Below are 144,179 nucleotides of genomic sequence, written 5' to 3'. Positions count from 1 at the left end.
AGGGTTCTTTGTTGATGGTAGTGCTGGCTATGGATTTTCAGGTTACCATTGTTTTCTTATCCGTTTACGTTTGTGTGTGTGTGTGTGTTGACTCGAATGACATACCATTCAAGCTCAGGTCAACAAAATGATTTAAACCACTATCTCTGTGGACCCATTTAAGATGAAAACAGAAATCAAGTGCTATGAAATAATGAAGGCAACATCACTCATCAAACTGTTAGTCTGCAGGAATGAGGCTGGACGCTGGGCTGGCGTGGAGGGGAGTAAAGCCATCTCAGAACGTTTGTGACATATGGAAGCCGTGTGCCCAAGTGTTTGTGGTATAGATTATCTTGCAGGAGACTTCATGCCTCCACCGAGAGAACACACTTGATATTTATGACCCATCTGTCAACTCAAAGTTTCCTTTGGTTTTTATGTTCCCAGTGCTCCCTAACTTTGTGGTCACAAGAAAGTCAAGCAGTAATTGGTTACCATGGAGATAGTATCACTCCTTGCATGTTGAACATTTTAATTCCACTTGTTTTCACCTTTAAGTGTATCAATAAATCGTTCAGATTATCTTTTCCCTGGGTGGATTTCATGTTCACTGTTGTTACTTTTTCCAAATGTCTAGTTGCCTCTAAAGTTACTCTGTGAGAGGTAAGAAGATACCTTGCCTGGTTTGAAATCGATAACCAAGACAGTATGACCCAGCACTTCATGGAAAATAAGTACCAGTAAATGTACTGACTGAGAGCCAGCTACCCTAACTTATCCAACTAAAATTCTACCTGTGACTACCTAACAATTAAGTGAAAAATGAAAAATTCATTTGGTTTTTCTGGTTATTTTTCACAGCCTATGTATTCCGTTTCCCACTAAATAATTGCTAATTTCATGCCACGTAACTAGACGATTGTGATAGAGAATGTGAAAACAAAGTGAGTTTCAAGCAGTGTCTGTGCCAGGAGTTCTGAAATAAAGAGAGGTGTGTGCGAGTCAGCGGCCAGGTGTCCTCTGAGGCATCCAGCCCCCAGGATGCTGCCGTTCCGCCGGGATGCTCTTCTGGCCCATGGCTGCTCCTGTGGTCTCTCTCTGAGTGACGTAGCCCACAGTCATGGCCTCAGTGGACACTAGGCAGGTGTGTGCGCTTTCCCCCAAACATCCCTCCAGAGCCATACACCCGTGTTTCCAGCTGGCCCAGGGACCTTCCAAAGGCCACGTCAGGGACTTCAAATGCAGTGTGACCAAATGTAAACTGTTGTCTTCCCCGCTAGATCAGCCTGCCTCCCTTTATTCTTTACCTCTAGGATGGGCTCCACACACCCTCACTGCCCAAGCCACCCTTCCTGACGTCTGATGCCCGCTGCTCTGGCTCAGGCCCTCAGCTGCTCTTCCTTGTGGTAGTGCAGTAGCGTCCTTCCTGTGACCTGTCTCTAGTCTTAAACCACATCAGTCAATCCCTCGGAATCTTTCTGTGCTACACACATTGTACTAAGCCTTTCCCTTGATAAAAATTCTTCAAGATCTTACCCTAACCTAGGACAAAATCTACTCCTTTCTACAGTCCACCAAGTCCTTCATAAATCTGGACCTTAGTTCCCAAATCAACACCATCTTTTAAATTTCATTGCTTTTGAGGTGTTTGTCTTTTCACATTTTATAAAAATAATACATATACATAGTCTTAAAAATCAAGTAATACAGAGGGAAGGTAGTGAAAAGCACAAGTTCTTTTTCTAGTCCTTTCCTCCCCAGTTCAGATCCCCAGGGCAGGCACTTTTCATCACTCGTTTCTAACTCTTCTAGTGTTTACCAGTGTATTTCTACATGATATACTTTTACTATCATTATTCATTTAGCAAATTTAGGGGACCCCCCTTACCTGCATTCTCCACCTCCCCCCAATATAGTTATAGCACCTGTTTATCTCTCTACTAATTACCTTTCTTAACTTCAAATAATATAGTTAAATTTCTATTTCTTACAGCATCAACTCTAGATATTATCTTTCAACACTTCAGATTGTATCGATAATATGAGCATATAGCCTTCCTACCCCTCCATCACCTCCTCTCCCCACTCTTCCCCACTCCTTGCCCCTTTGTCACATGCACTTTTACAATCTTTATATGCTATTTGGAACGATAATTAATTCTTCTTTTCTTTGTAGGTAGATTTTTAAGGTTTTAAATATCAATAAGGTACTGACATTATTATATCTGTGTAAATACCGTTCACCGCAGAGCTAGTGTGTTACGATCATGTGTCTTTCCTTTACAGCTTTTATTTTCTGAAATATCTAACTGCCTTTCTAACATTTCCTCCCTTTGTCATATTCTTAAGTTCATCCAGCATCTCAATAGTACTCTTAAGGCCTTATGGATCTCTTTTCCCCCAGGAGATCTCCCTCCTGGAGTTGTCTGTCTTCCTGCTGCAAGCTGGACAGATTTTTCTCTAGACCTGCTGCATTCTGTCACTCTGGACTCTTACTGTTCAACTGAGGAGGAGCCTTTGTTTTCTGGATCCCTTCCTTTGTCTACTGTCTCATTTGGCTGGAACATGAGCAACTTCCTAAGAAGCAGTGCACAGTGCATGAGAAATAAAATTTCTGCATCTTGGCATATTTAATAATGTATTTACTGGCTCTTCACACTTGATCGACAGTATGGCTTGTATAGCATTCCGAGTTCCAAATCACTTACTCTCAGCACTTAAAAGGCATTGATCCTTTTGATTCCAGCATCTATTAATAGTATTGCTTAACGCCCATCTTATTCTCCCTTCTATAGGAGTCCTGTGGTTTTCTTCATGGATATTTTAGATAGTCCCTTTATCCGTGGTTCTGTCAAATTTCACATTGCTGTGTAAGCATCAGAGGTGCTTATGTTTTGCTTTATGTTTTTTTTATTTATCGTGCTAGACATAGACTAGGACCTTTTAATTGGAAAATTGAAGTCTCTCTACCTCCCTGGGAAATTTTAGAAAACTATTTCTGTGATAATTTCTCCTCTCCAGTTTCTATATTATCCATGGAAACCCCAATCATTGGATATTGTACTGAATGGTTTCATATATATGAAATTCTGGGAAAAACAAAACTGTCATAACAAAAAGCAGATCAGTGGCTGCCCCAGGGCCCTGGTGGGCAAATGGGATTGTCTACAAGGGGACATGAGAGAACATTTAGAGAGATGAAAATGTTCTATATGATGATGATTTTGGTGGTAGTTTCATAAATTCATACTTTTATCAAAGCTCATCCAGTTGTAACACTTAACCATGGGGTACATTATACCTCAAAGAAAATAACTTTTTTTTTTTTAAAGTTCCTGAGTCAAAACAGAGTAAAATGTATAATGAGATCTATAGCAGAATTTATATTTGTGTAAATTAAAAGTGACCACAGCATAATCCATACAATTAAATATTTCAGCCATAAATAGAAAAGAAGCATGGACACATGCTACAACATGGGTGATCCTTGTTTTCAGTGATGCTGAATGAAAGAAGCCAGACACAAAAGGCCACATACTGTGGGATTCAATTTATAGGAAGTATTCAGAATAGGCATATTTATAGAGACAGGAAGCAGACTTGTGGTTTCTAGGGCCTGGGGGAGAAAGGAGTGGAAGTGACTGATGAATGGGTGTAGGGTTTTTGTGTGAGGTGATGAAAATATTCTAGAGTTAGGTCGTGATGATGGTTGCACAACACTGTGAGTAAACTAAACGCCACTAAATTGCACACTTTAACATGGTTAAAATGGTACATTTTATGTTACGTGTATTTTCGCACAAAAAAGTACATGTATACTTTTCTGCTTGTAGCACTGATAGAGTAGCTTGTATTAGGCCAAACTTTCCACCAAGACCTCTAAAAACAGAGTAAAATTTAGAAAAAAAAAAAAAAAAAAAGGTTTTGAGGATGGTCATCAAAGAGTGGCCAAGGCAGGCAGGACATGAGGGATGGTGGACTCCCAGATGGTCCCCAGTGATCCTTGCCTCATGGTGTCCATGCCTTTGTGTAATCCCTTCCTCTTGAGTGTAGGTGTGACTTCTAACTTGCCTCTAACCAGCGTATCACAAAAGTGACGGGCTGTCACTTCTGCGATTCCATTACGTGAGACTGTAACGTCCACCTTGCTAGCAAACTCTCTCTGTAGCCTTCTCAGCATGTAGACATTTGTGTAGATGAAGCAGCAGCCATGTTGGAGTAGGCCATGTGGAGGGAACTGAGGGACTACAGCCAAAAGATGGTGGGTAGTGAGCTCTCAGCCCTGCAGCCCACAAGGATTTGAATCCTTCCAGCAACCCTGAGTGAGCTGGGAAGTGGGTCCTTCCCTGGTCTAACCTTGAGATGAGATCCTAGCTCCAGCTGACACCTTGACTGCAACCTCATGAAAGATCTGGAAGCAGAGGACCCAGCTAAGCCAGGTCTGGATTCCCGACCCTAAGAACCTGTGAAATAATAAATGTGTGTTGTTTTGAGCCTCTAAGTTCACGATAATTTGTTACACAGCAAAAGAAAATTAATACAAAGAGCTAAGAGCCCAAAGTTAAGGGCAATATGCTGAGGTGAGCTGAACCTTCTTTATCCCCCTTTCCCTCAAGAAATAAATGGCTCATTTTCAGTGCAAAAGGTTGAGACTGAGCAGAAAATAGCTGCCTGGAGATTTTTCCAGGTGGGAGGCAGAAGTGAATGCAGGGTTAATAAGGCAGCCAGGGCTTGAGGTACCAAGATCCTAAAGTAAAGGAAACTACAGAGAAGTGAGCCCAACATTCTGCATTATTCCGTATTGCGTTTGTCCTCAAGGAATTTGCCGCATGGTAAACTACTCTGGGTCAGGAGGCCAAGAAGTGGTGCAGAAAATAGCTGCTAAGTGGCTACCTGATGAAACAGAGTTTACAGTCTCACAGAGCTGAGGAAGTAAAACTGCAGATCAGGATGAGACAAGGAAGAAGGACCCTTGTGAAAACTTCAGGCTTTTAGCTGAGATCCCTGAAGTGCCAAGCCCTAGATGTAAGGACAGAATGGAAGACCAGCCCTCAGATAGCCTGAAATTCCCCTTGAATCATCTCAAATCCTGACTGGATCAATTTTTGCCCCTAGTCTAGGTACTGTCTAGAGGGAAATGAAATCATGTCTGGGGAAGCTAGAAATAGAAAATAAAGAGAAAATCAGTGAAATCGGAAGGTGGTTCTTTGAATAAATTACAGTGTCTCTCTATGGTGGAATATTATGCAGTCTTTAGAGCAAATATACACACACCCACACCCACACACCCACACACCCACACACACACACACACGTGTTTTTGTATTTATTTGTTGACCTTAAGCATCTTCCTGACATTTTATTAGGTGAAAGCATCAAGTAACAAACCAATTCGTACTGTATGATCCCAATTTTGTGATTAGACATAAAATAATGCCTTTCACAATGTATATGAATTGTAGTTTTTCCAGGTACAGGTATTACATGTGACTTTTATCTTCTTCAGTTATTTGTTTCTTCTTGATATATTCTGCATTCTGTGAATTTTTAATAATGAACATATGCCTTTTAATCAGAAAAAAATACAAGATGTTTCTTATTTATAAAACAAAAAGCAAAGTATTTCCTAAGTTCTAAACTTAGGAGCCAAATTTGCTATTCCTAGCACAACTGGAAGCTACTCCAGAAGAGGAGAGAGACGTTCTTACATTTAAGTTTGACAAAAGTCCTCATAACAAATTGGGCAGGCCACATAATGTCAGGCCACGGGCCCAGCTTTCCAGGGGTGGACGGCAGCTACCCCCACCTACCATCCAAGTCACGTGAGGAGGAGTACCAAAGGGACTTAATGCGGTTCTAGAGTTCAGTGCTGGCTGTGCTACAGAGAATCCCCCATGCCGCACCTATTGTCTTAGAGTCTCCAGGGATGGAGCCTGAGCTCCTGCACTGTTTCGGAGCCGCTCAGGAAATCCTAGTGGTCCTTGAGAGTTGGGGACTTAGAGCTCTATGTTGAAGAAGCATGAAGAATGAACCTGTTAACTAAATAGAGGAAGGCGTGCTTTGAGTCTGCAGTCGAGTAATGCAGAGCACGAGACAAAACAAAAAAAAATTAATTTGCGGAAAAGAGAAACCTTCCCTTTCCTCACTAGAAGCATGTTAAACCTCGGTTTTGAATTTCCAAAGCGTGGGGGAAAGCGTTTGGGGTGAACTGTTCGGTTGTGGCTTTTTCTTTTTTTATCCTCCATCCTCTTCCCAGGCCAAAAGCCATTTGCTTAGTTGGGAGGATGAAAAGCTGGATATAATGGATCACTCCCCTTCATAGTCCCATCTGGAAATGGTGGAGCCAAGAACTAGGGGAACAAGCTGCCTCCTGCCCCCTGGGCCCAGTCACGCCGACTTGTGTCCCTCCCCTTTCCTTGCCCCTTGGGTCAGCGGTGAGGGCCAGTCGGGTGTTTGGCTGGGGACCCCCCGCCAGGGCGACGGCTCCGCCTCCCCCTCTGCCACAGGGCACAGGAGGCCACCGTGAGGCCCCTGCGGGCTGGTCCCCGTCCCAGAGGCAGCAGGGTAGCCATCTCATCTCTCTCTGCTGGGCCGATGTGATGGCGAGGGAGTCATGGGGAGAGAGGAGATGAGTGAGAGTGTGCTGACCGCTCACCCGCACAGACGGACACCGGCAGTGACCCCTGTTCCATGCTGGGGAAACATCTTAATCTTCTGGCCTTAGGATTACCTTCATAAAGCCAGAGGGCAGATAAACATTCTCATCTGCAATACTGGAATATGTATATCACCTCATTAGCAAGGACTAGTTTACAAGTTAACAGAGCATGCCTTAGGATGAGTTTAGGGAGCTTGCTATGTTTTTTGTATGTTTGCTTTTTTTCCCCAATTAAAGTAGCCCTGACTTCCATGTGAGGTTCTCGAATGAAATGATTTGCAAGTGGATTGTAACAAGAGAATATAAAAAGCCTGTTTCTTTCACATTTTGAAGATCACTTATTGAAATTTAAGTATAAGTTCCTTGAGAGTTTGCTGGAAGAGAAGAGATGGAGGGGACTACATATCTTTCCCCTTTTGTGTGGTTTGAGCTGATTATCCAGCGAATGACGATAGCTCTGAGTAGACTCTTCAGACATTGGTGTGTTCTGCTAACTTTCTTTGGTGGACTGCCTTTCTTCGTATCACTGGGGACATGATATGATATTTCTGCCTCTTGATTCCAGGTCAGTGAGTCAATACGACTTTACGTGTTAATACGTCAGAATAAAATATCACCATTAGCTTCCGACGATAGAGGATATTTCTCATCTTTCTTAAAGTGCTTACCTCAAAAAATTGTTGTTAAATGCTGATATAAATTTCTAGGTTGTATTTTCTTCATTTTGTGACTTTCTCTTTGGAATTATATTGGCAGGTATGTCTGGGCTAATTGCGCAGCTGGTATGGTGGGTTCAGTGCACCGGTGCTGGAAAGTCATTTAAATCCATTGAAAGGTCAGCATTGGTGGCCAAGGGAATCCTGTTTTGCAACATCACAAAATCATGGGCTAAATTCTCTAGAGCAGCAGCCTTCAAACTATAAGTGGTTTTGGATGTTTAACAGAATTCATTTCCAGACCCACGCTTGCATCCATGCTCTGTGTACTGTGTACTGCGGGTACGGGTTCTCCTTCCCCACCTCCCCTTTCACAATCTCCCTTCTCACTCTGTAAAAGAAAGGCCTACCGGTCTTCCACCCCTAACCTCACTATGATATGTTGCTCTGGGTAGACAGACCCCTACGTGCAAAACAAAGGATCCATTCAAAACCTTGGAATCAGCGATGGGAAATGACCAGGTGAAAGTCCTTATGTAAATCAGGTGGTTTCCAGTTCTTTGCTGTCAACAAAATTGAAGGATGATGTAATGGAGTTATTAGCTGGTAGATCACTAAACATCGTTTTGGAGGACTAAATTGCACTGTAATTGTTGGCATATAACTCAGGATTTCAAAGAATTAAATGACAATACTATAATAATATTTCCATTTCCCATCTACTTATTGATGTGCTTACATCAATAAAAATTAAAATAGCAATAAATAATATTCATCCATGAATATATAAAAATTGTATAAAGCTCCACTAATCTCACTGAGTTGCATTTCCAATAAAATACTTTCTTATATTTAATAACTATCAAAAAATCTAATATATAACTTGTTTTAATCAATTGTGTTTTCATAGTAATTATGATAAATCAACTGAGAATTTTTTAACATTTAAATCCTCAGAGGAAATTTTTTAAAACAATAATTCATATATATATATATATATATATATATATATATATATATATATATATATATATATATCTCTTTTGCCAAGAAGTATGATAGGATTATTAATAAGTGGCTTTTGAGAATTGTGGGCACGAGTTTAAGGAGGAAAAACAATGATTTAAGCTTCTGCTTTTTAAAGATGAGCTCATTCCTGTATTTTTTAGAGAATGATAGTAGGTATTAAGTCACCATTGTATTTGGATTCATCTGGCTAGATCAAAAGATGATTTAGCGGTTTAAAATTTTTTACAGTGTACTACAGTTAACATGTTTTATGACTATTTGAACTGTCAAAGCATAACTCACAAAATGTTAAAAACATAATTATCATACAGATAGATGAATGAACATTTTAGTTAACCCACTAAAGAAGGGACCAGCATGAGACAAAGCCATTTTAAAAAGGATATGAGAAACTGGTGTTTTATGTAGTTAGTGAGAGAAGGAATGCTGAAACAAGATTGCTAAATTAGAAACAAAACTGGCTAATTCCTACAGGGCAATAAAATCATAATCCTTAAGGTTGTCTGCTCTAGCAAAAAGAAGAAAGATCAACACACATTATTTTTCTACAAGCTAACCTCTAACTTCACAGAAATGTAAAATTATAAAATGACTGGGCTCCAATCAAGTATAAAACTAAGTCAAACTTCCATTCCCTCAAAGAGACAGATTGTTTTAAAACTGGCTTGTTAGAAAATGCTCTTAGCAAAACATTAGAAGTTCACAGAATCATCTTTTTATCTTATTTACAAGTTTTGGATAATTCTCCTCAGTAAAATCTATGATGAAACACTTTAAATGTTAACTTCAAGAAGGTAAGAAGAGTAACATAATTTTTCACAATCCTTTTGAGGGCTACACGAACAATAATGCTGTGAGTGTAAGCATGCAGTTCACGTTTAGCTATGATTTAGAGGATTAGTAGGCTATTTTTGCCCAGGTTTGTATGTATTTTCTAAGAACAAGAACATAAATAATAGCACAAGGATCAAACTCAGAAAATTTGACATAGAATTCTAGGAGCGAACCCACAAATCCACAGATGTCATCATCTATCCCAATCAAGTCCTTTATGGCTATCTTCCCCTATCTGAGGTCCAGTACGTGAGGCAGTGTGATACGTACCAAAAGAACTCTCTGATCTTTCCTATCTGTATAGGTAGGAAACGAGAATCTTTGTGGGGATGGATCTCAAGGGCAGGGGATCAAGGCGGAGGAATATAAAGTTGGATGAGGCTGAGATGGGCTCACTAAGCACAATTCTGGATTCAGGATTTTAGCCGGAGCAGGAGGAAGAGCTCCGTTCAGTCGATTGTCTGAAATATGGACTAAAGGTGGCAAATGCCAGAACTGGCTTGGTGTACTGCAGAGGAAGGTATCCAAGATGTAGGGATGTTGGAATGTTAAAAGTGGATTTATCATAGAAATCCTGCTCACCCATCTTGGGCGGGACCAGAGAACACACGTGTTACCACGACTGTGGACAGATTTGGTAGGGGGCCCCCAGCATCCTTGCGGGGTCTGTGCTTGCTCTTCTCTGTAGGTCAGAAATTACAGTGGGAACCACTACCACACAACTGGGATCTCTAAATGCAGTGTGGATTATGGGGTCCCAGGGTGGCAGAGGCCAAGAGGTGACACTTTCCAAAGGTGGAAAATACTTAACATGATCCCAGTAAAAATACCAGCATATTTTTTTATTCCTCAGCACTCAGTACTTAGATATACCAGGCCACAGGCCTGTTCTTAGTATTTCCCTACTTGTTATGGAATTCTCATCCAGGGGTGATTTTGTGTGTTCTAGCCACCCTGATCCACTCCTGTCTCTCTGCATAGTGATTGTGAGATTCCAGCTCCTCAGTCTTGTATAGAAGTGGTACCTTCAGGGAACCATTCTGAGTTGTTACAGTGTTTTTCTGATCTGTACTCCCCCTCCTAACTGTTGGTTGTTATGAATCAGGCCTTCCTACATCTCTGTGGGCCTGTTTGATCTGAGTTAGATGCCATATTGCCCACAGATGCGTCAGTTTCTTCAATGATGTATTTGATTCTCTGGTCCCTCAAAGTGTGAATAATAGAACTTAAATGGGATAATTTGAAAACAATTACATTATCTTCTTCTTCTGAACCCCCAGGTTTTCCTCCCAGAAAAATATATTCATAAGTCTTATAGTGAGGGCTTGTGTCATTCATGGCACACAATATAAAAGCAGAACTTTATTAATTTGTGCTTTGCAGAACATTCCTGTTTAAATCATAATCCATTTTTCACTCTCTGGGGGAAGTGCAATTGGATTCATCTCTTGGCATAGAATCCCCCTTGAAAGCAGCAGTGAACTCAATTTTTGCAAAGGCTTCTAAAACTGTTTGTTGGAATTCTATCTAAATTTAACTATGATTTCATCCATATGGTTATTTCCCCTTACCTTTGGTTCCTAAAGAGCCACTGTGGAAATTTTCTAAATTAGCAGATGCTGAGCATCTTATCATTTGAAGTAGTAGGAAGCACTAGCCTGTTGAAAGAGGCTGGCTTCCAGCCATCACCAAGCTGTTCTCACATCACGTCACCACCATTTCTCTGAGTTTCTCCATCTTCCATGGTAAAGTGTGAGAACACCAAGAGGTGATGATCACGTAAACAGACACGATGATGAACTGTTACAGAAATGTCAGGGGGCCTCTAGTCTGTGGGTTCCAAATGTTCTGTGTGATGTTCGGAGAAATGAGTGCAGCTGCAAACTAAAAGCAGAGTTTTAGGACAATGTCAGTTGCATTCAAGTTGTACAAAATGTGTGTGGAGTTGATTTCGCAGGGACAGCACTTGTCACACATCTGGCGTAATCAGACATGCAGCCCAAAGGAGCACTTAACAGAAGCACACCCAGGTAAATGGTACTTCCAGCCAGGTACAGCAGAGCCTCGGAGGTATGGTGGGCAGAACAGTGGCCTCCAGAAATGTCCACATCCTAATCCTCAGAACCTGTGAATATGTTACCTTCCATGGCAAAAGGTATGCAGATGTGCTGAAGTTAAAGATTTTGAGATGGGGAGATTATCCTGGGTTATTCAGGTTAGTCCAGTGTAATCACAAGGGTTCTGATAAGAGGGAGGTGGGAGGGTCAGAGGTTGAGAAAGGTTTAAAGATGATGATATTCTGCCGTCTTTGAAGATGGAAGAAAGAGCCAGGAGCCAAGGAATGCAGGTGGCCTCCAGGAGCTGCAGGGAAACAGATCCCTTGCTTAAAGGGAAGGAAGTAGATTCTCCCCTAGAAGCTCCGGAAGGAAAGCAGCCCTGCCAACACCTTGATTAGCCTGGTGAGATCTGTTTCAGGGATTTGACCTCCAGAACTATAAGATAATAAATTTATGTCACATTAAGCCACTCAGTTCTGGTAATTTGTTACAGCAGCAATAGGAATCTAAAACGATGGCAAATCCCTGGCTAGGTGAAAAGTTCCCACGTTCCGTCTCGTATTCCTCCCAGTTGGAAGTTGAAACTTTGGATATACACTTTACAAAGTGCCCCAAAAGTCCGAGTATGTGTTTTATCATGTTATGTTTTCAGAGAGTTTTAACAGTTCTACTGCTTAATGAGAAAAGAAAATTAAATTTTTAACTAATCCTTTGGGTCCTTGGAAAACAATGTTAAATGATGCCCAGTACACCTCTGCTATACCAAAGATGCATGCAGCTTTATAAGCAAATAATTTGTACCTCTGTTAGAACTAGCAGCCCAAGCTGAATCTTGCTGAGGATAGCTCATGCTCTTTTTTTTTTTTTTCCCAGGATTTCTTGTTGGCCACTTTACTAAATCCCCTTTGTTTGTAAATTTTAGAATGTCCTATATCCTTTATTTCTGTCTAAAGTTTTTTCAATTATAAGAGCTATTTACAAATAGCACACAAGGATTATAAGTTAGATATGTGGTTCTATCAATAATGTTTTGTTTGACTAGGGAAATTTATCAGAATTAGGAAGAGTAGGAGCAAAACGGCATGAATAATTTTTAAACACAAGACATAGCTTTAATGTAGATTTTTATATACTATGCTAGGTATTTTGATTCCTTATATCATTTAATTCATTTATTCCTCACAGCAACCCTAAAAGGTAGGAACTATTATCATATCCATTTTACAAAAGAGAACACTGAGGGGCTTCCCTGGTGGCGCAGTGGTTGAGAATCCGCCTGCCAATGCAGGGGACACGGGATCGAGCCCTGGTCTGGGAAGATCCCACATGCCGCGGAGCAACTGGGCCCGTGAGCCACAATTACTGAGCCTGCGCGTCTGGAGCCTGTACTCCACGACAAGAGAGGCCGCGATAGTGAGAGGCCCCGCGCACCGCGATGAAGAGTGGCCCCCGCTTGCCGCAACTAGAGAAAGTCCTCGCACAGAAACGAAGACCCAACACAGCCATAAATAAATAAATTTAAAAAAAAAAAAAAAAAAAGAGAACACTGAGGTGTAGAGAGGTTAATTAACTTGTTCAGCATCACATAGTAAGTTGTACAGCCAGGGTTAAAATCCAAGTATTATGACCCCAGCACTCTCCTATTTTAACTACAAAGCCCTGTTTGTCAGATTTAAATAATAATAAGGCCCTTTTCCAGGTAACACTACTCAAGGAATCTGGCAATCAGCTTGAAATATTTTCATTGTAATGTTACTTAAACGTGTATGATTGATTGTACATTTCTGTATTTGTCTACCCAGGCTGCCATAACAAAATACCACAGAGTGGGGGGCTTAAACAACAGAAATGTATTTTCTCACAGTCTGGAGGCTGGAAGCTGACAACTAAGGCGCCAGACAATTGTGTTTCTGATGAGGCCTCTCTTCCTGGCCTGTAAACGTCCACCTTCTCACCGTGTCCCCACGTGGCCTTTCTTCCGTGTGTGGGGAGTGAAAGAGATCTCTAGTTCTTATAGACCTCTATAAGACACCAGTCCTATCAGAGAGGATCCCAGCTTTAGGGCCTCATTTAACCTTCATTACCTCCCTAAAAACCCTTCCTCCAAATTCAGTCACATTAGGGGTTAGGGCTTCAACCTGTGAATTTGGTGGGGATATGGTTCAGTCCATGACAGTTTCTTATGTTATAGCTCTTATACAACTATGAAAGGACAACTAATTGATAAAGTAAATGCAAACAACATTCCCAAACCGATAAAACTAATCACATTATTTTTTTAAGTATAGTTGATTTACAATGTTGTATTAATTCTGCTGTACAGCAAAGTGACTCAATGATACATATATATATTCTTTTTCATATTCTTTTCCACTATGGTTTATCACAGGATATTGAACAGTTCATACAGTAGGACCTTGTTGTTTATCCATCCTATATATACTAGTTTGCATCTGCTAACCCCGAACTTCCAATCCTTCCCTCCCCCACCCCCCTTCCCCTTGGAAACATGTTTCTTCTCCATGTCTGTGAGTCTGTTTCTGTTTTATAGATAAGTTCATTTGTGTCGTATTTTAGATTCCACATATAAGTGATATCGTATGGTATTTGTCTTTCTGACTTACTTCACTTAGTATGATAATCTCTAGGTCCATCCATGTTGCTGCAAATGGCATTATTTTATTATTTTTTTATGGCTGAGTAATAGTCCATTGTGTATACATACTACATCTCTATCCATTCATCTGTCGATGGATGTTTAGGTTGCTACCATGTCTTGGCTATTGTAAATAGTGCTGCTATGAACATAGGGGTGCATTTGTCTTTTCAAATTATATTGATAGTTTTGTCTGGGTATATGTCCAGGAGTGGGATTGCTGGGTCGCATGGCAACTCTATTTTTAGTTTTTTGAGGAACCACCATACTGTTTTCCATAATGGCTGCACCAGTTTACATTCCCACCAGCAGCGTAAGAGAGCTCCCTTTTCTCCACACCCTCTCCAGCATTTATTATTTGTAGACTTTTTAACGATGGCCATTCTGACTGGTGTGAGGTGGTACCTCACTGTAGTTTTGATTTGCATTTCTTAAAAATTAGTGATGACGAACATCTTTTCATAATCACATTAATTTAGTGTGATGAATTCTTTTTCCCTAAAAGTAAATTTCTGGTATTATGTTTAATAGCAGAAAAATGGAACCTCGGGTCTGGTTCTGCTTTGACGCTACCTGCATTCTGACTTCAATAACCATATAGTGCAAAGTGTTATTAATAACCTCAAGACTTATCAAAAGAGCTCAGCCAGACACCAATGACTGATGATAGCTGGAAGTCACAGAGTCGCAGACCCCTGAGTCTTCCCCTGGTTTCTGGCACACACCCATGCATGGGACCTCGGCTTGACAGGGACACAGCTGGGGGCATCAGCGCCTCGAGGCTGTGCTCCAGGAGAGGGAGCCTGCCCCTCCCCCCCTCTCCCAGCAGGTGCTCTCCCTTTCAGGCATGAGAGCTGCCTTACAAGCCGGAGAGCAGCCTGGGCTGGGGCACCTGCTGCTCAGGGGAGTTGCACGCTGGGAACAGCACCCAGAGCATCTTGTTAAAGCTTGAGTACACTTGCAGCATCTCCTGCGGAGGGGAGGGAGCACCTGGTCCCAGCTGACTCACTGGCAACCCTGCCAGGGGTGTCAGAGCCCTGGCAGGAAACAGATCTCACACTTAAATTGGGTAATTGAGAAGAGTTTGAGAAAGGGACTGTTGGCAAAGGCGTGGGCACGGTGTGCAGGACACCGGCAGGAATCTTGCAGTACCTCAACCCTAGCAACTGTGAGGAGCCCAAAGGGGCAACGGGAGGGGGCTGTTACTGGACCACATGCAGAGGAGCTGTGTGGGAGAGGCTGTCCAACAGGAGCAGAAGGGCATCGCCAACCCACGGTGCCCGGCATGGAGGGAGCCAGAGGGAAAAGGCATCTCTCTCCACCGCCTCCCAGCCTCCTGCAGGTGTCTCCCACTGGCTAACCCAAACTGGAAGCCAGAGGGCCAGTGAGCCTCCCAGGGCATGAAGAAGGGTGGAGATAGATCCAAGGGGCAAACGAAATATCCAGCACACCCGGCCACCTGGAGAGAGCCTCTGGGGTCATTTTGCAGACAGTCTCATTTGTCTGTCCACAGACACTTTGTTTGCTGGTTCATGATAATTAAACAGGTAACAAAAGCAATGCTAATAGTTATAATAGCAACATTCTTAGAAAAAATTGGTCTTTTGAAAACAAGATTAGTATTGTGGCATTACTGAAATCTAATTTAAATGGATATTTAATCCAATTATTGCTGGACTTGGGATCTGAAAACTATCTAAAGTTCATTTGCATGCGAATAATGAAAAAAATTCAAACTCTTAAACCAGTAATAAGGGAAATGGTTTATTCACTCCATTTTCAACAATAAATCAAGGTTTGGTGCTATTGCTTCCACTTTGCCTTCGATGCAAATTATATCCACACATGCAAAGTCTATTTTCATAGGTGCCATGACATCATTTGGCCTTTGCGGTATACAAACTCACCATTTGTGAACCGGGTTTGCCCCTGTTCTTTTCCAACTAAACAATGACAAAGTATCATATTACTCACCCCAAACTGTTGTTTTCACATCAAGTCAAGGCCTTTATTAAGTAGCTCTTTGTGAAAATGACTTTCATTGATTGATTATCTGAAAAAGGAAAGGTTTACTTTTGTAATTGATAAAGAGAATGTGCTGTTGGTTGTCATGTTGACATCGGTGATTGCTTGGTGTCGACACAGAGACACAAAGATTACAGCTATAACTGGTGGTCAGAATGCTTAAATTGATTATCATGTTATCTAAAAGTAAGCTCAGAATTAAAAGCTTGTCACAGAGAATTCTCAAACTCCAAGAAAACGTCCAGAGATTTGTAATCTAGGTAGGGGAACTGCGTGGTAGGTTCCTGACCACTAAGGACATTTGTGCTTTAAAGACACTCAGAAATGTGGGCTCAAGACGGTGGAGAAGGGTCTGTTTCATGTGAGCAGAAGGTCCAGGGTGGTCAGTCCTGTATTAACCATTGCTGACTGACCCGCAGGTTAAGGCTCTTCCACACGTATTTACTGAGCACGAGCTCTGTGCTGGGCTCTTTTGTAAAGGACACAAGAACGAGTATGCCGACGTCCTTCACCTGAGGCTCCTCCAGGGTAATAGAGGAATAAGTAGATTTAAATCAAAATGAAAAGAAACATACCAAAAGAAGAAGGCTCCCCTAAAGAACAAAAATATTATGAAATATGAAGAGCCCTGTGGGTTGCTGGAAGTCTAGCTTGGTACATTGGGAGAGCTCCTCCTTGATAACATGCAGTAAATGCCTTCAGACGTTTATGTAAGTAGGAATTTAGCCTAAAGAAGTAATCTTGAACTCTTGAACATGTACCAAGATCTAGCTATTAGGATGTGCATTACAGCACTGTTTATAAAATTTTATATGTATAAAATATATTGACAGGTTCTCCCTGGAACCTGTCAATATATATATGTATATGTATAAATGTGTGTGTGTGTGTGTGTATATATATATATATAGAGAGAGAGAGAGAGAGAGAGAGAGAGAGGGAAAGGAGAATGAAGGGAAAAGGGAGGGAGAGATAGGAAGAGAGTTGGGAGTTGCAGTAGACATGGTTTTTATTATTTTCCTTTCACTTTCTTCAAACAAACACCTTTAATAAGAAAAACATTTAAAAGTTCTACAACCCACCTACCTGATAGGACCAACATAACCAGTCTAACTCAAAATCACCACCTTAAGTCTAATCTTAGCCAGGTCATCCTACTTCTCTTGCTTCAATTTAATCTCTTACAAAAATTAAAAGCATGGAAATGGCAAATGATCAAAATAATAATAGAGAAATCCTTAGATGAATTACGGTATAAACATAACAGTGAATACTCTGGGGGTCGGGGGGTTTGTTGTAGAATATTGACAGCATGTGAGATGTCCGTGATGTATAAAGTGAGGAAAGCCAGTTACAGAGGGGCATGAAATGCGATCCTAAAGCATTCCAGTCTCACTAGCTTTTTTCAGTTTCTCAAAGCAGCAGTAATCCCTCTGCCACAGAGCCTTTGCATCTGCTGTTTCTTCTTCCTAAAATTCTCTTCTTCTGACCCCTTTACCTGGTTAACTGTTTTTTATTTCTGTATCTCAAATCAAAGCCCAACTCTCTGTCAGCATTTAAGTTTATGATTATGTGATTTATTAGTAGTAGTACTTGTTTTTGATTACTGGCTGTGCCCTAGATGATAAATTCTGCAAGAACAATGAATGGTGTGCTTTCACTCACCATGGCATCTCCAGAACCTTAAAACATAAGAGATAACTTAATATTTACTGAATGAGCCAAAGTTAACTTCTGTATCCATAAAATGATATAATCTTAAAACCTTTATTACAGAGGTGTCCTGTGTTTCTGAATCCATGAATGAAAGTCACATTTATTTCAAATTGATTAAACTCAATATGACAAAATTTTCCAGATTGATTGAGCAGATAATTCATTGTAATGAGAGAACCTTGAAGTCTTGAGATTAAGGTCTTTTCAGGATGGAGCACAGATGTGGAAATAGCACCCACGAGGAATATTTAGTGATGCAGGTCCTATATTTAGACAGCAAAATCATAGTAGCATTTTAAAGTTCAAACTGCATTTCATTACAAAACTGAAGCCCAGAGACATGACATGACCTGCCCAAGGTCGCATAGTGAGGCCAGCTCAGGACCTTTTAACCCCGTGCTCATCCCACCCACCTCGATATAAAAGAGCAGAATAACTCCCAATTCCAGTTGTGGAATCAGTAGAAACTCGGAGGAGGGATAAAACAGGACGGTAAAATAGTGAAAAGAAATTCTAGATTTAGGAATGTCTGAAAATATCTAGTAGACTGGTAGGCAGAGAAGCCCAGAATAATAGCAGGCAGGTCTTTAGCCTAATTTCTTCTCTGCCTAAACAATGACTAGCTTTTTAAAATAAGAAATTGATATTTGTGTATATGTGTGTTTGCTGATGAGATGATCTAGGTGGCACCACTGAGTGCCCAGTGTTTAGCACAATGCCTGGCACAAGGTGGTTGCTCAAAACATGTATGTCAAGTGAATGAATGAGTGAATGAAAGAAAGAGCAGGCAGGCCCTGCTCAGACTCCCCTGATTCACCCACTTGTCTGCCAACGGGAGAAATCACTCACACCGTGGAAGGCTGAACGGTGCTCCCTCCCAAAAAGATATCCAGATATCCACGTCCTAATCCCTGGAGCCTGTCAATGTCATTTTATATGGAAAAAAAAAAAAAAGAAATTTGCAGATGTGATTAACTAAAGGGTCTAGAGATAGGGAGGTTATCCTGGCTTATCCAGGTGGGCTCTAATGCAATCACGTGTATCCTTATGAGAGGCTGGCAGAGGGGTATTTGATACACAGGCATGAGATGAGAAGTCAGAGTGACCACGGGGGTGGAAATTGGAGTTATGTGACCACAGCCAAGGGGTGCAGCAGCCACTAGAAGCAGGAAGAGGCAAAGAATGGATTCTCCCCTAGGGCCCCTGGAGGGAACGCTGTCCTGCCAACACCCTGGCTTTGGCCCAGTGATGCTGTAAGATAATACATTTTGGTTGTTTAAAGCCACTAAGTGTGTGGTAACTTGTTACATCAGCCACAGGGACAAATTTTGGTCCTGGGAAGTGAGACGCTTCTGTAACAGATGCCTAGGAATGTGGAAGTGGCTTTGGAACTGGGTAGTGGGTAGAAGCTGGTAGAATTTTTGACGTGCATGACAGGAAAAGCCTACACTGCCTTGGACAGACTTTTGGTAGAAGTGGATGTTTAAGGTGCTTCTGGTGAGGACTCAGGAGGAGGTAAGGAGCAAGGAGAGAAAGCCTGTATTTTCTTAGCGAACACACGTATTATTAGAAACAGAATGCTGGTAGGTATTTGAACCTTAAAGGCCCTGCCAGTGAGGGCCCAGAAAGAAATGAGGAAAATATTTTTGGAAACTGGAGGAAAGGGGATCCTTTGTTATGCAGTAGCAGGAAGTCTAGGAAGTAATTCTTCTAGCAGGAAGTCTGAATTATGTCCTATAGTTATACGGAAAGCAGAACATATAAGCAGTGAACTTGGATATTTTGCTGAGATTTCCAAGCAACGTATTGGATATGCAACCTGGTTTCTTCTTGTAGCTTATGGGAAAATTTGAGAGGAAAGAGATAAATTGAGGTAACTGTTAAGGAAAAATGAACCTGGACTTGATTTGGGAAAATTTCAGCAAATCCACATGGTAAAAGATGCTAAAATTAGGAGATTCACCATTAGAAAAGCACATTCCGAAAAGAAAGCCACAGGTGTAGCTGGACAGTCATTGGCTAGTGCCTTGAAAGGATGGAAAGGTTAGAGTTTCCCATCACACAGAGGGTTCCCTGGTGACCAGTGGAGCCCCTCAATCATCTCAGCAGGAGCCGGGAATAGGGATGACATCATCAGAAAAGATCTGTGGAGGAGCCTTTGTCTAATAGCCTGAATCCCCTTAACATACACGGGAGATTCAAAAGGTTTTTGAGCTTGTTATATAAGCAGAAATGTTGCCAGATTGAATCAGAAGGGACAAAAACAGGACAAGATGAAAGAAGGCTGATAGACTCCCCAGATTCTACAGGCAGGACACAGGATAATTATTTCTGTTTTTTGAAAGCCAGCCAGTTTGTGATAAGTTGTTGCAGGAACAACAGTTAAGACTCACAGGAAATTAATACTCACACATCCAGTGCTAAACAAGACATTTTTGCTCTTTAATTAAAGCAAGTCATTATTAACATTAATTACATCAAAATTAAATGTTGAACAGGGAATATTCAAAACGTATTTATCAGGCATAAAGAACACCTATAAAACAGACACCCATGTACCCACCAACCTGTTTACGGAACAGAAATAACCATTACCTTTGAGTCCCCTGTGTCTCCCTCGGAGAGCATATTCCTGTCTTTCCTGCAGAGGTAACTACTGTCTTGAATTTTGTGTTTATCATTCTCTTTTCTTAATTTTTTAGATGTGTATCTTTACATGTTTATTTTTTAATTTTGCATGGTTTTAAATTATATAAAGGAGATCCTATTATACGTTTTGTTCTGTGACTTTAAATTTTGCTTAACATTGAGATGTGTCATGTAGCTTTATTTCATTCGTACTAACCGCAGCATAATGTGATATTGTAAAGATATTCCAGAACTTAGTAATCCTTCAAGCAATGGACATGTAGACTGTTTCCCACTTTCAGCTCTCCTGAACTGTGTATGCTGCTGTGAACATTCTTGTTTATGCTTCTTAGTGCAAGCATGTGAGTGTCTCACTAGGGTATATGCCTCAGAGTAGAACTTCTGGGTCACAGTGTATGAGGATCTTAATTAACCCTTACCAGAGGTATTGTTTTCCAAAGTTCTAGTACGAAAGTTCAAAATTCAGTTTCAATTAGTCAGTGTCTTCCTTTTTTAACCTCCCAGCACATACTGCTGCTATAATTTATTTGATACATAATCATATTTGCCTTTTCTCTCTCTTATATAGGGTTACTTCATGATTAACTCTTGGATTCTCAGTGATCTTTACCTGTGATAGTGTTTCAGAACTAGATATACATTCAGTCGGGGAAGAGGCTACATTGTTCTCGATAGAGGTGAAGGAGCACAGAGACTAGATGAACAAACTCTAAGAGCCGGAACGTCTGGGTTCAGAACTGACTAGCTGTGTGACCTTGAGCTGGTGACTTAATCTGCGCCTCAGTTACCTCCAATATGAACTGGAGAAAGCACTAGTAGTCACTTCTGAGGGTTACTGTGAGGATTAAATAACTTAATGTGTGAAACACTTGGAATTGTGCCAAGTACAGTAAGCATTGTGTAAGTGGTTGTCGTTGTTATTATTATTAATGTTGCGGTTCCCATAAAGCAAACCCATGTAAAAAGTCAAACACTCCCAGCAAATAACACTGTCTCACACTTAATAGAAATGATCAGATGTAAACACCCGTATCTTCACATCAGCAAATCTAAAAACCTTTCTTCTGTGGCTACACTGTCTCCCCATTTGACAGTAGCCCCTCCTGTCAGATTCCCCCACTGGGCTCTGGGTTCCATCCCATGTTGCCAGGACCGTCGATGCAGTCACTCGTCATCCTCCCTCTCTACGAGGCCATTCGCATCTCATACAGACGTTTCCTAGAATCTTCCATCTTAAAATACAAACTCCCAAGACTCCATGTTCCCTTGTCTTTAAATCATAAAAAGAATTAACTATAGATCCCCCCGCCCAAATGTTTATAATCGCTCTCCACAATCTCAGCTCCCATCCTGCCCCACTCACTGGGAGCAGTCTCGTCAAGGTCACTTCCATGCTGCTCAGTCACACTGTCACTTCTCCATCCTCTCAGCAACACATGACACACTTGATCATTTGCTTCTCAGAACACTCCTTCCTTGGCTTCCCTTATACAGCTCCCCCTGCCTACCCTGGTGTCCCTTCCACCTCGCTGACCGTCCTGCTCAGGCTGACTCTACTTCCTTCTCTCCCTGCACGATCTTGTCCAGTCTTGTGGCTTTCAAAACCTTTAAAAATGCTGATGAGTTCCAGAATTGTAACTCCAGCCCTGACTGCTCCACTGAGCTCCAGACTTCCGTAGCAACTGTTTGACATCACCTGGATGTTTACTACTAACAGTGATGACAGCTAAGCAGTCACAGGCTTGCTTGCTTTCTTTTTCAGACATGCCAAATTCGTCCCCGCCTTAGCACCTTCACGTTTGTTGTTACTGCACACTTATCTCTGCATTCCTGACTCTGTCTATTCAGTGGGGTCTTCACTCAGCCATCACTCTCTTAGCAGCCCTCTCTGACCACTCTATCCAAACTAGTCCCCAGCCCCCATCCACTTCTGTCTCCCTGTTCTTAGTGTCTTTAGGTATTATTAGAAATCATCTTGTTCATTTGTTACCGGTTTATGTCCTTTTCCCTTGTACCTACCCCAACTCCCTCCAGAAATATGTGTCTTTAAAGTGAAAACATGTGCTCAAAGACTTGATGCCAGAAACAAAGCCTTCACTTTTTCTGTAGATAGGAGGAAAGCACATTTTGCAGGTGACATGTTTATAGAAAGCTTGGGAACATAAAACAGTAGCACCTACTGTGTGCCAGGCATTCAGAGATGCCAGGGATAGAGTGGTGAGTAGAAGAGACAAGGGGCATCCTGGAAGGTCTGACACATAGTAGGGGTTTAATAAACAGTTGCTGGATGAATCATTGATTCATTTTAGTCCACGCAAGTTCTGTCTCTGATTATGAATGGAAGACAACTGAAACATTCTTACAAATGTCTACTCTATTATTAATTTTTGAGGAAAATACATAAACAATTATAATGATATGGATGTGGAAGCACTAAAGGTATTCAGTAAATCAGGAAACCCAGGAGCACTGATATTTAAATACCCATGCATAGCATCACTTGCAGCCCAGCATGCTATTGTTCTGTGTTCCCAAACAGTCTATAAAGGCCGTGTATGTGTCTGGATTTCCAATTTGGCTGAAAGATGTAAAAATCCTACATTGTCAGACAAATTGCTTTGGCTATATCAGCAGAAGTGGCTTAAAAGCAAAAATGGTATTCCAGTGATTCCACCTATAACTCCTTGATGTTGAAATCCCAGTATAAAAACAGCCATTTGAAGCAAACTTCTATTTAGAAGGCAAAGAAAATATGAATAGGAAAGTATCTGTCCAGGAAAGTAGAGATTCAAAACTGGTTCTTAAGTTATGAATTCTATGAGAACCAGTTCCAAAATATCTCCAATTCATTATATAATAAAATAGATAATGGTTTTATAGACTTTGTATAAATATATCTTCAGTGTCTGATGGTTTTCTCTTAAAAGGATAGGTTATTTTTCTTTTTAAAAACTGTGTTTACTGAGCTGCCAACTTTTGTCTCTGATTTCATTCATTCCTTTTCCTCACAGCCCTCCCAACTCCCACTCCACTTGGACTAATAAATACATCTGAGAAATCAGAAATTTAGGCAAAGGTCTTTTACTTGTGGTTAGGCTTACATCGTTCCAAAAAGTAAACATAACCAACACCTAAAAGTACCAGAGGAGGTGCTCCGGTATCAGTAGAAGGCACTGATCGTCATAACACAGAGAAAGCGTGATGTGGATCCTCCTGTACGGATGCCAGTACAGTCCCGTCAAATGAGGACGCTTTTTTCTGAGTGTGACAGTGTTAGGCAAGAGTAGGAACCGGAGGCTCTTCTCCACGGGGTTAGGCAGCCAGGCCCTCCAGGGGCACGATTACAGATGACATGGAGGTGACTGTGATGGTCACAGTGACGCTGATCCCAGCTATGACAGCAGTACTGACGTCAGCAGCAACAGCTCGGCCGGATCTGTAAATCCTTCGGGTGCTTCACAGCCAGCTGATCATCCCGGATCCATTCCTGGGACAGACCACAAAATCCTCTCTCACAGAAGTGAATCCAGTGTATTCAGTTACCACTGAAAACACACCAGTCCTGGTATTTGCTAGTTTGGAAAAAATGGTACATACTATTGCATCATTTTGGAAATCAGTTACATATAAGCTACAAGAAAAATGTATTGTTAAAAAACACACGCATGGATACTTCTGGTGGCATGACTTTAAAACCCCGTGCTTGGCTACAAAAACATAACAGGCAAAATTAATGAATAACAATTTTTATGGAAAAAAAAAAAAGAGGAAAGTATTTTACTATACCAAAACTGGTTTAAGACATATCGAAATCAAATTTTATGCAAATACCTCTAGAAAACTGAATTATATAGTTAAAATGTTAAATACAGAATATGCTTTAAAATTAATGTATTAAGTTACTATATATTAAAGATATGAGTTGGAAATTAGAGCTGTTTCAAAATACTCTGCAAATTTCATTGTTTAAGAACCCTGGGAAGTTGCCAAATCACCATGCGGTCCTCCCTTACACTGGGGGGGGTCTATTCTGAGTCTGGAGAGAGTCATTACATAACATACAAATAAAAATAAGAGTAAAACACCAGGTACAATTAATTTAATTCACTTCCTGAGACTCAGAGCTCAGTGACTTGAATAAAATACGACAACGTTTTTTTTTTAAATACTGAGAACATTATCTTCTGGCAGCAGCCACTACACTTTTGTGTTACAAGTAGGTCATAAAGATAGGGCTTCAGGGAGAAATAGAACACAGATGAACCTCTAAAGGAGAAAGCTCTCGCAGAAGACTTATTATTCTCTTTTTATGAGGTACAAACAGAAAAATAGATAAAACATAACAACCCGGATTATAGACTACAGGGGATTTTTCATCACTAGACTTTTATGATGTTTTATGAATGATCCTTAATACAGCAATCTTCCTGCTGAGTTACCAGGAAATAATTTCGATCATCAATAATACGGTTAAAAAGTTCACCCCATTGTAATATCCAGATCAAGAGACCTTCCCTCTTCTTTATTTTATGTATATAATAACAGACAATCACGTCTCTCCAGACTCATGCCCAACTGAAACTTTCATTATAATGAAGAGACAGGACAGGAAGGAAAATTCTGGTACCATTTATTTTTCTATGACAGAAATAAAGCTGCTGTTTCACAGCTTGAAAAATACACAGTAATCATTGTGTATTACAATAACTGCATAATGCTAAAGCAAGTTATCTTTCCCAGAAAACAAAAATCTGTTTTCCCTATGACTCCTTCCCCACCCTCAACTCAAAAATTACCATATAATAACGTCCACCTAAAGTCAGCAAGCTTCCGATGCTGCATGTCGCACGTAAGCAGTGTGATCCAACACAGCAGGACAATGCCAGTCTCTGCTTCTGTGTCCTACCTGTGCCCACAGGCCGCCATGCTTTATAACTCTTCTTTAAAGCCTTTTCGTGTCTCCTGCCTGGCTCTGTCTTCCTCACTGGGTGCCAACCATGTGAAATAGACCTTCACGGGATCGATGTTCCAGTGCTTGTGGAACGATATGGGAACTTGGTGAGATAGGTAGTCCTTAGGGTAATCCACAGGCCGAGCCTGCAGGAAGAACAGAGAATCCCGCTCTCTCACTCATCGAAAACAATTTTGCTTCAGAATAGCATTTAAATGCATGAAACGATTGCTCTTCCTTCAATATCTGATGTTGGTTATGGGAATCTAAAAGCAAGAAGGAAAATCTTTTCCACTAAAATCTTCCCTCTAAGTGTAGGCTCTTTGCTTCTGCATCTCCAATTACTTTCGTATCCCAAATGCATCGCTTTTTGCTTCTAGGTTCCACAGTCATGCCTCTGGGATGTTCCTCAACTGTGGTAATAACTATGAAAAGTTTTCCTTGGTAAGTCATTTAAGTTACTATTATGACTTCTGCAAAAAGGCAGAAAAACTTATTTCCCAGGTCTAAAGAAACTAAAGAAACTTTGGCCATACATGGTTGTGTGGCGAGGTGGGGCAAGGAATTTTGGGCATTCCCACTGCCTGTCCGCTGCTGTAACTTGGAATTAGGCATGTCTTTCAGAGTAGGGAAAGCCTAGGAAAGGAAACACTACGGAGACAAAGCAAATCAGTGGTGTCCTGGGTCTGCGAATGGGGGTGGGGAATGAATGCAGATTCACGCAAGGGAATTTGGGGGGCATGATCCTAGTGTTTTAAAACCGGGTTTGTGGTTGCCTAGCTCTGGAAATTTGCTAAAAATTTTCAAGGTACCATTCACACCATTACTGTGTGTGAATTGTGTATGGTATATAAATCATACCTCAGTACAGCTGTAAAAAAAAAAAAAGTGTGTCTAAAATACAATCAGTCTCCATTTGTTACACTGTTCAGTGTGCTATAATCTTTACAGATAAGAAGGTTGACATTTTGCCCAATTTCTGTCCCTCTCATGCAGGTTAAGCCAGCTCTCTTTCTGCGTGTACAGCTTCCCACCCTGCTCCGCCTCTGCTCCTAAGTCCTCCTTCCTCACACTGACCCTGCCTGTCTGGGATTTCCTTTTGGCATTTTGGGCACAGAGGTTGATTACAGACTTCTCAGCATCACAGATGCCTCTCTGGATGCATTTTACTCTTCTAGTTTTGTCTTGTTCTTTTCCATGACCTCATTTATCAGAAATGATTAGCACATTCTAATGCTTAATAATCCAGCTCTTCACTTGCAGAGATGACTCCTGAGAGGCAATTAATCACTTCTGGAATCTGCATTAATAAAGGCAAAAATATTATGGATTTATTTTTTCCTGTGTTACATCTGTTTTTATCTCCAACAGTTCATTTTTAAGTGTGAAAAACAAGCAACAATTTTAATATATTGCTGGACTCAGTTTGCTAATATTTTATTAAGGATTTTTGCATCTATGTTCAAGAGTAACACTGGCCTGTCCTTTACTTCTGTAATGTACCATTTTAATTCCTTTGTTAACTTTTTAGCTATTTTTTTTTTTTTTTCTAGTGATTTTCTTAGTGCTTGCTCTAGGGATACAATGTACATCTCTCACATTTTAGGTTAATGTTGGCCTCATAAACTGAGTTAGGAAGCATTCTTGCTTCTCTAATTCAACTTCATCAATGTATAATACAAGTTTAAATACATTTTCTATTTCTTCTTGAGAAACAGCCTTACTTAAAAAGTGTAATCTAGAAATTTCTCCATTTTTTTTTTTATTTTTCAATTCATCATTATTAAAAAAAATTTTTTTAGTATCTTTATTGGAGTATAATTGCTTTACAATGCTGTGTTAGTTTCTGCTGTATAACAAAGTGAATCAGCTATATGTATACATATATCCCCATACCTCCTCCCTTTTGAGCCTCCCTCTCACCCTCCTTGTCCCACCCCTCTAGGTGGTCACAAAGCACCGAGCTGATCTCCCTGTGCTATGCAGCTGCTTCCCACTAGCTATTTTACATTTGGTAGTGCATATATGTCAATGCTACTCTCTCACTTCGTCCCAGCTTCCCCTTCCCCCACTGTGTCCTCAAGTCTGTTCTCTACATCCGCGTCTTTATTCCTGCCCTGCCACTAGGTTCATCAGTACCGTTTTTTTAGATTCCATATATGTGCATTAGCATACGGTATTCTTCTCTTTCTGACTTACTTCACTCTGTATGACAGACTCTAGGTCCATCCAGCTCACTACAAGTAACTCAATTTCGTTTCTTATTATGGCTGAGTAATATTCCATTGTATGTATGTGTCACGTCTTCTTTATCCATTCGTCTGTTGATGGACATTTAGGTTGATTCCATGTCCTGGCTATTGTAAATAGTGCTGCAATGAACATTGTGGTACATGTCTCTTTTTGAATTATGGTTTCCTCAGGGTATATGCCCAGTAGTGGGATTGCTGGGTCATCTGGTAGTTCTATTTTCAGTTTTTTAAGGAACCTCCATACTGTCCTCCATAGTGGCTGTATCTATTTACATTCCCACCAACAGTGCAAGAGGGCTCCCTTTTCTCCACACCCTCTCCAGCATTTATTGTTTGTAAATTTTTTGATGATGGCCATTCCGATGGGTGTGAGGTGATACCTCACTGTGGTTTTGATTTGCATTTCTCTAATGATTAGTGATGTTGAGCCTCTTTTCAGGTGTTTGTTGGCCATCTGTATATCTATTTTGGAGAAACGTCTATCTCCATTTCATTTAAATTGTCTAACTTGTTGGCATAATTGTGGTAGGGTATATAAAGATACCCCTCCTTCATTTCTGATTTTGGCAATTTTTGTCTTCTTTCTCTTGGTCAAGCTAGCTTAAAGGTTTACCAAATTAGAGCTAATTTTTGGCTTAATTGATTTTCTCTATTTTTCTGTTTTCTATTTCATTGATTTGTGCTCTGATCTTTAGTATTTCTTTTATTCCACATAGTTCAGATTTGATATTATTCTTTTGCTTCTCAATGTAGAAACTTAGATTATTGATTTAATATCTTTATTCCTTTCTAACATGTTTAAAACTGTAAATTTCCTTCTAACCACTATATAGCTGCACTCAAAGTTTTTGATATGTTGTGTTTTCATTTTCATTCCATTGAAGGTATTTTCTAATTTTCCTTATGATTTCTTTTTTGACCCACGGGTTATTTCAAAGTGTGTTGTTTAATTTCCAAACATTGGGGGAATTTCCCCAATTTTTTTTTCTCGATTTCTAATTTCATTCCATTGTTCTGGGAGGTGAGTCTTGTTTTGTGACTTAGCATATGGCCTATCCTGGAGAATGTTCTATATACATTTGAAAAGAATGTTCATTCTGTTGTTGTCGGTGAAATATTTTATATGTGTGACAGGTCACGTAGTTAATACTTGTCTATTTCTCTTTTCAATTCTGTCCATTTATGTTTCATGTAATTTGAAGATCTGTTGTTAGCTGTATATATACATTTATAATTGTTTTATTCTCTGGATGTATTGACCTTTGTCATAAAATGGCCCACTTTCTGTCTAGTAATATTTCTGTTCTTAAAATCTATTGTTTTTAATATTACTATAGCCACTCAAGCTCTCTGTGATCAACTGTTTGCATGGTATATCTTTTTTATTTAAATTTTTAGAACTATTTTTAAATTGAAGTATAGTTAATTTACAATGTTGTGTTAGTTTCAGGTGTACAGCAAAGTGATTCAGATTTTATAATATATATATATATATATATATATATATATTCTTTCCATTAGAGATTATTACAAGATATTGAATATAGTTCCCTGAGCTACATACAATAGGTCCTTGTTGTTTACATATACATGCTACTATATATAAAATAGATAAACACCAAACTCCTAATTTATCCCCCAACCCCCACTATCTCTTTTGGTAACTATGTCTGAGAGTCTATTTCTGTTTTGTAAATAAGTTCATTTATATCATTTTTTTAGATTCCACATACAAGTAGTGTCATGATTTTTGTCTTTATTGGACTTACTTTACTTAATATGATAATCTCTAGGTCCATCCACATTGCTGCAAATGGCATTATTTCATTCTTTTCTGCAGCTGAGTAATATTCCACTGTGTATATATATCACATCGTCTTTATCCACTCCTCTGTTGATGGACATTTAGGTTGCTTCCCTGTCTTGGCTATTGTAAATAGTGCTGCAGTGAACATTCGGGTGCATGTATCTTTTCAAATCATGGTTTTCTCTGGATATATGCCCAGGAGTGGGATTGCAGGATCATATGGTAACTCTATTTTTAGTTTTTTAAGGAACCTCCATATTGTCCTCCATAGTGGCTGCACCAATTTACATTCCTCTCTATGATCAACTGTTTGCATGGTATATCTTTTCCTTTCATATTCAACCTGTTTGTGTCTATGAATCTAAAGTATACTTGACTCTTACAGACAACATATAGACAAATCATGCTTTTTATCCAGTCTGACAACCTCTGCCCTTTGGGGTATTTAGTCCGTTCATATTTAATGTAATACTTGATATAGCTGTATTTTCATTAGCCATTTTATATGCCATTGTTTTCTTTTGTTTTGATACCTTGTTTTTATTTCCTTTTGCTATATACCAGGATGTGGTATTGCTGCAGCATATGGTCCTATATTTAATTTTTTGAGCAACCTCTACAGTTTTCCCGTAGTGTATATGCCATTTTTTTTAATACATTTTTTTGTCCATCTGTTTCTCCTTTATTGCCTTTTTTTGTTAAAATCTTTTAGTGTTCATTTAAGTCTCTTTAAAAATATAGCTAAAACATCAAAAAAGTTACTTTCTTAAAGGTTTCTCTAGGGATAACATGTATCTTTAACTTAGCAGGTTAATACTGACTTAACTCCAACAAAATCAACCTTGCCCCAGTAAAGCTCCACTTCTTTCCCCTGCCTTTGTTCTACTGTCATCATATATATTGCATTTATCTATAAGGTCAACAATATAGAGTTATATTGTTTTAAACAATCTTGTGAAAGAAATTAAGAGAAAAATATCTCTATGTGTATATACACATCCATATATTTTGTTCATACACACATTTTTTCCTCTCTCATATACACACATATGTGTATATATTCACACAAACATGTATATACATAGTCTTTCCAGTGTACTTAATTCCTTCCTATATATTCCAGGTACCACGTGGTGCCATTTTCTTTCAGCCCAAAGAATTTTCTTTAGTTTTTTTAAGGGAAGGTCCGTTAGCAAATAATTCTCTCACTTTTTGTTTATCTGGGAATGTCTTTATTCCACTTCCATTTTGGAAGGATAGTTTTACTGGATATAGAATTTCTGGTTAACTTTCTTTTTTTCTTTATGCCTTCAGGCCTCTTATTTCTAATGAGAAATCAGCCAGTAACATTTTAATTTCCATTTTCATTAGGTTTTTTGTTGCTTTTAAGATTTTCCCTTTGTCATTGTTTTTCAGTGATTTGACTATAACATGTTCATGTGTGATTCTTTTCCTGATTATCCTACTTGGGCCTTGTTGAGTTTCTCAGATCAATAGATTGTTTCTCATTACATTTTTGAGAAAATGTATTTCTTCAAAAAAATTGTTTTTGTCCCATTCTTTCTCCCTTCTCTTTTTAAAAAGGACCCCCATTAAATGTATGTTGGTATACTTTGTTTTACCACTTGTCTTTGAGGCTGTGTTCATTTTTCTTCAGTCTTTTCTCTGTTCTTTGGATTAGGTAATTTCTATTGATCGGCCTTCAAATTTACTGATTGTTTCTTTCGCCATCATCTCAAATCTACTGTTATGTCCATTTAGATAACTTCTCATTTCTGTTATTGGGTTTTACAACTATAGAATTTTCATTTGGTTCTTTATCATAGTTTCTATTATTTTTCTATTAAGACTTGCCATTTGTTGAGTTAACGTAATCATATTTTCCTTTGACTACAGTTTCCTTTAATTCTGTGAATATAGTTTTTTTTTTTTTATTAGCTGCTTTGAAGTCTTTGTCTGTCAAACCCAACATCTGGTCCCATTCAGAGTCCGTTTTTGTTGATCAGAGTCCATTTCCGTTGACTACATTTTTTTCCCTGAGTTCAGTGTTTCTTTGCATGTTTCACAGTAATTGATTGGAAACTGGTTATTTTTAAATAATGTATTATAGCAACTCACAAATCTGTTTACTACTCTTTTTTTTAAAACTAATTTGCCTGAACTTACTTACACTGTGGAATCTTTCTCCCTAGACTGTGTGGCTGCTAGTTTCTCAAGTTTTAGTTCTTATTTTTATTCTTTAGGATGACTTTCTAGAAGTCACTCCTGTGCCTGAATAACTTCGTAGTTAGTTTGTAATATAGGCAGAGATTGTGCTCAAACGTCTCAAGCCCATAAAGCTTCAATCTGTGTGTGGATTGGAAAGGATATTCAAAGCTTCAGTGGGTTTTCAAACACGCCTTGGCTTGTACTTACTTCATCCACTGTCCCATGTGCATGCACGTAGTTTCCCAGTGGGCCAGAGAATTGTGGCCAGCTTCTCTAGCCCTACTACGCTCTCTTATTTCCAGGGTATTAGGTATTAAACTTCTGACCAATAATCCCTTCACCGTAACTGAGACTACAACCTCAGGCCAGTGAAGATGCAGGTTTTTCTTGTTTGTTTCCTACCCAAATTTGACAATTTTAGCTGACATACCTGTGGGTTTTCATCTCTCCCACAAATCAAGTCCACCCCCTCTGACAGCAAACCTGTTGTTTTCTTCCAGCCAGGCCCATACTGGTGAAACTACTGCTGCTCTCTCCAACCAAGCTGGGCTGGAAGGCGGGTAGGGTGGGGGGTTTTCAGGCAGAAAGGCCTCAGACTCTGTTGCTCTTACCCAGAACTACAGTAGTTTTTCAGGAATTAATGCTTCTCAGTGCTTTTTGGTTGACTTCCAGATTCCTGAAATAGTTATTTTGACAATTTTGTGCAGAGGATTCACTGACCATTGCACACTGCCATACCCATTAGTAGCACATAATTTTGGAAGAGCAGAAAACCACATGCTCTAGATACTTCGTTTTTAACAGAGGGATATACTAGACATTCCTTGAGGCTTCCTTCTGAACCTGTGATCTCACAATAACCTTCCCTGACTAAAAGGAGAAGAAACGTGGCCCAGGCAACTTTGTATCTGAGCTTGTTTCCAAATGCCCCTGTATCTGAGCTTGTTTCCAAATGCCCGCTGTAACTTACCAGGAACCTAGATTTTATCTCTATCTCAATATGAACAAATACACTGTTTGGACCAGTGTTCAAACATTACAAATGGAAAGTAATGTCCAAATCAGAGCAAACTCTCTTAAAAGAGGCTTAAGAATTAGAAGATAAAGCAGTGTCTGTTGGGGAGGATACATTTTGAGCATACTTTATGACTTTGGAAAGGTTTAAAATTTGTTATGTGAATTAGAGAAATCAAGAGTTTTAAAGTATGGGAAACAACAGTTAAAAAAAAATTTTTAAATTATCTTCAAAGGACTTTTACATAAGGAGAAAAGAAAGAAGGAAAATAATCCTTATCATTTTATTTAGTAATGTATTCTTCCCTAAGTGAAAAAGGCTGCTATAAAAACCTAAGACCGGGTCTTCCCTGGTGGCGCAGTGGTTAAGAATCGCCTGCCAACACAGGGGACACGGGTTCGAGCCCTGCCCGGAAAATTCCCACATGCCACGGAGCAACTAAGCCCGTGCACCACAACTACCAATCCTGTGCTCTAGAGCCTGCGAGCCACAACTAGTGAGCCCGTGCGCCACAACTGCCGAAGCCCACAGGCCTAGAGCCCGTGCTCCTCAACAAGAAAAGCCACCGCGATGAGAAGCCCGTGCACCACAACGAAGAGTAACCCCTGCTCGCTGCAACTAGAGAAAGCCCGCGTGCAGCAACGAAGACCCAACTCAGCCAGAAATAAATAAATAAATAAATAATAAAGTAAATAAAAACCTAAGACTATGATAGTAACAGTGATAAACTATTTCCCTTATACACCAACAGTTTTAATTACCCTTCCTTTCTGTGAGTGAAACATTATGAGATAGAGTGAGAGAGAGGGTAAGAGAGAATAACTTGCTTTTCTAAGTCCTATAACACCACACATAGGCTCAAGGTTTTAAAAGATGGCAAAGTACCTTCTGACTAGTACCAGGAGGGAGGTTTCTCATAGGCTCAAGGTTTTAAAAGATGGCAAAGTACCTTCTGACTAGTACCAGGAGGGAGGTTTCTCATAACATTTCTTATTATAAACGTCTATCTTTATCTTTCCTTGCAGTCCTCAAGAACGCAGAAATGGATTCTGCCCTCCTTGGTAATGCAAGCACTTTATCTGCCTTGCTCAAGTGATCTCCTATAGTGCTATTTCTGTCATGCCCAAATCTCTATACGGCTATAATAGCGTTTGCTACTGGTTACTAAAAAAAGCATGAAGACTGTATTTTCAACGTAAGGGAGGGCACTTAAAATACCTATGCATTCAAATTTCAAAAAGCTTTGGATTTCTTAAAGGAGAGCATTAAGTGCATGTGGGCTATGGTTATTTTTAGTGCAAATATATCTGCTATTATTCTTACAATATCAGAATAGTCACTGATCAGAATATTCACTAACCCGATTCTTCAAAAAAGAAACTACTAAAAAGATCGCAAAAGGATTCCCTTCTTACCCCACACTGCAGGATGGGAAACTATTAGCACCAGCCACCCCTGGTAAACATCATCTCATCTCTTCTATAACCCCCAGACTATAAGCTTATTGAGATGTTATACTGAAACTTAATTAAGTTTAGCCTGTCAGTTTAATAGCAACCAAAGGGGAGAAAGCCCAATAGACAGTGTAAGGACTGAGGACAGTGTAGAACTGCAAACACAGTTGGTGGCTAGCGGAACAACATTAAGTCAGTCCTGTATATTTTTAAATAGCATCTGATAATTTTTAAATACCATCAATTTTTTTTTAACTCAAAGAAAAAAAAAAGAACAGCTTTTACCTGAGCCTACATGCAAGGATGCTGGTCAAACACCATTTCATTTTCTAGATGTTTCTGCGTTCCATCTTCATGCTGTTACCTGGTACAGCATCAACCCTCTGGACAAAGAGGTCTGTTAAGGATTTCCCCCTGGAGCCTGTCCACACAGCTCTTAAGACCGTTTCCAGAAGAATAGGTGAAGGGAAAGTAGTAGTACCTTCAAGTGAGAAGAAAACCCCCCTCTCTCCCTCTGAGGTAGGAATAAAAACATTTTTCTCACCTGATGGAAGAGAGGGCTGTGTGTCACAGGGATTCCTAACCCACTAAAGCACATCCCCAGGACCATATCATCGGGAGCGTCATTGCTGTAGCAGCGACACTTGCTGGCGAGAAGTCTCCTGATTGCCTCTCTGCTGAAGACCATCCTGGGGGAAGCCAGAGCAGACAGAGAAGGCGGTTAGCTCCTCACAACCGGTAATCTGAATAAGGAAACGGAGTTCAGAGCCACATTTCTGATAAAGATGTTGACATCAGCAGCGTTTTATATTTATTATTCTGAGGGAAATGTTTCTGTGTTTCTGTGAAAGGAAAAGCACTTTTAATATGTTTGCCTATCTAATAGGCAATTTTATTTCTTTATGTATATCCTATACATTAACACTTGACAGTGTTCTTTTTCTAGTATGTCACTGGAAAATTAGAATAGTTCTTAAGTTTACACACTCTCGATGAGATCAGTAACAAAATCCGCCAACATTCCCAGCAGGCAGATGGGCCCAGAAATACTAGGTACCTCAGTTATACAGGTGATGACTGACAATGAGATCAAATCTAACTGAAAAAAACCATGCATGGCCCAAGTGATTCCAGAACACAGAAGCTTCCTTAAGGTAATTTCAAGAAAGAGGGGAAAAAAGAGAGACAGAGGGAGAAAGAGATTGATTTGTCTCAAACAGTGCTAAGGTGCTGCTTGACCAGATACGTTGGGTACTTTCTGGTGGAACTCACAGCCATCCCCACCTTTCTCTGCTCTCCTCAGCACTGCAGAAGGCTAGAAACTCTACAATATTTTCCAGACTCTCTGGCCAGATGGGTCCTGGCTTCGTCCTGACGACAAGGGGCCCAATACTGGGGGAGGCCATCTGCTTCTGGCTCTGGTGGTCTCTGTGGCAGAGGCAGGTGATGGGGGGTGGGTAGCCACAGGCTCCAGCACAGCCGGCATGGGATGGCAGAGCATCGGTGATGGTCCCAAAGCAGCAGTGACCTGGAGCCCATGCCAGGTCTGCCCCAGATGCAGTGCTGTTAACCCGACAGTAGCAGCGGCCACAGCAACCCACACCAATAGGCCCCAGAAACCAGCACCCTTTGCTCCTTCAGCTTCAGAGGCAACAGCGCTTCCTATAGTTACTGAGCTCTGGGTAAAGCCACTTGCTCCCTCTTATTCCTCTGGCCCTTTCCAATACATTTGTACCAAGTTCCTGCAATAAATTCTCCTCTTTTAAAAAATATAGATTGGTTTCTGCTTTCCCTTCTGGTCCTAGAGTAGTAATAGATCTTCTCATATCATGAATAACCCGATAGCTGATAGGGCTGATATGGTTCACAAGTTCATTCCCAATAAGCAACAACTTTCTTGAAGGCAAAACTATCTAAAATTTATCCATATATTCCCATAGCCAAATACAGGGTCACCCATACAGTATATGCCCTTAGTAAAAGTCTAATAATCCAACAAGTGAGAACAAAGCTGCCTTTGCAAAGCTCTTCCCCATGGAGGGAGAGTTCTATGAATCAGTCTAGTCGGGAAGGAAAGAGGGCAGAGCACTTGAGCACGATCCCTGACACAAACATGTCGATTCCTGCTCAGCTGGGCTCAGTTCAGTGCCATATAACTAACACCAGTGACCACGGCTGGTGATGCAGCGACACGGAAGACACTCCCTGCCCGTGCTGAGATGTCAGAAGACTGGATGGAATATGACCAAACAGGAGGAAAAAGAAGCTCTTTATTTAAGGTGGTACGAGGAAATATGACCGTACAAGACGAAAAAAGTGCTTATGACCTATACAACAGGGAAAACTGCAAGTTTGAAAACTCACCGTAAACTGCCTCTCTCTTAAAAATCTAGTGTCCATCAGTGACTCAGGGCCTCACACCTACGTGCTGAGCCAAATTCCTGCTCTACTGACCAATCCCAGGAAAAGAGCCTGTGTGAGGGGACATGTGTTCACCATAAACAGACATTTCCCTTAAAGTGTCTGCCTGATGTCCTGTCAAGGAACGTTTCATAGGTAACTAATTGTCCCAATCACAGCACGCATCTCGTCCTCTTAAACCCTATTTGAATAAAAATGCTTCTCTTCTGCCAGCATCCAGTAGAATGAAAAAGAAAAGAAAAGCCTTTCATTTTGGCGTGCTCTACCCCCCGCCCCCCCCCCCCCCCCCCGCCAAAAAGGAGAATTACCAGTTACAGCATAGTATGTCTGTTCTGCCAACTTTTAAATATTAAAAAGATGTTGATCAGTAAAACCAAGAGCTGGTTCTTTGAAAGGATAAACAAAATTGACAAACCTCTGGTCAGGCTCACCAAGAAGAAAAGAGACAGAAACTAAATAAAAAGAAATGAAAAAGGAGAAATCTCAACTGATACCACAGAAATACAAAAAACCGTAAGGGAATACTATGAACAATTATATGCCAACAAATTTGACAACCTAGAAAAAATGGACAACTTTCTAGAAACATACAGCCCACCAAAACTGAATCAAGAAGAAATAGATAATTCGAACAGACCGATCACTAAAAGTGAAATAGAATCTGTAATAAAAAATAAAAAATAGGGCTTCCCTGGTGGCACAGTGGTTGAGAATCTGCCTGCTAATGCAGGGGACATGGGTTCGAGCCCTGGTCTGGGAAGATCCCACATGCCGCAGAGCAACTGGGCCCATGAGCCACAACTACTGAGCCTGTGCGTCTGGAGCCTGTGCTCTGCAACAAGAGAGGCCATGATAGTGAGAGGCCCGTGCACCATGATGAAGAGTGGCCCCCGCTTGCCGCGACTAGAGAAAGCCCTTGCGCAGAAACGAAGACCCAACACAGCCAAAAATAAATTAATTAATTAATTTTAAAAAAAGCTGTGTTCAGGAAATTCCTCTACCAAAAAAAAAAATTAAATAAATAAATAAAAAATTTTAAAAACTCCCTACAAACAAAAGTCCAGGACAAGATAGCGTCACAGGCAAATTCTACCAAACACGCAAATAACTTATACTGATCCCTCTCAAACTCTTCCAAAAGACTGCAGAGGTGAGAACACTCCCAAAGACATTCTATGAAGCCACCATCATCACCCTGATACCAAAACCAGACAGACACCACCAGAAAAGAAAATTACAGGCCAGTATCTTTGATGAATATAGATGCAAAAATTCTCAACAAAATGTTAGCAAACTGAATCCAACAACACATAAAAAAGATCATACACCACGACCAAGTGGGATTCGTCCCAAGTTCACAAGGATGGTTCAACATATGCAAATTAATCAATGTAATACACCACATAAACAAAAGAAAAGTAAAAAAACCACATGATCATCTCACTAGATGCAGAAAAAGCATTTGACAAAATTCAACATCCATTCATGATAAAAGCTCTTACCAAAGTGGGTATAAAGGGAACATATCTCAACATAATAAAAGCCATTTATGACAAACTCACAGCCAATATAATACTCAACAGTGAAAAGCTGAAAGCCTTCCTGCTAATATATCTGGAACAAGACAAGGATGTCCACTCTCACCACTTCTATTCAACATAGTATTGGAAGTCCCAGCCACAGCTATCAGACAACAAATAGAAATAAAAGGTATCCAAATTGGAAGGGAAGAGGTAAAATTTTCACTATATGCAAAGGACATGATACCATATATAGAAAACCCTAAGGACTCCACACAAATACACGTAGATCTAATAAATGAATTCAGCAAAGTAGCAGGATACAAGATTAACATTCAGAAATTGGTTGCATTTCTTTACACTAACAATGAAATATCAGGAAGGGAATGTAAAAAAAAAAAACAAAACAATACCTTTTAAAATCACACCAAAAAAATAAAATACCTGGGAATAAACCTGACCAAGAAGGTGAAAGACTTATATGCTGAGAATTATAAAACATTAATAAAGGAAATTAAAGAGGATTCAGAGCTCTACCCACCACCAGAGCCTCCCATCAAGCCTCTTAGATAGCCTCAACCACCAGAGGGCAGACAGCAGAAGCAAGAAACACTACAATCCTGCAGCCTGTGGACCAAAAACCACAGTTACAGAAAGATAGACAAGATGAAAAGGCAGAGGGCTATGTACCAGATGAAGGAACAAGAAAAAAACCCCAGAAAAACAACTAAATGAAGTGGAGATAGGCAACCTTCCAGAAAAAGAATTCAGAATAATGATAGTGAAGATGATCCAGGACCTCGGAATAAGAATGGAGGCAAAGATTGAGAAGATGCAAGAAATGATTAACAAAGACCTAGAAGAATTAAAGAACAAACAAACAGAGATGAACAATACAATAACTGAAATTAAAACTACACTAGAAGGAATCAATAGCAGAATAACTGAGGCAGAAGAACGGATAAGTGACCTGGAAGACAGAATGGTGGAATTCACTGCTGCGGAACAGACTAAAGAAAAAAGAATGAAAAGAAATGAAGACAGCCTAAGAGACCTCTGGGACAACATTAAATGCAACAACACTCGCATTAGAGGGGTCCCAGAAGGTGAAGAGAGAGAGAAAGGACCAGAGAAAATATTTGAAGAGATTATAGTCGAAAACTTCCCTAACATGGGAAAGGAAATAGCCACCCAAGTCCAGGAAGCGCAGAGAGTCCCATACAGGATAAACCCAAGGAGAAACACGCCGAGACACATAGTAATCAAAGTGGCAAAAATTAAAGACAAAGAAAAATTATTGAAAGCAGCAAGGGAAAAATGACAAATAACATACAAGGGAAGCCTTGTAACCTCCCATAAGGTTAACAGCTGATTTCTCAGCAGAAACTCTACAAGCCAGAAGGGAGTGGCACGATATACTTAAAGTGATGAAAGGGAAGAACCTACAACCAAGATTACTCTACCCGGGAAGGATCTCATTTAGATTTGATGGAGAAATCAAAAGCTTTACAGACAAGCAAAAGCTAAGAGAATTCAGCACCACCAAACCAGCTCTACAACAAATGCTAAAGGAACTTCTCTAAGTGGGAAACACAAGAGAAGAAAAGGACCTACAAAAACAAACCCAAAACAATTAAGAAAATGGTAATAGGAACATACATATCGATAACTACCTTAGACGTGAATGGATTAAATGCTCCAACCAAAAGATACAGGCTCACTGAATGGATACAAAAACAAGATCCATCTATATGCTGTCTACAAGAGACCCACTTCAGACCTAGGGACACATACAGACTGAAAGTGAGGGGATGGAAAAAGATATTCCATGCAAATGGAAATCAAAAGAAAGCTGGAGTAGCAATACTCATATCAGATAAAATAGACTTTAAAATAAAGAATGTTACAAGAGACAAGGAAGGACACTACATAATGATCCAGGGATCAATCCAAGAAGAAGATATAACAATTATAAATATATATGCACCCAACATAGGAGCACCTCAATACATAAGGCAACTGCTAACAGCTATAAAAGAGGAAATCGACAGTAACACAATAATAGTGGGGGACTTTAACACCTCACTTACACCAATGGACAGATCATCCAAAATGAAAATAAATAAGGAAACAGAAGCTTTAAATGACACAATAGACCGGATAGATTTAATTGATATTTATAGGACATTCCATCCAAAAACAGCAGATTACACGTTCTTCTCAAGTGCGCACGGAACATTCTCCAGGATAGATCACATCTTGGGTCACAAATCAAGCCTCAGTAAATTTAAGAAAATTGAAATCATATCAAGCATCTTTTCTGACCACAACGCCATGAGATTAGAAATGAATTACAGGGAAAAAAACGTAAAAAAGACAAACACATGGAGGCTAAACAATACGTTACTAAATAACCAAGAGATCACTGAAGAAATCAAAGAGGAAATAAAAAAATACCTAGAGACAAATGACAAGGAAAACACGACGACCCAAAACCTATGGGATGCAGCGAAAGCAGTTCTAAGAGGGAAGTTTATAGCTATACAAGCCTACCTAAAGAAACAAGAAAAATCTCAAGTAAACAATCTAACCTGAACACCTAAAGGAACTAGAGAAAGAAGAACAAACAAAACCCAAAGTTAGCAGAAGGAAAGAAATCATAAAGATCAGAGCAGAAATAAATGAAATAGAAACAAAGAAAACAATAGCAAAGATCAATAAAACTAAAAGTTGGTTCTTTGAGAAGATAAACAAAATTGATAAGCCATTAGCCAGACTCATCAAGAAAAAGAGGGAGAGGACTCAAATCAATAAAATCAGAAATGAAAAAGGAGAAGTTACAACAGACACTGCAGAAATACAAAGCATCCTAAGAGACTACTACAAGCAACTTTATGCCAATAAAATGGACAACGTGGAAGAAATGGACAAATTTTTAGAAAGGTATAACCTTCCAAGACTGAACCAGGAAGAAATAGGAAATATGAACAGACCAATCACAAGTAATGAAATTGAAACTGTGATTAAAAATCTTCCAACAAACAAAAGTCCAGGACCAGATGGCTTCACAGGTGAATTCTATCAAACATTTAGAGAAGAGCTAACACCCATCCTTCTCAAACTCTTCCAAAAAATTGCAGAGGAAGGAACACTCCCAAACTCATTCTATGAGGCCACCATCACCCTGATACCAAAACCAGACAAAGACACTACAAAAAAAGAAAATTACAGACCAGTATCACTGATGAATATAGATGCAAAAATCCTCAACAAAATACTAGCAAACAGAATCCAACAACACATTAAAAGGATCATACACCACGATCAAGTGGGATTTATCCCAGGGATGCAAGGATTCTTCAATATACGCAAATCAATCAATGTGATACACCATATTAACAAACTGAAGAATAAAAACCATATGATCATCTCAATAGATGCAGAAAAAGCTTTTGACAAAATTCAACACCCATTTATGATAAAAACTCTCCAGAAAGTGGGCATAGAGGGAACCTACCTCAACATAATAAAGGCCATATATGACAAACCCACAGCAAACATCATTCTCAATGGTGAAAAACTGAAAGCATTTCCTCTAAGATCAGGAACGAGACAAGGATGTCCACTCTCACCACTATTATTCAACATAGTTCTGGAAGTCCTAGCCATGGCAATCAGAGAAGAAAAAGAAATAAAAGGAATACAAATTGGAAAAGAAGAAGTAAAACTGTCACTGTTTGCAGATGACATGATACTATACATAGAGAATCCTAAAACTGCCACCAGAAAACTGCTAGAGCTAATTAATGAATATGGTAACGTTGCAGGATACAAAATTAATGCACCGAAATCTCTTGCATTCCTATACACTAATGATGAAAAATCTGAAAGAGAAATTATGGAAACACTCCCATTTACCATTGCAACAAAAAGAATAAAATACCTAGGAATAAACCTACCTAGGGAGACAAAAGACCTGTATGCAGAAAACTATAAGACACTGATGAAAGAAATTAAAGATGATACCAACAGATGGAGAGATATACCATGTTCTTGGATTGGAAGAATCAACATTGTGAAAATGAGTATACTACCCAAAGCAATCTACAGATTCAATGCAATCCCTATCAAATTACCAATGGCATTTTTTACGGAGCTAGAACAAATCATCTTAAAATTTGTATGGAGACACAAAAGACCCCGAATAGCCAAAGCAGTCTTGGGGCAAAAAAGTGGAGCTGGAGGAATCAGACTCCCTGACTTCAGACTATACTACAAAGCTACAGTAATCAAGACAATATGGTACTGGCACAAAAACAGAAACATAGATCAATGGAACAAGATAGAAAGCCCAGAGATAAACCCACGCACCTATGGTCAACTAATCTATGACAAAGGAGGCAAAGATATACAATGGAGAAAAGACAGTCTCTTCAATAAGTGGTGCTGGGAAAACTGGACAGCTACATGTAAAAGAATGAAATTAGAATACTCCCTAACACCATACACAAAAATAAACTCAAAATGGATTAGAGACCTAAATATAAGACTGGACACTATAAAACTCTTAGAGGAAAACATAGGAAGAACACTCTTTGACATAAATCACAGCAAGATCTTTTTTGATCCACCTCCTAGAGTAATGGAAATAAAAACAAAAATAAACAAATGGGACCTAATGAAACTTCAAAGCTTTTGCACAGCAAAGGAAACCATAAACAAGACGAAAAGACAACCCTCGGAATGGGAGAAAATATTTGCAAACAAATCAACGGACAAAGGATTAATCTCCAAAATATATAAACAGCTCATTCAGCTCAATATCAAAGAAACAAACACCCCAATCCAAAAATGGGCAGAAGACCTAAATAGACATTTCTCCAAAGAAGACATACAGACGGCCACGAAGCACATGAAAAGATGCTCAACATCACTAATTATTAGAGAAATGCAAATCAAAACTACAATGAGGTATCACCTCACTCCTGTTAGAATGGGCATCATCAGAAAATCTACAAACAACAAATGCTGGAGAGGGTGTGGAGAAAAGGGAACCCTCTTGCACTGTTGGTGGAATGTAAATTGATACAGCCACTATGGAGAACAATATGGAGGTTCCTTAAAAAACTAAAAATAGAATTACCATATGACCCAGCAATCCCACTACTGGGCATATACCCAGAGAAAACCGTAATTCAAAAAGACACATGCACCCGAATGTTCATTGCAGCACTATTTACAATAGCCAGGTCATGGAAGCAACCTAAATGCCCATCAACAGACGAATGGATAAAGAAGTTGTGGTACATATATACAATGGAATATTACTCAGCCATAAAAAGGAACGAAATTGAGTCATTTGTTGAGAAGTGGATGGATCTAGAGACTGTCATACAGAGTGAAGTAAGTCATAAAGAGAAAAACAAATATCGTATATTAATGCATGTATATGGAACCTAGAAAAATGGTACAGATGAGCCGGTTTGCAGGGCAGAAGTTGAGACACAGATGTAGAGAATGGACATATGGACACCAAGGGGGGAAAACTGCGGTGGGGTGGGGATGGTGGTGTGCTGAACTGGGCGATTGGGATTGACATGTATACACTGATGTGTATAAAATTGATGCCTAATAAGAACCTGCAGTATAAAGAAACAAACAAACAAAACAACTAATACTAAACTTTCATTGGGTTATTTGTATGGAAATATGTTAATATAAATGTTTCAGACATTACATGAAATTTCTAAAAATCTTGTATTTGTATGGAAATATGTATGGAAATATGTTAATATAAATGTTTCAGACATTATATGAAATTTCTAAAAATCTTGTATTTGTATGGAAATATGTATGGAAATATGTTAATATAAATGTTTCAGACATTACATGAAATTTCTGAAAATCTTATATGTTCTGGTATAATGTTATAAGTAATAATCCTAGTTATTCCTTTAAAATGTATATCTCAAAAATAACTAATTTTCTTGTCAACTGCATTATTATGAACTTTCATCAAATCTTTAACAGTGGTCATTTTTAAGTCTTTTGTCATTTACAGACAGTTCTGGGTGTACTCTGATGCTTTTGCAAATATGTTCCTATAAAAGGCTTTCATCTTCAAGAAATTCATGGAAAAGACTCTGACAAGTACAGGTTTCTGGTAACTGACTGTACTGCTGAACTGAATGAATAAGCATTTTCAGAACTCTAACGAAAAACTGATGAACTCATAAAAGTGCTAACAAAAGATCAAGATGAAAAAAAAAATTAATTACATGGGACTGAGTGAACTGATGAGGATGAGTATAATTTTTGTGACTTTCTGTCTGAATTGAAAAAAAAAAAAATCCCACAAGGACTCAGAGGCAAAGAATATAGAAATCAATTTTCACTGCAAAGTAAAGGAGCTGTTACAGTGGAGGATTACTGGACTGAATGTCAATATTATGACATAGTATGAGTGTGTTTCATGTTTGGTAATTGCAATCATTGTTGCTTTTGTTGTGGTCATCCATGTACAATGCTTGGTGTCAGTCTATTTATCTCTTGTAAAAATAAAATACAGTGTGTGTGTGTGTGTGTGTGTGTGTGTGTGTGTGTGTGTGTGTGTGTGAAAAATAAATAAATAAATAAAGAGGATTCAAAGAAATGGAAAGATATCCCATGCTCTTGGATTGGAAGAATATTGTTAAAATGGCAATACTACCCAAAGCAATCAACAGATTTAATGCAATCCCTATCAAATTACCCATGACATTTTTCACAGAACTAGAACAAATAATCCAAAAATTTACATAAAACCAAAAAAAAGAAAGAAAAAGAAAAAACCCCGAATTGCCAAAGCAATCCTGAGGGGGAGAAAAACAAACCAGGAGGTATAACTCTCCCAGGCTTCAGACAGTACTACAAAGCTACAGTAATCAAAACAGTGTGGTATTGGTACAAAAACAGACATACGGATCAATGGAACAGAATAGAGAGCCCAGAAATAAACCCACACACCTACAGTCAATTAATCTTCAACAAAGGAGACAAGAATATAAAATGGGAAAAACATATGAAAATGTGTTTCCCAGTCTCTTCAGCAAGTGGTGCTGGGAAAGTTGGACAGCTGCATGTAAATCAATGAAGTTATTAGAACACACCCTCACACCATGCACACAAAAAAAACAAACCTCAAAATGGCTTAAAGACTTAAAACATAAGACATGACACCATAAAACTCCTAGAAGAAAACATAGGCAAAATATTTTCTGACATAAATCGCACCAGTGTTTTCTTAGGTCAGTCTCCAAAGGCAATAGAAATAAAAGCAAAAATAAACAAATGAGACCTAATCAAACTTACAAGCTTTTGCACAACAAAGGAAACTATAAAAAAAAAATGAAAAGACAACCTATGGAATGGGAGAAAATATTTGCAAATGACGTAACCAACAAGGGCTTAATCTCCAAAATATACAAACAGCTCACACAACTCAACAACAAAAAAACAACCCAATCGAAAAATGGGCAGAAGACCTTAATAGACATTTCTCCAAAGAAGATACAGATGGCCAGTAGGCACAGGAGAAGATGCTCAACATCACTAATTATTAGAGAAATGCAAATCAAAACTACAATGGGGGCTTCCCTGGTGGCGCAGTGGTTGAGAATCCACCTGCCAATGCAGGGGACATGGGTTCCAGCCCTGGTCTGGGAAGATCCCACATGCCACAGAGCAACTGGGCCCGTGAGCCACAACTACTGAGCCTGCGCGTCTGGAGCCCGTGCTCTGCAACAAGAGAGGCTGCAACAGTGAGAGGCCAGCGCACCGCGATGAAGAGTGGCCCCCACTTGCTGCAACTAGAGAAAGCCCTTGCACAGAAACGAAGACCCAACACAGCCAAAAATAAATAAATAAGTAAAATTTAAACTGTTGATTCATTAAAAAAAAAAAAAAAAAATTACAATGAGGTACCACCTCACACCGTTCAGAATGGCCATCATTAAAAAGTCTACAAATAACAAATGCTGGAGAGGGTGTGGAGAAAAGGGAACCCTCTTACAATGTTGGTGTGAATGTAAGTTGGTGTAGCCACTATGGAAAACAGTATGGAGGTTCCTCAGAAACCTAAAAATAGAGTTACCATATGACCCAGCAGTCCCACTCCTGGGCATATACCCAGACAAAACTATAATTCAAAAAGATGCATGCACCCCTATGTTCATAGCAGCACTATTCACAATAGCCAAGACATGTAAACAACTAAAATGTCCATCGACAGATGAATGGATAAAGAAGATGTGGTACATATATACAATGGAATACTACTCAGCCATAAAAAAAACAAAATAATGCCATTTGTAGCAACATGAATGCAACTAGAGGTTATCATACTAAGTGAAGTCAGAAAAAGAAAAATACCGTTTGATATCACTTATATGTGGAATCTAAAATATGGAACAAATGAACCTATCTACAGAACAGAAACAGACATAGAGAGCAGACTTGTGTTTGCCAAGGGGGCGGGGGGCGGGAGAGGGATGGAGTGGGAGTTTGGGATTAGCAGATGCAAACTATTACATTTAGAATGGCTAAACAACAAGGTCCTCCTGTATAGCACAGGAACTATATCCAGTCTCCTGGGATAAACCATAATGGAAACGAATATAAAACAAGAATGTATATATGTGTACAGCTGAGTCACTTTGCTGTACAGCAGAAATTAGCACAACACTGTAAATCAACTATACATCAATTAAAAAATAAAATTAGAGTCTGTCATACAGAGTGAAGTAAGTCAGAAAGAGAAAAACAAATATAGTATGCTAACACATATATATGGAATCTAAGGGAAAATAAAGGTCATGAAGAATCTAGTGGCAAGACGGGAATAAAGACACAGACCTCCTAGAGAATGGACTTGAGGATATGGGGAGGGGGAGGGGTAAGATGTGACAGGGTGAGAGAGTGGCATAGACACATATATACACTACCAAATGTAAAATAGATAGCTAGTGGGAAGCAACCGCATAGCACAGGGAGATCAGCTCGGTGCTTTGTGACCACCTAGAGGGGTGGGATAGGGAGGGTGGGAGGGAGGGAGATGCAAGAGGAAAGAGATATGGGAACATATGTATATGTATAACTGATTCACTTTGTTATAAAGCAGAAACTAAAACACCATTGTAAAGCAATTATACTCCAATAAAGATGTTTAAAAAAAAATTAAATTAAAAGAATGTTAGTAAAAAACATGTTGAAAGGCTGTAAGACTAATAATATGACTTCCTTTAATATACAATATACTAATTTTAAAAATAAGAAAAACTGAAATGAGAGGCAGGGATTTGCCCAAGGGAACACCTGCAAATCAAGAATAGCCATGCAGCGTAGCAACAAACACACACACACACACACCATGTACAGAAGATAAACTGCATCGTCAGAAACGGGCCTGCACCCAGACTCCTAGCAGATGAACACAGGTCACGGCTGTCTCTTTGGGCAACACTGCCAGAGCCTCTTCATCCTGACCACAGCTTCCTACCCAAATGTATGTAAGGAAGTATTTTCAAAAAAGAAAATAGTTATTGAACTAGTTGCCTCCAAATACCCAAACTTTCAAGAAGTAAGCAACAAAGCGGAAAACGGACACTTGGATTCAAATAGTACAAAGGTCTCGTTTTCCAAACAATACAGAGTACCTACACATAAATTCCTGGAGTCCACACTCCTGGGTTAGCTCTGATAAGTGGGGCTTAAGAGGGGTGATTGAAGGCAATGGTTTTCAAAAACTTATTTGACTATAACACAGTGAGAAAAAAAGAAACACAGTTCATATTGCAACCAATTATGTTTTGTGTATGTGTATAAAAACTGGAAAAATATCACATAACAATAATACTCTTACTACATGTGATGTACATGATATATCTGTTATTCTATTCCATTCTGTATTTCATTATTTTTAAATGATGGTATGATCCATTAATTGGTTTTACCATCCATTAGTTGATCCTGACTTGCTGATAAAAAAAAAAGCTGATTCTTAAGCTAGATCACCGGAAAAGTCTCTTGTAATATTAGAGAAACTATTATGTCTGCAGCTTTTATCAATGGTAGATATAAGACAATCTCATGAAGAATGTTTCTGCATCTTTGTAAAGTGCTACTAAGAACAGAATATTACACTGGTCAATGTTATAGTTATGTAAAGATTAGTACCAGTGTTCATGCATCTGTTTATTCATTTATCCCTTGTATCCTGTAAAAAATGAGTCCCCATGCTAGGAAGGGGGAATGGAATGGGAAGTGAGACTCAGGTGCTGCCTTCAAATAATTCATAATCTGGGTGGAAAACAGAAAAGTAAATAGGCAATTAAATGATAATGGTTTGTATAACATGCTATGAAAGTATATTAGAAAGGCAACAAACCCAGATTTCAGGGGCTGGACTAGGCTGAAGGCTCCAGGAATAAGTAACTGATAGTGCTGTCAAGTCCAAACGCAGGAGGAGGACGGGCCAGGTGACAGGCAGAAGGCTGGGGTGAGGGGCAGTGCTGTGTACAGACCAGCAGACGCCATATCTGAGCGGAGGAGTTAAAAAAAATAGTGCCTCTCAGGAACAAACAGGTTCAGCACAAATTCTTTTAAGATGAGGGTGCAGATAAATGAGGCTAAGAAGGTAAAACAGCATCTGCCAAGATCACAAGAGGCCTGGTAAGCCTCAGTGAGGAATTTGGACTTATATTCTAACGGCAACGAGAGGTTATAAAAGGATGTGAAAGACTTTCACTCCCCTGGTAACGCAAAGAAAAATTCCGAATAAAATAAAACTCACATTAACCTATGGAACTGTTGAAGAGATGGATGACGTGAAGCCTGGGTGCTTCCAGGGAGGAGCCCTTCCCGGGGGAGCGGCAAGCAGGCAAAGTGGGTCTGGGGGCGGGAAGGCGGAAGGAGAGACCCGCTAGAGGCTTTAGCTCCACGGTCTCAGGAGCACCCGGGAGGCTGGGAATTAGGCCAACAAGAGGTGGTTAAAATTGAGGCCTGATCCAGATCAACGCGACTCTGGTTGAAATCTGAACGATTATCTCCTAGTCAGATGACAAGAGTAGGAAAGAGTTCGCACCACAATCAATGGGAAGGCAGCGCAGGCCCCCGAGCAGGGGAGCGGGAGGACCAGGTGCTTTCGGGGAGTCTGTGTGACTGCAGCGCGGAGCGGAGGAGGACGAAGGGCAGGGAGACCAGAAGGCTGTGGTTTTTCCTTCCGGGTTCGAAGTATTAACACCTTCCTGCTACAAAATACATAACCCCTGGTACCAAGAACAGGGCCCTTTACAAAAGGGGGAAGCTCTGGCTTAATGGGCACCAGCACCTCACCCAGGAAACTAATGCATCACCATAAGCCTGCAAAGAGCTGGAACCTTTTTTTTAATGAGGATGAGCTCAATACGCCTTGGCTTTACGCTTTAGTGTCTTCTCAAAGGCCTCTGTGGACCTCTGTCTCCTATGGCTAATGGAGGATCAACATTAGCAATGGATCAACAAAGACCAGTACTCCTGCCCAGGCCTGATCTTCACTAGGAAAGGGCCACCTCCATAACCATGTTGCAGTCACCACTGAATGGGCCAGAGCAAACCAGGACACCTGGAATATGACCCTGCAGTAGTAGTCCTGCAGCAGGAATGGTTCTCATCTAGGAGATCCCAAAGTAAGAATATAAAGTCCTAGCCTTCAGAAGTCTATAATCCAGTGCCTAGAATGGTGCCCAGCACATAGTGGACATTCAACAAAAACCTGCTGAATAAATTTAAATTACTATAGTGGATAACAAGATTCTCCCTAAATACCCCAATAGCAAAGACTATAGAAATAATAGAACAGACTAACTGCTCAATTGATTTACTTACATAAATCAAATCAAAAATCTTTCCCCATAAGAGATTAGGCAGATGCTTATTTAAAAGCACTGATTTTTAACTGTTATTTAAACCCTATAAATCCCACACAAATATCACTTAATTGCTTAAGTCTAAACTTCTATACCACTCTTTTCCCAAATGTGATTTATAAGCACCGGGTAATTAAAAAGTCTAATGACTTATTTTCTGAAATTAAAATCTATATCCAAAATTTTTTGCATTTAGACTATCAAAACTAACTGGCTGCCTAGAAGCACTCACGACTAAAGGGACATTTCTACCAAGTTCCCTGACATACATTTATATACTGTCTCTTCAAGGAGTAAAATATTCTTCACTGTGGGTTCTTGTTAATGTTCACTTTCCTATTACAGTAGCAGCTCCCACTGACAGAGCACCTGCATATCAGCGTAGATCCCACGGCCACAGACCCATCTCTGCATCCTGGAAACGGAAGTGTAACGTTGTGCGTATCTGCAGAAAGCCATAGTTACCCTCCTCCTCCTGTGACGTAGCTGTAGCCGCCGGTGCCCAGGCCATAGCCGTAACGCTCTCCCAGAAACACGGGTTCACTGGCATCGTAACAGCTCAGTAGGTGCTGGAGCCTGGAGATGCTAAGATTCCCAAGGGAACAGAAGCGATAATCACGTAATTCAAATGTGTTTTCAGAGTAAATATTTCATGGTTCTTACAGCCCACTGGTCATATTATGCAATACTACATGGAAGTCATTTAGAGATGAAATTCAAGAGACTTACAGAAGAAAGATTTTTTTAAAAAAGAAAAAAAAAACTGAACACTGTGCATTACTGGAAACAGGAGAAACTGAGAAACAAGGGCCCCCTCTCCAGTTTTAGCAAAGCCCCTGGCGGGCGTGGCTGCCTTGTTCGGGTGGGCAGGGTGGCAGGTGTCCTAGCTCACTTCTACCGGTCCTGCTCCCCACTGAGCGTGAACTGATCATCACACCTTTTCAGGTGGACTTGGTATTTTAAAAAATTCTTCATGGCTAAAAAAGGAACTTTTGAAGTACAGATGAGGTCCATGTCAGGCAGGCAGCCAGCAGGTAGGGAAGAGAATGTGTGAGCAGCAGAGCTTTCCAGGAAACCTTCAGGTTACGATGCACCACTGTGCTTACGCTCTCAAATGCGGCTTCCCTAATCTACGCTCTTTTGTGTCTATTTGTTTATACCTCTGGCCCCTATGCTTCTTTGTCGTGTGTCTTGCAAAGGGCCTTGAGAATACCCATGAGCTGCTCAGAAGGATGCCAGCAACTATGGCTGCTGTAAGGATGAGAAAAAAAGATTTCATAGGAAAATAAAACCTATAAATACTTTTTTTTAAGTGGAGACAAAGGTTGATGTTAAGAAAGGCTAGTTTTCCCATGTTTTAAGAACTTCTGTCACTTACAAATGCCTTGTAAAGTCCTTCTACTGTTTCTTCTAATTTAGAGGTTTTCAGGTCATACACACCAAATCCTAGCTTCCCTCATGATATTAATCAGCGTGCCTCGAAAAAAGTTTCTCCGTGGCCGACTTTGGATTAAATATGTTTTATGCACGAAGTAAATTTCAGTGTTTCTCACGCCCGTGACGCGTGAGCATCATGCGTCTGTCTCTAGGAGCTCGCTCTATCAAACATCTCTCTCAATTAGTAATCGTGAACTCTTTTCTCAAGAGCAACATTCACATCTAGGACACTGCTGCTGTAGCGTCTCATTTTTCCTGTCTATGAGAGGTACAGCAAGGGCCGTCTTTTCCATCTGTGCTTATGCATCTTACACCCAGCTAAGAAAGCTGACGCTGAAAGAGAAAACAAATCTGATGTATGAAAAAAAATCTCTTACAAGTGCGGTGCTCAGAGTCTACAAGTTGACTGATCAGGTTTGTATCTGCCTAAAGGTCAAGGGCTCTGATAATGGTGACAGTTTCTAAGAGGCCAGAAAGTGTTTGAAAACTACTCTATTTTTGACACAGAAGTTAAACATTCTAGGCTCCTAGTTTGGAATCAGTATTCAGGAAGTCATCTAATAAATACCTCTGCAGTGGAAAGCAAGGAAGGGTGTGGACACCTAGTAAATCACCATTCGGTCATGGAGAGACAAAGATCTCTAAGGGAAATCGCAGCCTTTGCTTAGTAAAAAGCTCCCCAAAAGCTCAAAGCCCCTTCTAGCAAATGCGTGAAGAAATGAGAAGTATTTCCCTTCTTCCTGCATATTGTAAAATTATCAATTAAACCATAAACCCTCAATTTCTGAGGTTAAAATAACTAGGATTTAACATCTCATCTGGGTTTCTTTTCCTAGTAACATTAACCGTTTCCGTATTTGCAAGATCATACTAAAGCTGAAGAAGCATAAACTGAGCCTGACAACTATTACATAACTTCATATTTGGTAAAAACTGGAAATGTGGCTAAAGCAGGCAGATCTCCAAGTTCAATCCAAGGGAATTGGCTACCGAACCAGGAAAAGAACTTCATTTAACAATCTGTTACCATTTCAGGCAACCTGAGGCACAGAAATGAATAGAAACAGTATGGAAATGTTCAAGTGCAATCAAAATTGTATTAATACATTTTAGTGTTTTATCATTCTCACTCAATTTCTCTCTCTATATATACACACACACACACATATCTGTATTATGCCCCTTCCCCCAAACACATCAATGTGTGTATTCTCAGAACAGTGAAAGTTAGCCACCTCAGAAACTCTACCGCTGACACAATAAGTTTCTTAAAAAGTTAACGCACCTATTATATGTCCCAACCATTCTGCTCCTCAGTATTTCGCCGAGATAAATGAAAGCAGATGACTATACAAACACATGTACACAAAGGTTCACAGCAGCCTTAACTATAATCCAGAACTATGAACAGTGACACAGCGCTTGTATCTAAGCTAACACCCATTTTCCAATTTTATCGACTGACCCAATAACATTCTTTATAGCAATTTTTCCCTCCAATACAGGATGGAGCCCAGGATCCTGTACTGCATTTATTTATTATTCACTTTATTGTCCTTTAATCTGGAACAGTTCTCAGCTTTTTGTCTTTCATGACATTGGTATTTTAAAATAATAAATGCCCACACACCCCCCTTTTTAATAGATTGATCCTCATCTTGGGTTCGTCTGATGTTTCCTCATAATAAAGCAAGGTTACGCATTCCCAGGTGCAGTATTATATAAGTGATGTTGTCTGGCATGTGGTGTCCACCTGTCCTCCAATGGGAGTATCTATTTTGATCACACGGCGCTGCCTGTGTCTCCCCTGGACACTTACAATTTTCCCTTTGCTATTTCTCAGTCTCCAGGCAGACACTTTAACAACCAGCAAATATCCTGGTCCTCATCAAAATTCACCCCAAGTTTAGCATCCGTTAATGATTCTCGCCTGAATCCATCTTTACTATGATGGTTACAAAGAGATGACTTTTCCAGCTCCATCATCACTCCACATTTATCAGTCAGAACTCCTCGTTATCCTGCTAGCTAGAGCCCGCCTGTTACCGACTGAATTATGCCCCCAACCAAAATATTCATATATTGAAGCCTTAATCTGGGATCTGACTGTATTTGGAGATGGGGTCTATAAGGAGGTAATTAAGGTTAAATGAGGTCATAACGGGACCCTGCTGTGACAGATTTAGTGTCTTTATAAGAAGATACACCAGAGAGCGCTCTCTCCATGGCACACAAAGAAGAGGTCACGTGAGCACACACCAGGAGAAGATGCCTCAGAAACCTCCCATGCCAGCACCTTGATCTTGGACTTCTCCAGCCTCCAAAACCGTGAGAAATAAATTTGTGTTGTTTAAGCCACCCAGTCTGTGATATTTTGTTATGGTGCCTGATCTGCCTCATTTACTTACTTATCTATTTCTTTCTTTATTATAAGCATGAACTCCCTGATTCCTAATTTTAATGGTTGATAATCCATTATCGTCCTTAATCATACTGATGCTCTTGTCCCAGATTCTGCCAAAGAGAACCTTTCCAAGCTCACTTCTGTGTCCTCTGGACATGCACTTTTTTTTCTAAGCACTTCCTTACTCTCTGGTATAAAAAAGAATGTTCCAAATATCTTCTTGTATCTTCCTTGCCTCAGCCTTAAAATCAGTGATTTCTCTGAGACTGGTTCCTTTTAGTAGAAAAGTAGCAATATTAGTTCTGATCATTAGTTGCTCAGGGCTACTGGGGTATCTTTGCTTCTAGTCTTCTTTGGTGGGAAGGACTAGGAAGATGTATGTGTGTGGGTGTGGGCGTGCACACACACACACACACACACACACACTTTAGAAATCATGAGTCTCACAGAAATTATGAATTCTTGCAGATTTCTCCACTCCCAATCTTCCAGCCCTACCTTAGGCCTCTTCCTTGACCTGGCCCATCCCATCTCCTCCCACAGTGAGCACCACGGTTCCCAACCAACGCTGTTACCACTTACTCACCTACTCAGCCCTACAGTGTACCTAAAATACCTTCAGAGCTGCTTCACCCACACGGCGACTGAAAACTCAGGAGTTGTCTGACATCCCCCCCTCCTCCCACCCCTGACTGAAGGTGTGTCTCTAAATTCTGTCTTCAACAGTATTTGCATTAGTTATACTTTCCCTTTAGTGTGATTATGTTTTCATTTGAAATGCAGTTGGGTTCATTTGTTTCAGCTTTCTCCTCATCCTTGTTGATTTTTCTCGTCCTTACAGATTTATTTTATTTTTCAATAGGTAAAATATTAGCATGCTTCCCAAAGTCAAAACTAAACTAAGAGATAAACTCAGCAAAGGGTCACACACACCCCCCACTCCAACTACCCGATCCTCCCATCCACCCCTGTTTGGAAACTACTTCATGGTTTTCTGGCTTATCTGTCCATTTGTCTTTTGTACAGGTACGTCTACATGGGTATGTTTTATTTCCCCTTCTTTCTTCCATACAGGGTAGCAAACTAAATACATTCTTGTGCACTTGGCTTTTTCCATGTAATGGTATCTTCTGGAAATCACTCAATACAATTTGATTTTTTTTTTTTTTTAAAGGAACCAAAATTTTGGTTCATTAGTTTGATCCTCTGCTTTTTTTGACCTCTACCTCATTATTTCTGCATTTATCTTCATTATTATTTTCTTCCTTGTTTTTGGGGGGTTGACTTTGTGATTCTTTTCCTAACTTGTTGAGTTGGGAATTGAATTTTTTATCTTTATTGTTCCCATTGGCTTGGCAAACCTTATCCATCCCTTTATTGTTAGACTTTTTGAATGATTATGTATCTTTCATATAAAGCATAGAGTTGGGGTTTATTTTATGAGCCAATGTGAAAAGTTTGTTCTTTTATTAGGGGAGTTAAACCCATTCACATTTTGTGATATGACTGATGTTTGATTTCAACACTAAAATTATTTTAGGTTTGAATTATTATACATATTATACTATATGTACTGTGTTTCTTTATCTACTAACATTCTGGATATTAGAAAGTTTTCTTTTCCTGGTATTTACCTTCTATTTAACTTTTCATGTCTTACCATGCTTTTTTTTCTTACTTGGTCTGTCAGTTTTACATCAGTATCCTTTGAATTCCATCCATTACCTGTACAATAGGCCATGATCTTATCCTATTGTCCCTTTTCCTTCCTTTTTTTTTTTAAGTTGCAAACTTTCTACTTTGTCAGAACATATAACATTTACACACTGTTATTTACCCATGTCCCCACCCCTGCTGTGATTTTAGTTCTACAGTTAAATACATGAAATGCTCACCATCAGTCGTTTTACCCAGATTTCATCTTAGTTGCATGAACTTCTTTCCCTAATACCAATATATTCCTTAGGAAGGGCATGTGTGTACACTATTCCCTGAGTTTATGTACACTGAGAACCTTTTCTGTAGCCTCAATACCGAAGAACATCTTAACTGCGTATAAAATCTGTGAGTCACAATTTCTTTGTTGAAAATGTTTCTCCACTGTTACCAGATTTCTTATGTTATTTTGAGAAGTCTGAGACCAGTCTATAATCTTCTTGGTCTTTAGATTATTTCATCATTTTGCCTAGAGACTCAGAGGACTTTATGATCAAAATCTAACAGTTTTACTAGGATATGTGAAGAAGCTGATGATCCCAGGTCAGTTTTCCCTGGGACCTACTAGGCCCTTTCAAGATATAAATTAAGGTCTTCTTTTATTTCTGGTAATTTACATATTATTTCTGTTCTTTTGATTTTCGTCCATCAGAGACTCCAATTGTACATGTGTTAGATTTCATTGCTTCCTCCATTTCAAACACAGACATTGTGAATTTTACTTTGTTGGGTGCTAGATGTTTTGTGTTTCTATAAATATTCTTGAGCTTTGTTCTTGGATGCAGGCCAGTTACTTAGAAACAGTTTGGTCTTTGGGGGTCTTGCTTTAGTATTTGTTAGGCATGACCAAAGCACTGCTTAGTCTAGGGTTAGCTATTTCCCACTATTAAAGCAAGACCCTTCTACAAACTCTACCCAATACCTGTGAATCAAGGGTTTTCCAGTCTGGCTGGTGGGAAGAGGTACCATACTCAGCCCTCTGAGAGTGTTGGGCACCACTCCCTCTAATCACTCTGGTTGGTTCTTTCTCCAGCCTCCAGGAGTTTCCTCATACATATGCACTGACTAAACTCTACTGCCTACTTACGGGGCGCCTCCACAGATGTGCAGTGTTCTCTTCCTGTGCAGCTCTCTCCTTTCCACTGCTCTGTCCTGCAAACTCTAACGGCCTTGGTCTCCCCAGACTCTCAGCATCATCACTTCAACTCAAGGGCTCAGCTGGATTCCACCTGGGTTCCCCTCCCTGAGCAGCGACGTGGAAGCTCTCTACGACAGTTAGCTGGGGCAGTCACAGGACTCACCTCATTTGCTTCATGTGTCTCATGGATGACTGTCGTTTGTTGCCTAATATCAGTGTCTTAAAAACACTTATTTCATATATTGTGTCCTTTTTGGGGGGTTGTTTCAGGTGGGAGGGTAAATCCAGTCCCTGTTACTCCATCTTGGCCGGCAGCAGAAGTACCCATCACAGTTTCTGACTATGAATATACGTAGAATTTAAAGCCACCCTAGGACAGGAATGACTCCTTACCTTATTAATGTGTCATCATCCACAATGACTAACCATGCTATTTTGTCATAGCTGTGATTCAGAAATCTTTCCAAGATGGCAAATGTCTTTCCACAATGACCTAGGAAAGGTGAGAAGAAAACTTACAATGCATTATTTTCCTTAAAATACATATAATTCATTTGGAAACATTATTTTAGTTTTAAAGTGTTGTAAGTAAAAGTGTAAACACTGACATGCACCTTAAGAATTTGAAATTTTAAAAATTATCCTTTTCTAATTTCCATAGACATAGTGAACCAGGAAGAACATTAGAGATCATGAAGTCAAAGTCATTCATTTCGCACATAAGGGACGGAAGACCTAGAGAGGTGAGGGGAATTACACAAGGTCAAGTACAGGTAGGACTAGTATCTTCATGCCAGACATACAAGAAAGTTGTACACCTCGAAGAAATTACAGGAGCCTGGCATCTTTCCTCAGATCTACTTATTCTGAAGGGAAATATTAGAACCTCAAGCATCACAACCTTTGGGAAACAATGGTGCAAAAGTACAGTATTACACCTTCAATTATTTATTTTGTAAATATTTGCTATTAGGTTTCTAATATGCCAGACATGGTGGCCAGTTCTCGGATGTGCACTAAAGATACAATACTGAGTAAGACAGAGGCACAGTCCCTTAGATGCCAACAGATATCGAAGCTTTAATGGAAAATGCTGGGGGGCCAGGGTAGCAGTGAAATGCTTGGGAAGAGAACTCAAGACGATAAAAAAGAATAAGCCCCTCTTTTCAGCAAAGTATTTGGTGACAAAATAGAGAACAAACCACTTTATTTAACCTTTATTTTCCTTATTCTTGATCTCTTTATTTTTAACCATTATAGTATGTATTTTTGAAAGCCACCTCAAATTCCTTTTGGATAAAGTAGAATATAAATATGAGCAATAATAAGGTCAGACTAGAAATAAATTAAGAAATCAAGTAAGGAATGCATCAACAAATAAATGATTATTATAGTCAAAGTCTAAAAAGCAAGATAAGCAGAAACAAAAAAAGAAAAAGAAAATGCAAACAAAAATCATTTTTCCAAAACAGACAGACTTAGTGATATGTTTACTAACCTTGTCAGAATAATCGATAACTACAGGAATGACATATCTGATCTACACTGTACTTTTATCAATCAAGGCATTATGAGCAACGCTACCATAAAATAATCAAGATAAATTACTCTATAGAACAAGATAATCAACTTTCTCTTTTTTTTTTCATAAAAGGGTTTGGGGAAACCAGAAAACTAAAGAAAAAACATGGCAGGAACACTGGATAAAAATTAAGATGAACAAAGAGCATCTGAAGGTGAGGTGGCCAAATTTCTACTTCCATTTTTTTGAAATAAAAAATGTTTTGAATTAGAAAGCCTGCAATCTGAAGAGAAAAGCAGGCATACTTCCAACAATTTACTAATTAAAATATTAATATATATGGATACATATATGAGCTTATACTACATATAGCCCATGTAGAATGTGGTTAAGTGCTACTCAGAAGTACAAGCAAAATGCGTCCTAGACCATAACAGACCATAAGCTTCAGGAGGATGGAAACTGTCAGCTTCATTCCTGCTTCCCTCAGTATCTACCAATGGCTGGCGTGCAGCAGTTGGGTAACAGTCCTGTCTGGATAAATAGCTAAAATTAAATGAGATGCTTTGTATGAGAAGATGATAAATTAACTCTGGACACCCCATTATGGCCACTATGAAGGTGAACTATGAAGGTACAAAGAAATCTATTATTAAACTCTATCATAACTGTCATATGCATAATTGTCATGTGCGTCAATCATGTCAGTATGACCGACTGAAAACTTGTAACCTTTGTTAGCACTAAAAGCAGCACTTAAACTGCAAGAATCCGTCCACATCCATGGGTAAAGATGTGAGGGAAGGAAAGAAAGAAACTTACACGTGGCAAAAATTATACTATTTATAAAATATTTCATTTTTATCCTAATTTACTATAATTACAGAGTGGACATTTTGCTTTTTTTTTTTTTTTTGGTGGTGGGATGGTGGGTCGCCGCACGGCTTGCCGGATCTTAGTTCCCCAGCTAGGGATTGAACCCGGGCCATGGCAGTGAAAGCGCAGAGTCCTAACCGCTGGACCGCCAGGGAATTCCCCCAGAATGGACATTTTGAATAAGAGTCGTCAGAACTAAGGACTCACCTCTCTCTGTATTAGGAATTCCCAGATCCACCGTCGGAATGGAACTGTCTGCGTAATCGCTGTAGTATTCGATGTGACCTGCCTGCCCCGCCCAAGTCTGCTTTACGATGGGGACTGAAAAAATGAGAGAGGGGACCGTCACTGGCACAGACATCTAGGAAGCCTGGAATCTCAAAGCGGCAGGATAACCACCTATAAAGGAATGGAAGCATTACTTGTTCTTCTTCAGGTGTCTCAAGACTAAGCTTGCTTTCTACCCTGAGAAACGCCAACAGCACGGGAATAAAATCCTCTTCTTGAGGCATTTTCACATATACTCTAGAGCCGAGCACTTCTCATTGCTGGTGATAAATACACTGCCTCCATATAAGGATAAATTTTCTAGTCTGATTATACTGTTGTGTTTACATTAATTTTAATTTTAATTAATTTTTCTCTTTTCCCAATAGGCTGCTTCATTTAAAATTCACAACTGGACTTTTTAAATGCTTCTGAGGGGGGGAAATATAATTACTCCTAAGGATTGGAATATTGTATGTGGTTGTAGCTGAGATGTAAACTTGCCTCCCTCACAGTGGAGGGGGGACCTTTTCAAACTACGCATATCTCTGCCCGAAGATTCTAACAGGACCACCCAACCCTATAAAGGGCATGACCCTACCCCTGAGAATCACTGCATATGATGGCTGATGTTACTGAGCTGCACTTTCGGAAAATGTGGAAAAATAAGATGGAGAACATTGCAGATTCTAAAATTCTGTCATGAACAGATAAATTATTTTAATACAGTGAACACAAAGAGCAGAAAACTCTCCTGGTTTTCTGCATTTTAGGGCGAGATGCTCAAAGGTAGCCATGTCTCCACACCTGACATACAGAAATCTGCTTGATCACTGTTTGATATTAATTCACTTGACCAACTATCCCAGTAATTATTTTCTTCTGTACTTTTTTTAAGTTACTATCTGCATCTCTAAATTTTAAGAAGGGGTTTCCGTTGTTATTTTAATAGAAAAGATCATCATATCTAGATTTTATATTCTGTTGATTTAAGAATCTCAACTCTGATGAACCAAATCTTCAGTTAATATTTTGAGACTTGATCAGATCACTTATCTTTCCCTTTTTCCCATCTAAATAAAAATAAATGATATGCAAAAACTACCCATGCAATGCCAAATTTAAGTGTCTAGCTATGTCAGTCAGCAAACTGGGAGAGAAACTCAGACAGCCCTTACATAGAAAATACAAAAGTGCACCATTTTATAGTGCCATTATTGACCAGCTTTTAAAAAAGAAAAAGACCGATGAGTTCTGGACATTTGATATAGTCATCTCCAAATTGTGTATTTTAAGCCACTAAGTATTATTTTTATACATTAAAATGCAATTTTTCTGCAATCATAAAAAGGCAGATATAAAGATTTCTCCACACCAGAATGGACAAAGATGCAGTAAATAATACATAAGGTCGCTGAGGGGGAAAAAAAAGAAAAAAGAAAAGAAACCCTTACTCTGTCCAAATTCCAGCACAACAAAAATCAACCTTGGCCCTGCAGTGGCAGCTTGCTTTGCATATAATAAGCAGGACTTACCCAGACAAGGCTCCCCGCAGCCTGCAGCCGCTAGTGGTCGCACTCTTGGGTAAAATGTCCTCCACTGCGTAACGGGAAGAAGCTGTGAGGAAAGGCCAAGAATTTCCCTGGGTCCCAGCACCGGGGTCCTGCAAATTCTGCTTGCACTTTCCTCAGCCTTTAGCCTTCAGATTGTTTGCTCTAAGAGCTTTAATAAACAGCACAGGCATTTCTTCTCAATTCTCTAATTTGAATGAAGTTAAAATCAAAATCAAGTGTGAGTTAGCTCTTCACTATACCTAACTACTTGCTTCCAGTTTTCGTTTGAAACAGATGAAACAGAAATGTCACTAAAGTTAAGAATTACTGTTAGACTCAGTGCCAAACACCCCGCACAGGGCCGGGGACGTAGTAGGTGCTCAATAGATCGCAGACTGAGGACTGGGTTTTGTCAGAATTCCAACGAAAGGCCAAGGGCTCTTTTTGGAACTAGTTTAAAGGAAGGTTTTCTTCTTATCAACGATTCATCCTTTGGTACAAGACTGGTACCACCATTACCAATCATTTGAAAATAGACAAACCATTTCAACACAGTAACGTGTTCTGAGACTCTAACACCAAAAGCATCCAGCAGTGTATCATCTGTCCCCTTATCACTGTAACACCTGTGCATTTGTAAAGTAAGGCTGTCTCCTACAACAGCAGGTGAAGACTATTTGCAACCAGAGTTGATTCAAAATTACTTAAAACTTTAAAAATATTGGTCTATTTTATTGTCACTGTTTGAATCCTAAATTGAATTTATTCTATTATTTATAATATATTTCATATTGTATTGAGGCACTAGATTCCTAAAGATATTAAACTTGGAGACGATACTTCAATATAGTTATGTGATCTACTATCTCATTTTCAATACAGAGAAGCATACTTTCTCCCACATAATAAAACAATAGTGAATGCCTCTTTCCAGAATGTTTGCCACAAGATAATTTAAAATTGGGGCAAAGTAAAAACTGTACTATTTAAAAAACCCCTCTGCCCAGATGGCGTATGTCTTCCACGTGGCTTTAAAGCCTGGAAGCAGGAGATACATCTCCCTACGAGGCCCAGAACACACTTTTACTCCCAGTGAACTGACGTGCAAAAGTGACTACAAGTGAAAATGAACTGACGCTTGAGCCCTGTACAAAATCTACCACACAATCAATTGTGCATGATCATTTTGATTTAAGGAGTCTGTTGTTTTCAATTAACAAACGGACCTTTTGTCTCAGTATGACCACAAAATAAAGCCCTGGCTTCTCTTCTCTTCTCTTCTCAGGGAGAGACTTAGCGACAGCACCCAGCGCGTGCTCTGATTCCCGGGTTTAGAGATGAGGCGTCTGGAAGACGGAAGAGCCCCCCTCCTGGCTGACCTAACACAGCAGTTCAGGGCAGTCTGGCCCGTCTTCATCTGCGCAGCAGCCAGGGGAGAACCAAAGTCCCCTTAATAATTCATGCACTCACTTCATCTAACACGGGGTGTGGCCTGCTAGCTGGCTGCATTTTCATTCAAACCCTCATGTTTTCAATGCGCAGACTGCGCCGTGGTACCTACCAGAGGGAACACGGCTACCAAGCCCTCTTCAGAGTAAGTGTGTTCAGACCTAGAGGGAAGATCACTACAGTGAAGAGAGCAAGCAGGGTTTTTTTTATTCTGAAAGGAGTAAAAGTGTTTATTTTTAGGAGCTCAGGAAGCTGTGAAAAGGAACTAAAGGCTGAGCAAATGGCAACTTAACCTCTTTAATGAGAGGGAGACACCTCACGACCCACCACGAACAGAAACAGTGGCTGCCACGAGGTGTTTGAGACCCGCGTGGGAACCGCGTGGCAGAAGGACACGGAGAAAATCCGTAACATTCGCTGACAGCTCACGTCACACGCGGAAGAACACATAACCCAAGAGGAAGTGATCGGGCGGAACGTTCAACTCCAGAGATCTTTTCCTTGCTTAAACATAGCTGCACATGCTGCGGCAGTTAATCACTTTATGTAATACCTTCCAAGTGTCTTTAAAACCCTACCAACTGCTTGCATGTCAGCCAGCACTGCTGTTCCAATGCTGTCAATATGTATTTCTTTCTTAAGCCAAAAGATAGAGTATATTTTTGCTAACTGTGTCCTAAGTTGCTTTATTTCATCTAAATCAGAATCAAGATACAAGCAGTTATCTAAACACTTGTTTCACTGTTGGGCAAAAAAAAAAATTACAAGATGTAAAATCATTTTTTCTAATTTTGGAACTTGGCTTTATTATCAAGTTTTCCAAAAGAGTATGAAAAATGAGTTCAACGTATATGTTCCCTTGCCTTGACTACAGCCTTAAACAGAATGTTCCATCCCTCACCCTCGTCCCTGGAGGAGCCAAGAGTAGGGGCCGTGGCTAGGGTCCACCTACGCTCGGAACCCAGGGCAGCGCACACACACTGAGAGCCTGCCTCCGGAGAAGTCACTGACTGTGTAGCCGGCTCTCAACTGCTCACAGATAAATACAGTCTTGTCTGTGTTTATTTTTTCCTTCACTGCCATTTGGTTTTTGTAACTTCAAGTGTTTCTACCAGAGTGCATACAGAAAGAAAAAAGAAAACAAAACCCCCCAGTTCGTGTATTCTGCTTGACTAGAGCAGTAATATGCGAGGACAAGATGGGAATCTGAATTCCCAGCTCAATGTATATTTTAAATCATCTGAGGGTTTGAATTCCTGGCGATCCCCTCCTGCCACGGCTTCTGGCCACGTCAAAACTGACCCTGAGCGCAGCAGAGCATCAACACAGCCATGAAGTACTATTTATCAAGCATGAGATTTATAATACATCCACAGAGAGTGCAGCACAGCTCTCTGTGGCAGAAAGAACTGGGGATTTGGAGCCAGAAACCCTGAGCCCCAGCTCCCCTGGCTCAGTCTACTGAGAGGCCGGGCTATTTGTGTCTCAACCCATAGGCAGCTTTCTCTATGATATCAAGCGAATAAAAATAATGACCACATCGCAAGGAACTATCAACATGAAATCAGATGACAGGATACATGTGAAAAACACACCAGAAAATGTAGAAAAAGATTAGCAGTCAGAAGCAGCTACTATGGCGTTGTCACTGAAACTAAAACGATTACTGGATAATTCTCTGGGCCAACTGGTGACTGGACTAGATTTCCTAAACGAGGAGCAGAGCCCACTGGCCTGGGCAGGTTTCACTTCCGTCAAGCAAAATGGACATCAGAGCCCCTAAAATCCTGCTGCCTAGACTATCTTTTCAAACAAACAGGTCCAAGTTTAAAAATGGCTTGTCACAGCAACTCGGCTGTGACATCCTCAAAATACCTCTTAGGTCTCAGGCTGCAGTGATCCCAGATCCAAATTAAGAGCAGTAAAATCAGTGCATCTGGTTTTGGGAGGCTTGGTTTTAATGCTCCTAACAGGCTTCAAAGATTTTATCATTTTTAAAGAACTTTGACTCAAAATTCAAATATAAAAGCATTTGATAGATATCTGAAAGGATTATCACAACCTTATGCAAAGTTAAGAAAGCAATAAACTAGATTATTATAAATGACTACATTAAAATTAGCAAACTTTTTTTTTCATTTCTGTAGAACGTGAAAACTACAACAGGGACGGTCCCTAATTTTACTGCTTAACTGTCAACTTGAAAAATGTGTTTCTAAAGAGAAAATACTACCACCCCCATTCCTAACATTGATATTGTACTCCAAATGCAGCTTCAAGAACAAATAAATCAATCTGAGCACTTCTGTTTGCTGTTTAAAAAAAAAAAAAAAAAAGCAGCTAGTTCATTTCCCTTAACCCTTTTTTTTAAAACATCTTTATTGGAGTATAATTGCTTTACAATGGTGTGTTAGTTTCTGCTGTATAACAAAGTGAATCAGCTATACCTATACATATATCCCCATATCCCCTCCCTCTTGCGTCTCCCTCCCACCCTCCCTATCCCACCCGTCTAGGTGGACACAAAGCACCGAGCTGATCTCCCTGTGCTATGCAGCTGCTTCCCACTAGCTATTTTACATTTGGTAGTGTATATATGTCCGTGCCACTCTCTCACTTCGTCCCAGCTTACCTTCCCCCTCCCCGTGTCCTCAAGTCCATTCTCTACATCTGTGTCTTTATTCCTGTCCTGCCCCTAGGTTCTTCAGAACCTTTTTTGTTTTTTTAGGTTCCATATGTATGTGTTAGCATACGGTATTTGTTTTTCTCTTTCTGACTTCACTCTGTATGACAGTCTCTAGGTCCATCCACCTCACTACAAATAACTCAATTTCGTTTCTTTTTATGGCTGAGTAATATTCCATTGTATATATGTGCCACATCTTCTTTATCCATTCGTCTGTTGATGGACACTTAGGTTGCTTCCATGTCCTGGCTATCGTAAATAGTGCTGCAATGAACATTTGGTACATGACTCTTATTAAATTATGGTTTTCTCAGGGAATATGCCCAGTAGTGGGATTGCTGGGTCATATGGTAGTTCTGTTTTTAGTTTTTTAAGGAACCTCCATACTGTTCTCCATAGTGGCTGTATCAATTTACATTCCCACCAACAGTGCAAGAGGGTTCCCTTTTCTCCACACCCTCTCCAGCATTTATTGTTTGTAGATTTTTTGATGATGCCCATTCTGACTGGTTTGAGGTGATACCTCATTGTAGTTTTGATTTGCATTTCTCTAATGATTAGTGATGTTGAGCATCCTTTCATGTGTTTATTGGCAATCTGTGTGTCTTCTCTGGAGAAATGTCTGTTTAGGCCTTCTGCCCATTTTTGGATTGGGTTGTTTTTTTGGTATTGAGCTGCATGAACTGCTTGTAAACTGTAGCGATTAATCCTTTGTCAGCTGCTTCATTTGCAAATATTTTCTCCCATTCTGAGGGTTGTCTTTTCATCTCGTTTATGGTTTCCTTTGCTGTGCAAAAGCTTTTAAAAGTTTCATTAGGTCCCAATTGTTTATTTTTGTTTTTATTTCCATTTCTCTAGGAGGTGGGTCAAAAAGGATCTTGATGTGATTGATGTCATAGAGTGTTCTGCCTATGTTTTTCTCTTAAGAGTTTCCTAGTGTCTGGCCTTACATTTAGGTCTTTAATCCATTTTGAGTTTATTTTTGTGTATGGTGTTAGGGAGTGTTCCAATTTCATTCTTTTACATGTTGCTCTCCAGTTATCCCAACACCACTTACTGAAGAGGCTGTCTTTTCTCCATTGTATATGCTTGCCTCCTTTATCAAAGATAAGGTGACCATATGTGCATGGGTTTATCTCTGGGCTTTCTATCCTGTTCCATTGATCTATATTTCTGTTTTTGTGCCAGTACCATACTGTCTTGATTACTGTAGCTTTGTAGTATAGTCCGAAGTCCAGGAACCTGATTCCTGCAGCTCCGTTTTTCTTTCTCAAGATTGCTTTGGCTATGCAGGGTCTTTTGTGTTTCCATACAATTGGTGAAATTTTTTGTTCTAGTTCTGTGAAAAATGCCATTGGTAGTTTGATAGGGATTGCACTAAATCTGTAGATTGCTTTGGGTAGTATAGTCATTTTCACAATGTTGATTGTTCCAATCCAAGAACATGGTATATCTCTCCATCTGTCTGTATCGTCTTTAATTTCTTTCATCAGTGTCTTACAGTTTTCTGCATACAGGTCTTTTGTCTCCCTAGGTAGGTTTATTCCTAGGTATTTTATTCTTTTTGTTGAAATTGTAAATGGGAGTGTTTCCTTAATTTCTCTTTCAGATTTTTCATCATTAGTGTATAGGAATGCAAGAGATTTCTGTGCATTAATTTTGTATCCTGCTACTTTACCAAATTCATTGATTAGCTCTAGTAGTTTTCTGGTAGCATCTTTAGGATTCTCTACGTATAGTATCATGTCATCTGCAAACAGTGACAGTTTTACTTCTTCTTTTCTGATTTGGATTCCTTTAACTTCTTTTTCTTCTCTAATTGCTGTGGCTAAAACTTCCAAAACTATGTTGAATAATAGTGGTGAGAGGGGGCAACCTGTCTTGTTCCTGATCTTAGTAGAAACGGTTTCAGTTTTTCATGATTGAGAATGATGTTGGCTGTGGGCTTGTCATATATGGCCTTTATTATGTTGAGGTAAGTTCCCTCTATGCCTACTTTCTGCAGGGTTTTTATCATAAATGGGTGTTGAATTTTGTCAAAAGCTTTTTCTGCATCTACTGAGATGATCATATGGTTTTTCTCCTTCAGTTTGTTAATATGGTGTATCACATTGATTGATTTGCGTATACTGAAGAATCTTTGCATTCCTGGGATAAACCCCACTTGATCGTGGTGTGTGATCCTTTTAATGTGCTGTTGGATTCTGTTTGCTAGTATTTTGTTGAGGATTTTTGCATCTATGTTCATCAGTGATATTGGCCTGTAGTTTTCTTTTTTTGTGACATCTTTGTCTGGTTTTGTTATCAGGGTGATGGTGGCCTCGTAGAATGAGTTTGGGAGTGTTCCTCCCTCTGCTATATTTTGGAAGAGTTTGAGAAGGATAGGTGTTAGCTCTTCTCTAAATGTTTGATAGAATTCGCCTGTGAAGCCATCTGGGCTTTTGTTTGTTGGAAGATTTTTAACCACAGTTTCAATTTCAGTGCTTGTGATTGGTCTGTTTATATTTTCTTTTTCTTCCTGGTTCAGTCTCAGAAGGTTGTGCTTTTCTAAGAATTTGTCCATTTCTTCCAGGTTGTCCATTTTTGGCATATAGTTGCTTGTAGTAATCTCTCATGATCCTCTATATTTCTGCAGTGCCTTCACACTTTTTTAATGAAAGGTATTTGTCAAAAATCACCCTACACTGCCAATGCAGGGGACACGGGTTCAATCCCTGGTCTGGGAAGATCCCACACGCTGTGGAGCAACTAAGCCATGCACCACAATTACTGAGCCTGTGCTCTAGAGCCCACGGGCCACAACTAATGAGCCTGCACGCTGCAACTACTGAGCCCACGTGCCACAACTGCTGATGCCCGCACACTCTAGGGCCCCTGTGCTGCAACTACTGAGCCCGCATGCTGCAACTACTGAAGTCCGCGTGCCTAGAGCCCGTGCTCCACAAGAGAAGCCACTGCAATGAGAAGCCCACGCGCCTCAACAAAGAGTAGCCCCCCCTCACAGCAACTAGAGAAAGCCCACGCACGGCAACGAAGACCCAAAATGCAGCCAAAAATATATAAATAAATAAAAGAAACTTTATAAAAAAAAATCATCCTACAGAGCCCTTACAGATTATGAAAAAAACAAAAGAATATTAAATCTAGGTTAAATTTATGGTAAATGAAATTTTAAAGTGCTATATTGATTTTTGATAGTATTTTAGGACTCATAATGAATGCATATGTTTATTTAGGCTGATTTAATAGGACTTAGAATTTATCATGACTATTTTAGGTAACCATGAAGGTTTATAGTAAATGTACTTTTAAGATAGTGTTGACTATAACAAGATTTGAATTTATGTCAGTGTCTTAAACAACACTTTAATACCAAATTATAATATTCTTTTATTTGGAAAATATGTTCTCCTTTAAAATATAATTTGTAAATATATTATCACATAAATTATATAAATGAACTCCCCACATAGCTCTAATCCCACAAAAAAAGACAGCTGGTTTAGAAATCTCTCCTCTATAAATATCACACTCTTGGTGAAATTGAGTCTGTTCCTGGAAAAACATTAAAATATGTGCTAAAATTAGAAAATGCGAAAGACTGTCTAACCTTCAATATCAGAAAAGTGCTGCTTGAAATAAGGTGAAAAAAGAGATAAATTATGTATTTATATTTAAGATAGGCTTTTAAAAAAATAGTATCATAATAATTTAGTAGAATTCTGTAATGACACCAACAATTTGAATAAAAACAACATTCATCTATCAATACACGCAGGATTTCCTTAAGAAGGAACCATTGCTTGTAAGGCACATTTTTCCTTTTCTCTATATATCTACATGTGAGCAAATACATATCCTTACTTCAAAGTTCTGATGTGTGCATTTGAAGTAAATATAAAAAGAAGGAACAGTGTTAGAAAAACATTCTTTTGGCGTTCTATTACCTTGAAATCCCCTCTCATACTCTTCACACAGCTCCGAGACTGCACTTGGACACAACAGGACATTGTTTTGCAAAATGGATTGTTATTCACTTACTGTCTCCTAGATTGCCACAGCTGAGCTTTTCCATTTCCAATTTAAAATACTGCTCTGATCAGTCCTTAGACGGGCTGTGACAACTCATGTTGCAATACAAAATTGTCTTTTCTAATTGATCTGGTGATTGAGGTGGTATGATGAGGAATACTGATTAAACAAACTGCTTCTACTTCAATGACATATTTGTCATTGTCCCTTTTATTTTGAGGGTTGAGTTTATATGTGGTTTGTACTGTTTTTTTAAAGGCAGTTTGGATTTTGAAAGTTCAATAAAAATGAATAAGCCAAAACTTACTTCTGTCACCATGAAATTTCTTGCATGTCTTTACTGCAACAAAAATATCCTTCTTCTTCACTGGATTTCCCTAAAAAAAGAAAAAAAAGAAAAATATATGCATACATGTGCACATCCACATTAGCTCTCACATGCTCTCAAGTTCAAATTCACCAATGTCAGGGACATCAGACTTGTCTCCAGGATTAAGTTTTACGGGAAAAAAGGAACTGTAGCTCCGCTGACCACAAAGCCTTTGCTCAGGCAGACCGGCACCAGGATCCTGGCTCTGCATTTCCACTGTGTCACCTGGACGAGTGTCCTCAGCTCTCTCAACTTCGTCTGCTCATTTAGGAAATTGGGATGATGACCACCCGTGCGGCTGCTTTTATTACTACTATTTATTAAGCGCATCACAGGTACCCAGTAAACGTTAGCTACCTTCCCTTGCCTTTTTCCAGCTGGTGAAGATTTTGACAAAGGGAGAGAGAAGTAGGGGGATGTTTTAGTGTAAAATAAGAGATGACTCCCTTCTGGGGGCCCAGCCTTACTTTGATGTTAAAGTATTTTTATGGCCTTTTATCGTCTACCCAAATCTAGGCAACAGCGATGTTGTCCTCTGCCAAAGGCAGGATAACTTCAAACACTTTGGAGGAGCCTGGAGCCCTGCCCTGGTTCCAACCCAAGCCGATCACTCAGATGAAGGGGCTCACGGAGGGGCTTGTGGACAATCCACACCCAGGCCGTGGGCGCTTCACGGAGGGAGCTGGGTGGGGCGGTGTGTTCTGGCCCCTTTATCACCATCTTAAGCCTGTAGTGATACTCAATCCTAATTCTGCATCATTTGGGGCTGGTTTATAGCGACATGTAACTGCAGTTTTGTCATGTCACTCAAGGCACTAGGAGGCCAACCCCTCCAGATTGTCCAGGAGAACATTAAAGAACAAGCAAGCATAGTGTCTAAAAAGACCTTTCCCCCTCAGGAGCTGTGCCAACAGTACAGGTTCTCTCCCACTGTTGCAGTGTGTGTGTGTCTGTGTGTACATATATTCCTCTTTGAAAATGCAACACACAGACTTCTGTATCAATGACTTGAAAATAACAGACAACAGCTGAGGTAGTGAATACATTTTCCATTATGAGGAAGGATTGTTAACCACCCAGCTGAGTCCCGGGGTCTTCAGGCCCATCCTGGGGACTGGTCCAAGGGTCTCCCCAAACAAGTAGGTTCATTCTAAAAGTTCTGGACAGTCTCAGGTGAGATCAAAGTGAGGTCACTGGCTGACAAAGTAAAGGGGGTGGGCTCGAGGAGAAGGCTTAGGAATAACGGGAAATGTCTGAGATTGCCTTTCTAGGAAATAGAATAGGAATTCCAACAGCTACATGCTACATCTTCAACAAAAGAAATGACTCCGGGCTACACCTCCGCAGCTCTCAGTGCCACTCTGCTCTCTTCTCTTGTGCACAACAGGGTAACTACAGTGCTTACCTTATGGGGCCAATATCCCTAGAAACATGATATATAGTTCTCACCTGGCACATGGCAGATGTTGGGGTTTTTCAGGATGGAAAGTGCTAGGACAACACTGTGCACAGCATGTATGTTTTCCTTTGACACACGAGGAAGCTGTCCTTCTATTACTTACGCAAAGCGGTAGAAAAGAATGAAATGTGGTGGCACAGGAAAAGTCCACACCGTCTGTACAAAACTCAGGCACAGGAGTGAGGGGCGGTCCATCACCTCTGTCCCAGATGTAGAGAGCGATCTGTCACACAGGAAACTGGCATGAATGAAAGCTCTTAACCAGCACCACAGGTCCACAAAGGTATGAAACATCTCAAGGGCAAGCAGACCTTACCTTCTCTAGAGAATATTAAATTGAACCACATCAATATGTCATCATTCAACAGGATTTTTTGGGGTTTTTTTACTTACAAAAATAGTAATTCCATGTGGAGCAATCTAGTCTTTTATTAACCATAAACAATTAATTAAGAATCAGTATTCTGACCTCCAAAAAATTCCAAATTGTCATAAGCAATTGTAGGGAAGCTATTTTAGGGATTCTAAAACATCATAGAGAAAGATAAAAGGAAATATCATGACTCTGGTTTCCTGCAGGATGGTAATTACATACCCTGAAAAACCGACTGGCTGAAAATATCTAAAAATATTGGGATAAAATATTTTTAAAGCATTTTAAATGTATTGCTAACTTGGCACAAAAACGCTTATGAAGACAAAAATGGAAAGTGAGAACCTGGGGAAAAAGGCCACTGAGGGTAGTTTTCCCCAGTAGGTATCAACTGGGCTCTGAGGATGCCAAGGTTCTGATGCATGTTAAGAGAATAAAGCCCGGGACCCGCCCAAGGTGGGGCATGTCTAACAGCCAAGCCCCACACTGGCACTAGATGGAGGGAAAAATCATCTCCAGATACTCTGAGACTCTGTAACCAAAAGCCAGGCCTCCCTCATTTGTCACCTACGTGTTCCACAAACACCTCAGAGTAATTTAAAGTGGCCCTAAGTCAGCCTGAGCCTCTAGCAGCAGGCAAAAACTAATGCAAATCCTTCCTGAGGAGCCCACAACCTTAATATAGGACTCGGGGGACTGCCACAGTTCCCAAGGAGCAAAAGTACTCAGAAAAATCACAAAAAGTAGTACAAAGAGACGAGATGATGGGCAAGAGCCAGCAGACACAGCTTGCTCAGGCCCAAAAGACTTCAGGGATTGGAATGATCAAGCACAGAAGAGAAAATTACTGTTTCATATATTTTTATAAAGAAAAGAAAAACTTTAAAACATGAGCAAAATTTCTGAAAGACTGTACAAGAGAGCAAATTTGAAAAAGAAGTATCTAGAACTTGTAGATGTGAAAAATATAATGCTTAAAATGAACATTTTAATGGTGAGGATAAACAGCATATTAGACACAGCTGAATAAAAACTAGGGAACTAAAAGATGAAGTCCTCCAAGTTATTTGAAATGTAGCCCAGCAAGAAACAGAGATGGGGACTGTAAAAGAGAAGTTCAGACCTCTAGCATATATCTAAAGTTCCAGAAGGAGATAACGGAGGGGATGAGAAAATAGCTGAAAAGACAATGGCTGAGAATTTTTTTTAAATGTAATTAAAAAAAAAATAGGATTGTTTAACAATCCTATTATAGAAAGGCCCAACGAATGCTAAGCAGGATTAGAAAAAAAGAGTCTGCACCTAGACATATATATACCATAGTGAACTGCAGAACACCAAAGACAAAGAACAATCTTAAAAGCAGCCAGAGAAACGGCAGATTACTGACAAAGGAACCATGTAAGAGTGGTGGTTGATTTCCTAACACAACAGCAGTAACAGAAGCCAGAGCACAGGGGAACAACAGTATTGTGATGAGAGAAAATGTCTCACAACCTAGAACTGTACACACAATGCAACTATGTCTCAAGAACAAAGTTGAAATAAATTATTTTTAAAGAAAAAAAAAAAAAAAAAAAAACGGAGAATTTGCCACCTCACTAAAAAGGAAATTCTGAAGGATATACTTCAGGAAGAAAAAAAATGATCCCCGTTGGCAGGTCCAAGAAGCAAAACAGAATAGTGAGCACAGACACGGCAAATACAGGGTTAAGCTAATACAAATGATTTAACTGTATAAAGTAAGGACAATACCTGAGTTGCAGGGTTGAAAAAAAAGAACAAAAATACTGGACAAAAGAGCATAAAAACTGGGAGAGGGATAATCAGAGTTATGCTCAGGCCCTTAGATTTTTAGGCTATTGATTAATTAGCCACTTACTGTACATGTTAAAGTACAGGAAGTCCCCTGCATACGAACAAGTTCTGTTCCAAGAGCGAGTTCATAAGTTCAATTTGTTTGTAAGTCCAACAAAGTTAGCCTAGGTACCCAACTAACACAATCGGCTATACAGTACTGTACTGTAACAGGTTTATAATACGTTCGCATCTTTGAAAGTTCGCAACTTGAAGGTTCGTATGTAGGGGACTTACTGTATTTAAAATAACCGTTAAGAAACAGACATTGAGAATGAACTTCAAAAATAACAGAGGAGGGAAAAAAAATGGAATAAAAATTTTAAAAATCTAAAAGCAAGCAAGGAAATTTTCAAAAGAAAAAAATGGGAGACAAAGGATAAAATAAAGTGTTAGTAACCATGAAAAATGTCAATGTAAATTTGCTATATGGTTTAAAGATAAAGATTGTCAAACGGAGAAAAAACAAACACCTCCTCTTTGAGACGCATCAAAAGAGGACACAAAAGAATTGAAAGAAAAAAATGAAAAACAATGATGAAGCAAACACCAAAAGAAAGCTAGTATAGAAGTGTTCCTATCAACAAAATAAATGCTAAGGCAAAGAGCATTACTAGAGATAAAGATAAATTTACCGAGAGGAGGTAACAATTCTAAACTTGTATGCATCTAATTAACATAGCCTCAGAGTATAAATAGCAAGAGTTGGCAGTTCCACAAAGAGACACTGTCACCACTATCATGGAAGATTTTCACATTCCTCCCTTAGTAAATGACAGATCAAGCAGACAAAACGAAAGTAGGAGAAGGGAGAGAGGGAGGAAATAAAATATGTGAAAAGTACAATAGATTAACTGATTAATCTATGTCTTCTTTAATAGACATAAAGAGAATATTATACCCCCCCCAAATTAGAGCACATACATCCTTTTCTCCATTTATGAAAAGTAAACATGAACTAGGCCATAAAGCAAGCCTAAAAATATTTCAAATGACTGTTATATAGACCAATCATACTAAGTTAGAAATCAATAACAAAACACAATAACAACCCACAAATACACTGAGTCACAATGAAAAATGTATTTTTTAAAGTCGGTCACAGTCAAAAAACAGTTTAAAAGCTTCTGCCCTAGAGAAACTCTTGTAGATGATCATCATGACACATGTCAAAAATATTCATAGAAGTGGTGACTGCAATAGCAAAAACCAGTAGCAACCCAGAGGCCCACTACCAGCAGACTGGGCAAATACCCTGTGGTATGGTCCTGGGAGAGACAGTTATACAAAGTGACAACAGTTCATTAAAGCCACACGTATCAACACGGATGACTTTCAAATTAGAACATTATTCAGGGTACAGTTCTGTTTATATAAAGGCCAGAAGGATGCAAAACTACATATTATTCAGAGATACATTCATATGTTATAAAACATGAAGAAAAGGGGGAGAGGGAGAGAATTCAAGAAAGTTGTTGACACTCGTTAGAACAAAGGGGGACCCCCCTGGGGAGATACTTACAGGTAGCCTCCAAGCAACTGATCAAGTTCAATCTCTTAAGCATAGATATTCTGACTGATCTTTATACCTTTCACGTATGTTAGAGGGTTTTTTTTGTATGTTATTCAATGTTTCATAGACTCCCAAATCTGGGTATCTATACCTGAGCTGACTTTTCATTAAAAATATCTAGACAGACCCTGGCTTTCAACTAGTCATTCTTTCCCTTCTGTGGAAAAGAATGATTTTTGACATGAATATTTCTCCTCAAATAACCTATTTCATCACTTAAAAATACTCCCCAAATTAAAATCTTGTGAGTGCCCTTTTCACTCCTGGCAGGCTGCCAGCACTGCTGGACTGAGTCACAATTGGCCCCAATGTCCTAAAATACAGATTCCTACAGAGGGAAAGGCAGGTCTGTTTCAGGCAGTCAGATGTACCCATGAATGAAATGCACAAAGAGACCTTCTTGATGATGATTCAGGAGAGATTAATAGATTAAGGACGGGACACCCGCCACCTGCCTCCAGGACGACTGGTCACAGATATCCACTAAATGCCAGGGTGCTGGGGGACCAGCTGGCCCAATCCTGGTCCACAGGGTCCAGCACAGAGACATGTCGAAGGCATATGTGCAACCAAAGCACAAAATAAGACCAGAGGTATTTTACTGACATTTTTGCATGTTTTTAAAAATCCATCTCTGGACCTGTCCACCTAGCTTAAAAACAAAGGATGAAGAATCACAGACACAACTGTTTTCTCCACTGTTCCTTCTCCACCTACGTGACCAAAATGGGCTTAAAGAAGAAGGCCCTCACAGACTGTAGCATGTGCAGTTTCCTTGTTGGGAGAACATGGATGTGAGTGGCGGAGGGGATGCACCTTTCAGGAAACACAAGACACCTTTTGTATCAAAAGACACGAATTCTTGACTACAAAGACTTTTAACCAAACAAATCATGACCTACCTCATGTTTTAAATCTATTGTAAAGTCGGATTTCAGGGACTCGCTCTTTAATCTCTTGGTAAGCCTAGAAAATAGAGACAATTTGAGTTTTTTGAAAAAAGCATCAAACAAGAATAACACATTCTTGAGACTTTCTAATGTTTGAAAACAAATAAAAATATAAATTTTAAGATAAAAGTAAGAGTTTAATTTCCTTGAGGCAAAGGACTATGAAAACACAATTATTTGTGGACCAGGACACGAATGCAAGGCTTGTTGCAAATGTAGTGTTCTTTATTCAACATCTGGAAAATAACATAAAACACAATACGATACAATAAATGTCTTTTAAAAAGCCACGGAGTGTGCTGACTCCCGGTAATCCTTGACCAAATAATGACAGAGAAAGAAAAAGAAAAGAAAAAAGCTTGCCTGATAGAGAAACAGAAGTTGCTACTTTTCAGTCTCCTACTTTTAATGACCCTATGAATTACAGTTTGTGGAGTTTCCTGGGGGAGAGATCATGTGGTTTCGGGAAAGAATAAGAGTTTCAAGTCATTTTCTTGCTTCAGAAAAGCCCTAATGGCTCTTTTCAACACAGAAGAAAGGCCCAGACCCCTGGGCCCGGGCTCCTCAGCGCGCACCGGCCGCCCCCAAAGCACGCTCCTGGCCACACGGATGCCCAGTTCGCCCCGACCCAACCTCTACCTGGCAGCCTTTTCTCCAAGACCGAATTCAAGGGTGTCCAGACTTGCCCACGAGAATAAATGGAAACTTCCTTTGCCCCCAGAGTGGGAAGCACAGCCCCGTTCATCACACACGGCGAGCCCCCTGCGCACTCCTCCTGCTCTGAACCCCAAAACAGCGCCCACCACCCGGGCCCAAACGAGCACTCGGTGAGCGGTCTGCAGGGATGGGGGCGAATCGCAATACATTCCTCCATTCCAGGCTGAGTGAGGTAGAACGACGTGCTTATTACCAAGACCACTGAACTGCCACAGGGTTTACGTTTATTATAGGGCTACAGATGGGACCCTCATTTCAATTACGAACCTCCTAATAAATATTTTAACTACAAAGAAATAATAGTAATTTTAAAAGGAAAACTAGTAATCAGTTTCAAAAGTCCTCGCTGAGTTTTTAGCCTGGTTGAGCCACAGACATTTCTTTAAAAATTCATCTCTAATCGGAGGAAAGATAAAGCAGGACACAGGCTATAATTTACGTGTAGTCATGAAGCACCAGCCCCACGGTTGATATGAATGTGGCTTGACGGCACACAGCTCTGAAAGAACCCCCATGGAACCTGTGCCGCATTCCCGCTCAGTACCTGCCCACCGGCCCATGAGCAGGGGTGGGTGAGGATACTGCATAAAGAGACGGCATTCTCAGAACATTCCTGACATATATTAAGAGAAAAACCTGCCCTGGCGTGGAATCTTGTCCACCTTGAACTCTGCTCGGTTGGAGCCAGTTTTCATGAATAAACTCTTTCAAGGTAACTGGGGGATTTGGACTCATGCCAAGTGCCTTCAAAATCTGAGCTGACCACATTCAGACACCAAAGACAAAAAAAAAAAGACAAAAGTCATACCTGGGCTTATCGCCACAGACAAGGAACACAGAATTGTGGTCAGGATCCAATGGCATGTGACATCCACTGTCAGATGGCCACACCGCCCACACCCCTTCTTAGCAGACAATAAACACCTCTGAACTGTCACCCTAAACATGCTCTCTACTCTTCTTGACTTTTTAAGTTTCTTTCTCATTCAATTCTTGTACATTTTTCTCTGAGGGAAACCAGAGAAAAATGTGACAGCCACTGACAGAATCTCTTTAAGAGGAAAGAATCTCTTTAAGATGAACACTGACTGATTGGAAACAAATCAGTATGTACACTGACATCTGTAAGTGGCTACATTTAGCAGCCTGTGGAATCTGCCAGAACCAGTGATGGTTACTTACGAACTTCGCATGGATGAGTCAGCTTCATGGGACACCCGGGGCCTAACCCAGTCACCTTGCAAACAAGTCCCAGTTCTAAAAGTGTGCAGGGGGGCATTCACCCTACTTAAAAGGCCAGTCCTAGTGGTGGGAACTAGGTTTCATTTTTCTATACACCAAGCAAGGGCCATACCCAAGGGCTTTTCAAATGCTAATTTCAGGAACCAAGAATGCCAAAAAAAACAAGGCCAGAAATCCCAACTACTTTGCGAAAATATTTCTTCACTAAATATTCAGTTCCTGGCAAATAAGAATTTGACATTCAGCTTTCCTATTTTTAGAAGACACTAAGTCATGTCCCAATAACACAGTTCTAATGACACAACCAGCTAGACTGGAAACTTGCAACAAATATAGGGCTCCTTCAACTCCATACCAGGAAAACTTCCTACCTGACTTTTCTAGTCCCACTTGTGAGACAGTCAACAGAGCAAGATATTGCAGGAAATCTAGATAAGGTTTTCTGATGGAAAAACAACAGGGGAAACCAGTAACAGTGTCCCGTAGTAACACCTATTCGAAGAAATCATCTTACTGAAAATCAATGAGCGTTTCTCCAAAGATGCAAGTTTTGTTTTTTGTTTTTTTTTTTTTACTCATGCTATTGTTAGGAGATCACAAAGCTGGAGCACTGGGAAATGCTGGGCAGTGTTTATTCAACACTCACTGATGCAGGGTTGCTAGCCCCAAAAATATTTTCGGTGAGAAAGTCTAAGAAAGTGAGTGTCATAAAGTGTCTTTAAGTAACCAATTTTTCTGGTGACTTGAGCAGAAGAAATACTTGAGTATTTACTTGAATAACTATAAATCGTTGCCCTACCTACCAAGTGAGCCATAAAGTCAAGGAAAGGAGACACAGGGAATCAACACTCCCGTAGTGGGCACTGTTGGTTACCCACATGATACAGAGCCTCTCCTTCCTTCCTCTAAGAGAATTCTGATTTTGATTAATTATTCAGGCCAATAAAGGGGCTCCAGGGTCAGAATTAGTTTGATCCCAACCAATGCACTGAAGTTCGCTGGCAGCTGTTAATGGTGCAGAGGCTGGTATAGGCCTGAAGTTGTCCCAATTGACTTTAATTGGACAGGATCCACCTAGAGACTGGGGATGAGTACTTTCATTCCATGGTTAGAGGCTCTCTCCTACTGTACATAAACACGAAGTTCATAGCCCTTACTGCCTTGAAAGCACAAAGCAAACCAGATTTAGGATGAAATGATGCTGTGCACTAAGCCAGAGAGACAGACAGACCCAGCCTCTCCTCAGTAACACTGTCGAACTCCCGCACCAACCAACCACCCACCTCCGCTTCCAACTCCAGCAACAGTATTCCCTTCACCCACTCTGCATACTTTTCTGCTACTTGCATCTACATTGGGAAGGAGCGCGTTACATTGTAAGGAACTTTCAAATGTCAAGGAAGCAGTCCAGAAGTTTCAGCAACCACAAATGACAAAGTATCTACTACCTTCTATTACTACAATGGGCTAAAAGGCTTTTCAGGACTCCAAACCCTAGAAACAGGACACTTACTGTAAGAAATAACAGAAACATTTTCATCTTTGCAGATATAAAAACCACAACTGCACTATCAACTTTCCATTCCCTAAAGAACAAAAACTCACAATTAATCGGAACTATTTAGGTTAAGAGGACTGTCAACAGCCATGCTTCTCCTGAATTACGACTTATCTTCCCCTTTCACATCGAAAACAGCATTACTGTGATTATCACACCAAGAGCTAGGTATGCCTCGTGCCCAGCCCGTGTTTCAACGCGTCTACACATCCACGCACATAACCAGTCATCACCCTAACCCCAGGCGTGCTGCTGATTCATTTCCTTACTGACAATCAGAGCCACGCCTGGAGCTCACAACAGCGGTCACACCTCTGGGTGCAGAGTCCTGAGCACTCGTGGGCCCTCCCTCAGCCTCACGGTTGATCACTCGCCTCATTTTGCAGGTGAGTAAGAGGAAGGACAGAGCGGCTGAGCATGAGTCTGAGGGGCTGAGTGAGTGATGGAGCCTGTGTCCAGCTCCCGCCGCGGGTCTCCCTGCACGACCACTCGCTGCCTCCGCTGAAAAGGTCACTCAGATCCATCAACCGCAAGACTCGGCGAAATAAAAGTTGATTCATACACAAAACGAAACGAAAAGAAAGTCTAATAAATGCTTACTTGTTTACCAGTGGAATACTAAGGGCCCAGCCAGCAGCAAAGTCTGGATATTTAAAAACTGTAGGATTTTCGGAAAAGGCATAATGGTGAATTATTGTGGATTCTTCATCATGTAATGCTTTTCCTAGAAACCATTCCTGTTAAATAAAGATATAAAATTTTTTGAAAAAGCCATTTCATGCACGACCGAAAACAAATTGGTATCATGAGTTTTAGTTAAATATCCTGGGTGATAGAGAATAAGCACAGATTATATATTTCTAAAGAATTTTAACAAAAATATAATTATTACTCATATGATAATGAATATAGCATAATCTTGGTCTATAAAGAAAGTAATTTAAGATCAGATCATCAGGATGAACAAAATGTTAGTCACCATTATACTATAAACACATAAAAGTGGTATTTTATAGAATATTCCATATCAAAATACTATTAATGTGAAGAAAACAGTGTTCCTTTATGTCCCACTGAGGTTTGCAAAGAAGAATTTGAAAAATTCCTTCCAGAATCAGTGTCTGTTTTGTTCATGTATTCATTCATTCAATTAACATTTATTATCATTTGTTATCAATTAACATTTATCCCATGCCAGGTGGGAATAGAACTTACACAATAGTGGGGAGACAGAAAGTAAGCAAGTAAATAAAGTAAGTTCAGATGGTGCTATAATGAAAATAAAACAGAGTGACGGGTGACCCTGGAAAGAGAGGGAAACCTCTTAGGAAGTAACAGTTGAACGGAGATTAAATAACATCAAGGAACCAGCTAAGCACAAATCTGGGGAAGAACAGGTGAGGCAGTTAATACAAAGTCCCTGAGGTGGGAAAAAGCTTGATATAGTCTATCAAAAAATAAGTGCAGTGTGGCTGGAATACACTGGGTATGGGAAACATGGTATGAAAGAGAAGCAGCATATAGACCAGGGTTCAGATGTCACAACAGAACAGCCTGGATCAGACTGACTCTCCCACCAAGAACAAGTATACAAGCTGGAGAAATTCTTAGAGCAAATGACTGAGGGCATCAAAAAACAACAAAGGCAAATAGGATGTGAGGGCTAACATCTGAGAGAGAAGGGGAGCCCACCCACGGGAGCCCCATATTCACCTCCTTTTCCCCTCAAGGAATCTGCTGATTCCCCGAGCAGAGGACGGCACACGACCGAGAGCGGCAGCTGCGGACTCGTGCGATCTGGCTGCCCTGCAGAGACAGAGGCTGGAGCAGCAAGCTGCCAGGATGGTAGAGGTTTAAGGGGATCCCAGAGGAGTGAGCCCCAAATTCTGCCTGCAAGCTTCCCTCAACTCCTAGGCTGCACAAAAACCAAGGGAAGACACAAGAACCAAGTGGAAAACAGCAGTGAAGTGGCTAAAATCTGAGCAGAGACTTCAGCAGTAGTTCTGAGAGCCCAAGGCTGGAGTGCAGGGTCTGCCGGGCGAAAAGGGTCTAGAAGTAAGGGCAGTCTGTAGATAGACCTACCCAGACAAGGTCTACAACCCAGAAGAATATTAAATGCACAAGACCAGACCAATAACAGAGAAAAATGAGAAATAGAGATTCACAGATAAACCAGGTTTTGCAGTTTAAAAAATATATAATTAATATGTTTAAGAAAATAGATGAAAAGATGATCATTTTTACCAAAGAACTAGAATCTATAAACAAGAGTCAAATGGAAATTCTAAAACTGAATAATGCAATAACTCAAGTAAGGAATTCCAGAGAATATTAGACATAACAAAAGAGAGAATAGTGACCTGGAAGGTAAGTCAGTAAAAAATATCCACATTTATGCACAAAAAAGAAAACAGAGGAACACACAAAAAAGAGCTTAAGTGCAACATGGGACACAGTGAAAGGTCTAAAATACATGATGCTCAAACTACGCGAAGTAAGTCAGAAAGAGAAAGACAAATACCATATGATATCACTTGTATGTGGAATCTAAAGTATGGCACAAATGAACCTATCTACAAAACAGAAACAGACTCACAGACATAGAGAACAGACGTGTGGTTGCCAAGGCAGAGGGGGGGAGGGAGAGGGATGGACTGGGAATTTGGGGTTGGTAGATGCAAACTATTACATTTAGAATGGATAAACAACAAGGTCTTACTGTAGAGCACAGGAACCATATCCAATCTCCTGGCATACCATAATGGAAAAGAATACTTAAAAAAAGAATGTATGTATGTGTAAAACTGAGTCACTTTGCTGTACAGCAGAGATTGGTACAACATTGTAAATCAACTATACTTCAATAAAAAAATAAATAAAATACATGATGTTCAAAACCCAGAACAGGAAGAGACAAAGGAACTCAATCAATATTTGAAGAAACACAGGCTTAGAATCTTCTTAAAAACTGACAGAAGTCATCAAGCCATAGATTCAAGAAGCTCTATAAACTCTAATCAAGAGACATACAAAGAAAACCACATAGGCAAATGCTGGTTGAAAAACCAAAGATAGAGAAAATCTTGAAAGTAATTTTGGGGGAGAGGTGTACACATTTCTTTCAAAGGAGCAAAAATAAGACATACAGTTAACTTTTCAACAAAAACAAGAGAGGTGAAAGAACAGAGCATCTTTACAGTGACAGAAAATTACTGCTGACCTGGAGTGCGACACCTCATGAAACTGTCTTAGGTGCAGTGGGAAACCACAGGAAGTTTTTGAGCAGGTGAGCAAGAAGATCTGAATTACAGAGATACTGGATTATTGGGATGGCAAGAATGGAAACCAGGAGAGCAGCTAGGATGCTTAAATCATGGTCAAGGAAAGAGATGACGGTAGCCTGGACCAGAGTAATAGTATTCAACACAGCGAGAAGATAGATGAGAGGTGTATCCTGGAGGGAGACGCCACTGAATGTGCCAGCATGAGATTGAGGGGGAAGAGGAATCAATCACCAGCCCCAGGTTTTTTCATATGAGCAACTAAATAGACAGTGATGCCATTTCTGAGATGCAGGAGACTGAAGATGGAAGAGGTTAAAAAGGGGCATGAAGAGTTCAGTTCTGAACAAGTGGAGTTTGAGGCTCCTGGTAGACAAGTAGGCGGCTGGACATCGGAGTAGGGAGCACGTAACTCCCTCCCTCGGTTCCTTCACGCTTGGCTCAAATGTGACCTGATCTGTGAGATTTTTCCTGAACACCCTCTACAGAAAAGTAAGCCCATCCCAATCTATCCTTCATCCCTCTTATTTTGCTTTGTTTTTCTCCATAACACTTATTACCATCTGACACATTGTTTCACGTTTGCCTGTCTCCCCTGCAAAAGACTATCCTCTCCTTGTGACCAGGGATGTTGTCCATTTTGCTCACTACTGTATCCCAGGATACCTAAATGTCCCAGGTGCCCCTAGTTTTGTGTTAAATGATGCAGCAAGCCCGGGAGAGCTTTCAAAGGCAACTATGAAAGAAATGTCAGCAGATAATTTAACTCAAGTACCCTAAGTTCTAAAAGTTTTGTATATTTTCTCTCTTACCCAACCATCACCCCCTCACTCCCTATCCCTTATCAGAAAATAAAAGTAGGAGGGATACAGTGCTGTCTCCTCAGGGCCCTCTTCTGCTCATGGTTGTGTTCCAAATACCTCCCAGAGTCTTAGTTTGGGCCAATTCAGCAACAAGTCATAAATGAACATACGTGAAAGCCAATAACACAACTGTGTGTCTAGGTTCATAGTTCCACCCGAGGATTTCTTCCTGACACCTTATGGATATATTAAGTCACCACTGAGCAAGAGAAGTAATTATAAGGCAAATAGCCTTGGCTTGAGATAGAATATTCACGATCTTTTTAAAAAATCAAACAACTAAACATTAACCAATATGAAAATCATCACATTTAACACACCATGTAAATATAGCTTGTTTAAAGAAAATAAACACTTCAGTATATTTTAGCACCTTTCTCAATAATCTGTCACTATTATAAACTCCTGTTCCAGACATAAATTTATGCAGAACATGTTTTTATGTTTCAACAACTAATAGCAGTGTTCAGCTATTATCTAGTATATAAGATTGTTTTTCAATATTTTTGGGGGGGTTATACTGTAAACTACTCTAAGGGAGAAATTAATACAGATTCTGTGAAGAGACACTCCCCCATCTTTCTTAATAATTTTCTTAATGCCTTCTTAATAAAGACAATTACAATCAAGACAGACTGTAAAAGAATAACTCAACGTTCTATTAGTATGTTAGAATTACTCTTTGCCAGCACTCCTGTTATCACCTCTATTAAAAATTAAAAATTAAAGACATTTCAGCAAATACACACATATTAAAAGCATACTGTGGGGAAAAAACAGAAAGACTTCAATAAGATATAGAAATTTATAGAAATCACCTAGAAAGGCAATTTAACACAGATTAATTACTTTAATAAAGATTAAAGTTTTTCACTTAAAATATTGTATAACAGCATAAATTTGCATTAGTAAGAATGACAAAATGATATTGAAGGGAAAAAATGTCCGAATCCAACAAAATAACTGATACTCTAACACATAATTATGAGTTTAATGTCATTTATCTCTGTCAATATCAAAGCCAGGTTTGTCTTATATACTTTTTTCCTAAAATTTCATATGGTAGGGGGAAGAAAACACACTGGTTTGAGCTAACTTCAACATTATGTAATTTTTATTCCCTAATGCTAGTTTCAAAAGAAACAAAGCATCCTAGATGTTTTTTTCACGTGGTATTGCTCACAAAAGAAGAAGAAAGCATCTCATTTTACCTCTGGCTCTGTACTTGCTTTTCATGAACTTGCTTTGAACTTATTTATCATTCCAATTTTCATTAAAAAGTACAGTGAGTCACCATCTTCTGTACAGAATTAGAGCTATGGATAATGGAAAAAATAATCTCCAGGTGAAACGAACACTAGGAGGAGACGAAAACTCCTACATCCTAAAAAAGATCTGGGAGTTTTTCTCAAGTCAAAGGCAAACGTAAAAGCCTAACAAATGTTTTACATAAAATACGGCACCGAGTACACAGCTGCTGCTCAGTATCATCTGAAAAGACTAGATGAGACACGTTCATAATTCTTTTCTCCTTTGAAGGAATTATTCTTTTAACCTAACAACCTTCTCATTCAATTATATCTGTACTTTCCCAGAAATCAAATGCATGAAGAGAAATCAGAATGGGTCCTTCCAGCATTTAAAAAAACATCAAGACCAGTGGTTTTATTATAGTGACAAACTTTCCAGCGTTTGAGAAATCAACCTAATGATCGCTGTTGCTGAACTCTGTGTGTCCACATCAACAAACCAAGCGGGCACCCAGAAGCCACGGCTCCTTTTCCATATCCTCCTTAAATGTGACTCACTTCTGGAGTGGGCGTCAGAACAGGGGTGGGCCAGGTGTCCAGTGGTCCCAGAAAGGACCCAGTTCTGCTTATTCCACGTTTAAAGAATTCTGTAAGTTGATCAGGGCGCAGCCTGGGCTGCTCCAAGAGAACTGAACAGCCTGATTTCCTCTCCACGTAACTCCAGGGCTGCCTCTAAACCCTAAACCTCCAGAGACATTGAACGTAGCCCAGCAGGACAGCTGACGTTACAGAGTTATTCAGCCGTATGCAAATATTTATTGACCGCCTACTAAGTGTTAAACACTGCTCAGTGCTCAGACGGAACTTAGAGGTAAACAAGATCCAGCTGCAACATCATATCTGCACAAGATAAAAATGTTAAAATATGAAAGTAGCGGTGAACTTCTCACCCAAGATGCACACTGTCTCACCTCCAGACCTTCTCAAATATTGTTCCCTCAGCTTAGAGCACTCTCTCCTATTAACTCCTACTCATCCCACGGGCTCAGATTAGATGTCACTTCCTGTCATGACCTTCCCAGATTCGGTCTGATACCCTGCTGTGTGCTTCTAACAGCGCCGATGTTTCCCTTAAACGTCTCCCTTTTGATGGTAATTGCTTCTTTTTTTTTTCTTTTTTTTTTAACATCTTTATTGGAGTATAATTGCTTACAATGGTGTGTTAGTCTCTGCTTTATAACAAAGTGAATCAGTTATACATACACATATGTTCCCAAATCTCTTCCCTCTTGCATCTCCCTCCCTCCCACCCTCCCTATCCCACCCCTCTAGGTGGTCACAAACCACCCAGCTAATCTCCCTGTGCTATGCGGCTGCTTCCCACTAGCTATCTATTTTATGTTTGGTAGTGTATATATACGTCCATGCCACTCTCTCACTTTGTCCCAGCTTACCCTTCCCCCTCCCCATATCCTCAAGTCCATTCTCTAGTAGGTCTGTGTCTTTATTCCCATCTTGCCACTAGGTTCTTCATGACCTTTTTTTTTTTCCCCTTAGATTCCATATATATGTGTTAGCATATGGTATTTGTTTTTCTCTTTCTGACTTACTTCACTCTGTATGACAGACTCTAGGTCCATCCACCTCACTACAAATATCTCAATTTCGTTTCTTTTTATGGCTGAGTAATATTCCAATGTATATATGTGCCACATCTTCTTTATCCATTCATCTGTCGATGGACACTTAGGTTGCTTCCATGTCCTGGCTATTCTAAATAGAGCTTCAATGAACATTTTGGTACATGACTCTTTTTGAATTATGGCTTTCTCAGGGTATATGCCCAGGAGTGGGATTGCTGGGTCATATGGTAGTTCTATTTTTAGTTTTTTAAGGAACCTCCATACTGTTCTCCATAGTGGCTGTATCAATTTACATTCCCACCAACAGTGCAAGAGGGTTCCCTTTTCTCTACACCCTCTCCAGCATTTATTGTTTGTAGATTTTTTGATGATGGCCATTCTGACCGGTGTGAGATGATATCTCATTGTAGTTTTGATTTGCATTTCTCTAACGATTAATGATGTTGAGCATTCTTTCATGTGTTTGTTGGCAATCTGTATATCTTCTTGGCAGAAATGTCTATTTAGGTCTTCTGCCCATTTTTGGATTGGGTTGTTTGTTTTTTTGTTATTGAGCTGCATGAGCTACTTGTAAATTTTGGAGATTAATCCTTTGTCAGTTGCTTCATTTGCAAAAATTTTCTCCCATTCTGAGGGTTGTCTTTTGGTCTTGTTTATGGTTTCCTTTGCTGTGCAAAAGCTTTTAAGTTTCATTAGGTCCCATTTGTTTATTTTTGTTTTTATTTCCATTTCTCTAGCAGGTGGGTCAAAAAGGATCTTGCTATGATTTATGTCATAGAGTGTTCTGCCTATGTTTTCCTCCAAGAGTTTGATAGTGTCTGGCCTTACATTTAGGTCTTTAATCCATTTTGAGTTTATTTTTGTGTATGGTGTTAGGGAGTGTTCTAATTTCATACTTTTACATGTACCTGTCCAATTTTCCCAGCACCACTTATTGAAGAGGCTGTCTTTTCTCCACTGTATATTCTTGCCTCCTTTATCAAAGATAAGGTGGCCATAGGTGCGTGCGTTTATCTCTGGGCTTTCTATCCTGTTCCATTGATCTGTATTTCTGTTTTTGTGCCAGTACCATACTGTCTTGATTACTGTAGCTTTGTAGTATAGTCTGAAGTCAGGGAGCCTGATTCCTCCAGCTCCATTTTTCGTTCTCAAGATTGCTTTGGCTATTTGGGGTCTCTTGTGTTTCCATACAAATTGTGAAATTTTTTGTTCTAGTTCTGTGAAAAATGCCATTGGTAGTTTGATAGAGACTGCATTGAATCTGTAGATTGCTTTGGGTAGTAGAGTCATTTTCACAATGTTAATTCTTCCAATCCAAGAATATGGTATATGGTCCCTCCTCTCCCTGCTACTCTGTACCATCCAGGCAGTCGGGACCCTTGTCTGTCTGTCCTAGCCTCCGCTATCATAGTGCTTGATACACAGTTGGTACTCAAAAAATATTTGTCTAAAATAATGTGGTCATTGTTGATAAAGAGAAATAACCAATTTAAATTTATTTCTTAACTCTAGGTTATATCAATAGTTTTTTAATTCTCTACAATTGATAACCCATATAAATAGATTTTTTTCATTTAAAAATGGCTCATTTTAAGTTCCATCCTTCTGAAAGCTCCAAACATCAAAGAGAAATATTTAACATTGCTTCCAGATATTCAACTGTTGTTTCATTCTTCTTTTTTTTTTTTTAAGTGAAAGCAGGTTTTTTTGAGAGAGATACACATTGCATAGACAGAATGTGCTCCGTTTCACAAGGCAAGAGCAGCCTATTTCATTCTTCTTAATTTTTTTTTTTTTTTTTTTTTAATGTGGGATCTTCCCGGACCAGGGCTCGAACCCGTGTCCCCTGCATTAGCAGGTGGATTCTTAACCACTGCGCCACCAGGGAAGCCCTCATTCTTCTTAATTTTAAATTAAGTGTTTTTATTAGACTGAAAAACCTCTTAATCAAAATTAAACCTCTTTTAAGCATTTTCTCCAAAATAAAAACACTTGTATTGAAATTGTATTTACCTTTGATGGGTCATATCTTCTGAGTGCTTCTAAGAGTTGTGGAATTTGTATTCTTGTCTCTTCTTCACAGAAGAAAATCCATGATGAATTTCTGCTATATGTTACAGAAAAGCTGACAAAAACAAATAGGTTATAGTAATCACCTTTATAAAGTGAGTTTATAATAAGGTTTAAAACTGATAAACAGGAAACGGATGAAGGACATACAAAATGGCAAGAAATCTGGATTTTTTTCCCATAATATTTTTCTTCCATGTATAGTTTAAGCTTATAGGAAAGCCAGATACTAATGGTTTATGAAACAGCTAGACTTCTTAAAGTTAATTCTTTCTATGACAAACCCCAATTCAGAAGAGACATAATTCTCAAATAAAATATCAAATATATTGACATTATATCTTTTAGGAAAGAAACATATTTAAAAATAAAAGCGATTCATGATTAAGAATCAATCATCAATGCTTAAACTATGAATAATGTAGTTTGACTATAAACATATCTAATTTCTCTAATATTAAGTTAAAGTAGTTCTAAAGACACATGGTACACTAGATATAAAAACGGGAGACTCAGAGAACTGAATCATTTTTGTAATTGTAAAAAAATCCAAGAAATACCTAACTAGTTTGAAGTAGTACTTATGATGTATAGCTTGGGAAGAAGTGTTTTAGATACAAGACAAACAGTAAGGAGCTGGGGAATTACGGTCAGTGTAGATTAATTCAAATAAAACCCACTGCCTAGTGAAACAGGAAAAAAAAAAAAAAAAAGAATCAATCACCAAGAAATCCGATTACAGTAGCGGTCATAGAGTCCAAATTGACTTTACTTCCTGACTCTGAGGAAAAAACACCCTCTGAGTAAGAAAACTAGGGAGCCTACGAGCGTCAGGTAGAGATGCCAATAATGAGCACGTGTCACGTGAAACGTACTGCGGTAACAACGGAAGTATGGTCCACGCGCCTTCCTGCTGAGCCAGCTGGTGAAGGAGGAGGACTCTGGGGACTTCCTGAAGAAACAATCATCAAAGCAGAGAAACAAATAAAAAACACAATATGACCGCAACAATTTCTTAAAAAGACTCAAATTTAAAACCAGGTATTTTTAAAGATCTGACGCTTTGCTCTTCCTACTCGTCTTTTTTTCCTTCCCTTTGGGAGCTACTAGAAGTGAAGGATTTTAGCTGAAGCCACACAACCTCCTCAGCCCCCAGGCTCCGCACGGCGCAGAGGCCCTCCAGGAAGGGTCTCCAGTGACACCCGGAGCAGACCTGGAATTTGCAGACGTGCAAAGGGGACTGGAAGGCAAGAGGCCAGCGGAAGTCAGGGCAAACTCAGAGGCATAAAGACAGCTTTCTCTGTGTACACAACAGAGGAAGCACATGGAAAATAAAACACTTCGGGCTAAACGAGAGGATATAATAGCCAATTTACCTCAAGTGAAGAAAAAAAACACTAAAACACCATCATAATGAAGCGCTTTGGGTCTAAACACTAGAAATAGAATCCTCAAGTATTCAGGCAACAACAGCAATAGCGTAATGATGGAATATCAAAATTTATGAACTTAGGAGGAACTAAGATCCAGAAATAGACACAACTACGGTTACATATACATACCTGCTCTACTATAGAGAGAGAGAGAGAGAGTCATAGCTTTAAAGCTATAAATGTGAGCTTTGAAGTTAAGCACTATTTAATCTATTTCAAGTTGAGACAAGTCAAAACCCAGACACCTAATATGCTTGGACACCCCCCAACAAACTGTAGGATATTCTGTGTTTTGTAGTGCCTACAGCCCGGTAATTGTTACAAAAGACTTTAAGAATACATGCTTAACTATATGAAATATTACCACACTAAAGTAGATGCCATACCATTCTTTAAGTTCACATAAGTTTATTATTTAAGAAGAAAAGAATGGTTTCCAATATAAATCTTCGGGATATCAAATAAGCCTCACTTCTTCATCGCATGCAGTATTTTTTTAACTGCCGTGTACAAATATGAAACGTAAAAACAGTAATCAAAGGTTAAATCACACTAACAATATGGCACGTCAGAGAGAAAAAGCAAACTCCTAAAGGTTGAATTAGCAGCTCCCCAATGTAATCTGGGCTTTCCTACTGTTGATTCTGAATAATGAAGTAATTTTCATTGTCTTTTCAAAAACTGCTATATGTATATGTGTATATATATACACATATATTAGCTATATGCTGTATACACATACATATATATGCCATATATATATATACATGTCTATACATATACATGCATATATAGCTATATGCTTATACATACATATGGCATATATACATATATACACATATATCACACACATACATATTCATGAGGATTATATAAGAGCAAAAATCATGTGTGAAGAAAACTAGTAACATTAATATTTGCATAAAACTTTCAAATAATTATGGGAGCATGAACTAGCTAATATGAACTAGCTAGAAAAGAAACACAGCAAACACTAAAAGAAGTCTTACAAGAAAATAAGTTGCAAATGAGCTATTATATAGCAACTTAAATTATAATAATGAAGACGTTATGACAATGGGAATGTCTTTCTGTCAAATGTTAAAACACATAATTCCAACCACGTAAAACAAAATCACAGATGAATAGAGACTGCAAAGGAGCCAGAAAAATGAAAATATTTGGGTCAGAAGGATGAAATTATTACATATATGCTTTAAAATATATTTTAAATAAAAAATTGTTTTGAGCAAAAATAAATTCGAAAATGTGGTCACCAAACAAGAACCACCCTTCCGAGTTTTAGGAACTATACAAGTGATGTCAACAAGTATTACACCCAGACAGGTAACCTCTGCAGAAAGGCTGTGAGGGCACTTTCCTGGCAGAGGTGCAGAGGCAGGCCTACAAATACCTTCTGTCATGACAATTTGCAGCAGGCAAAGGTTTAGTCAGCGCAAAGGAGGAGTTATATCCTAGACTAAAATAAACTCTCTGGATTACTAGTGGGTTACAATCTTTCCTATCTCCATTACTTTCTGTTTACTAAATCACATGCCTGGATTTTGTATTTGCTTCAGTTGGTGAACACAAAAATGGCAATCAAGTCTCCTGTACCCCTGTATCTCCAAATAGAAACATTTCAAAAACTAGTATGCTATGTTGATAACTATCTCCAAGTATGTGTGAATACCTTTGTCTCAAAAATATAAAATAGGTCCTCCCCTGATACTCAGAAACCTGGTCTTGATTAACTCTTGATTAAGCCAAAGCCATTCTACTTATAAATAAACTTTTGTCTACTAATCCTCAAAAAGGACCAAGAGCTTTTATTCTTGTTTTATATATATGTGTGCATATATATATATGCATGTATGTTTGTGTGTCTGTGTGTATATATTCTGTGTGTGAATACACACACACAGACCCAGACTTAGATACACACATACTCATATGTATTGGCACCTCTAAGATAAAATAATTTAAAAGGTCACAATAAAATTTTCCATCAAATGATCTTATATCAGTTCTTACCACTCGGGATTGTAATAATTTATGTTCTTTATATCTACTGTCTGTTCTATCCACAAGACTTAAACCTCCTTAAAGATGCCACATCACCACCTGACAGCATTTTTGGATGAAAAGAGAGTTTTTTAGTATGTAATTGCAGGGATTAATAAGGAAGAGTTTTCAAACGAAAAATCAAGGAAAAAGTAAGAAAATGTTCTATCAACAGAGCCCTTCGGAATAAAAGCTAAAAGCTATAACAAAGGCAGTCATGCCTGTCAGCAATCTAAATGATGCCTATTCACCAAACCATGAAACTATTTCAAACCTAAAAGTTGAAGGTAAAATTCTATCAAAAATGAGATAACACCATAACAGAGGCAAGCATAAAGGGACTAAAAATACAAATAATCAAATATGGGTAAATGACAGAAAAGGAAAAAAAAAAGAAAAAGTTGATCACAGTAATTTAAACATCTTACGTTAACACTATTTGTCTTGTTGAACCAAAATCTACCTTTATCTCCATCACCGGCATCTACTGCTATCCTAATAAGCATTTTGAAGTCAGAAAGCCTACTGGACCTTCAGGCAGTACTTCCTTTGAACATTTTTTATCAAGGCATATTCATATTTAATGCCATTAATAATTATTGAGAACCAACAAATTCAAAACCAACACTGTACTTCATTACCTGGTTCTCATACATATTCATCATCTTCATTTGGGAAAGGGTTTTGATTTCATAGCTGAGCATTCTAAAAATGCTTTGAGAATGGAGAAAACCCATTATTCTTGATATGTAGGCAGAAATCACTAAAAATTTATATCTAGAAATAGTATGAATGAAAAAGCCAACATGGATCAAGGCAGACTAATATTTTAAATGTCATAAATAACTTTATTAGGCAAATTTGGTTTTGAACCACTTTAGTCTTTCTGCCTCTGTCTGGAGAAAGTTCAACTAATTTAACTCCATGATGCTGGCCTCTTCCCTTGTCAACAGACTATTTCCCAATATTTGTTACTTGTCCATACCTTAAGTACATAAGTTTATGGTCTAATTCGGTCTCATTATTCAGACCAAGTACTAAATCAGAAAGCAAAACCCAAGATATTTGTTCAGTATTAGGCAAAAGTTCTAAAGGACTGAATCCTGCTTTTAAGACTGATTCCAGTTCAACGGTATTTCCAAATTCCAACTATTACATAGTTCTTAGGCACTGAACTGAGCTTTTAGACCAACAAATAAATCATAACAAAAATTAACATCTGTTTATTGTTATTTCTTCCATAAGAAGTAGGTCTATCTTATGAGGATATAATATCCTGTTTGGAACATGTATCAGACACATTTACTAGCCCTTAAAAACCCAGGATTCACATGTGGACCAGGAGATTACAGTGATGCCATAATAGCAAACATTCCAGGAATCTGAGCCTATGTTAAAATATATTTTTTCCCCAGAAACCTGTCATTTTCTAACAAGAGAAAAATATCACCTCATCATTGATATAATTTCTTTTTATTAAATATTTACTTTGAAATGCATTACTATGTACATTTTTATAGCTCACACAACTCTGTTTTAACTAATCATTCACTCGTTCATGAAAGGCAATAAAGCTTAGCACGTAGGGACCTGATTTCTGGAGCCAAAGTGCTCGCTGCAGCTCTTCTGAGCCCTGCAGCCTCGATCAAGTTCCCAGACCTGCCTGTGGTCTGTTATCTCATCTCTAACATGGGGGTCACAACAGTCCTGGGGATCAAGTGAGCTAATACACGCCAAGCACTTGGCACAAGCTTGCATGTGATGGTTATTAATATTATTATGATTGTACAATATTTGCTGAGCAACTACTATGTGCCAGGCGCTGTTCTAGGAACATAGTAAACAGCTGTGAAGAGACCGGGCAGAGTCTTGGATCTGACCTCTTGGATCTCAAGTTCTAATGAAGGATACAGGCAATAAGCAAATATATGTAGAATATAATGCCAAGGATAAATGGTATTTAAAAAAAAAAAAAAAAAAAAAAAGCCGGGTAAGGTGAGAGAGGGCACAGACCACTGTACGAACTGGCGTTGAATTACTTGCACACAGCAGCCGCAGCGATCTGCCGCCTGGCCCCGTGATTAAGGCCCCACCTGTGTGTCAGCAGGCAGATCAGAACTGAGACGCAGGCCTGGCCGCACTGCTCGTTAGTGATGTGAGCGTGGGCAAGTCGCTCAATCCCTCTAAGCCCGTTTCCTCTCTGCAAATGGGGAGAATTACAGAAACCACTTCATAGACTTAGATGAGCTGACACCTGAAGGCGGCACAGCGTACTGACATGAGCGCGAGGTAAAGTACCGGTGACGGTGAGCGCTCGGTGAACGTCAGCTGTGGTCACTGCTATGGCTTCCAACCCTCCTCCGGGGTCTCTACTGCAGGCCCTGGCGCCGCGTATTAGGTGTCTCACTAGTGCCTCCAAGCCCACCTCCCCAAATGTGAACTCATGGTAGTAGCTCACAGAGTAGCTGACCCCTTTGCCAACGTCCTGCGAGACCCAAGATTTACTCTCTCCATCAGTGGGGGCCCTCACAGTCGCCCCGGCAAACTCTTCCTGTTTCTTCAAGGCTCAGTTCAAATGTCATGACAAAGCCTCCGCCGACCTTTCCCGGCAGGGCGGGCGGGCTGCGGCCTGGCCTGGGTTCTCACGGCGGGTGCTCGTGCGGCTGCAGGAAGTGACGTGCAGGGCCCCGCCCCCAGCACGAGCCTCCCAGGGGGTGGCACAGGCAGGGCCCCCCTCCACCGTGACTCACCGGGAGAGGGTCGCCCTGCAGGGCATCACCCGCCCCAGAGCACTGGCCTCCTCCAACACGTGCACGCATGCACGGCCACCTCACTTGGTCCCCTGGGCACCGATGTCACCACCAGGAGAGTGAGAGCTAAAGCGACCACTTGGGACTTCCCCGGTGGCACAGTGGTTAAGACTCCGTGCTCCCCATGCAGGGGGCCCGGGTTCGATCCCTGGTCACGGAACTAAGATGCCACACGCATGCCGCAACTAAGAGTTTGCATGCCACAACAAAGGAGCTGGCAAGCCACAGCTAAGGAGCCCACCTGCCGCAACTAAGACCCCATACAACCAAGTATAAATAAATAAAGTAAGTAAATAAATAAATAAACCACTTGTATGGGTCCCTAGCTCCAGACTCAGAATCCTGCATGGCAACAGCCAGCTGGCCACCCTCCATGAGCTGGGGAGACCCCGAGTCTGGCCTCTGATGTCCTGAGTGGGCCAAGCCCACTCCCACCAGATTCACACCAGGTAGAAATCTCCAATAAGGGAAGGTGTCCAAATGCTGGGCGCCAAACAGAGACCCACGTTCACAACATGGTGTGAAGAATTCATTACAGCTGAGCAAGCCCCTGAGGAAGTGCGCTGGGTCTCACTGCTCTGTTTTCTCCTGGAGCACCTTGCCCAGGCCCTTGCCTAAGCAAATATTCCACAAAGATTTGGTAAATGGATGCATAAATTCTTACTCAACAGCAACGTAGTAAGAACTCCACTTTAATAACTTAATGTGATTACTTAACACCTACTGATTACAACAAAAAACAAACTTTCACTAAGTAATTAAGCATCCAATTGCTCTCCCCTAAAAAGGAAAGTTTTGTGAAAGCGACTCGACTCTCACGGCTAACGTTTTAATGAAGCACCTCACGTTGTCTCCTTGCCAATAAAAAAAAGTCTAAAACTAGAAAACACAAGGCCATTTTCTCAAGCTTCTTCATGCTAATCTATGAAAGGCTTTGCTCCCAGCTTTCCTGGCTTATCGCATGGAAATGAGGTTTTTTAAACTAATGAGCCAAGACCTAACTCTTCTTGAGAAAACAGTGATTTCCAAAACTTTCTGTGAATAAGCAGAAAGAATCATTTATCTGTAAGGTTGTGATTCTGCCAGCTTTTAAATAAAGTTCATACCACAAAAGAAGGCAACAAAATTGGAAGTGTCTGTTCTCTTCAGAAGCTATTTAGCTGTGGGAAGGCAGAGTATGAAGGTTTCTAGGCAGCTAGTCTGGCCCCTTTTGGCCTAAAACAGAAAATGTAATCCAGTATCGCCATAAAATGAAATTTACAGGGGCACCACACCCTCCTCCCCAAAAAGAAAACCTTATAAGCCTAACCCACCTCTGAATTTTCTTTTCTGTATTTGGAGGATGCCTTAAAAATGGGTCCATACGTAGACGTAGAGAATGGACTTGAGGACACGGGAAGGGGGAAGGGTAAGCTGGGATGAAGTGAGAGAGCAGCGCAGACATATATACACTACCAAATGTAAAATAGATAGCTAGTGGGAAGCAGCCGCATAGCACAGGGCGATCAGCTCGGTGCTTTGTGTCCACCTAGAGGTGTGGGATAGGGAGGGTGGGAGGGAGACGCAAGAGGGAGGAGATATGGGGATATATGTATACGTATAGCTGATTCACTTTGTTATACAGCAGAAACTAACACACCATTGTAAAGCAATTATACTCCAATAAAGATGTTAAAAAAAAAAAAAAAGGATCCATAACTTATCCGTGGTTCTGCCCCTCCCTCGAGTCCTGCCTTCATTCTAACTTCAGCCTGTCCCCTCTCTCTGAGTAGTCACTCCTACAGGGACTTATTCCCTGTCTCCCATTCAAAGTGATTCCCCAACCATACATGACCTGTGCCTTGTGCTAAGGTCATACTTCAGAGTCTTCAAAATGTGCATGAGTCTTTATGTCACTAGAACCTAGTTTTAAAAAAACACAATGATGCTTTCTCCTCTCTCCTTTATTGCTTCCAATTTAATCTTATTTTGAAATTCCTTTGGCGAACATTAATGGTTTCTATAATTTTAAGCTAGTGTTGATACATTTCTGAAGGTGCAGTAAAAATTATGTCAATCTAGGATCAGCCTTGGTTACTGGATCCCAGGTCCCAGAAGGGGAAAAAAACTCTCATTTGACAGCCTCTCCATCACAACATAAACCCAAGCTTCTCCAACAGAGTCTTCGCCAGAGACTGAGCTGTCTGTGCCCATTTCATGTAACAAAAAAAAAAAAAAAAAAAGAATTTTCACACGGACATTCACCCAAGAAGGAATTTTTTTCAAGTTCAAAAAGCAGAAGTCAAATCGCAATTGACACACAGATGCCATGCACATAATAGGTGTTTAAAACAAAACACGCTCAAGTGCCTGATTAATTCAGAGATTGTCACACAAACTCTCCTTATGGGTTTCTGTTAGCCTTACCTCCACCGGGCTTTTGTTCATGCACCTCTTTGAATAGTCAATCTTTGTAAGTTCACATTACCCTTCCATCTGTAATGCAGGGAGAAAACACTCCGGAAAAAAGGTAGCACTTCTTCCAAATCTGCATTCTTCTATCTGTAGATGTACATTTAGGAACCCTGTACTGGTCAACCATATTACCAGCTCTACTTTCCATCCAGTTTGATCTAAAAGGATCACTATTCCTGCTAAAACATGCTTTCCTCATCCCCCCCGAACAAATCCTAGGTCCCCTAGCATCCCAAAAGCAAACCTTCCTGATGATTCATGTCTTCGTCTTCCAGATCTGGTTCCCTGTTCCAAACCAACATCCCTCCAGCTAATTTCCTGTCTCTCCTATCTGATCTGATAAAAGTCTTCCTTCATGTACTGTTTACATATCGCTCTACTTCCTAAACAGCTTCATGACCATCGTCTTTCTCAAGGGCCCCATAGACTGTCTAGAGATGTCCTGTTACGTTCAAAAGTACCTAATTAGCTACAGATGTGCAATTAATATTTGTTGAATAGACATTTTAATAGACTTATTTTGGATTTCTAATTTCTACTTAATGATACAGTCATTTCTATTATGAGATCGTTACCATCTATCTTATAAGTAATTCAAAGAACTAGAGTATCTTTTCTAATTTCTCTCTAACTCTGCTCCACAGCAATCCAGAATGGTTCTCTGTACATAGGAAGCACTTGGTAAAGTCTGCTAGCTTCCTGACTAGAAGAACTATATCACTATAGACTTCAAAACCATTATGAACTGCATTATAAGCATCAAACCTGGAAATGGGAGTGACAACTCACAATGACCCAGATTGTTTCAGAAAACAAGGGAAACAGCTTCACCACTCTGGTAACAGCTCCGAGTACAGTGTTATGTTTCAGATAGAAAGTTTGCTTAGGCTCCTGTTTCTATACTCACATGTGAAGAATGAAAAACATTTGTGTTTTCAATAAGACCACATTTTAGCACCTTGAGGCAAAACAGGCGTAGGCAATGACTTGCCAAAGCAAAAGAGAACAGCTAGAAGCAGATGCCTAAGTGCAGAAACCATTAAATTTTTGCACCTTAATTTTTGGCAGATTTCGTAGTCAAGTGCAACCCGACAGGAGTAATGAATAAATAAACAGCAGTTCTAGACATCTGGTGGTGTGGAAGAGATATTTTGGACTATCAGATAAATATTCAGATGATAAAACTTATGGCTGATTCCTCCCTCACTAAGCAACTGTGGTGAATGCTCGTGGTGGGCAAATTGGTGGAGAAAACCAAAACTGCAACCTGAAGACTTCATGATTCAGGTCGCAGGTGACATCCTGTCCCATTAGAGGCACAGCACGTACCTGGCAAACCATGGGGCTGACCCCTCAGAGAAGCCAGCCCGCTCCTGCCACAGCGCTGGGGATGCCCTGACAACTCTGCCCCAGATTTGGCCATCCTCGTCTTCCCCAGCTGATGACGAGGCTGTCAATTCTTTTTCAAGAATATGTCAGTTTCTTAAAACAAGTTCCAGTCACGCTGCAACTAGGGAGCCATTACCTGCCTCTCCAAGTGACTTTGCTGCCCTATAGTTTGTGCATCTCAGCACTTAATTCTCTGCAGTTAATCTTCTTTCTCTGTTTTCATGTAGTTCTAGGTCAGCGTAGCTCATCATGGCCCCAGGTATTGTCTACAGACCCGGTGTGAGCTTTCGACAATCTGTGGATCTCCAAGATGCTATTCATGGAATAAATTCAACTTTAAATCACATACATAACATAAAGAACTCTACAAAGAGAAAAAAAGGAACCAGTATCATGTACAGTTGCAGACTGTAAAATCTTTCCAGCCATTTCAACTACCAAAAGACTTGTTAACCCAAATACGAAATTACCTAAGTCATAACAGTACACCCTGGATCTTGTGAGCAAATTAAATCCAAGTGCTAAAACGAAGTTCTGTCATAACTACTTCAGTACTCATAGCTGGCTTCCATGCTAGGAAAGAATTTCAGAATAAGAAAAACAGACTATCTGATAATTAAAGGGAGGTTTCCAATTGCTTTAGTCTAGACTCCATTTATTATCACGGAGATTAGATGCTGTGGGAGAGGGGTTTGCTTGATGATACTGCTTAATTAGGTGTCTTTAAATGTAAAACCAATATTGCCACCTAGTGGCAATCTAAGTCACCAGCTAAACAGGTGGTCTAAATGGCAAACTGTAAATGCAAAGGACAATACAAATTAAGTAGAAGCATACTGAAACTAAACAGAAGCACAGAATAAACTGCTAGAAAAGTTCAACGCTTTAGAGAAATAGAACTGTTTTCTAAGTTTTGAGAGTTGAGAATCATGCATCCATGAAAACACAGTTGCTAATATTGCGTGTGTACAACTTCAAGGCTATACCCTTAAAAGGAAGCTGCCTGTCCTCCACACAGCAGCATGCAGCCGTGAGGGTGGTGAGCCCACTTCAACAACGTAGATGAAGACCAGGCTCCTCAGCTTACGGCAAAGTAACGAGACAGAAGGAAACCAGGGCAGAGCTGCCTCCCCCTGCCTCCCCCAAGATGGACTGTTTGCGGGGGAAGTCAATCACCACCTTCCTTAGTCATTGTTTCTTTGTTTTTTTAATTTTAAAAATACTTTATTGCTAAAAAAAAATGCCAAATCAATTACAATAGTAACATCAAAAAATCATTGATCACAGATCACCATAAGAAATACAATAATAATAAAAAAAAGTTGAAATATTTCAAGAATTACCAACATGTGACACAGAGACAGGAAGTGAACAAATGCTGTTGGAAAATTGATGCCGGTAGACTTGCTCCATGCAAGGTTGCCGCAAACCTTCAATTTGTTAAAAAAAAAAAAAAAAATGCAGTATCTGTGAAGCACGATAAAATGAAGTATGCCTGTAATATCTTCCATCAGGGGCTATTTTCTTAGGAAACTAATGAGCTACAGAGGGAGGAATTGGGAGGACTTACCAGGAAGAGGTTGCATCTTTAAAGAGAGCCTTTGCACGGCATTTCCAGTGTATCCAGACAACAATCGAGACAATGATTCTAAGCCCTTTACACTCATGAACTCACTTAATCCTCCCAACAACTCTACTCAGTAGAGACTATTATTACTATTACGTGTTTTCACGTAATAATTTGGGCAGTACTCAGCAATAATAGTTTGGGAAGCTGACCCTCACGGTAGTTAAGTAATTTGCCCTGACCCAGCTAGTGATGGGGCTCAATTCCAACCCAGACCCTCTGACTTCATAGCCCATTCTCAGAATCACTACTCTTTTCTGAGCACGTGGGAAAGTCACCTTCCTGTGCACGTGGATGTGCTCCTTCAGGAAGGAGAGTTGTGTGGACCAGACCAGATTTGTAACAGGAAGAGACTGGGGCTGGTTTGAGCAGAAAAGGAACTTCTTAAAAGAATCTGAAACAAAGTATTTTTCAAATGCATCACATACAGAAAATGGCTTGAAAAGGGAGTGACTCTTGTAATATTAAAGAAACGGAAAGACATAAAGTATTTTTAGGAATTGTAGAATCTTCAATAAGGGGCAGCTATTAGATGATATTAAAGAATTGTTTTTAATTTTCTTAAGAGTGACAAGGGAATCATGGACTTAGAGAATGTGCTTCCTTTTAGGGGACCCGTGCTGAAGTATTTAGATGTGAAGGGTCATGATGTGGGCAACTTAGGTTCAGATGGTTCAACAAATCTGTTTATGTGTGTGGAGAGAGGGTTTGTGCACACAAAGATGGAAAATGTTGAAACACTGTTGACTCTGAAGAAAGATACATGGTTTTTGATGTATTCTTTCAATTTCCTCCTAATTGGAAATGTTTCAAAATTAGAATTTGGAGGAGAAACTTACACTGTGTGAATGGATCAACACTCCCAGTCCTAATGCAGAAGCCAGCGGGGGAGGTGGGGTGGGGGCGGGGTGATAGGAGTTCTGTCACAGCCAGTGCAGCTTGGCTTCTGCCACCAACCCCACCAGCACTGGTCACCATTCATGGCCACTAGCACCCCCGTCATTTCAGGCCCGAGAACCCGCATTTATCACAGCCACATCCCAGAGGGCATTACTCCTGGACCATTCCCAGTCCCAGGACAGACTTGGGGGCAAGCGTGCCTGATGGTTTTCTGCTCCCCGGATACAGGGGAAGCCAAGAAAGGAGTATGAGCCATTTTCGCTTCTGTGATGGGGGACAGAGCCTGCCCTGCTTCCCCTTAGTCATTGCTATACTGTCTGTGTGAGAGCAGTCAGTGAGCTTTCTGCTGCTTTCCCATACTGTCATTCACTTCATCATGAGATCATAACTTTCCAAGCATCAACTCATGCTCAGTGTTTTAGTCTACTCTTCTCCCTAAACTCTGTGGCTTCCCTGGGAGAAGTAAAATAGTAGTTATATTTAATATGAGAGGGGTTGGCCCTTATCAATTTAAAAATTAACAAAAAAATTTTTAATAGATAAAATAATTTACTTAAAATAATGTTTAGTTTGCATTTGTTCAATTTATTCTGGATTCATTTCAACTGTCCGATGTTGAATACCCACTATGCTGAAGGTGCTATGGAGGAATCAAAAACAGAACAAGCCACAGCACCTGCCTTCAAAGAACCTGTGATTTCATACAGGGTATGTGTGTGTTTGTGTGTGTGTAGACAAAAGTGTTCATAGCAGCACTACTTACAATAGCCAAGATATGGATGCAACCTAAGTGTCCATCAACAGATGAATGGATTAGAAGACGTGGTACATATATACAATGGAATACTACTCAAAAGAATGAAATATTGCCATTTGCAGCGACATAGATGGACCTAGAATTTATCATACTAAGTGAAGTCAAACAGAGAAAGACAAATATCATATGCTATCACTTGTATGTGGAATGTAAAAAAAATGATACACACAAACTTATTTACAAAACAGAAACAGATTCACAGACAGAGAAAACAAACTTATGATTACCAAAGCAGAAAGGAGAAGGGAGGGATAAATCAGGAGTTTGGGATTAACATAGACACACTAGTATATATAAAATAGATAAACAACAAAGACCTACTTTTGTATAATAAGCTAAAATGGAAAAGAATCTGAAAAAGAGTGTATATATATATATATATACACACACACACACACACACACACACACACATATAAAACTGAATCACTTTGCTGTACACCTGAAACTAACACAACGTTGTAAATTAACTATACTTCAATTAAAAAAAAAAAGTGACCATACTATAAGAGAAATAAAAGGAAACTTCTATTACAACAGAAAAGAGAGTAAGGAAAAATTAGATAATGAATTTCAGGGACTCAGTTTAATGAACATTCACCGAGGATCAGGTTCAGTACATGGAAAGCTCTGTGCTTGGTTCTGAGGCATCAAAAACTAGTAAGACACACTCTCTGCTCTCGAAATTTATAAAAGAGACAGAGATGTAACAAATAAAAATAGTACAAAGTGAAAAGTATACAATAAAAGTGGAACCAAGGAGGAAGTGATTTGTCCCTGCAGGTCAAGACGCTGCACAGAAAGGCTTCACTGGGACCCAGGAGCTTGTCAAAATGAAGGTCATCCTGTGCAAGGGAACAGAGGCTTGGCATCTCAAGTGACCCCAGGAACCACGAGGAGTTCGAAACTATTAGCAAAACAATGCAAGGGGATGAGTGGTGGGAAATGAAGCTGGGATCAGAGACGGGGACTCTAGTTTACAAGCTCTGGTGAGACCGTCTTGGCAAAAGCTAAGGAGGTTCCCATGGCTCCACTGGATCCACACCCTATCAGCTGCAGCCACCTGGCCTCCACCACTAAATATGACGACCAAGCGCAGCTTAGATGGGACCCTGTAACCATTCCCAGAGTCTACTGCCAGTTTTAAGTACCCAGTGGTCCTGCATCCCAGGCCCGATCCTCTAAAGAGCCCCAGGCCTCCCGAAGAAGCAGGCATTCCCAGCCGCTAGCAGCACCTTCCGCCTACAGGGCAGAAAAGAAGGCGGAACATTTTATAATCTATATTGCTTCCCACCAAAAGGTACCCCATGCCTTTTCCCCACTGTGAACCAAGTCCTGGGAGCACTGTCCTGCCCCTGGTTCCCTGGAAGCTACTCTTCCAGAAGAGGGAAGGGGGAAAGGCAGGTAGAGAGCCAGTGATGTGCACCCATTTGCACAAAAAAGGCCAAAAAAAAAAAAAAAACACAATTAAAAAACAACAAAAAAGGAGCTGACAAATAGTAGAGGAAGTACTGGGGGTATACTCAATCAACTGGCCTTGGCTGGCAAAGTATGTAGTCACCCACATTAACAGCAAGGTCTGTCAGTATGAATTAAATGGGGAAGATAAATAATCTGAAACACATGTGAGGGCTTCCCTGGTGGCGCAGTGGTTGAGAATCCACCTGGCAATGCAGGGGACACGGGTTCGAGCCCTGGTCCAGGAAGATCCCACATGCCGCGGAGCAACTAAGCCCATGCACCACAACTACTGAGCCTGCGCTCTAGAGCCCATGAGCCACAACTACTGAGCCCTTGTGCCACAACTACTGAAGCCCATGCACCTGGAGCCTGTGCGCCGCAACAAGAGAAGCCACCGCAATGAGAAGCCCACGCACCGCAATGAAGAGTAGCCCCCGCTCGCCACAACTAGAGAAAGCCTGCGCACAGCAACAAAGACCCAACGCAACCAAAAAATAAATAAATTTATTTTTAAAATAAATAAATAAAACACACATGAATCTGCCTCTACAAAAGGGAAGGTATTTCTGGGAACAAGGTACAGAGATATATGTGCCCTTAATTCATATATGAATTCAAACGATACACAACTCTGTCCTGACATCATCACTGATTCACAGTTTTGGGTAACAGCCAAGGCCCAACTGAGCTAAATTCCATGGATGCTCACCTGGACCCCACTGAGGGACTATGTGGGCCCCTGCTCCCCGACCCCAGCAGAGGCCTCTACCAGAGCCCACGGAGGAATCCCAGCCTGTCAGGGTTGCTGCAGGACTTCCTCTCTGATGGAATCTGAAAAGGCTTAGTAGAAGAAAATCTCCAAAGTTGGGTTTCCAGACAAAGGGGAACTTTAAACTCATCAAGCTGCTCCTATCCCCAAGTACCCAAAACAAAAAAAAAACCAAAAGAAACCCAACCACCTGTCTAGAGGCTGCAACACTTTTCCTCTCCCTTGAGAAGGTATGATGCTCCAAGTAGAGGAGCCAAGGGTCTGTCCTTGCGGGGACGTGGGGAGGGGGGATGAATTTCATACGTAAAGCATTTAAAGATTAAGCACAGTAAGCCTTTCTGTCAGCAGTGCCTTAACCTTGGATACCATTACAGTTGTTCATTTTTCCATTGATATTTCCAACCCTTTATTTCCCAGCTCCCACCAACAGAAAGAAGCTGTCTGTCAAACACACACGTCTCTTGTCAGAGAGCTCTTGATGGCTTTTACCTCCAGACAGCACTTCTGTCTTGAAGGCCACAGCCATATAGTGGAGCGGGCTGGGAGGAATTTCTTTGCTTGGCTAAAGAAGAAAGCTCCTATATGGCAGCACAAGAAGGTAGATCTTCCTTTGCCCCAAACCTCCAGCATCATTCAGAACAGATTTAAACTCGGTACACGCCTATTTTAAACGTCATTAAAGTGTACCTGGACGTGTCAATCTTTCTCTCCATAATCCTTCTGGGATATTACATTATAAATCAAAACAAAAGTTCAATTAATAAGATCCAATTAAAAAACGGATTAAGAAACTCACAGAAGTACCGCACTAAGGTTAATGAAAGTGTTATTTCAACATAAAAATTGCCTTAGAACTTGTTACCAAAATTTTGAACATTAATTATCTTTGCTATTTTAAGCTCTGCCTTTAAAAAGTTATTTCTTCCACTTTTTTCTATCATACTTTATGATGAAACCATGATAGTCCTATACATTTATATAATTCTCTTAAAATATATATATAATAATTTAGAATACAATGCTTTGAGCATTAGAAATTAACTAGAGCATTTTAAACAGTATAGTCCATATTAAGCCCGCAAAATGAAAAAGAGGTATTTTATCTCAATAAAATTGATCATCTATGGACCAAGAGCTTTGGAAAACATACATGAATCCAGAAATAAGTAATTATCTGACACTCCAAGTCATCTCCACATACCTGTGTAAGATCTGCAGCTTGCTTTAAGATGCTTTGTTTTAACTGTTCTGCTTTCTTTGCATGAAAAGAATTACTTTGACTCTGGATGACAAATGCGATTCCTTTTAAATCTAGAACAACAATAACAAAAAGTTTTCAGGTATTTTTTTAACAACGACTGAAATAAACTTGAAAACAAGTCAAAAAAAAAACAACCACAAGGCAAGCCTTCAGGCAATAAACTCTTAGGGAAAAAAATCAATTTATATGTAATTCTAATAACAAAATCTCCCTTTTTAAACTGATCTCTGCAACTTCCTTCCTAGAAGTTAGCAAGTAAATAAGCTCGCTGTACTAGACCAAGTCTGTGGTAGCAAACTGTGTTTGCTCCTGCATCTGTCAGAAAGTAAGCAAATGTTAATGTGGGAAAGAACACTCACTTCCCTAGTCACTGAAAATCCAATGTTTGCAAGAAGCCTTTTAACAATTCACACATAATCCTACAGTGTGTCTACCTGTTAGGGGCTGCATTGTGTCCCCCAAACTTCATGTGTTGAAGTCCTCACCCCCAGTACCTCACAATGTGACCTTATTTGGAATTGGGTCTTTACAGAGGTGATCAAGTTAAAGCGAGGTTATTAGTATATGTCCTAATCCAATATACAATACTTGGCGTCTTTATAAAAAGAGGAAATCTGGGCAAGAGACACACAGAGGGAAGATGCTGTGAAGACACAGGGAGGGGCTTCCCTGGTGGCGCAGTGGTTGGGAGTCTGCCTGCCAATGCAGGGGACACGGGTTCGAGCCCTGGTCTGGGAGGATCCCGCATGCCGCGGAGCGGCTGGGCCCGTGAGCCACAGTTGCTGAGCCTGCGCGTCTGGAGCCTGTGCTCCGCAACAAGAGAGGCCGCGATGGTGAGAGGCCCGCGCACCGCGATGAGGAGTGACCCCCGCTTGCCGCAACTGGAGAGGGCCCTCGCAGAGAAGCGAGGACCCAACACAGCCATAAATAAAATAAATAAATAATAATTAAAAAAAAAAAAAAGATCATGCTACCTATCATGTTACTATCTTTAAAAAAAAAAAGACACAGGGAGAGGAGGGCCACCTGCAAGCCAAGGAAGGGGGCCTCAGAGGAAACCACCCCAGCCTCCAGAACCGGGAGACAAACTTCTGTTGAAGCCACACGGTTTGTGGCACTTTGTTTCAGCAGCCCTAGCAAGCTAACACTCTACCTCAAGCATCTTCTGGACAGCCCTTCAAGGTGACACTCAGCAATGACCTCACAAGGCACCTGGCCAGGATGCAGTGTTATCTCCAGGAAAACAGCCACGATTCCACACAGCAGGGCTGTGGCAGGAAGGGCTGCATAAAAGCCTGTCAGCAACACTGGCCACATTTGCCGCCAGCTAAGACTGGCTTCAGGGCAGCCGGTGTCTTGACAGGGTCCAGACCAGGGGAGACCACAGAGGTCTCGCCGCAGAGGGGGCTGCTCAGACCCCGCACCAGGGAAGCACATCAGGCCTGCCCAGGTTCTGAGCTCGTGATAAAGAAAAGAAACTGCCGTTGTGTCAGGACCCTGCCACCAGACAGGGGTGTTGGCCGAAGGCAGATGTCACATAAACTTTTAGCCTCCAAGCAACATGGATGGACCTGGAGATGATCATACTAAGTGAAGTAAGTCAGACAGAGAAAGACAAATATATGATGTCACTTATATGTGGAATCTAATAAAAAAAATACAACTGAACTTATTTACAAAACGGAAATAGACGCAGACTTAGAGAATGAACCCCTGGTTACCGGGGGGGAGGGTCTGGGGGAGGGATAGACTAGGATTTTGGGGTTGACATGTACATGCTGCTATATTTAAAATGGATACCCAACAAGGAGTACTGTACAGCACAGGGAACTCTGTTGGGAAACAGAGAAAAGAATTTTCTCTGTAAACGGGAAAAGAATTTGAAAAAGAATAGATATATGTATACGTATAACTAAGTCACTTTGCTGTACACCTGAAACTAACACAACACTGTTAATCAACTATACTCCAATATAAAATAAAATTTTTTTAAAAAATTAAAATTTAAAAAACTGTAGCCTCCAGCAGGCTGACAGTAAATGAATGTGAGGACCCTCCCCCCACCAGGAGCTTTTCACATTAACCCCTCGACTCAGGGACGCTAACTTGGTTTTAATTTATTCCATTATATTTTATCATTCTCATGTTCAGTTCTACAGTTCCATTCGTTTATTCACTCAAATATTCATACAACAAATAGCTCCACAGTGAGCAGTCCAGATCCTAAAAATAATCCAAAATGCTCTCTGGTTAAAACTCAACAAAAAATTTAAAAGGAAATGCTGAACGACCTGCTGAATATGACCTCATTCTTTCTTTGTAGGACTTTATATAAGTATGAACCTTCCACATACTAATCTCTGTTTTTTGGTTTTTTTTTAAAAGAAATTCACGTTCTTTTATTTATTTATTTATTTATTTATGACTGTGTTGAGTCTTCGTTTCTGTGCGAGGGCTTCCTCTAGTTGCGGCAAGTGGGGACCACTCTTTATCGCGGTGCGCGGGCCTCTCACTGTCGCGGCCTCTCTTGTTGCGGAGCACATGCCCAGACGCGCAGGCTCAGTAATTGTGGCTCACGGGCCCAGTTGCTCCGTGGCATGTGGGATCTTCCCAGACCAGGGCTCGAACCCGTGTCCCCTGCATTGGCAGGCAGATTCTCAACCACTGCGCCACCAGGGAAGCCCCTAATCTCTGTTTTAAATCAGCTTCTTGGCGCTATAAATCAGAACACAGATAAGGCTCAAACAGGTATCTTCTACTTCAACTGAAATGTAACCTTCGATCCACTACATCTGAAACATTAACGTAACTGACTTACCAAAATGAAAAAGATTTATTTTTTTAAGACTGTAGTCATTAAGCCTCAGAGAATAATTTTTGCAAAATTTAATAAAGTTGAAGATGCACATGTGCAATGACCCAGAAACTCCACCCTTATTAGTCATCCTTGACAAACTCTCAATGCATGTACAAGGGTATGTAACAAGAGTGCTCACAGCAGCACTGTGTAAAAAGAAAAACTTAGAAGCAAACCAGATACCCACTAACAGGATACACAAATTGGACTACTACACAGCAATAAAGATTAACTGACACTTCATGGATCAAGCCAGATGGACACTGGAGATGAACCCTACAGACAGAACACTGAAAACGCAAGGCACGAGGGAATAACCACACAGTATAAATCAATGGTTTACAAAAATATAAACACAAATATATAAAAAATGGATATGTACCATATATACGCATGTATACATATCAAATATGATGGGAAAGTATAAAAGACCACAGGAGAATGATGAACACCAAATCAAGATAATGGTTTAAATGCTACAGCTGTGTTAGGAATATTTTATTTCTTAATCTGAGTGGTAGATACACAATGTTACTCTTTGTAGCTTCCTGTATGTTCAAAATAATTCATAATAAATTTTTTTAAAAGAGCAGCTCCGACCTCCCTGGTGGCGCAGTGGTTAAGAATCCTCCTGCCAATGCAGGGGACACAGGTTCGAGCCCTGGTCCGGGAAGATCCCACATGCCGCGGAGCAACTAAGCCCGTGCGCCGCAACTACTGAGCCTGCGCTCTAGAGCCCGCGAGCCACAACTACTGAGCCCGTGTGCCACAACTACTCAAGCCTGTGCACCTAGAGCCCGTGCACCGCAGCGAAGAGTAGCCCCGCCTCGCCACAACTAGAGAAAGCCCGCACGCAGCCATGAAGACCCAACGCAGCCAAAAAATAAATTAAATAAATAAATAAATATATTTTTTTTAAGTTAAAAAAAAAAAAAGAGCAGCTCCATCTGTCAAAAGGTTAACCCTGCAGGAATCAACTCCTACCACCTCCTCTACCAGGTCAGCAAAGTTCCCACTGTTGGCACAGAAGCAGCTCTTTGGTGTGGGGACGAGGCTTGGGGAGAAGAAAAAACGCGAATTCTTCCCCTTTTCCTATCTGGGTCCTGTGCTGTTTCCTCTGCTCCTGAGAGATCATCCCCTTCCTTTATCACGTGCTTGGATCTCGCATGCTGTGTGCACTCATTCAGCAAACATCTCCAAGCCTCTCCTAAGCACGAGGATCCAGGATACACAAAGGAGCAAGCGTGACCCCAGCACGGGAGTCTAGCTCAGAAGACGCCATCACAGCACAAGGCCGTGGGTGTCACTGCAGAGCCAAGCGGGGACCCTGGGGGCACAGAGGAGGAGAGCCAGTGCAGGGAGAGCTTCTGGGGAGGGGTGTTTCCTGAGTTTCCTCTAAAACGCAGCAGTGGGACTTTCCTGGTGGTCCAGTGGTTAAGACTCCGCACTTCCACTGCAGGGGGCACGGGTTCAATCCCTAGTCGGGGAACTAAGATCCCACATGCGCACAGTGCGACCAAAAAAATATTAAAATTAAAAATTAAAATAAAAAAATAAAAATGAAATAAACATTTAAAAAGTAAAAAAAAATAAAACACAGTTTCCTACAGACTCAGGCACAGAAGGTAGCAGATCAGTGGCAGAAAGAAGAGAGTTATCACAGAGCCCACAGTCTACCTTATCTTGGGAGCAGCCCTGAGAGGTGACCAGGGAGTTTATTGGGCATTTCTGAGAAAAGGATGAAGGGAACAGTCAGTGATCAAGTTAGACAGGAAGGCTGCATTAGCCAGATCAGGTCAGGAAGGATTTACGTGCCACGCAAAGAGGCCGGGTCTATAGATGAACAGCTTTCAAACTGCGGAAGGGCCCCAGAGCGCTCCGGGACCCCAGAGAGCAGGGCCTCCCCAGAGGATGTGATGAGGACACCAAGTCCTGGGGACACCCAGGGACGACTTTTCCAACAGAGAGAGCAGTGAAGGTTTGGGACAGCAAATGGAGTGTTGGGCCCTGAAAGTATTACAGTTAGGGGAGGCTGTACGGTGAGGTAAGGAATGGAATGCATGTGCTGGAGTTACCTGTATGAGGCAAAAGCGGAAAGGTGTACCCAGGTCCTACAACCCTGACACAATGAACGACGATCACATTCAGCCCTACCCCTATTCCAGAAAAGAACCAGCATAGTACAGTTTGGTTCTTACGTTCCTGCTGTTCTTTATATCGGCACCAAGAAATATTTCCTGACATACGTCCTAAGCCCTCCTGGACTGCATCGCATTCTGGCCGAGTCTAGATATCCGGGTTGTCTTCTCTGCTCATGCCGTTCAACCACGTGACTCTTAAGCTCTCACTGCCCGGTCAGTGGAACCAAATTAGACGATTCCGCTATTTCCCCATCCCTTTGCTGATACTTCCCTAAACCCACTTCAATTTGCCTTTAGCAAACACTGTCACAACTCAAGACAGATTGTCATTGTTTCTCCTCCAGGAATGCGTGATAAATGGGTCACGCACTAAGTGCCTGACAATAATGATGAGTGTGACGGGCGAGAAGGGAAGATAGTCAAGGATACAGCGAGGACCCACTTGGTGCTAAAGCCTACGGTAGCTGTAGGACTTCCAGGAAACAGGACCGGAGATGTCTGCAGAGGGAGCCCTGTAGGAGGATTAACTCTTCTGTGAAGGGGAAAGCAATCAAAGGTGGGGACACACAGTTCTTTGAGGCAGAAGCCCGGTGTGTCTCCCTTTGCTGGCAGAGCAATAAAGCTATCCTTTTCTTTTTCTTTTTTATAAATTATTTATTTTTGGCTGTGTTGGGTCTTCGTTTCTGTGCATAGGCTATCTCTGGTTGCGGCAAGCAGGGGCTTCTCTTCATTGCCGTGCGCGGGCTTCGCATTGTGGTGGCTTTTGTTGTGCAGCGCAGGCTCTGGGCACACAGGCTTCAGTAGTTGCGGCACATGGGCTCAGTAGTTGTGGCGCACAGGCTTAGTTGCTCCATGGCATGTGGGATCTTCCGGGGCCAGGGCTCGAACCCATGTGCCCTGCATTGGCAGGCAGATTCTTAACCACCGCGCCACCAGTCATTGGTTCAAGATGGCAGAGTAGAAGGACGTGCTCTCACTCCCTCTTGTGAGAGCACTGGAATCACAACAAACTGCTGAACAATCATCGACAGGATTACACTGGAACTCACCAAAGAAGATACCCCACATCCAAAGACAAAGGAGAAGCCACAATGAGATAGATGGTAGGAGGGGCGCAATCACAATAAAATCAAATCCCGTAACTGCTGGGTGGGTGACTCACAAACTGGAGAACACTTACACCACAGAAGTCCACCCACTGGAGTGAAGGTTCTGAGCCCCACATCAGGCTTCCCAACCTGGGGGTCCAGAAACGGGAGGAGGAATTCCCAGAGAATCAGACTTTGAAGGCTGGCGGAATTTGATTGCAGGACGTCGACAGGACTGGGGGAAACAGAGACTCCACTCTTGGAGGGCACACACAAAGTAGTGTGCGCATCGGGACTCATGAGAAGGAGCAGTGATCCCATAGGAGACTGAATCAGACATACTGCTAGTGCTGGAGGGTCTCCTGCCGAGGGGTGGCGTGGCTCTGTCTCACCGTGAGGACAAGGACACTGGCAGAAGAAGTTCTGGGAGGCACTCCTTGGCGTGAGCCCTCCCAGAGTCCGCCATTAGCCCCACCAAAGAGCCTGGGTAGGCTCCAGTGTTGGGTCGCCTCAGGCCAAACAACCAACAGGGAGGAAACCCAGCCCCACCCATAGGCAGACAAGCGGATAAAGTTTTACTGAGCTGTGCCCACCAGAGCAACAGTCAGCTCTGCCCACCACCAGTCCCTCCCATCAGGAAACCTGCACAAGCCTCTTAGATAGCCTCATCCACCAGAGGACAGACAGCAGAAGCAAGAAGAGCTACAATCCTGCAGCCTGTGGAACAAAAACCACATTCACAGAAAGATAGACAAGATGAAAAGGCAGAGGGCTATGTACCAGATGAAGGAAAAAGATAAAACCCCAGAAAAACAACTAAATGAAGTGGAGACAGGCAACATTCCAGAAAAAGAATTCAGAATAATGATAGTGAAGATGATCCAGGACCTCAGGAAAAGAATGGAGGCAAAGATCAAGAAGATGCAAGAAATGTTTAACAAAGACCTAAAAGAATTAAAGAATGAACAAACAGAGATGAACAATACAATAACTGAAATGAAAAATACACTAGAAGGAATCAACAGCAGAATAACTGAGGCAGAAGAACAGATAAGTGACCTGGAAGACAGAATGGTGGAATTCACTGCTGCGGAGCAGAATAAAGAAAAAAGAATGAAAAGAAATGAAGACAGCCTAAGAGACCTCTAGGACAACATTAAACGCAACAACATTCGCATTATAGGGGTCCCAGATGGAGAAGAGAGAGAGAAAGGACCAGAGAAAATATTTAAAGAGATTATAGTTGAAAACTTCCCTAACATGGGAAAGGAAATAGCCACCCAAGTCCAGGAAGTGAAGAGAGTCCCATACAGGATAAACCCAAGGAGAAACACACCGAGACACATAGTAATCAAAGTGGCAAAAATTAAAGACAAAGAAAAATTATTGAAAGCAGCAAGGGAAAAACAACAAATAACATACAAGGGAACTCCCGTAAGGTTAACAGCTGATTTCTCAGCAGAAACTCTACAAGCCAGAAGGGAGTGGCATGATATACCTAAGGTGATGAAAGGGAAGAACCGACAACCAAGATTACTCTACCCAACTCTACCCAGCAAGGATCTCATTCAGATTCGATGGAGAAATCAAAAGCTTTACAGACGAGCAAAAGCTAAGAGAATTCAGCACCACCAAACCAGCTCTACAACAAATGCTAAAGGAACTTCTCTAAGTGGGAAACACAAGAGAAGAAAAGGACCTACAAAAACAAACCCAAAACAATTAAGAAAATGGTAATAGGAACATACATATCGATAACTACCTTAGACGTGAATGGATTAAATGCTCCAACCAAAAGATACAGGCTCACTGAATGGATACAAAAACAAGATCCATCTATATGCTGTCTACAAGAGACCCACTTCAGACCTAGGGACACACACAGACTGAAAGTGAGGGGATGGAAAAAGATATTCCATGCAAATGGAAATCAAAAAAAGCTGGAGTAGCAATACTCATATCAGATAAAATAGACTTTAAAGAATGTTACAAGAGACAAGGAAGGACACTACATAATGATCAAGGGATCAATCCAAGAAGAAGATAGAACAATTATAAATATATATGCACCCAACATAGGAGCATGTCAATACATAAGGCAACTGCTAACAGCTATAAAAGAGGAAATCGACAGTAACACAATAATAGTGGGCGACTTTAACACCTCACTTACACCAGTGGACAGATCATCCAAACAGAAAATTAATAAGGAAACACAAGCTTTAAATGACACAACAGACCAGATAGATTTAATTGATATTTACAGGACATTCCACCCAAAAACAGCAGATTACACTTTCTTCTCAGGACGCACGGAACATTCTCTAGGATAGATCATATCTTGGGTCACAAATCAAGCCTCAGTAAATTTAAGAAAACTGAAATCATATCAAGCATCTTTTCTGACCACAACGCTATGAGATAAGAAATCAATTACAGGGAAAAAAATGTAAAAAAGGCAAACACATGGGGGCTCAACAATACGTTACTAAAAAACCAAGAGATCACTGAAGAAATCAAAGAGGAAATCAAAAAATACCTAGAGACAAATGACAAGGAAAACACAATGATCCAAAACCTATGGGATGCAGTAAAAGCAGTTCTAAGAGGAAAGTTTATAGCAATACAATGCTACCTCAAGAAACAACAAACATCTCAAATAATCTAACCTTACACCTAGAGGAACGAGAGAAAGAAGAACAAACAAAACCCAAAGTTAGTAGAAGGAAAGAAATCATAAAGATCAGAGCAGAAATAAATGAAACAGAAACAAAGAAAACAATAGCAAAGATCAAAAAAACTAAAAGCTGGTTCTTTGAGAAGATAAACAAAATTGATAAACCATTAACCAGACTCATCAAGAAAAAGAGGGAGAGGACACAAATCAATAAAATTAGAAATGAAAAAGGAGAAGTTACAACGGACACTGCAGAAATACAAAGCATCCTAAGAGACTACTACAAGCAACTCTATGCCAATAAAATGGACAACCTGGAAGAAATGGACAAATTCTTAGAAAGGTATAAGCTTCCAAGACTGAACCAGGAAGAAACAGAAAATATGAACAGACCAATCACAAGGAATGAAGTTGAAAGTATGATTAAAAATCTTCCAACAAACAAAAGTCCAGGACCAGATGGCTTCACAGGTGAATTCTATCAAACATTTAGAGAAGAGCTAAAACCCATCCTTCTCAAACTCTTCCAAAAACTTGCAGAGGAAGGAACACTCCCAAACTCATTTTATGAGGCCACCATCACCCTGATACCAAAACCAGACAAAGATACTACAAAAAGAGAAAATTACAGACCAATATCACTGATGAATATAGATACAAAAATCCTCAACAAAATACTAGCAAACCGAATCCAACAACACATTAAAGGGATCATACACCACGATCAAGTGGGATTTATCCCAGGGATGCAAGGATTCTTCAATATACGCAAATCAATCAATGTGATACACCATATTAACAAATTGAAGAAGAAAAACCATATGATCATCTCAATAGATGCAGAGAAAGCTTTTGACAAAATTCAACACACATTTATGATAAAAACTCTCCAGAAAGTGTGCATAGAGGGAACCTACCTCAACATAATAAAGGCCATATATGACAAACCCGCAGCAAACATCATTCTCAATGGTGAAAAACTGAAAGCATTTCCTCTAAGATCAGGAGCAAGACAAGGATGTCCACTCTCATCACTATTATTCAACACAGTTTTGGAAGTCCTAGCCATGGCAACCAGAGAAGAAAAGGAAATAAAAGGAATACAAATCGGAAAAGAAGAAGTTGTCAGTGTTTGCAGATGACATGATACTATACATAAAGAATTCTAAAGATGCCACCAGAAAACCACTAGAGCTAATCAATGAATTTGGTAAAGTTGCAGGATACAACATTAATGCACAGAAATCTCTTGCATTCCTACACACTAATGATGAAAAATCTGAAAGAGAAATTAAGGAAACGCTCCCATTTACCACTGCAACAAAAAGAATAAAATACCTAGAACTAAACCTACCTAGGGAGACAAAAGACCTGTACTCAGAAAACTATAAGACACTGATGAAAGAAATCAGAGATGATACAAACAGACGGAGAGATATACCATGTTCTTGGATTGAAAGAATCAATATTGTGAAAATGACTATACTACCCAATGCAATCTCCAGGTTCAATGCAATCTCTATCAAATTACCAATGGCATTTTTTACAGAACTAGAAAAAAAAATCTTAAAATTTGTATGGAGACACAAAAGACCCTGAAGAGCCAAAGCAATCTTGAGGGAAAAAAACGGAGGTGGGGGAATCAGATTCCCTGACTTCAGACTACACTACAAAGCTACAGTAATCAAGACAGTATGGTACTGGCACAAAAACAGAAATATAGATCAATGGCACAGGATAGAAAGCCCAGAGATAAACCCACGCACCTATGCTCAACTAATCTATGACAAAGGAGGCAAGGATATACAATGGAGAAAAGACAGTCTCTTCAATAAGTGGTGCTGGGAAAACTGGACAGCTACATGTCAAAGAATGAAATTAGAACACTCCCTAACACCATACACAAAAATAAGCTCCAAATGGATTACAGACCTAAATGTAAGACCGGATACTATAAAACTCTTAGAGGAAAACATAGGAAGACACTCTTTGACATAAATCACAGCAAGATCTTTTTTGATCCACCTCCTAGAGTAATGGAAATAAAAACAAAAATAAACAAATGGGACCTAATGAAACTTCAAAGCTTTTGCACAGCAAAGGAAACTACAAACAAGACGAAAAGACAACCCTCAGAATGGAAGAAAGTATTTGCAAACGAACCAACGGGCAAAGGATTAATCTCCAAAATATATAAACAGCTCATGCAGCTCAATATTAAAAAAACTAATACCCCAATCCAAAAATGGGCAGAAGACTTAAATAGACATTTCTCCAAAGAAGACATACAGATGGCCAAGAAGCACATGAAAAGCTGCTCAACATCACTAACCATTAGAGAAATGCAGATCAAAACTACAATGAGGTATCACCTCACACCAGTTAGAATGGGCATCATCAGAAAATCTACAAACAACAAATGCTGGAGAGGGTGTGGAGAAAAGGGAACCCTCTTGCACTGTTGGTGGGAATGTAAATTGATACAGCCACTATGGAGAACAGTATGGAGGTTCCTTAGAAAACTAAAAATAGAAGTACCATATAACCCAGCAATCCCACTACTGGGCATATACCCAGAGAAAACCATAATTCAAAAAGACACATGCACCCCAAAGTTCACTGCAGCACTATTTACAATAGCCAGGTCATGGAAGCAACCTAAATGCCCATCAACAGATGAATGGATAAAGAAGATGTGGTACATATATACAATGGAATATTACTCAGCCATAAAAAGGAATGAAATTGAGTCATTTGTAGAGATGTGGATGGATCTAGAGACTGTCATACAGAGTGAAGTAAGTCAGAAAGAGAAAAACAAATATCGTATATTAACGCATATATGTGGAACCTAGAAAAATGGTACAGATAAACCGGTTTTCAGGGCAGAAATTGAGACACAGATGTAGAGAAGAAACGTATGGACACCAAGGGGGGAAAGCAGTGGGGGTGGGGGGGGTGGGATGAATTGGTAGATTGGGATTGACATATATACACTAATATGTATAAAATGGATAACTAATAAGAACCTGCTGTACAAAAAAATAAATAAAATACAATTCAAAAATTCAAAAAAAGAAAAAGCAATCAAAGGTTCTCTAATTCTCCCATTTCTGAGTATATACCACGCACCAACCATTCCACTAAGTACTAATCTCTCCCGGTCAAAAATTATCTCATGCTGGTGTTTTTCTGATGAGAAATCAATGTGATGGTCTTCTGACAAAAGCTGCATAACAAGTGCCTGGGACTTCAGGCTGGGGGATGGACACACACACACACACACACACACACACACAGGAAGAGCCACTCGAGTGATGTCATACTTGGTGAGAACAATGGTCACCAGTGAATGTATTGATTAGGCAATGAGTCAAAAGAGGAAAAAAGACTGACCCACGCTTGGAGTCGGTCACCCAGCCCTGAGCACTGTGAGACCAGGATCCAGGCACTGATTCTGCTGGGATGGCTGCTTTAGTAGCCCCATCGCCACCCCGGTCCTGTAGACTGAGGTTAAGACTGGAGCAAGTAAGCTCCCTGAGTCGTTTTTCAGATGAACTGATACCAAGTTCAGTATCACTGGATCTGCCATTTGCAACTTGGAGACTGTAGATTCACTTGCTCAGGCAGCTCCCCAGGTACGTTCAAGACCACATTCCAGACCAGGGCCATTGTTCATTTAAGAACCACTTACTACGAAGAGGCCCACCAGCTCCCACAAAATAAACACACAGCCAAATGCCCAAACGCACAAGGGTTGGCCGCAGAGGTAAAATCTCTGAGGATTTTAAGTCTCCTCCCGTGAGGAGTGGCTCGGCCACACAGGGTGTTGTTATGCAGGGAAGGCAGAGCAATGAACCCCTGTGGCTCCTTAAACATGGCTGCTCTCAGATCCGAAGACCCCAGCCCACCCCGTGTGGTCCCCGCACACCGGGCCCAGCACAGGCCATCCTACCCTGCCACCCGGAGGGGGGCCTCTCCTGCCTTCTAGATGCCTCAGAACCCAGGCCCAGGCAAGGAGGGCCTAGGAAGGAAAGCGTCCCTTTCCCCCCTCCAAAGGCCCACCTCCCAGGTCTCCATGGCCCACCCTGGGATGACTGACAATGATCAAGTTCACACCCTCTGGGAAGAGACCCAACACACAGAGGCACGGCCCTGCCCTGCCATCAACACCCTGGGGCCCGCTGCCCACGGAATCCGAATCGGAACTCATGGTCACACCCCTGAAGATGCTCACAATATATGGGGGGAGAAAGATGTGTGTAAAAGGGAGTGTGGACACGGGTGCTGATGGGCTGTGAGGCGGGTACGGTGTGTCTGCGAGGCAGCCAGGAGCGGCCTTGCCCCATGGTTCAACAGAAGACGCGGCTGCCAAGCTGACCCGAAGGGGACGGGCGTGCTGCCTGAAGGTCAGCAGTGGCGACCGGCTCCAAGCGGAGGGCACGTGAGCAAAGGCCACGGCTGACCCTTCATCCCGCGAAGCGTGCAACCCGAAGAACAGCCTCTGTCTCGTTCGCCTCTGCACCCTCACAGTGGCCCCCCTGGCATGGGAATCTGTCCTTATTGGCAAGTCAGTAAACTGTGGCCGAGGGAATTAAATCCAACGTATTAGCTGTTACTTCCAATATGTCAATCTGAAAAGTGTTCTCCCTGTGTCTTCATGAGGGTAAACACCAGGCTGAGCCAAAGACGGACTGTTTGGACAACAATATTTATCCCATAAATAAAATCAGAAAGGAAAATTCACTTCACTGAAATATAATTTACAAGAAATACAGCTGGATACATACTCTTAAGTTAAAAAAGAAATCATTACTCACCTATGTCATTTTTCTCTGATATACCACTTTTCTCCAAATTCTGTATTTTAAATAAAAAAGAAAAAGATAAATCTCGTCACATAACAAAACTAGCAATACACCAAATAAATATGTATGGTACATATTAACATTTGGGGGTAGACATTGAAAATGAGAGCTTGGAAATGCTTCCCTAAAGAAAGAGACCAAAATTAAGGGAGTGGGGAAAGCAGCAACAATGTATCAATACTTCTGCATCACAGCAGAAGATTCCTATGGGGCCGTTCTTCTCTTATGTGATCCTGAGCAAGTCACTGAATTGAGGTGAGGCTCGCTCTTCCAGAGTAAGATGGTTCATGATGCTCTTGGGAGGGTTAATTTTAAAAACTTGTAAATGCTAAGCGTTACAAACATATCAGAGATAGTACCGATTCTAGTTGTGTGTTCCTCGGGTAGATGAGCTCTACTAATTATCATATTTAACATTTTGGGGGCTCAGATGTACTGCCCTCAAGAATGACACCACCAGGGGCTTCCCTGGTGGCGCAGTGGTTGAGAATCTGCCTGCCGATGCAGGGGACACGGGTTTGAGCCCTGGTCTGGGAAAATCCCACATGCCGCCGAGCAACTAGGCCCCTGAGCCACAACTACTGAGCCTGCGCGTCTGGAGCCTGTGCTCCGCAATAAGAGAGGCCACGATAGTGAGAGGCCCGCGCACCGCGATGAAGAGTGGCCCCCGCTTGCCGCAACTGGAGAAATCCCTCGCACAGAAACGAAGACCCAACACAGCCAAAAATAAATAAATAAATAAATAATAATTAAAAAAAAAAAAAAAAAGAATGACACCACCAGGACTTCCCTGGTGGTCCAGTGGTTAAGAATCCTCCTTCCAATGCAGGGGACGTGGGTTCGATCCCTGGTCGGGGAACTAAGATCCCACATGCCGCGGGGCAACTAAGCCTGCACACCTCAACTACTGAGCCCGTGCGCCACAACTAGAGAACCCCAGGCGCCGCAACGAAGATTCAGCGCAGCCAGAAAATAAATAAATAAATATTGTGCTTGCGTGGTGTATCTAAAAAAAAAACAGAAAAAAGAATGACACCACCGTGTTCTCTCCTACCTGAGAAGCAGCCCTGAGGGCCTGAGTAGGACCGTGGAGGGGGGTCAGCCTCGGGCTCATGAGATTTCATGAGCACAGAAGGGACGTCTCAGAGCTGCAGACGCAGAAATCTGGACGTGGGCACATGAGCACAGAAGTACCTGATCCCGATCATGGGTAAATCAGGGGAGGAGCTCTTCAAAGGCTTCTCTGACAAAGCACAGAGTGCCAGCAGCTAAATCTGCCACTTTCATTGTCTTCTCTGGCAGAAGGAATTTTCTCTCTAACTGCTCCTTTCCATTTGCAACTGCCACATGCTCTAATTATGACAAATGGACGGTGGCAAATACCCCTCCATTTTCTTCACAGACTGCAGCAAGAAATGCAGTTGTGAGCCTTTAGCAACAAAACTGGAACAGCTTAAAAGCTAAGATGCTGCGACAGAGACGTGTCCTCTCAGGATGCAGGAGGGACCGTGACAGCCGATGGAGGAGAGGGAGAGGGACACAGGGGAGCGGCCACCTCTGGTAGCATATTCTGAGATTATCTTTGTCTCAAGAACAGAAACACCACCGAGTGGAGAAGAACCTCAGAGTTACGTACTGATTCGCTGTACCTCGGGATCAAGTGACACTTTACCTAATCCTGATAAAGCTCTTTTCAGAAGAGCCACTAAAGAAGACTGGAAAGCGCAAGCCACTTCCCTACACGTGCTGAAGCAGAGCCAGGCTATCGTCCTAGGTTAGCGCGTGTGGACTCACTGCCCCTCTGGCCAGGACCGTGGCCTGCGCTTGGGAAGGGAACCCTCGGCTTCCCCTTGGGCCAGGCTGCCTTCTCCTTGCCAGGCCACGGCTTTGGCTGCCAGATGAGGATAACGGAAAATTGGAGATTTTAGATTTAAAAATAGCACTGGAATGGATGAAGAAAATGTGGTCCCTCCATACAACGGCCTTAGAAAGGAAGGGAATTCTGACACCTGCTACGATATGGATGAACCTCGAGCACATTATGCTAAGTGAAATAGGACGGTTATAAAAAGACAGAGACTGTATGACTCCACTTACATGAGGTACCTGGGACCACTGAATTCACAGAGATGGAAAGCAGGGTGGTGGGGGGCTGGGGGAGGGGGATGGAGAATTGTGGCTTACTGGGTGCAGAGGTTCGGTTTTGCAGGATGAAAAGAGTTCTGGAGACTCCTTGTGCAACAGTATGAATATACTTAACACTACTGAACTGTACACTTAAAAATGGTTAAAATGGTAAATTTTATGTTATGTGTATTTTACCACAATTTTTGAAAAATAGCACAGGAGATGATCCAATCCAACACTCCCCCTTTGCAAGTAAGGGAGGCTCAGAAAGATACAGGATTTGCCCAACGTGCAACAGCCATTCCAGCCACAGAGCCAGGATTAAAATCCAGGTCTCTCTCTCCTTCCCAGCATTCCTTCCTTACACCCACTGATAACACATGTCCGGTCCTCCTCCAGAGGCGTTCTTCAGAAAATATGTGTCATTAGATGGAAATATATTTTGAGAGTACACTAAGAGTAATACCTACAACAAAAGTCACCTTTATCCAGAAGTAGAACACAAGAAATATCCTGAACTCAGTGATTCCAGACTAAACAAGCTGGAACAGGAATTGGACTTTCTACCAGATGCCTTGGTAAAACCAAAGAAAATCAACCAAAATTCCACAGCTTTCTATTTGTTATTAAGCCCTGCAGCTCCGACTGCCTGACACAATAGCTAGGACATGATTAGCCATTTCAAATGGCTCAATTTGTAAACTGTAAAAATAAAATATCCAAGAAATACTTGAATTAGGTGAACTGAAACGGAACCAGAATGGTCTTCAGTAACTTCCCCTTTGAGAAAGAAAATTAGACTAAATGAACGAATTGACAGAACATTTAAAATTCTGTCTCCAGCTTCCCTCGTGAAAAGGCTTAGTTCTTCCTAAGAAGAAACACATGGTTTGTTTTATTATCCCTGCTGCCGCATGTTTCTGACACTGACATCAATATCCATCAAAATGTGCTCAATGTCAAAGTTTTCTAAGTCAATGGAATTGCTACTCAGACAGGAACGACATTTGCTACCAGGGCATCTAACCCACAGACAGCTCCTACCCTAGCCAGGAAAAGACAAATCCAAGTCACCCTTCCATGCAGGTTTTATTTTTAAGGCACAATAGATTTCAACACTTGCAATCCATATATGCGATGCTTAGTTTATAAATCCTTCATTAAAAGAAAATAAAACAACCTCAAAGAATTTGTTATGAAATCTTTTAAGAAGAAAGAGACGTAAACTGGCATCTTCTACACGGTTGCAAACAATCACCACCCCCTAGATCTCAAATAAAATGAATGAATCATTCATTTGATGAATGAAATGAATCATTTCATGAATGAATCATTCATCTGATTCAGATGTGGTCATCATTACACTCAGTTGTAAGCTGGGCCCGTGCTCTAATTCTGCCTCTACCATGCACTAGTTCAGGGCTCGGTTTCAGTGAAATAGGAATCACAATTACAAGACCTACTTGCCAGGGTTGTTGTGAGGGTTTCGTCAGATGACGTAATGTCTGCCCAAAGCAAATGCTCACTAATTATTAACTCCTACTCTTTTTATCGTCCTCATCATCCGCTTCATATGAAGTCAACAACCGCCATAAAAGAAATTTAACTGAGAAAAGCAGTAAGGTCTGTGGTTCCTCTGTTACTTTGATCTGTGTGGGCACCTCTTAAAAGGCTGCATAAGACGTTCCTTGCTGTTACAGCAGGTCAGCATGTAAACAGGGAATGGCACTGCTCTAGGTGGTGGACACACACCCACTTCATCTTCAAAACCGCTTTTTGAGGGCAGTCCTGTTACCCCGTCTTACAGACGAGGAGGATGGACACAGTGAGGTCTGGTGAGTCCCGCAGGGGTTCAGGGTTGTAGAAGGGCCGTGAACCACAGCAGTTTGGCTCCAGAGCCCGGCTCTAAGCCTACATCCCACAGGGTCCAGGATCACAAGCCAGCACAGAATATAAGGCTGGGCAAAACTGCAACTGGGAGACAGTTTGGTGGCTTGGCTGAGGTAGCAGCCTGAGCCCGAACCTGGGAGGGCAGGCTCCGCGGAAAGCTGGGATGGGTGAGAATCTGACAGAGCCAGGGGCCAGGAGCCCAGGAGGGGAGCCTGGGCCAGAGGTCAAGCCCCGGGCAGGATGACAGGGCACCCGCAGCCTCGGGATTCTGGTAGGAAGCCGCCAGCTGCCAACCAGCGAATCTGAGCGGTCTGGGGAAGGACCCCAGCCCTGAGCAGGGCTGGCCTAGTTCTAGGGAACCAGAGCCCTCGACCAAAGCGAGCAGTGCGGTGAGCAGGACGGAAGGCGGCCTTCTGGGCAGCGGTGTCAGATCCCGATCTGTTCTGCTAAGAGTGATAGACTAATGATAATCCCGGATTAACGCGGTTATTGGTAAGAGCCTTAACTCCTATCTCAGGTTCATCGACAGATGACCTTGGACAAACTGATTCTCCTCCATCTCCCAGCCTTGGGTATGGGCTACAGTAGACATTTTTTTTTTAATTTTTAAAAAATTTTTTATTTATTATTTATTTATTATTTTTATTTTTGGCTGTGTTGGGTCTTCGTTTCTGTGTGAGGGCTTTCTCCAGTTGCGGCGAGTGGGGGCCACTCTTCATCGCGGTGCGCGGGCCTCTCACTATCGTGGCCTCTCTTGTTGCGGAGCACAGGCTCCAGACGCGCAGGCTCAGTAGTTGTGGCACACGGGCCCAGTTGCTCTGTGGCATGTGGGATCCTCCCAGACCAGGGCTCGAACCCGTGTCCCCTGCATTGGCAGGCAGATTCTCAACCACTGCGCCACAAGGGAAGCCCCTACAGTAGACATTTTATCACTGCCGCTCCTCATGGGATTAATGGCTTTTCGGCTCTGCAGCCTAAGCACAGATGGGGTTAACGGCCTTTTGTCAAGGGCTTTAATACTTTTGCATGAAAGATGACACTAAGATATAGGACTCACCTTATCTCTATCTCTATTTATATATGCATTTAAGGCCAAATATATATATATTTCCTCTTTTGAAAAGATTAGCAAAAACCTCCATTTGAAAGAATGGGCTATAATTTCTAAATTTATTACACAAAATTTTAATTCCCTATTAATAACCCTTAAATTCATTATAAACGAGCCTCATTATTGCCAAACACACACGTGACAATGCACGTGACAATGTAATACAAAATTGCAGTGTGAAAAATTCAAGGAGTCTGAAAATTTGGATTCTGACTTCACCTTTTAATAGCCATGTGACCTTGATCAAATCACTTAACTTCTCCAAGGGTAAATTTTCTCTGCTCTCCATGGGAATGTCTGCTTTGCTTAGCAATAACATGATCACTGAGAAAATCAAATTAAATGAAATGTCTGAAAATGCTTTATTAATCACAAAGAATCTTAAAACTGTAAGGAATTATTATTCGCATTTAGGGATCCCATGGTATAGTTAGAACAATCATACTCTGTTGGTAAAAGAAACATTCTATTTAAAATGCTTTTATACTAAATTGTGAGGTAAAAAAATAGTCAACTGAGCCTTAATTAATGTGACAAAAACAACTCATATTTTTAAAATATTCTCTTTCTCATATGCTAAACTGATCTAACGCAACCCCAAATGGTAAAATTTAGATGCAGTTCTTGAATGCGACCAATGATGGAAAAGGAGCAGCTCTGAGATTTGGAAAAGTGCTATCCCCTCTCCATGGGTTCCCCACGTCTTGGTTTCGGGTTCTGACTGTGCAAGGAGCCTGGCAGTCACCTTTGGGGTCTCTTGACCAGTCCCCAGGATGCCCTCTCAGACGGTGCCACCTTCAAAGTGAGGGACACTCAGGCTCTTGTGACCCTGACACAGCATAATCCTTTCACAGGCTGGGAAAATTAAGGCCAAGGTTAAGATGCAGTAAGACTGGAGAAAACTACGGTATCCAAGCAAGACTTCTAAAATGTCTAGCTTCATAACCAAGCACCTTTTTTCTTAAAATGAAATTTAAAACCAAGTGGATCTGCCTTAACTATAAAGGATTTTTTTTTTCCAAGCAAGCCTATCTGTAAGTTGCTGCTGTGGGTTCAAAAATCTATGTTAACCAACATTTCATTAATTCATTGAAAGATGAAATCATTACAGCTCCTATTAAAGAAAATACAGACAAATCTCAGATAGGAGGAATAGATTTGACTTTACAATTAGTACCTTAGACTGTTTGACTTCCTTCTTCACATCTTTAGAAACCAAAGCAAAAGCTGGAAAAAAAGAGAAATATTTTTACATTAAAATCAGCAATAAGGATTCATTCTCATATTCAACAGTTTTACTTGAAATGGGGAAAAAAATCATACTTTAACATGATCAATTTTGCTCATTTTTAAAAGCACCTGCAACTGCTACAAACTGGTACCACAGGCCGCCTTTCTCCAGACTTAAGATTATCCATCGGTGTGAAGGCAACATGCTTAGGTTACCAGCTAAGGAAATACTACATCAAAGGAGTTAGGATCTGAGTATACCATTCGTGTCTGTAGCTATAAACCACAAGATAGATGCATACGGAATACGACTTCTTAGAAACCTGGATTCTGGTGCCTCCTGAAGCAAAGGGGAATTGCTGAGAATCGAGCAGGAAGAAGTACACATTTCTACTCTCACACCCCTGCCAGAGCCTGGCGGGCCGCAGAGCTAAATCTGGGGCAAGCTTTCCGCCTCGGCGGTTTCGGGTCAGCAGCGCGCTGCACGCAGGGGAGAGTTACCAGAACCCTGCTGAAGCCACGGGGCCAGGGGAGCGAGAGGAATTAGAATCATTCCCCATTTAGAATGATTTAATGTTGTGAGTCGGAGCGCGTAAACAGACAAAGATATCCCTAGAGACGCATCCAGGCTCCACATTAAAAATAATAATAATAGTAACCTGACAGTAACATGTGGAAAATAGAAAGCAAAATGATAAACCAAACAGTCAGGAAGGTTAACCAGACAAAGAATAATGCCTTAATTTTACAGTGCACTTCTCCTGAAAAGCTAAGAGGAAAGCATTTCGTAGAGTTTGCTTTCTCCAATTAGCATTCCCAGGAAAAAAACGAGCCATGCCATGGAGCAAGAAGGTACTGAAGGGCTGGCCAGGCAATTCCAAGGAGCAGTAATGCAGTGCCAGGACCATGGGGGTTGGGGGGTGGTCCCTGGGCAGCAGGAGGTCCCACTCAGAAGCAGGAGATAACGCCACCCATCCCGAACCTCTGACCCCTCCCACCCTATCTATCCCCAGACATCCGCTACCTCAAATTCTCTCTCAACCAACATTTGCTCAAAGGAAATAATCTAACACATATTCACGCTAAGAAGCAAACGACTAATGTGGTTTAATCATTCCCACTTCCAGGATGACATTTCAGAAGGCAGGGTGAAATCCAAATGAACCTCTCTGGGGGAACTGAGATGCCAACAGGTGTTGTATGTGGCTCCCGTGAGTAAAGCCCACCACTGCCCCCGCCCTTCCCTCTGCTTTATTCTCCTCCAGAGCACTTACCACCACTGACATAATATATACTTATTTGTTTACTGCTTGTCTTATATATTAGTTTAATGTAAGCTCCATGAAGGCAGGAATATGGGGTTTTTTTCTTTAGGAATGTGGTTTTATGTACTGTTTGCCCCCAAATCTAGAACACAGACAGCACACAGAAGGTCAATAAATATTTATCCACATGAGTGACTGAACGAATGAATGCAAGTCTTCCCAATCCGTCACTTAAGGGCTGTCTCCTCCTTACAACGAACATTGCCAACCCAGCAGAACAAAGGAGCTTAGTGCCCCCATTTATGTTCACTAGGGTATGATCTGCTTTCTCACTTTTTACGCACACACGCACACACACACGCCAAGGCAAATGCAGAGCCCAAATCATTCATTAAGTTCTAAGAGGAGAGGAGAGATTTAACCTCAAACACCATTTAAATTCTGCTTCTGGGTATTTAATATTTTGGTTTTGTTTATCTCTAAACTAGCATGCACATTTAAAACCCTCAAGAAGATCTCAAAAATAGAATTATTAATAAACATCATACAGGGAGGTTGCAACACATCAACACCACCCAGCATCACAGAATTCCAGAAAACAGAACACCGTAGCAACTTGTGGGATATAAAAACTGAGGTCAATCTAATGCAGGACCTGAGACTCAAAAATCCATCTTCCCCAAACCCATCGATGCCTTATTCCAAACATGGACAGTCAAAGCTATCTGGGTAAGAATTTCCTCTTTTTTTTTTAAATTTATTTTTATTTTTATTTTATCTGTGGCTGCGTCAGCTTTTTTTTTTTTTTTTTAATTTATTTATTATTTTTGGCTGTGTTGGGTCTTCGTTTCTGTGCGAGGGCTTTCTCCAGTTGCGGCGAGCGGGGACCTCTCTTCATCATGGTGCGCGGGCCTCTCACTGTCGCGGCCTCTCTTGTTGCGGAGCACAGGCTCCAGACGCGCAGGCTCAGTAGTTGTGGCTCACGGGCCTAGTTGCTCCGCGGCATGTGGGATCTTCCCAGACCAGGGCTCGAACCCGTGTCCCCTGCATTGGCAGGCAGACTCTCAACCACTGAGCCACCAGGGAAGCCCCCAGAATTTCCTCTTTTACCAAGAAAAATAACCTTCCCAATTTAACAAGTTCAGTGACCCCTCAGCTAATAACCAGGGTTAGTCTTACCTCACTTTTTTGCCAGGCCAGGTAGCTATGTGAAGAAGAAGAATATGTCAACACAAAAGCCCCTGCCCTTCAGAACACAGACTCTGTACTGAAGAAAAACTGTCTAGTTGGTGTTGGTTCTAAATACTACTAACACATCACCTTTCATAAATAAGCAACTAATATTAGTTGACAGTGTTACAGTTTAAAGTAGGAATTACAGAGAGGAAAGATGTTCCCCGTTAAGTCAAGTGAATTCCACAAATCCTCCCTGTCTCTATGGAATAAAGACACCATAATTTTATTCAGACAAGGCTGCACTGAGGGAAGGGTAAACTAGATTTTAGTTCTCCCCAAAAATACATCGGCCTAATGGTAAAATATCCTTCTAAAAAAAAGGAAACAAAACATATTTCTCCCTATCACTCTGCTGTGAAACTAAGAACTCCTTTTTCCCACGATAGAAATAAATTATACAATATTTAAAGCGATAACATAAGAAATGCCGTTACTTTCAGGCATAAGAGCAAATCATAATATGGCAAGATAATCCCCATTAGATGAATATTACAAAAAAATACTAGCTGGTTTTATCTTTGCATTTCCATAATCTAAATAAAACAAAAGAAATCATCAAGGAACCAAATGCAGTTTGAAGGCACAGAATATGCTACGCCATTAACAAATCCAAATTTAAAATAATGAATCATTTACAGAATTCCTACCAACAAAATGCCAGCTTTTGCAGTTCGTGGAAATGAAGGAGAAATGGTGCTGATAGAGGAGGAAAGTGAGAAAAATTAGCAAGTGAGGTAAGAAACGACCTGTCACCTTCAACAACCCTAACAAGAGCACAGAGTAGGTATCTCACACAGCGGGGGGGGGGGGGGGGGCCCGGGGGGGAGGGGGGGCCCCCTGAGGCTCAGTGTTTGCTGTCTGGCTTCATAATTTCCAGGTTCAGTGGGGAAAAAAAATATTCTTGAAAGCTTGGCCTTAATGCACAGTTGGAGAAATATTCCAAAGTAAATCATGCTCTTCTATGCCAAACTGCTGTTTAAAAGTAATTTTCCCTTTTCTATTTTCAACATGAATTCCTGTGAGTTGCTACAGGGAACTATATTTAAAGTGCAAATCAGGGCAGGCAACAGAAATAAGACCTTTCTCACGATAACTTTAAATGATTCAAGCCAGCTAATGTGCGTTAGCACACCTATCCCGAGAGATAAATCAAATTGTACAGCTAACCTGGGCCTAAGATTTATAGGCCAGCCTAGCCCTTGAGTGCGAGAAAACGGGAGAGGAATTAATTGCAGTGATTTAGGCAACACTAACCTACTGTCTTCTGTTCCTGGGAGAGAGGGAGGGAGGCAGCAGGACCAGCCCAGGCAGGAAGGCGACTGCGCCTCCTAACGCCTAACTGTTTCGTTCCTGTGCCGGACTTACCCTCCCAAGCTCTCCCGGTAACATTTATCAGAGAAACCAAATTAAACACCAAAAACCGAAAGCAGTAAGACGTTCAATGACCCCCTCAGAGGAGAGCTGCCGGGATGAAGTGAGACGAGGCAGAAAGTGTCCAGCGAGGGCTCAGCATAGACTAAAGGCTCAGGAGGTGCTGGCGGTAGCCCTGCTGGAAGAGGAAACAAACGATCGACCGCCGTGGGGCCGGGTGGTCGTGGGTCCTCCACACAAGCTGGGAGGGAGGGATCTGAGCCGGGCCGGACAGGTCAGAGCTCACTGCACCCCCGGGAGCCCGCGGCTGGAGCCCCCTGGCTCGGGGCTCCCCCTGGTCCGTTCTTCTCTGCGACCTACTTCACTGAACAGGTTTCAGTGGCACAGCCTTGCCCCAGCGGCTCGGGCTCCCCAGGGCTTCCAGGTTTAATCGCAGCTCCTCCGAAGGGGCCTGAAGCTCCAGGATGCAAGGCCTGCAGCCAATTTACTTTGTTCCAACTACCTGCTTTGAAGATAATCCCTGGCAGCAGAGGAAACAGAAACAAACGCGCTTGGTCCAGGAACTGGGGCAGGACCTGCTTTCCTCATCCTCCTCTGACAAATCCACTGTCTCCAGGGTTGTGGACATGTCAGGGGGAGGAGGGGGCACCCAACCACAGGATGGAGGGCCCATCACTACGCAGGGCTGAGGACAGAAGGCAGAGCCAGCCGCTGGCGGCTGAGGATCCAGTGGTGGAGCCCATGGAACGGGCCTAGAACAGGGCCTGGCACACGCTGAGGGATCTGGGCGTGAGCAGCTACCATCTCTATCATTATTAATCTATGCTATTGTTTGTTCAACAGAAAATCAAAGAGTGGCTGCATGTATTACGGGCCACGCATCATGCCAGGAGCCGGGTGAAGATGAATAAGCAGCTCCCCAAGGAGCTGATGGTCTCACGTGACAGACGAGTCCCTTCACCAATGACCAAGTGCAGATGGGCACCCTCTGATGGCAGCTGTTCTAGTGGCACCTTCAAGGGAGCCCCTGAAGAGGGAGGGCAAAGCACCAAGCAGGGCAGCAAGCTCAACGCGGGGCTTGTGCAAGTAAACTCCAGACAGCAGAGACTTCAAGTACAGAGGAGGAGGCCTGGAAACAGGCTTCTGCACACAAAGCACATTAAACAGCCCAGTGTGCCCAGACCATGGACAGCCGGGGGGAGGGGAGCGACCTGGGCGTGGACAGCCGGGGCTGGGGGGGGGGGGAGCGACCCGGGTGTGGACACCCCAGGGGGGAGGGTGTGACTGGGGCCAGAGGTGAGGCTGGGGATGACAGGGCCACACGGGAAAGGGGTTAGTGCTAGGGAGTCTGGTTTTGTTCTGAGTGCCATTAAAAGCTTTGGGAGGCTTTTAAGGAGGGGAGTGCCATGTGGAAATGACAAGTGCCCTAGACAAGTTTCCAGAGGCAGCGTGTGGGGTGGGCTGTGGAGGGACAAAGAAAGACACACGCGCATGCCAGCTGGGAGGGTAATGGAGCCAGGCAATGGGAGGTCAGGGACTGACTTAAGACGAGGCGGCGCCTGGGCAGAGCGGCGTGGGGAGCAAGAGTGGAGCTGGAGATACTGAAGAGGCAGAGCCTCCAGGCCTTGAGACGGACCCTGCAGGTGGATGAAGGCAGGGAAGGAGCGGGCAGAGGACGAGTGCAGGTGACTCCGGGTTTCAGACCCGAGGGGCGGGTAGACTGGGGTGCCCGTCACACGCTAGAGTATCACGAGCGGTGAGCGGATTGTGGGAAAACTCAGTCTGGTTCCCAGTCTCCCGAGGTGCTGCCAGGCATTCAAGCGGACACACCCCACGGCAGCCTGGGCCCCGGTGAGCCGCTCGGCGCAGAGGCGCTCAGTGTGTCCACGCGCGAGGGAACTGAGGGCGCAAGGCTGGACGGGGAAGACGGGGGCAGGGGAGCCCCGATATCTCAGGGACAGAACTGCAAAGGAGACAAAAAGGCACGGCCTGGCAGAGAGGAGGAGGCAGGCGTGTAAGGCGCCTCCAAGGTGTCCTTTGGAGGAGCCCTCTCCTGAGAGCTCCACAGAACGCGGGAAGACGCCGCATCGCGGGACCCCGTGACCACGCGGACGAGCGCAGCCCCCGGGTCACACGCGGAGCCTAACTCACACACCACGTGCCATCCAACCCGCCGCTGAGCAGCTCAGCAACGAGGCCTCTGGGCGCGTCCGCCTCCCCCCCTGTACAGCGGGCACTTAAACCAGGGAGGACTAAGGCAGTGCTCGTACACGTCCAGGGCCGGGCCTGGCCTGCGGGAAGAGCTGCAGCTGAGCCGTTTGCTCAGGTGCCGGGTACCAACAGCAAACTCTCAGGGAAAGAGATCTGCCGCCCTGGGGACAACGCCAGCGCAATTCTGCCAGCACAGCAGGTGGAGAGCTGGATGGCATTTCGTGTTGGGAACCCCTTTGCGGTGTTCCACGGGTTCACTTACAAAGGATGCAGCCAGTTGGGAGAAGCAACGAGAGGCGCAGCCCCTTGTGGCGGGGAGCACACAGACCTGACATTCCTCCTCGCCCGAGCCCACGGCTGCCCACACTTGCTCTCGCTCCAAACACGTCCCCTGCTTCCTCACAGAAGTCAGTGGGAAAGTGGAGTTTGGAACACAGATTTTCCCTCACTTGGAAACGACGTTTGCCAGGACCAATATATTCTACGTGCCAGAGGGTAAGCATACGCGCAGGAAGGACACTAAATGGGAGGAAAAAGAAGAAACAGGAAATAACCATGTATTTTAGGAAGGAAAAGATCTTTGGCTTCTTTGATTCGTATCTCATTTAAACAGATGATACGAAAACCCATATGCCACTCAGGATCTGAACACAAGAAAATTCTAACTCAAACAGAGCTTGGGGAGAGAGTCATAAGCACGTTCCACAGGCTGAGTCATGGGTGAGGGGCCGAAGAATCCTGACCACACAGCCCACTCCAGAACACACAGAAGGGCTCCGGGAGGGCAAACATACAAACACGAGGAAATGGGCGCTCCGTACAATTCCTTTACACTGCTACAGTCTACTCAGCAGTCAACTGTCAGGCTCATTTATGCCTGGCTTTTGGTATCTTAATTTTATAACATAAAAAGTTGGTCCCAAAAAGCACCCCCGTTGGTGCCACTGAATCCGTGGCATCCACAGCCTGAGGTGTTCTAGCGCCTCTGGGAACTCACCTGTCTATTATCCAGAAATCTCTGCTCCAACAACGTACTGCTCCTGTTTTTGAGACTCATGCCCCACGCACTACAGCCCCTCCAGTAGCGTCTATAAATCTGCCAAACGATGCTGGAACCAGAGGAAGACTTCTTAGTTCGAGCTCTGGGGTTTCTAGTTCCCTTTCCAAAGAGACAGAACACCTGACTGCCGAATATCAGGCCTCAGTTCCACACTTTGCTCTCTCCAGAACAGCTCCTTACTTCATCTCAAAGACAAAGCAACCAGCAATCACCTTTACATTCTACAGACGTGCAGGAAAATCACCCAGTAACAGTCCCAGTTTACACCTGGGCCAGGGGGGGCCTGAGAAGGGCTCTGCACCTGCCAGCACACACTACTCACTTGGCCCCTTATTAAAGACGCAGATCCGTGGGGCCTCATTTTGGCTCTCTTGAATCAGAAACTTCTCGGGCTGGGACCCAGAAATCTGCATTTTAACAAAGGGGACCTTAACCAAGGGGACTCCTTAAGACACTGAGGTGTTTCCGTATGTGCTGAAGTCTGACACGCCCTGGGATGGTCAGGGAGACTGGCACTCAAGGGAACGGAACGAGGCTTTTCCCCAAACAGGCTCTGGCCATTTCTCTTCCTTTACCTCCTTCATTCCATAAATGAAAAACAAGCTCCTGCATATCCACCCTCGAGGATCTGGAGAAGATAAATTCAGCGTGATGTGCAAAGAGCCTTAAGCGTCTTATGGGAAGCAATGACGTAAACCAAAACATATCACCTTTTCAGATCATAAAATATTCCTTTATGAGTGGAAGCAAGTCGTATCCCTCGGAGAGACCAGCATTGCTGTACTTGAGATGCATTCAAATCTTATTTGATGGTACTTTAACTCATTTGTCTAAACCTACAGCTTTACATCGTATCAGCTTTACAGATAAACTTTGCTGCCCCAACTGCTTCCAAATCTTCAGTACACATACATTTTGAGTAAACGTTTAAATAAATTTATGTTGTCAACCAAGGCTCTCTTCTTTAAAAAAGAAAAAAAAAAAAACAACTCAAATTTCCCCCAAATCTCTCCTGAGCTGACCTCTCCTGAGTTCCGGACCGGCAGATCTAACTGCCCACCAGACATGGTACCTAAGCATCTCACATGCACCCCCAAACTCAACTTGACCAAATGGAACTCATCATCCTCACCTCCCCTTAAAATTAAAAGTAAATTTTAGAAAACCATCTGGGTACTTAATGCCACAGAACTGTACACTTAAAAATGGTTCAAATGATTCATTTTATGTTGTATATATTTAACTACAATAAAAAATTTTTTCTTTTGATTAAATCTGGTCCCTCTCCATCAGTGCCTATATCAGTAAATGGAGGCGCTCTCCACCTACAGCTCAGAGCAAGAACCTATGACATCCTTGACCCTCCTCTCAGCCCACGGGACCAGTCAACCACCGCGCCTCAGATTCTTAATCAGCTCTCACGTGGCCTCCTCACTGGCCCCTCACGTCCACATGGGCCCCTCCCATCCCTGTTCTAACGAGCGTGAGCTTCTTAAAATGGAAGTCAAATCACTGTCTCTCCTAAGACAACCCTGCAATACCCCCTACCACTCTAAGGACAAAGTCCAGAATTCCTCCCCCAGCCTTCACAGCCCTGCATAAGCGGCCCCGACTGACTGTCCAGCCCCTCCCCTCTCCAGCCCTGTCCTTTCTCCACCAGCTTCCTCCAGCACAGCTCTGCCCCTGCAGGCGTGCTTCCCTCCTTCCTCCCTCCCTCCCTCCAGGTACCTGATCTCTGCTTCCCCTTTGGGTCTGAGCTCTGATGCCCTTCCTTGAGAAACTCCAGAGTTCCCTGGTGGCCTAGTGGTTAGGAGTCCGGGCTTTCAATGTTGGGCCCTCTGGGTTCCATCCCTGGTCCGGGATCTCAGTTCCCACAAGCCGCACGAGGTGGCAAAAAAAAAAGAAAAAAAAAACTCCAAGGTTTCTCAGCCCGGCACCATTGACGATTTGACCGGATAATCGACTCTTTTGGGGTGGGAGCTGTCCTATGCACTGCAGGCCACCCAGCAGCACTCCTGCCAAACCAGCCCCTGTGACAGCCATCTACAAGCGCTCCCTGGGGGGCAAGATGGCCCCCTGCTGGGAACCACTGCTCCAGACTCCAGGTAAAAAGCCACAACCGTCCCTGCAACACTTAGCACAGAGCCCTGGACGCCGTCACCACAGCACCGGGCAGGCTGCAATCCTGCTCCTGGTGCAGTTCGTGTTCAATGTCCCCTTCAAGACTGCAAGCTCCACAAGGGTAGGGACAGACTAGATCGGTCTCCTTCCTGCCCTGTCAACCCCAGGGCTTGACACATAGTAGACAGTACTCGACCCTTCCGGAATAGATGAAGAAACTGTGAGTACAGCTCTTCCTTTTAATACTATTTATTAACACGTTCTCGTAGTTCAAATCAGCACCTACACTGAATCTGTTTTCTTTGGAAGGAGCTTAGTGATCAGACGGTTGAAATGTGACATTAAGAGAGACTCTCAATCACTAAGAGGTCTGATAAATCCCTGACACCCACCAACATTTTTCCTTTATATTTGGAAAGATGGAATTAGCACTCCTGTATATTGTTCTTCAGCAAGAATCTGCTCAACACCAAGATGGACTACCTGTAATGCTACAAGGAAGCTAAACGTGTAATATTTGCAAATTAGGCTTGCTGTATACTGTTTCTAATGAAAAGCAAAAAACCTGGCCCTTAATCGTCCAAATGAGATCAGTAATTACGACTTGCTCAAGTACTGGGCCCACAGTGTTTTCCTCAGAAGTAGTTAACAAGAGGGTCTGGACATCTCTTCCCCTCCCCCACCCCCATGAGAAACAGCTGCTCTTCCTCCCTCCCCTTCCACCACCCGCCCCCCCACCCCCAGCCTGACTACTGGCCACAGGCCAACTCCCTTGGGTCAAGTCCATGAGCAAGGGGGCCATGCCAGCTTGGAGGTCCTGGACCACCTGGACAACAGAGAATCCATCCAGACGGTTAAAATCTGTGCCAGTAATATCTGAGTACTGCTGAGGAAATAAATGGAAGGCTTAAAAATCCAAAATAAAAAAACACAAACCAACCTGGAGCCAGGTGTGACTCTTAGGGTCCTAAGATGTCTTACTGCAATGAAAAGAATCTGAGCAAGACCTGCCTCAGAATGAAAAATCACCCCTAATTTTGGCAGGCGCTAAGAAATATAATCCCGACTCAGAGTAGACACAGGGATACGAAAGATAAATGTTAACATCTATTATTTTACCACTGGTTCAAATACGCTTCTTCACAGATGTTATCAATTAGAATTAGGTTTGGCTGCATGTAATAAACGCCCCCCCCCACACCAACAACTGAGGCTTAAACAAGGCAGATTTTTTTCTTTCATGCAATACAAGTATGGAAATAGGCAATGCTGGCCTGGCACAGCACTCCACATCCACCTTGCACCCAGGTGGTGCCATCCTTTCTGCTCTACCATCCTTACTACTGGCCTCTGTCTTCAAGGTCACCTTGTGGTCACAAGATGGCCACTGTAGCTCCAGCCATTAGAGTCACATAATATATTGGCCATGGGAAGGAGGAGGAAACAATGGCAGAGGACCTGCATCTCAGCTGGGTCAGCCACCTTTAATAAGCTTTACCAAGAGACGCACCCAAAGAGCTCTACAGATAGCTCACTGGCTACCGCTGTTTGCAAGGGCCACTGAAAAATGTTGTCCACTAGACACACTGCCACCACCACTACCACTCCTACACCCTTCCCTTTACCCCTGTATTATTAGTCTGCTAGGGCTGCCATAATAGAAACCATAGACTGGGGGGCTTAAACAACAGAAATTTATTTCTCACAGTTCTAGAGGCTAGAAGTCCAAGATCAAGGTGTGAGCAGGGTTGGTTTCTGCTGAGACTTCTCTCCTTGGCTTTTAGATGGATGTCTTCTCATTGTGTCCTCATACATCCTTTTCTCTCTGAGCCTGTCAGGCATCTCTTCCTCTTCTTATAAGGACACCAGTCCTATTGGATTAGGGCCCTACCCTTATGGCCTCTTTTAACCTTAATTACCTCCTTAAAGGCGCCTCTCCAAATACAGTCGTATTGGGGATCAAGGCTTCAACATAGGCATTTGAAAGACACAACTCAGTCCATAACAGTGCTGATTATCTAAGAGGTTTTTCATCCAGGAAAAGAAGGAACTAAGGGTTTTGGAGTAGCAGATAGCAGATTCTGCTACAACAGAATCAGTTAAAACTGTAAGAGATAGCAAAGTTCTAGTATTTTATCTAGTCTATGCCTCCTGTTTTATATGAGAAAACTGAGACTCAAGGCAACGAGAAGCCACACAGTGGCTGACCTAGAGGCATGAATAAATCTGAGTCTAGTACTAGCTTTGGACTTCAGAACTGAAGTTGCAGTGGATTTTGTCTGTATAACCATATGGGTTTAAAATAAATGTTCTATATTGACTTTTCTCTAAAAGCTCAAATGAATATACTACAATTTGTGGGAAAACTAAATTATATACAGTCAGCCCCCACCCCGCCCTTATAAGGTAATATTTAAGGTATCTTTACTCTGTCTGGATTGTTCACATGCCTTGGAACTCCCATCATGTTCTCTATTTCAGCAAGAGTCCAAGAACCCCGATTTCAAGATATACAAAGACTGGGTACCACAGCTTTTTATTTCTTGGTGCCCCTCCACTACATCAAAGCAGAGCTCAATAAAAGGAACTCAAGATTTACTTCAGACCTGGAAGAATACAGCTTCCTCTCTGTACCAACCCATGAAAGCTAGTTCACACAGCCAAATGTCTCCCGGGGAACTCTTAATAGGTTTTATGTTTTACTTATTGTGCTTATCTGACAACTTCACAAGGCTAATAGACATCTCTAAAAATATGTGGACATTTTAGTTCATTCTTTATGTCCTTTAATGTATTACCAAGTGTGGACAGTGCAGATACTCCCTTACACCAAGTGTGGACAGTACAGATATTCCCTTACGTGCAGTGAAAAATAGATACACATAGCAACACAAGTGTGCACTTCAGCCTGTATAGTGAATATATTATATACATGCATTATATCCCCAGTACATCTTACAAAGTGCAGGGCTATAAATAGAATGCCAACTTCAGTTACCACCCACCCCATTTGGTGAGTTGCAAAACGTCTAGGCAGCAGGCCAACTGATGCAGCCAGGAGTCCCCTAGCCCCGGTCCCACCCCTCAAGCCTCCCCTTCTCCCAGGGCTGCCCACCCCCCTCCCAAGCAATGCACTCTTCCTTCCACTAAAGCAGATCCCCGCCAAGTTCAGTTGCTCCCCACCGTCAGTTACAGCCTTCTCCGCCCAAGGTGCCCAAACATTTTTAATTACATTGTTACTTAATCACGCATCTGAACAATTACCAATTAATCTCACTCGATTTTCCCACACTTACTGAGCTCCTATAGACATGCCAGGGGTACACGGATTAAGGTCCTTATTCGGAGAATTTAAGTCCAAATCAAAACGGCTGTCCGGTGGGCTACCAAAACAGCAGTGTACGATGACGCTATGTCTTTTCCTAAATTGCACCAGTCTGCCATTTCTAAAAATCTGAAATTACTGCCTCTTAACAGGCTGGAAACACAAAAGTCTGGGGTAGAAGACAACAACCCTGAGAACACTGAAAAGGAATAATTTTTCCTCCAAGCTTGAACACATCTCATCATGAAAGTCAACTGCAATGATTTTTTTAAAAAACTTTCATCACATTATTTTATGATAAAGGGGGGAGCACGCTCTTGTGAGGAGCATGGAAGAAAAAAGGGCAGGGGTATTACAGCAGCAGCAGACAAGCACTTCTGATGTTTGCAGAAGTGTTCTCTAATTTTCCCCCATGAAGACGCAAGATTCGGGAAGGCTTCCCCACGGCCTCCCCAGAGGCACGACCGATACACGGAGGCCCAGCCGGACACCGGTCCTCCCTTCCTGGTCAAGGAATCCGTAGAAGGGGCTGGTGCCCGGTGGGCATCCCAGCCTAGGGGGCCAGGGCAGGTCCGCGAGACCGCTCAGGAAGCCCCGGGGGCACCGCCGGTCGCCCTCGCGGGCGGGGCGGAGCGGAGCGCGCGGGGGCCCGGGCCACGGAGCCTGGCCGCCTCCAGCCTCTGCCGCCAGCGCCGGGCGCGCGGGGGGCCGGCGGGGCGCGGGGGGGCCGGCGGGGCGCGGGCGGAAGGCAAGGGGGCGGGCCCGCGGCCGCCGCTTCCCTCCATCCAAAGTTTCTCGCAGTTGCGTTCACTCCGCGCTTCCTGTGGGGGTGGGCGCCGCGTCCTCGCGGGCCGGCCGGCCGCCGGCTCGCAGCGGAAGGAAGCGGGAAGACGCGAGTCGGGCCGCGGCGGCGGCGGCGGGACCCCGCGAGCCGAAAGGGGCCGGGAAGGCGCGCCCCGGGGTCCCAGGGTCCGGGGGAGCCGAGTCCGGCCGGGGCGCCGCGAGAGGGCGCTGCCGCGGGCGCGGCGGGGCGCGGGCGCCCGCGGGGCAGGGCTGGGCCGCCCGGCGTCTCCCTCGGCGCGGACGCGGGGCGCGGGCGGCTGCTCCCGGGGAGCCCGCGCCTCTCCCGTGCGCGCCCGGGCCGCCCGCTACTTACCCAGGGAGCAGGTGAGCAGCGAGAGCAGTGCCGGGAGCGCCAGGCGGCGGCCGCGCCGGGCAGGCGGCCGCATCCCGGTAGCGGGGCTGCGCCCCGTCCGGACGCGGGGACGGGAGACGCGCAGGGAACGGAGCTGCGCCGCTGCCGCCGCCGCCCCTGCCGCCGCGGTTGACCCTCCTCCGCCGGCTCCCCTCTTCCCTCCCCCAGCTCCGCGCTGGCTCCGGACGCGCCCTCTGGCGGCCGGTATCGGGAGCGCCCTTCCCGCGCCCGCCTGGCTCGCGGCCGGGGTGCGGGTAGAGGTGGCCGCTCCTCCGCGGGGACAGCGCCCTCCTTCCAGGCATCTGACCTCTGCTCCCTGCGGTCTCCACCCCTCATTTTCCTTCCTCTCCCTCACCTAGACCCCATCCTTTGCCTTCGTGCCCTCCCCTCTTACTCCATCACCTCCCTTTCCTTGGTCGCCAGTAAGTCACTGGTGCCCCTTCTTATCCCCAGAGTGAAGCGGGGAGGGATGGGCGGCAGAGGAGGGGAAGGAGAATCACTTTTCTTCCCTGCTAATGTACCATCTGCTCTGTAAAAAAAATCAATAATTCAACTCAACATCGTTGGCACCAATGTTCAACTTTGATGAAGGTGCTTTTAATCAGTTCAACTAATTTACTTCATATTCTTTTTTTAATGGAATTTGGCCAATAGCTTAGGCCTGGAATTTGGCTTTTAATAGAAATTTGTGTAAACGTAATTCTGTATAAATGTAATTTTAAGTGTTCACCATAATGGAAGAGGGAGGGACTTTTAGTCAAAAGTCTGATAGAAAATAAATTACATTAGAATGCAGAAGAGTGGAGGGACCACAGAAACCTTTGGAAAGTCCCTCTTGTCCCCAGGTGACTGTCCCTCCCCAGCCGGGAAGATGGTGGCCTAAAAGGAAGCAATTACAGAGGAAGAACTGCAGCCCCCTCTGAGGGTCCTGCACCCGCTCTGCCTCCCCCAAGCCTTGACTCACTTCTGTCTCCCAGGAAGGAGGCAGGACCAAGTGGCCATGCTCACCTGAGTTTAGGCTGTGACCTCCTGAAGGTCACATCAATGTTTTCATTCATACTTTGTCATATTTTTTGGATGCCCGCTCTGTGCCCGGGAGTGTGCCAGGCACCCTGTGAACACCAGCATCTTCCACATGAACATGCAACGTTCACCCACTTGCTAAACATTGCATGAAGACCAGTACCAGGCCCTAGGGATACCAGTAAGATGTGGGGAATATAGAGAAACAGGTACTGAATGAATGTTTGCTGTCTTGAGACTAATAAACATGAATGCTCACTGGGAGGTTTAACCTTGAATGCAGGAGGCCAGTATGGTCATCTGTCCTTACAACAGCTGCTACAAGTTTTTTAAAAGGAAGTCTGGAGACAAAGGGTTTTCTCTCTCTGGTTTATGTTGCCATCTTAAAACTGGGAACTGAGTATTTTGTGTGTTTTCCATTTTATGTGAATGCAAATAGTGCCATTTGTTCCATTCAGCCAACGTTTGTGGCTCCACGTCAACACCATTTATCTGGGAGGGAAAAGAAATGTAAGACTGCTTCCTTTTTAGTGAAGTGCCTTCCTTTTTAGTGCCTTTTTTAGTGAAGGTTTGCAAATTTATGGTTGACTGCATTGATCCCTTCTATCCTTCTTTAAAACCCACCTGCTTGGTTTAGAGTTCTAGAAGTTTTCCAATTTCCAAAGCTGTTTAGCTTTCTTCCAAGAAAATATTCCTCACGTATATTAGATATTAAACATTAAACCAAGGTGTTTAAACAGACACAGAAGCCTAGAAATTAAGCAGCTTACTTACCGGGTATGTGTTCACATACCTACTCCATGTTTGGTAACAAGCAACTCTAGGTGCTTAATCAAAATTTTCATCCAAATTCATCATGTGGAGTAAAGGTGTGGGAAACAGCCCTAAATACAGCCGAGAGCACCGTCTAAGTCATAAACTTGCCCCAGTGTTCTTCCTTCCCACAGCAGACACAGATAAATGGCACATCACAAAGCTCCATAACTCACATTTTAGAAAGGATTACCTTTCACTTACTCTAATCATGTGATAAATGGACTTGCTGGGAGTGCTCCCTCCCGATTACAGGTTGAGAGTTTCCTGGAACCAAACGTGCTCGCGGGGACACTAACATCCCTGGTGATGCGTGGCCTGCCTCAGCACCTGAAACACCAACTGTAAGGGGACGCCTTTCAACAGAGAACAATTAATCTCACGCGCTGTAAGACTGTGAAATGAAAAAAGGGCAGGTCACAGCTCTGCCTTCCTGGGTTTCACTCACCTGAATTCCAGATGCCGTCCCCACACTGGCCCTCAAAAGTATGCCCTTCCCCTGTGCAGGGGTAGAACAGGGTGTCACCTCTTTTGGGGGGGCCCTATTGCATCATGATTAAAACAGACTGGTAATTTTGAGGGGGGCACGGGTTTGATGCCTGGTCAGGGAACTGAGATCCCACATGCCTCGCAGTGCAGCCAAAAAAAAAAAAAAAACAGACCGGTAATTTTTAAAAGAATTTTCTAAATACTAAAGGAGAACCTAAAGATATATGCAGAAAACCATAGATAGCCAAATAATCTAATAAGTTCCAAACAGATGGTTTCTGATCTCATAATAACTATAGGCCCAAAAGACTGGACTACATTCATTCATTCAGCTGACGCTGAACGCCTTCTAGCTGGCACGCCCATTGCTAGGCTCTGGGGCAGATACAGAGAAGCATAACGCGTGGCCCTGGGCACAAGAACTCAACAGTCCAGTGAGGGAGATAGAAACGTTCAGAAGTACCAGAAGTAATGTTCCTGCTGCAACTTTATGCTATAGCACAGGTGGAAACACTTTGGAACATACAGAGGCGAAAACAGAATCTATCAGCGCCTTGGGATTTGGTCAGAAAAGCAGAAGTGACTTTAGGGCAGGGTCTTAAAGGGGAAATAGGAGGTTCCCAGGCTGAGAAAAAGAGGAAAGGCATCCCAGGCAGAGGCACACATGCACAAAGCAAAACTCAAAGTTGTCTGGTGGGTTGGGGTGTGGCAATAAGGGCACAGGCTTCTTGCCCAGCCCCGCCCAGCTAGCTGCCTCTGTCCCATGACTGGGCATCCTGTCCTGAATCAGCAAAGACCAAGGGACAGATTCCAACTCTCCATTCTCAGGGCCCTCTTACACGGCGTCAGGAAGGCCATTCTCTTTGCACACTGAAAAGTGGCCTTATGAACTATGAGTGCCCTTGGGGGTTATTTTCCAAACCTAAAATCCGGCCTGGCGTCTGACAGAGGACTAGAATGTCTAAAACTGGGTCTTTGTGATAATCAGACCCATGATTTAACCATCTGCTAGCCATGCCCCATACCCCCAGAGTCGGTGCATACCTGGTCATGGGAGAGAAACCAGTCACTTCACCTGAGGCGTTAACCTTTAGGGAAGCAAGGGAATCTTTATCCCCTACGGGAGAAGAGACAGCAAAACCCTGCATGGCTTGGAGTAGACCCACTGGCCACAGCCTCTTCTGCAGCAGGCGCTCAGGAGGAACACTCCAATGACAATTCACATGGGGGTCTCTCCCACGCCCCGGAGGAGCTTGTCTCCCTTTGCTTCCAAAGCTCTTCCAAGATTATAAGCGGAACCACAATTTTTACCGTAAGAGGCTTAACCGTGGGATTCCTACAGACTATCAGCCCTGAACCAAGATCCAGGAAATACAACAGAGGTTACCATCTCGGCAGGCCCCCAGGACAAGCCCAGAAATCTGACGCTGTTGCCATTCTGTTTTTTGGGGGTTTTTTTAAGATAGAAAAAGGTGTAAAGTCTTCTCTACCAAAAAAAGCTGTCTCCTCGAAACTTCTGATCAGAAATAGATTATCCACTTGGCTCTTTTGTTCTCCTTTCTAGAATCACATAGCCTCCGTTCTGAGTAGAGATCAGGAATTGCTCCTGATAGGCTTATCAACACGAGCAATAGGAAGTGTCTGCATCTAACTTTTTTTTTTTTTGCAATTTAAGTATATTTTATTTCCCCTCTATGATCCATTTTTAAAATTCAATTTATTTAAACTTAAAAAAATTCATCCATTTCTCTCATCCTCTACCCCCCCTACCTCTGGTAACCACCAATGAGCTTGGTGTGTGCATATATTAACTCCCACATATAAGAGAGATCATACAGCATCTGTCTTCCTCTGTCTGAGTTCACTTAGCATAACACTCTCGAGGTTTATCCATGTTGTCACAAATGGCAAGATTCTGTTCTTTTTTATGGCTCAAAAATACCCCACCAAATATAGACCACAATTTCCTTATCTATTCGTCCAACAATGGACACTTAGGTCATTTCCATCTTTTGGCTATTGTAAATAATTCTGCAGTGAATATGGGGTGCATATCTTTTCAAATTAGTGTTTTTGTTTTCATCAGATAAATACCCAGAAGTGAAATTGCTGGATCTGGTAGTTCTATTTTTAATTTTTTGAAGAAACTCCTTCCTACTTTCCATAGTGGCTTTACCAATTTACATTCCCACCAACAGTAGTGGGATCTGTGCTATTTGCAGATAACATGATATGATATACAGAAAACCCTAAAGATTTCATCAGAAAACTGTTAGAATAAAGGAATTCAGTAAAAAATAAAAAATCAATACACAAAAAACTGTTGCATTTCTGTATACTAATAATGAACATCAGAGAGAGAAATTAAGAAAACAATCCCGTTTACAATTGCATCAAAAAGAATAAAATACATAGGAATAAATTAACCAAGGAGGTGAAAAACCTGTACACTGAAAACTGCAAGACATAAATGAAAGAAAAAGACAAATAAATGGAAAGATATCCATGCTCATGGACTCGAAGAATTTATACTGTATTGTTAAAATGTGCTAACGTGCACTGAACATTTGCCATAGGTAGACACTCTGCCAGTTACTTTCAGATATATTATTTCATTTAACCCTCACTAAAAAATATATAAAAGGACTATTGTTTTTCCCACTTTACAGATTAGTAAACTGAGTCTCAGGCAGGTCAAATACCAACAGCCAGAACTGCCTTTAATGGAAGTTTCTTTCCACCAAATCACACTCTGTAAGCAGGGTGGTAGCAGCAGGAACGGGAGAAAAGGGACCATTGTGAAGGTGTGACAGAGGTCACATCAACAGTACTTGTGAGTGAGTAGATATTGGCTGGAGTGAAGAAAGGGACCACAAAAGGAGACAGATGGAGCCATTAACTAAAACGGAGATCTGCCAAAGGAATGAGTTTATGGAGAAAAATGATAGAGTATCATCACGACTACTATTGTAAATGGTA

At 41.6% G+C, this 144,179-nt stretch overlaps 1 protein-coding gene across 1 annotated transcript; it reads right to left on the bottom strand.

Annotated features, from left to right (window-relative positions):
• Positions 1–24,875: 24,875 nt before the first annotated feature.
• On the bottom strand, positions 24,876–142,348 carry B3GLCT (beta 3-glucosyltransferase). The gene is made up of 17 exons (XM_068526504.1): positions 142,276–142,348; positions 141,160–141,210; positions 138,837–139,142; positions 125,039–125,088; positions 118,686–118,725; positions 105,043–105,152; positions 88,994–89,070; positions 88,062–88,173; positions 79,612–79,748; positions 75,447–75,510; positions 70,845–70,964; positions 69,220–69,289; positions 59,133–59,246; positions 56,921–57,020; positions 50,298–50,417; positions 34,494–34,638; positions 24,876–25,359 (listed from the first exon to the last, which is right to left on the bottom strand). The coding sequence occupies exons 1-17, from the start codon at positions 142,346–142,348 to the stop codon at positions 25,192–25,194; spliced, it is 1,857 nt and encodes a 618-aa protein (XP_068382605.1). The 3' UTR covers positions 24,876–25,191.
• Positions 142,349–144,179: the final 1,831 nt, after the last annotated feature.

The sequence above is a fragment of the Eschrichtius robustus genome, chromosome 18, assembly GCF_028021215.1.
Source record: "Eschrichtius robustus isolate mEscRob2 chromosome 18, mEscRob2.pri, whole genome shotgun sequence".
NCBI lineage: Eukaryota > Metazoa > Chordata > Mammalia > Artiodactyla > Eschrichtiidae > Eschrichtius > Eschrichtius robustus.
The sequence above is the reverse complement of the archived record's forward strand: the minus strand, read 5'-3'. Positions and strand labels throughout refer to the sequence as shown.

Coding starts and splice junctions, on each gene's coding strand:
- B3GLCT (XM_068526504.1), bottom strand. CDS start 142,348: ATGCAGGGTTTTGCTGTCTCTTCTCCCGTAGGGGATAAAGATTCCCTT. Junction 125,089..138,836: donor GCTGCTCACCTGCTCCCTGG/GTAAGTAGCGGG, acceptor CTTTTTTTCCAG/CTTTTGCTTTGGTTTCTAAA. Junction 57,021..59,132: donor AATTCCTAATACAGAGAGAG/GTGAGTCCTTAG, acceptor CACCTTTCCTAG/GTCATTGTGGAAAGACATTT.